Source organism: Ostrinia furnacalis, unplaced genomic scaffold (genome assembly GCF_004193835.3).
Source record: "Ostrinia furnacalis isolate ACB-3 unplaced genomic scaffold, ASM419383v2 OfSCF3264, whole genome shotgun sequence".
Classification (NCBI taxonomy): Eukaryota; Metazoa; Arthropoda; class Insecta; order Lepidoptera; family Crambidae; genus Ostrinia; species Ostrinia furnacalis.
This window is the reverse complement of record NW_021133503.1, coordinates 257,235-401,413: the sequence shown is the minus strand read 5'-3', so window position 1 is coordinate 401,413 and position 144,179 is coordinate 257,235. Positions and strand designations below refer to the sequence as shown.

The window sequence follows — 144,179 nt, the reverse complement described above, 5'->3', positions numbered from 1 at the left end:
ATGCAAGAATATGCGGCACCCGAACCTGCGTGATTCCGATCCATAGAAACGGAATTTGATGACAACTCACTGACTTTAGTCAAAACCTCCTTTGAAATATTTCTTTCTTTTTGTTTGTCAGAAAGATTGACAGACGTTGATGTCAACGGAGTTTGACTGACGGGTGACATGACATTATTTACATTATTTACATTTTGAATGTGTGATTGCGAAAATTTACATAAATGCAGAAGTCTATGATGGAATTCTTCACATCCGTCGACTCCGCATGGCTTGGCCCTGCAGTACTTGTAATTGTGCTTGCCCCTGCGTAGACATTTTGTACAAGTTTTATTTTCGCGAACCCATGCTACCCGATCAGGCACGTTTAGGGCTACGAACTTCGAGCACGTCTTGATTCCATGGTCTCCGGCTCGAAACAGAATGTTAGCTACGTAAATGGAAAATGCTCAGCTTAAAATACGAAACTGTATTCAGATCACATAAAAAGCACAAAAAGGCAAAGCAACAGAATTATTATCCAAAAACAAGATGGCTAACACCGTTGCTAGGCTGCAGTCCATAGACCACGGCCTAGCACCGGTGTTACCAGATTGGCTCCTAAGGTGCTTATAGGGACCTCAAATCAGCAAGGGCCAATCTGAGGTCCCTATAAGCACCTTAGGAGTCGCCATGCTAAAGATCAAGTCTTCAGATAAGTCCCGAAGATGATTGAAATTCGTGTCAGAAATCGTTACCTCCTGAGGTCGCAGCTTTAAATTAGGAATGGCACGACCTTTATGGACCCGGTATGTCTCATCGCCGTGCTTGCCGCGAATATCAAAGTCGATGAATTTGACCGGAATGTTACTCGTTGTGCCAGTGATTGTATCAATAGTCATACTTTCCTCGATCCCGGTAACACCTAGCTGCTCTGCCAACTCCGAATCAAGGAGGGTTACCGTAGATCCATCATCTAAAAGAGCGAACGAATTTATTACGCCTTTTGGGCCAGAAAGTACCACTGGTACAACTTTTAGAAGAATATTGGTTGCACACTCGCTTTTCGGCATGCAAGAATATGCGGCACCCGAACCTGCGTGATTCCGATCCATAGAAACGGAATTTGATGACAACTCACTGACTTTAGTCAAAACCTCCTTTGAAATATTTCTTTCTTTTTGTTTGTCAGAAGGATTGACAGACGTTGATGTCAACGGAGTTTGACTGACGGGTGACATGACATTATTTACATTATTTACATTATGAATTTGTGATTGTGAAAATTTACTTAAATGCAGAAGTCTATGATGGAACTCTTCACATCCGTCGACTCCGCATGGCTTGGCCCTGCAGTACTTGTAATTGTGCTTGCCCCTGCGTAGACATTTTGTACAAGTTTTATTTTCGCGAACCCATGCTACCCGATCAGACACGTTTAGGGCTACGAACTTCGAGCACGTCTTGATGCCATGGTCTCCGGCAGCACAATACAAGCACTGCAAGGGTCCACCATTGCCAGGTGATGGCAAATTTGATGGTACTGCAGATGGAAACGAAACTGTGTGATGATGAGCCTGGNCTAGTTGACATGTCTTCTCTAGTACGTAGTACATTATAACTCAATGTGTGATGATGAGCCTGTGTAATGCGGAACGGATACGAGTTACTGCGCTGCGGATATCCAGTATGCTGTGGTGTCGCCGCCCTAGGCCTGTCGCCTTGATGTGGAGCGTTGAAGATGTCACACGGGCCGAAATTCGCTTGTTTATCGGCTTCCACCTCCAGGAAGCGCGCGAAGACTTCAATTTGCGGATGACCGGGCAGGCAGCGCTCCGCAGCGTAGTCGCACCACTTGCTTTGCAGTAGCGGGGTCAATTTTGACACTAGAATGTGAATAAGCTCTGGTGAATGTATGTAGGGTGAATTATTTAATAAATTGACTACACTAACGCAGTTTCTTACTTTGCTAGCAAAAATAGCCAATGCATTAGGATGAGTCCCAACTTTTGGTAGGCTTCTTATTGAATTAAGTTCACTAAGAACAATTTGTTGAGGCCGAGCAAAACGCGACTCTAAAGAAAGCATTACAGGCTCGGGGTCAGAAGCACATAGCAAGAGGGCAAGCACCGCCTCTTTGGCATCCCCGCACAAAGCATTGCGTAATCTTGCTATGTTCTCGCCTGCACTGAAATAGGCTTTGGTGTCATGGAATGACCGCTTAAATAAAAGCCAGTCCGAGACGTGGCCGCTGAACTTGGGAAGCTCAGTATTACAAGCCTTTACGTTCGGTTTAGCCAATGACACCAAAGCTTCTGCCAGTTTCGTGATATCACTTACCGGGGCCTTGCTGACGTTACCGTTATTGCCTTCCTGGGGACACGAATCAAAGCGCAGGGCCTCTTTATGCAGCTGGCGAGTGATCTCCGGTGAACGTCGTGAGGCGTCGTGCATCTGCTCCGCAACCGGTGCAGGATGCACGGAAACATCAACCTCACCGTGTCCACACGGCAAACCCTCTTCGGGCGGCTCACTAGCTGCGACTGAAGCTGCTCCTGTAAAAGTTCTCTCAACCCAGTCGGCTGTGGCTCTGCTCCTGGCACTGACTACTTCCTCTGCCTCAATAGCCGCGACAGTCGCTTCAAAAGTGGCGTCTGCGGCCTCTCGCTCAGCCGCCGCGACAGCTGCAGCAGTAGCGGCCGCGGCTGCAGCGGTAGCGGCTGCGGCTTCAGCCTCCCGCTTCGCAATTTCAGCAAGATGTTGTTTGCGAGCCGCTTCCGCGGCCTTGAGGCGGGCGACTGTTGTGGCCGATGACGCAGAGGATGAGGAGCGAGCCTGGCTTTTGGCCTCACGGGCCTGTGATCTTGTAAGCATTTTGTAGCAAAAGAATTTAGAATTTTGAAAAACTGGTTTTTAAATCAGATCCGGCTCGAAACAGAATGTTAGCTACGTAAATGGAAAATGCTCAGCTTTAAACAGGAAACTGTATTCAGATCACATAAAAAGCACAAAAGGCAAAGCAACAGAATTTTTATCCAAAAACAAGATGGCTAACACCGTTGCTAGGCTGCAGTCCATAGACCACGGCCTAGCATCGGTGTTACCAGATCTGTCGCCAACAATCATAAAGTAGAATTATGGTTTAAAACCTTTTAAGCTTGGCTAATGCATACTTAAGGCAGGCTTTCATGTGGAAAAATATTAAGATCGAGCTTTCAGCTCTCCGTACAAAATAACAGACGAAACTTAAAGGTCCTTTGACAAAGTAAAGTGTAAGCATAGATTAAAATTTGCCCCTCAGACTAAGAGAAAACTGTTTAATTTGTCATAGTTTAAGCCTGGGCAAACATAGTTTTAGACGTAAAGCAAAACGCTGGGTTTGGGGGAATGTCAGTGACTCCGGCTGGCTCGAATGTGTCCATAATTTGGATGAATTTGGGAAGCAAAGATATTGAGTAGTGAGTCAATTAATATGATAGCCAACGTGCATAGGTAGGGAGCAAATTACTGAAGGAAACTTTAATTGTTGCTACGAAATTTCACCGCAATTGATATCAAGACTTCGGTTCTTGTCGTCATTGGCTCATAATATTGCCACAACACTCATATTTATTACTAATTAAAATAACAACATTAATAGTCACTAATTGATGATTAAATAATAATCGCATTTATCTTGTGGTACTATGCCTAAAGAAGTTTAAACCTGAATAGAGCCTCGGTCCGCATTCTACTGTCTCCTAAAACTAAAAGACCCGCGCGTAGGCATATACTTAGTAGTTGAACGACTTCTTTATGAATACAATTAATTATTATTTATTATAAGTCTTAGGGCAAGGCACACAAATAAAACTGAATAAGTAAGCGAACCGCACTACACTAAGGCTGAGTTGCACCAACTTACTTTCACTGTAACTTTAACATTATCCGGTGCTTTTAGTTTGTAGTTTGACAGATTTTTGACTATTGTTAAAGTCAAGATGTTGCAAGTGTTGCAACTCAGCCTTACTACTCCAAACTGACTACAACTTAGTTTCGCATGTTCTTATGAAATTAGCTAAATAGTGAGCAAGTTTTATCTTTTTTTTTATTACTATCTAGGTATTGTATAAAGCTGAAGAGTTTGTTTATTTTCTTGAACGCGCTAATAATTATCAAACTACTGGTGTCCGATTTTTTTTGTGCTAATAGGGGCGGAGCATTAAAAAAAAGTTTGCAAAACGGGAAATGTTATTCAAACTATTTTCACGCTTACGAAGTCATGGGCATAGCTAGTTACAAAATATTTAGAATTTACCTCGTCTACAAAATTAAAAATAATAGAGCTTTGGTAAAATAAATCGTGGTTAAGTATAGCTGACAGGATCATCTCGTCAGAAAACATGATTCACGTAATGGCACATGACTTCAAAGAAACTTCATAAGCAGGAAACCATGAACTATGTAAGCATTACAGGAGAAAGGGAAATTACAATGGAGTTTTATTCTTCCCTTAGCGAGACAAGATAATGATGAAAGGTGGGGTTTAGAACGAAAGAAAGAAAAAATTTAGATATACAAGTAAAATTACTTTTCAGTACCATTTTTAGTTATATTAGGTAAAATAATTATATCGATTCAATATTTTTGTTTCTTGACTCAACCCTTTAACTGGTATAGAGAAAAATATTTTTGAAAGAAAGAATGAAACATTTATTGCCATGGACATCACAAAAGACAAAAGAGGTAAAATAAAAAAAAAAGCAAATAAGACAGAGGTGACATAAAACATACAATGAATGAGCAAGTAAACTAAGCAGCCCCCCTAGACAAAACGCACTTTTTGATCGAATCGAAAATAGAATCCGTCAAAACTCCATACAAAAAAGGGGCTTTTAGGGCCCACAGTGCCACCCTGTCGCACAGCGATGCCCATCGCAATGGGACCCCACTCAGCATATGCCGTGGCCCCCGGTGAGGGAGGCCACGACGCTGGTTTTCAGTGTGCCCCATGCCGAGTTTTTCATTAGTTTTGTACCTTAAGTTTTCTCAATAAGGTTCAAAATATGGTGGCAACAATTCTGCCACTACCAGGTAAAGGTTTAATATTATATTTATTAAAGTTGTTAATGCAAATTAAGTATGGCCCATTTTAGAAATTATTTTATTTTTAATCTTCTCTTCTGTGTGGCGGTGGAGCGAGTCGGGTCGGCGTTTTGAACCGCACGATTGATTTTATTATTGTTTGCTCTCTATGTAATTATGTATACTCTAACAGCATTTATTCAGACCTGAAAATACCCTTGGCCGACCCCACACTTTACTAATTTAACTGCAAACTTTTAGAAATAACTTCAAAGTAAACCCACGCACTTTGTTCAAAGAATAGATAGTATTTTTGTACTGGTAAGTTTTCTGTATCAATAACATAAGAGGTACATATTGATTGAAGAATAATATAGTAGGTACATGTTTTACAAGCAGCTTTCAATTATCTCTTGATAAAAAAGCTTCAAATTATATTTTGATAGAGCTTTGTCGAAATTAGGTACGTGCTAAAGTAATAATGTCATTTTAAATTACCTATCTTCGGAAGGTATTCTAGCACTTTTATAATAAGGCCATGGAAAAAGGATGTACGTGCTAAGGAAGGAACTGAATACAAAATTATGAGATTATTCTACACCGGGTAACTGCTGTATCACTGAATGGAAAAAGGTTTTATGAAAACCAATAAAGGCCAAGTTTGTCATAGAGAAATGTTAAATTAGACATCTATTGTAGCTCAAACTTAATTGATAAAGTCGAGCCTATATTGCAATCAGTGATAGAAGATGAATGAAACAAAAATAAATAACATAACTACTTGCGTCTTTTCGTAGCAAAACTTAAATAGACTGAAATAGTCTCGCAAGTACCAACGAATGTAGAAGTTATATTGGCCGGTGCTCGCGTGCGTTGGTTCGCTCCTTATTAGGTCATTTGCATACTACAACGCTACTCGGATTCTCTTTTCATATATTCTTTATACAGTTTCTCTAGTCTGATACGAGAATGGCCCATAGTTTCTAGATGCGTTGCAGGAAAGTTTTAAAACGGGCGGTTCATATGTTATTAAATTCTGTAGACATAAAAACAATACAATATTCTTATTCATTCTTGCCTCATAAAAATAGTGTTCTAAGGTGAAAAAGAAAGAAAGAAAGAATGTAAAATATTACTTATTTTATTTTGGGAAATTATTGTAATAGGTACTAGTAGATGTTAAACGTCATCAACTTATGTTTCGTAAACAATAAAGTTTTTACTCGTAGTCGTACTTTCATTCGTATTGAGATTCGTATACATTTACCAGTCTGTAAAATGTGGTCAGACAGTTAAAAACCAGTTGTAACACAAACTAAAAAATCACCCAAGCGGTAACACAGACAAAAGTTGGTGTAGCTAAACTCCCTGCACCCAGCTCACAACTTTAATGCTGAACAAACGAAACAGAGAAAATCGATTCCTTTCTCTGAATACCGATTTGAGATCAAGGTCCGGACCGCTGTTTACTCGGGTCAGGATTCAATTAATTACTCGAGCAACCGATTACTCACAACGATTGCGCCGTCCATTAATATCAATAAAGAAGAATCTGTGGGTCTACTTATTTCACTTATTACGAGTTATTCTCGATCAAGATACTTAGAGCTAGGGCACTTTCCGTCAATAAGCAACGGCAGTGTTAATTACGCGTGTCTCGCATTATTCAGAGATGTCTTTTTCACAATATACTGTCTTAATTGTCATACTAGATAAGTATTAATTTCTATGTTGAAATATCGGCGATCTCCAACAATTACGAATAAAGCTACCAAAAATTACGTTTTTTCCCAATAGACTTGGAGAATGTTGAAGTTCAAACCTAGCTTATATTTACTTTGGTTGTTAGATTATACACCCGTATTCACAAACGATGCTTGCATAAGTGAAGGAGCAAATCGATCGTACAGCGTTGAATAGAGCTCTGTGATTGGTTCACGTGTCACCCTGTGCATCCACGCGCACTGTGAGACCTCATAGTAATGTTTGTATATACGGGCATTAGTATCTAATGAAATATATTGTGTAAGACTATGAAAATCTTTGAACAGTGTCGCATTGCATTTTTGTATTTGTAACGTGCACGCGTTGGTTGTCCTTAAATAAATAAATAAATCACCCGAAATGAACGTGAAATATTTTTCTTTCGGCTTGGAACGAAGCAGCTACGCCCATTCCATTAATTGAACCCGAAATAAATAACAAATATGAATTGGATGAACATACGGTAAATGAGCCAGGAAATGAAACAATCGCATTTTTCCGAATCGATGCTATCGAATCGAATCGACTGATGTTTCTTTCATTTGCGAAGTTAATTAAATAGTTTATAAGTTAACTATTACTTTTGTTTCTTCATTTTCATAAGTGAAGATTAAAGATAAAGAGTTGGTTGAGGTGTGAGAAAACTTTTAGGTGAAAACTGACTGACTGTACTGTTTTACTTTAAAAACTGAGAAATGTGTCGTTTAAGGTTATTTCTAAATATTATTTCTTCCTTTAAATGCTTCTATTAAGTACATTACATACATATAAATAAAATCAAAATATTTCTACGGGACACCATGCTGTGGTCCCCTCGCATGGCAAAACACTGCTTTTACCACTAAGCTACAAAAACTTTAGTGTAGTCTATTTTTCGGGTAATGCTCACAACTTACTAATTGGCTATTCAAATGAAGAGGAAGCGCTACACAGCACAGCACACTAGCCACAACCTTATTAAAACAATCTTACGTAGAGACGGAACATAAACTTTAAGTTTAATTTACTTAGCCACTGCTCTTATTTACGCCAAGAGCGTGTAACAGTCTCGTTAATATGCATGAAAATCTGCAAGTGCAAATCAGCGGTGAGGGCGGGCGGAAGTGGATATCCTGGCTCCGAAAGATCCGCAAAGAATCCAACAGGAAACTCTATTAAGGACAGCAGAGACGCTTTGTCCGGAATTAAATTTAGATTGAATCTATCTGCTAAAGTGCTCCGCCGTTTAAAACTTAGCCAACTTTTTTTATTTCGTCAGCGGTAATTGATTTAGGAATGTGTAATCTAGCGGTCCAACGATCCAAGAGTTCGTACTCCAATTCTGGATTGTACAAAGTTTATTTTATGGAACGGACCGTAATTATGCTATTCCCAACCTCAAATGGTTTGTATTACGGATGTGTACTTTGTGCAATGCAATTGACTTATCTCTCGGAGTTAATTGTGTGGAATATATTCGAATAGTTGTTATTACCTTTTGCACTGGATATGTCGGATGCATCTCTTAAACGCAAAAATACTAATAACTACTACTCGTACTATAGTATGTAAAGTATCGTTTTAATGTACCTAGAGTAATGGGAAAATGAAATGGTTATATTTTTGCTCTACCTTAAAGAAAGGGAAGAAAATAATCGTGTTTGTCACACACTTTCGTTCAAACATAATTATTTAATTTTCTTCAACAAAACTTAATTATAACATAGAAATACTCGTACCCAAAAACAGAGTAAGCAGTTCACGTGAAACACCGCCGTTTTACGACGAGCTGTAGATGAGATCCCTCAGATATCTCAAGTGTGAAATAGTTTTAGTCGGTTATAAATACAAATTAACGTAGTTCATCGTCTCAGGTGCATAGCGCAGGCCTGAGGGAGCCTGATTAATTAGGGCCCGAACCCTTTGAATTATTCGGGCTCACACCAAAGCTCCTTAAGATTGTGTGCCTCGGATGTTACGATTTTCCTCGTAAAGATGCCCTAGTATTGTGTAATTAATTAGCGAAGCTTCACGGGCTCGCTACAAAAGAAGGAGCGCCTCCTTCCAAGACTTACGCTTTTTGAATCCATTTATTTTTATTAAACATGTAACACTATAGCATAGTCGGCATTCTGTAAAAGTTTTTTAGTGCGCTCGCTGCAAAAACACGGATGTTTTACACCGAATTAAGCTGAATTACAGCGGTTGCTGAATTTTTACGCGAGTTGAGTGGAGCGCCGGAATGGATACCTATTTGTTTGGGCATTATGTAGCGGCGGAAAATCATGTATTGGCTTACTGGTGCTTTTAAAGAGATTAACACTACGACCCCTACGAGACACAGGATTTTATGTTTGACGCCATAATTTGAATAAACAGACGCATTATCATAGGCTTCAGTTTGGTTTTTTAATATTTCAAGCTAAGCATAATTATTATTTTCATTTATTTTCATTCTGAAGTGTCTTAACCGATCTGTGACTTTTATTTTAGTAGTCTCTCCTAGAATCGAATTCGGTACCTTCAGATTACGAGAGTATATTTTTATAGCACTGGCCCATTTATTGTCCTGAAGCAGTAGTAGGGTTAATACTGGGACGTGTAAAAGTGCTTTTTACCCGACTGCGCCAGAAGGAGGGTTATGTTTTTTAAAGCCTATTTGCAGAAACAAATGAGTTTTATGAGTTGTAACACGAGTCATTAGCACCGGTTGAAACCACGATGTTAATAAATCTAGACCAGATTTCAATAAAATCAGAAGCACGGTACCGCTCTTTACCGCGGTCGTGTCACTATTGTGTATATTATGCGAGCTCAAAACTAGGGTAAGTATTCTTTTGAATATCAATGGGTATTGATATCTCGGGTCGTGAATAACAATAGGCAAATCCAACAGGAATACGAAATCCTTACTTTGCCTTGTCAATGGAATATTGTTCCGCTCCCTTTTTTGTTATGAAATACCTATATAAAATTAGGTCGGTAGCCATTATACTGTATCGCACTAAGGTCATGCTTTTAAAGTAAACAATACCGTGATATGTTTCTACAAACGAACAGGGTATTCGTACCGTGATATTGCATTGTACAACGAATTGATCGAGTTTACATCGTTTATTGTTTTATTGTAGGTACATTTTCAGTTTAAAAGTTCGTAGGTTGAGCAAAGTAAACTGATTTAACCTGTTGTAACAAGCAATTAATATTAAACTAAGTGGCTGGCGGGCTTGCACGCTAGCCGTAGTCGATATTCTTTGAACTAGCGGGAGTGTGAGGTTTCTTTGAAGTCATGTGCAATGGGACTAGGTGTTTGTAGCCAGGTAGGTGGCTTTTAGCACCTATTATGTTTCAAAGCCAAGTAGTGGGGCTATTATACGACCTAGCACAGAATGAAGACCGATTAGACCGAGTATTTGTTAACTAAGAGCAGATTTTTCACATATTTCCCATACTAAAACTGTCAATATGCCAAACTTAATCTTCAGTTAAAGTTAGCCGTCGATTGAAAAATCAGCCCTAATCACTGAAAGTAAAAATTGATCGTTATTGCACATGAAGGTAAACACTGTGATACCATATATTTTTTAAACAAATATACCTACCTATATGTGATGTGCTGTAGACTGCACGTAGAGCTTGTTAGAGCATTGATGAAGTAGTAAAATCCTGAAAGCATTAATTCTATTTGAACAAATTCGTATTGCATATCAGCAATAAAGTAGAAAATGGCGTTCCAAGAATATTACATTCGCAGGTAAGCCGGTATAAAGCAAATAAAGTATGAATGACGCAATACTGGGAATTTATTGTTGTCGCTTCTTCTGGGAATAACACAGAGAACAACGAAAATAATAGACATTTTAATTAACTCCGCGAATGAAAGAACCATCACTCGATTCAATGGTATCGATACGGAAAAAATCGATTGTAACGTTTACTGGCTCATTTACCTTACGGTCTGGACAAAACATAATTCCTGGTTTATCGCATGCCCTATTAATAGAAACAACTAGGCGCGTAGTTCACAAACACAAAGAAAATACTTTGTGTTGTGAACGTGTCGTAAAGTGAACTTAGTATGAGAAATAGTTCCACGAAACTTACTTATTTTGAGAATCAAAATTATCACGTTATCGTTTAATTCGAAGATTGAGTATCGAATTTTGTCGAATACGCAAACGATACGAACTCGAAAGTTTTTCATACTAGCCGTACTGATCCGAAGGAACAACAAATGTACCTACTCGTAATTCACAGCTGCTTACGACATCAAAAACATCAAAGAAATCCTGATGTAAATTAGTCTTTCATGTGTTGTTTTACATTACCGGAATAGTTTTAAAAAATTTAAATTCAGAATAATATCTAAAAATGAAAAGTGAAATAAAGTAAAAAATACAATTATTCTAAATATTGAAACAACTCGCCGGCTCCTCGCCAAAGTTTTTGTTCAAGACTTTCTCGAGTTATTCGAAACAATGACAGCTGTAGGCCTTGCTTGGACAGTCTTCGCGATTGTGACTCTCCGCTGAACACAAAGGAACATAATGACTAAGTACGTTGTTCAACAATCAACTGTCTTGACAATTGGTAGGGACAAACTTGGAACACAAATATTTATTAGTATTATAATTTGGTTATATTTGTATATCAAGACGGCTTCATAGCTTGTGATCTTCATTAACCGATCTGGCAAAACCTAGTATTGAAACAAATATTTAATCTACTACAGACCATGTGAGTAAATGCAATAAAAGCAATAATCTTCAAGCCATTTACTTAGTGTCAATTTCTAATATTACACATTTTACACTGCACCATTTATTAGTTCCAAATTAAGTTATAATAGAGATACCAAATGACGGATAAACACACTTACTTGTACACACTGCCACACTGTTAACTATCCATTTCCGTTTTTGCTCTCACTCTAATCAAATGGTGATTCTTTGCGATAGAACGAGATGACATGACTGGCAATGGGCAGTTAACACTGTTGCCGATAGTACTTGTATAATATTTAGAAAACACTTGATGAAATTATATGTATAAATACGCTTCCTCATTCTCGTCTCAATCACTGTTTAATCACGAGAATAATGAATTAAGCCGTAGTATCAATTTCCACACCATCCTTTGAATTATTAATTAATACCGGCGCTGAATACAACCTTCAGGAACTGTCATACATGTATTCTAACCGAGCTTTGTATAAAGCTAAAGATGAGCTTACGGAAACAAACGGAGCCAAGCGCACAATGAAATATAACTACGAACATAGCTTTTGAAGCTTAAAAGCTCAACTCACTTTTGTCAGCTTAGTTCAAACTTCAAAGGACAATTTTAGTGAAACTAATTAAGAAGTTGAAATTTTTCTGATATTGAGTTTTGCGTGATTCATGTTTTATTATAGCTTATGAACTTTTTTTCAATCGCCAAATAACTTTTGTCTGCAGTACCTATTAAGTTTACGTTAATGATGGGTTGCTTGCATCATCTTACTTTAACTTTACCAACGTCAAAAGTCTGTCAAACTCCATACAAAAAACACTGGTCATCGTTATAGTTACGGTTAAAATTAGGTGGTGCAACTTGCCTTGGAGTTTTTTTTATGTCAAAACGTAAATTTTATTCTTGAGTTAAAAGTTATCTCGATTGCAAAGTCAGCCCCTAAAGGTACGAGCATATTATAAAACAACAATCTTAAATGTCGCCGCTTAAACGCCGCTACGACCGATCTTAAAGAACATTTTTCTAAAATAAACGCACATCAAAGGGACCTTGTTAATTACCAGTTAAATAGACTTCAATAAAAAAGCGTTTTTTATCATCTAAATTACCCAGTAGCAAAGTTTATTCAACAATGTTGGAGCAGTTCTAACAGCGTTCTTGTAATTACGTAACAAAGGTAAACCAATTAGGTCGCAGTTTAAAAAATACACGTTTAAAACAGTTTATTAACTGGGGGCGATTCGGTTAAGAGTTTTAAAAGCGAATTAGACTCACTAGATAGATGACAAAGAAAGTCTAGCCCAGGGATGGCGAGCCAATGGTACGCGTGCCATTGATGGCACACGCCTAAATATTTAGGACACGCCACCAATCACCCCAAAATTCAGTATGAAATAATATAGTAAAATTATGTGTTTTGAATGAGGGCTATCGTATATGCCCTCATCAGTTGGCATCACTGCAGACTAAGGTGCTGTCACTCGCCAGTGGCGCCACTCTTGTACGATGCTCCCTCATTGCTAGCATTCAAGTGGCACGTCTATCACCTATATTCACAAACGATGCTTGCTTAAGTGAAGCAGCAAATCGAATGCACAGCGTTGAATAGAGCTCTGTGATTGGTTCGTGTGTGACCCTGTGCGTCCACGCGCATTGTGAGTCCTCATAGAATACCGACGTATGAATACATCAAACATTTCTTTTAGAATAATGGCACATTGCTACATAAAGGTTCGCCATCCCTGGTCTAGCCGTTTAAGAACTATCCCAGGTCGCTGAGGCCGACAAGATTAAATTGTCTCACCCGGCTCCGCTCCACTTAAACTTACAATAGGAAACTTCGGACGCGATTATCTTGTTATCTTTAGAATTTATTCTCTTCGGTACTTTCTTATTGGATACAGTGCACATGGTAAAGTGTTGTTTCTTTGTTGTTCAAACGTGTTAATTTCGTGTGTGTATATGTTTAAAAGTTTGTCATTAATCATGATTGAAATCATCCGTGAAAAAAATTGCCTGTACTTAATATGTCTACTACTATGTCTTCATTAGTATTATCTTAGATAATTATTTATGTGTATAGAGTAGAGTCATAGAGTCCCGTTATTAACCATTTCAGACACAAGTCAATCACTATTGTTTTACTTAACTATCATAATAATTATAATGTAAATATAAGTAATCAAATACATTATTTGTATTATACTTTAAAATACATTCTTCGACCAGCGACATCTTTCTCATTCAAATAAAACTTCGGACTTCATTCCGCTTTTATTACTCGCCCGTAAGTGTATTTCATTCGGGGCACACATAGTCTACCGCTCTAAACTGAATTTACAGCCCAACAATTCAATGTTAGTACAGTTTAGAGGCAAAAAACTGGCAATGTCGCTTTACACGAAACGCTAGTTATTTATTAGGGATCCGAACAGTCGACGCGATCACTCTGCGTCCAGAAGCTCGCTAGTGTTGCCAGTTATGGGACTTTAGTAACAATAAAAAAGAATTGCTTGGTTAGATAACAGAAGAATGAAGCTTTGTAAATAAATAAATGTCCCTTCCTTGAGGGAGGCATATGTTCAGCAGTGGACAGCCACAAATGACCAAATCTGAGTTACACCACCTTTTTTAAACCGTAACAATAATATCCGTTGCTTTTTGTATGGAGTTTGACAGATTTTTGACTTTTGTCAAAGTTAAAGTAGCATAGTGCAACTCAGCCGCGAAACGAGAAAAAAAATGTAAATTCGGCGTCAAATGTTTTCTTGAACCAAATAAAAAAAGTTGTGCAACTAGGAAAGGTAACTTTTCCTAGTTCAATTTAGGGCTCATTCATCTACTTATTGCAATGGAAAATGAATTGTTGGAAAATAAAATGTATTGTTGCTATAATAGTGCTTTTCCTATGCACGCAGTTGGCAACACTACGCCGCGCGGGCCATAAATCGCGGGCAGGCTCTGACGGCGCAGTCGGCTTCCGGGCTGCACCCTGGACGGCTTAATGAATACCACGCCAGCCTGAAGACCTATTGGCGTGAACAAATACCTGGGAAAGCGACGCAAATCGCTGACGCAATTAATCTGGAGAACCTAAAACCTGACTCTTGAAAACCTAACTCTCAAAAAACTAATTTTAAAAAAGGTCTTAGCCTTATAGACTAAGAGCTAGTGAACGCCAGAACTACGTTATTTTATAAAGGCTGAAAGTTTGTCAGCGCATGCTCCCAACATAGCTAAGAACCATGGCCAAATATGAAGTTTGGGTCATGGTGGCTTTGGCAGACAGACAGTACTAAAGGTGTGTAAAATACCAACTTAATTACGTCAAAGTATAAAGGCTGATTTTTTTATATTTCCTTCAAAATGTTATTAGAAATGACATCATTCATTGACAGACACCTACCATGGTGGAAGCCCTTAGCCAGACACCTTAAAGTTCATGAAAATGCAGTCCTACTTACGTCATACTATAAAAGCTGAAATTTGCACAAAATGTTTGAACCATCATTTGATGAAGTTTCCTCATCAGCCAGACACTTCTGATGGTTCCTTTGCCTTGCCAGACAGCTTTTAGGGTGGCTGAAAGTGCGAACGCGAGGCACCATAAATATTGTATTTTGTACTTTTTCTTAAGTTACTCAAGTATTTGAGTCTGTAAATCATCTATGTTGATGAGGTAAGTACAACTCCATAAGGCTTAGGTAGGTAATCCCTAATTTTAAAGTGATTACCTCTGAAAGTTGCCTAGAGTAAAGTTCTTAGCAACATTAGCATTACCTATGTTAATGCTAATGTTGCTAAGAACTTTACGCTAGGCGTTTAGCAACTATTTCGAAGAGAAAATTTTTGGCACCATATTTTCCGTGTATATAAATTCTAGTGAGGATTTGGGGGTCCTAATTCAATATAGAATTGTTATAGAATTATTTGATACTATAAATTTGATGATACTATGCATAGTAATAGATATATCGTGATGGTTTCGCTGGAAGGATACTCTGCAGCACAACCACTTTCAATAACAAAATACGGCGAAACCTGAGACATAGTTTTTTTTTTTTAAATAGGACCCGAATTTTATAGACATTTCATAGATTTATTTTAGAAACTTACACTAGTTAAATCAAAAGTAGTTCCGCCGGGGAGCATGACGTGAATTATCCTGCAACTTCTAAGCGTTAAGGAGTTGTACCTTCCATCAACATGGGATGACGACTAGCTGATGCAAACACCCAAATAACTTTAGAAACTACACTTTTATATACTGGTTAAAGAATTGTCCTCCAACTCTTAAGCCTTAAGGAGTTGTACTTACCTTCCATCATCAGCTCATCAACATGAGATGATGATTTACAGACTCAAAATACTTGAGTAACTTAAGAAAAAGTACAAAAATCAATATTTATAGGGCCTCGCGTTCGCACNGCCTTCCTGGGGACACGAATCAAAGCGCAGGGCCTCTTTATGCAGCTGGCGAGTGATCTCCGGTGAACGTCGTGAGGCGTCGTGCATCTGCTCCGCAACCGGTGCAGGATGCACGGAAACATCAACCTCACCGTGTCCACACGGCAAACCCTCTTCGGGCGGCTCGCTAGCTGCGACTGAAGCTGCTCCTGTAAAAGTTCTCTCAACCCAGTCGGCTGTGGCTCTGCTCCTGGCACTGACTACTTCCTCTGCCTCAATAGCCGCGACAGTCGCTTCAAAAGTGGCGTCTGCGGCCTCTCGCTCAGCCGCCGCGACAGCTGCAGCAGTAGCGGCCGCGGCTGCAGCGGTAGCGGCTGCGGCTTCAGCCTCCCGCTTCGCAATTTCAGCAAGATGTTGTTTGCGAGCCGCTTCCGCGGCCTTGAGGCGGGCGACTGTTGTGGCCGATGACGCAGAGGACGAGGAGCGAGCCTGGCTTTTGGCCTCACGGGCCTGTGATCTTGTAAGCATTTTGTAGCAAAAGAATTTAGAATTTTGAAAAACTGGTTTTTAAATCAGATCCGGCTCGAAACAGAATGTCAGCTACGTAAATAGAAAATGCTCAGCTTAAAATACGAAACTGTATTCAGATCACATAAAAAGCACAAAAAGGCAAAGCAACAGAATAGTATCCAAAAACAAGAAGGCTAACACCGTTGCTAGGCTGCAGTCCATAGACCACGGCCTAGCATCGGTGTTACCAGATCTGTCGCCAACAATTAGTATTTATTGAAAATAGCTTTTGCCCGCGGCTTCACGCGCGTGAAATTTAGTTTGTCACAGACGTCATAAATTATAGCCTATATGTTATTCTGGGTTATAAACAACAATACTGTAAAGTTTCATGAAAATCCGTCCAGTAGTTTTTGCGTGAAAGAGTAACAAACATCCACACAAACTTTCGTATTTATAATATTAGTAGGATACCTACTAAATTGTAAACAACTTTTCGTCAATCAATCTGATAAATAATAGATATAGGTTAGTACGATAAAAATAAAAATAAAAAAGGCGAACTTTTAATTCTTTACTTGAAGGCTCGTAAAATACATTTGTGGACGGGCTATCCGACCAAGTATCATTAGCTGCCAAAGGAACAGGCGTTGCTTAAAGTTTCCTTCCAATCATTAACGCGTATCAGTAACTTATGCGGCGTATTTGCATTCCGCATCGCTGGCATGTACCGGATTAGGGTTGTTGTTAGTCAGAAAATAATATGCATCGGTTTTAATAGTTAATAAATTATTTATAAATGAATAATAAATAATTTAGTTAAATCCTAAAATTTTTGTAAAATAATTATTAAAATCGGACTGGCAACAAAATACAATTGTCTTAAGNAATCAATATTTATAGGGCCTCGCGTTCGCACTTTCAGCCACCCTAAAAGCTGTCTGGCAAGGCGAAGGAACCATCAGAAGTGTCTGGCTGATGAGGAAACTTCATCAAATGATAGTTCAAATGTTTTATGTAAATATCAGCTTTTATAGTATGACGTAAGTAGGACTACATTTTCATGAACTTTAAGGTGTCTGGCTAAGGGCTGCCACCATGGTAGGTGTCTGTCAAAATGAATGACGTCATTTCTAATAACATTTTGAAGGAAATATCAAAAAATCAGCCTTTATACTTTGACGTAATTAAGTTGGTATTTTACACACTTTTAGTACCGTCTGTCTGCCAAAGCCACCATTACCCAAACTTCATGTTTGGCCATGGTTCTTAGCTATGTTGGGAGCATGCGCTGACAAACTTTCAGCCTTTATAAAATAACGTAGGTCTGGCGTTCACTAGCCCTTAGTCTATTACTTTCGGAAACTTAATTTTGGAAACCTATCTTTTGAAAACTTACATCAGGAAACCTCTCGTAATTTAAGACACCCAATTTTCAAAAACCTAACTTACGTAAACTAAGTTATATAAACCTTAGTTTGATTTTGAAAATGGGACATCACAAAGTTTTGAATCACTCTTGTCACACAATATTTCATCGATCCTTGAGTACCTACTGTTAATACAATTATGTATTAGAGTTTGTATTTGTAGTTATTTTTATGTAGACGGTAGTTACCTAATTCTTAAAGAAGCCCAGAAGATAACAAATACTGCTTGTTTATATTTCCAATAAACCGAAGAGTAAATCTCGACTATACAAGAACAAATTCAGGTCCGGCTTCATCACGATAGGCCCTCAGACCCACCATTAAAGATAATGGCTAGGTCGGAAGCTAAAGGACACACACATTATTTACCCCGTCGATGACCATCTTTAACCTAAAAAATACCCGGTGGAATCCTCTTAAGCCTTTATTTGGCCGATGGGAGTCTATTAGAAAGATATTGGTGATAAGTCGATGGTATCTGAGCCACTTTTTCAATTTGATTGCATAGTTTAGCGACGCTTTGTTTGTATTTGTGTCGACTTTTTGATTATAGAATCTAATTCTTCTATGACTTTTGGCCAAAAAAAATAACATCATAATAAAACTTTTTTCTGTGTGATTTTTAAAGATTTGAAATTTAGATGGAAAGAAAGAAAATTAATTTATTGGTTCAAACAATCATTTTTAAGTGGATATTTGACGGAATAAAATTTGCTGAACCAAAATGTCATCTACTCAGCGTGTATTATGCTCTAAACATGACGCTGGTATTCTGTAGGTGCCACCTTGATTAGTTAATGGAAATATCAGATGAACAAACGGGTCTGGCACCTATTCCCCTAAATTAGAAGTCAGCAATCAATCTGATCTTAAACTCATCGTTTTATTTAGAGCGTCACTGCGCCTCATTCTCAGCAGATACTCACTATCTATCTTAAACCCAGAGAATCTCAACATTGTGAACCTCCACCGCAACTTGGCAGAAAGGAAAAGTCTTCAAAACTCTGAGAAGTATAAATTAAATCGATGTTTCATTGTAGTTCCCTCGACAAGTTTCGAGAAAATAGACAAAGTTACTCTCAATCAAGTTTTTGATGTTATAAATCTGTTAGTACAGAGTCGGAACAGGTGTAAACCGACGCTATGGAGATTATAGTGTCCGTGATTTCCACTCGGTATGGGGCACACTGAAAACCAGCGTCGTGGCCTTCCCTACCGTGGGTCACGGCATATGCTGAGTGAAGTCCCATTGCGATGGGCATCGCTGTTGCGACAGGGTAGCACTGCTCAGTTTACTTTTAATTTCCTTGTAATATAGGTATGTGCTATTTCTGTCTTTTTTCCGTATACCTTCTTTGTCCTTAAATAAGTGATGTTCATCGTAATATTTCTTTCTTTCTTTCTTATTTGCTGCTTAATTTTTAAGGTGGGGCCTTAATTCTAAATGTTTGGGAACCTTTCGCTACGATAGCTTCTAGTTCGATGCAATTTTAATCCTGTCTGATAAAGCTGGTGAGCCCGTGCTTCGTGGAGCACTCCACTATGATAAGTATTATTGGAGACAGGAAATACGGACTTATTTAGTGGGGTTATGTCAGTAAGTCAAACAGGAAAGTTGGATAAACATCGCTGTACCGAGTTGATTACTTTCTTGGAACCAAAAAATAGCATTTTTAAGGGAAACTAAATAATGCTTTTCAATACTCAATACTCAATATTTTATTGCATCCATTATGTACTTAAAATTAGAACATTATGGGCCCTGTAGGGCACGGCAATTAGGAGAGAGGAGGACCACCCTAGATCAACCGAAAGATGTCAGAAGTTAGAGCCTAGTAATTTATCGTTGAGATACTCACTTAGAGCATAATAGTATAATGCTATGATTATGGATAGCAAAGAAAACTAAAACAATATTTTGTTGCAAAATCAAAGAGCGAAGAATTATGAAGCTAATAATTACCTTTATAATATTATGCTAGACAAATTGTTTCGCGTTTTATCTTAAATGGTCCTTTCTCTATTTCCCGTGAAAAACACAAAGCAATGAGAAAAGAGTAAGTACGTAAGCCTAGAATCTATAAAATAAGCGCAAGGATCAAGAGTTAGTAAATCTAAGCTAAGCTGAACTAATGAAATATTAATCCAGCTCGCAGTGGAGTCAGCCGATCCTCTACCTATCTGCTTCATTCTATCGGCGAATAATTTACTTCACTTTGCTTACAAACTGGGTCAAAGCATAGCAGGCAATGTAGACATTCCACACAACAATAGCCAAGTCGACTTGAATTTCGTGAGGTCAAAAATGGCAAGTTCAAAATCCCTTGATCTAACAAAGGTTCTTCTATTCTAACTAATAAGCTGATTTGAAATGATTTCCAGTTATGAATGTGCAGTTCAAACGTCTGATTTATTTTATCATCGCTCGGAATATGATTTAGATCGCATCAAATTAAGATTCTTTATTACTATGTAGAAAACAACAAAAATGAAATGAGGAGGAAAAAGACACAATTACCAGATGTTTAAGTACCTACGAGCTAAACAGCTAAAGTTGACGCCCTCTTGTAATTTAAATTCTCTTTATGGTCCTTTTCTAGACATGTTTACAGATTCCACTACGAATGAATCTCCTACTTTGCAAAACCTGAAGTTTGAAAAATGGTAAGTTTATTCTTAACTTAAACTTGACTGACACGCGACCGCGTGTGTAGATTTCTTTTTTATAATGATGAAAATCTCTACGGCTGTCCCTTCGTCAAATACGATCGCCAGTCCCGGTCGTTATGAGCCAAATATTTATATTTACTGCCTTTAATGACCAGCCTTTATTCGTCTCCAAAACTGTGCCTTCTACTCCATTTCTCTAATCTTACGGCTTCGGATGGATAGCCTCATCATCCTGCCCATTGGAAGTACACCAAGCGTAACGAGCCACGGTTATTCACGTACTCTTTCGGTACTTTACTTTTTCACTTACATAAACAGTCTACCTTCAAAAAGGATTTCTTTAGAAACGTTAAATAGAGTAAAACGTTTAGCGGAAAACTTTTCCTTATACAAAAGAGACGGCTTACACAAATACCTACTTGACTTAGAATAGGTTGAATAGTTTTGTGTCGTCCCCTTTCGCAGGATTTCGGCAGCTTTTGCCTATTAAAACTATTTTGTTTAGTCATCTCCCTAAATCTTAGCTTTGTGTAGACTTGCTTAATGCTGATTTTGCATGATATGAAACGTATACCTACAAGTTTGGAATAATAGAGACGCTTTCATAACAGTCAATCGCTTCTCTGTTTACTTTTTCAGTTTTTTCTAAGAACACATTTAAGATTTTTACATTTGTAGTAACATTCCATAGATAAACTACACAACAACAAAAAATACTTAGAAGAATCTTATTTTTCAGCGACGAAACGTAAATCATTTGCTAGGATAGACGTCTGTTTTTTATTTTATTTCTGTCTGGCGTTATTTTCCTAAGATTTTAACCGTAAATAATGTCTTTGTTTAACGTCAGCTCTGTTTTCTAGTTGACAGTTTAATTCAATTCGAATGCATCTCATTGCCAGGATCGTTTACCAGGAGTCGGAGCGAACGCTGCGTTTGTGCAGCCGACACATTTTACTCTCTTTACTGCTCCGTCCTTTGTTACACTCCTTGAAAATTTAAAATCAGTCCCACCTGTAAATTCAGGGGCGAAGCGGCCGAGATGCCAGTGAATAAATTATTTTCCTACGTATCGAGGTGAGATACCAATATACCGCTGAGATTGGTCGGACAGCTACAAGTATCTCAGGGGCTCATCCCTGGAATAAGGCTGAAAAGAAAACCTGTAGCGTGTACACGCTAGGGATGAAAAAGAACAGTGGTTAGGTCGTGTTACGTGGTAAATTTTTCAAGCACAGATTTTTTATTCAGGCTTTAGGGTTGGTACCTGGGTTGTGATTACGATGTTCTTGCGATATAAGAGACGTCTTTGAATGCAATCTGTATAAATACCACCTAAAGTAAGTGTAACTTTTATTCAAATTCCAATAACTTATCGATATTCTCGTAAGTTCATGACTACTTAATTTCTGTATTTTTCATTCAATTGCCTACTATTTTTATTTCTTTTTATCTTAGATATTATTCATTAAATATCGTAGGTAAATTAATTTTATTTGATCGGAATATTTATTAAATGCAAAATATTAATTTCCAGATCGAAGAACAAATAAAAGCCCGAGATAGAGTGTTCATAACAACTGTTTTGTAAAAAAAATATTCAGAAAAATCTGCGAGCGACTTACATTTTCCTAGAAATGTTGGTGCTTGTTTAGTAAACATTTTTATTAAATAAGTATAAGCTTTTCGTTCCACGCCATAAAACTAAGGCTATTTTCAAAATACTACGATACCTGAGCTGTAAACACATCGACATAGGAAGATTTACAAGGGAACTCCTGTTTTTTTACAGTCGTTCTTTATAACTTACTGTTATTTCATTCCACTTAAGTATTTCGCTTCCCTAGCAAATCTATGCTATAATAAGTACCTAGCATTAACTGTACGTATAATACGAGTATTTAAGTAAATACCATAGATAAATATGGGATAGCAATAACAGCTATTAAACCAGTCCTATCGAAATACAGTCCACTCTTTTATTTAAGTTCCCAGTAGGAAGGACCCTTTTCAACATCATAATTACTTTTCATTCTAATGGCGCCCTTGAGTTCAAAAATACGAGTATAACACCACAGATAACACTACGCGCTGTCACGTAGATAACGTTTGTTTCAAGTCAGTTTACAAGACCATATCGCAAAGTGAGTACGAAATTTTTATTTCAAATATTATCTTAGTTTTATTACTGTTTATACAATTAAGTTACTTTCAATAGTTTTGTTTATTTACCTCTTCTATTTAATTTTCAGCGCCAAAATACTGGTGGAATTTAATAAGTAAATTTTATTCGTAAGAAGTGCTCATCAGTTTAGATTTGTCTAGAAAAGATAGCTACCATGAATTTGCTGAGTTCACCATGATTATGGTATATGTGATAAAATAGTAAATAGATATTGTATTCGGGAATAGTGTAATCCCATCAAAAACAATACTTGTCAAAAAAACCAAGTCTCGCAACTCAGTTGTTCTACGGTAAAAAGTTGTGAGATCCATGTAATACCAAGTCCAGGCCAGGAAATCTTTAACGTTTTACATAAATTATTGACTTGGCCATCGCACTAAATAATTTAATTTACACGTGTTTTCATCAACCTTGACCCGTTATAATTCTTAAACTACTGGTTCAAATTGAATGAAATTTTAAATATACCGTGTCTTTACAATGCCTGCATAGCTAATGAAAATTCAGCCTTCTAGTTTTATCCACAACGAAGTTACAGGCGGTCGAAAATGGCCTGAATTGCTTCGAGAAAAGGATGGTACGGCCGTGCCGCTTTTTTGCTCGACTTGGTGGGGGCACTGCCGTGCCCCCAGATACTGCATTCTTTTGAATTTCTTCTGCCGTTCTTCTCAGCACCAGTCGATATATTGTCCCGAAATGGTGGTAAAGCAAGCTACGAATATATTAGAGTATTATATTAGAATATATTAGAGTATTATTAGAGTAGGTCAATGTAAAAATAATGCTTAGTAAGTAAGTAGTTAAGTACAGCAGTAAATGTAACCTACTTATTCTGTGTTTGATAATCTATTCCAATATTGTATAGTCAGCACTTTTTAAACAGATACCTAAGATACAGGCAATAAATTTTGCTTAGTTTAGGTATCATTAATTACTTATGCACACTAACCTTAATTTTATCGAAACCAAACTTGTACGTGTTTAGGCTAAGTTTTTATACAGTAATAAATTTATTCTTATTCTTATTCTTATTGGGGCGTGTATTGTTTCAGCCACTGCTGGACAAAGGCCTCCGCCAAGGATTTCTATAACGACCGGTCCTGCGCTGCCCGCATCCAGTGGGACACGTGTATAAGCGCCCTGAAAATGGCCTATAATAAATAACAAACATTTTCTTAATATTTTTTTCGACAGATGACTCTACGTTGGGGCATCGTATCCGCTGGAAAAATCACCAATGACTTCGCGAATGCTTTCAACACGTTTCCAGATGTGGGGGACCAGGTCTTAGCCGCGATTGCCGCTCGAGACTGGAGTAGAGCTAAAGAGTTTGCCACACTGCACAAGATTCCTAAAGTATTTGACAGCTACGAGGATATGGCTAAGAGCAATATAATAAATAATCCTTGGACATTTTACACTGCGCCTCTAGTCCCAAACTAAGCAAAGCTTGTACTATGGGTACTAGACGACGGGATAAACATACTTATATACTTTTTTTTTTGTAAATACATACATATTATACATAGAAAACACCCAGACCCGTCACAGAAATTAAAATTCATCATTTCAATTTCTGCCCGGCCGGGAATCGAACCCGGGACCTCTCGGCATAGTAGTCCGTTCTGAACCACTACACCAAACGGCCGACATTGGTATGTTACAGAATCCGAATGATAACGATTTGTTAAAATCAATATGAGATAACTGGTGGTTTTACTGAAAATTTGGCTGAGATTACATTCAATAATATTACATATTTAGTTCAAGAATTGTTGACTCCCGAAGATAATTGCCGAAGATAATATTGATGTGACGGACGAGTCTATCTAGGGCACAGAATGTATCACTATTGAGAGGTTTATTACCAACTCATTTACAATTTATCACCTGATAAACATTGGTTGAATGTTATTTATTTATTTACTTGTATTATTCTCTAGATATCGCATACATCGGTGCATTGAACCCCGACCATTATAATCTTTCAAAGCTTTTCCTTGAGAATGGCAAGCACGTGCTATGTGAGAAGCCACTTTGCTTAACCCTCAATTTGCATGGTAGGTCCCAGGGACTCCATGTGAAACTGTTTTGGTTCATAATTTTTTTCAATACGCGAATAAAGTGCTGTGCGCTTGAGTAGCTTCCTTTGGTGTCGTGGCCAACTCGGGGGCGAGAGGTCGTCTGCGTGCGCATCACAGAAAGTTAAGTAATTGACACTTGCGGAGTCCCGTGGACTCCACCATACACTTTGCGTAACATACATTTTTATTGTGATATTATTAATATTTTTTTAATTATGGTTTATTTACGGTTTGAGTGGACCAAAAAAGCATCAAACAGTCACAATACATGATTTATCAATACGTTAGATGGAAATGAGGCCTCAGATATGAGGGACTGGCAAGAAAGTCTAGAAGAAAATGCAGACGATGAACAAAAAGAAGAGGATTTTACATCTTACGTCCCGAAAGATTTGTTTTGATGATTTTGTATTTTGATGATGTGTTTTGATGAATTACAAGAAAGACTGCTTATTTTGAAATTCATTTCACAAAAATATGCTTGTATTGTTCGAAAAGTTTGGCAGGCAATGTGCTGCTCGTAGTAGTTACTAAGCCATTGCACATTTTTTCGTGTTAATTTTTTTCTAACATTTTACATATTATTTATCAAGAAGACTGTTATGTCCACATAATTTAGAGAGAAAAAAAATTTTGGTTATTTTTTTTTCTAAGTTTAAGAGGTACAAAATGCCTATGTCGATTTTTATGTGATTTTTACGACTTCATGAAAATTTTATTTTTTAAATGAATTTTAATTAATGTTTCCATTTCTGTTGTTTTTAATTAATAGTATATTAACCATATTATGTTACCAAATAAAAAATATATTACTTTTATAAGTATTAGTATATTTTTTCTTCATTTGAAATATGGAGTCTCTGGGTCTCCACCTTACACTTAACGTAAGTTTTAGTCACCATGCAAACTGAGGGTTAAACTTGAAGCAAACGCAGAGTTTGGTCAACATCGCCAAACAAAAGAAGCGCTTTTTAATGGAAGCAGTTTGGTCCCGATTCTCGCCGATTTACTTGGCGTTGGAGAAAGCGGTGCAAGCTGGGGAATTCGGAGAGGTGAAACACGTGGACGTTACTTTTGGAACCCCAATTGCGATGATAGAAAAAAATAGGTAGGTAATGGCTTCATTTAAATAAAATGTATAAATACACAGCCAAAATCTCATTACTCGTATTTACCATTTCACTTAAAATTATTACTACCCATAATAGAGAGTTTATTATTGTTTTCTTTGGTTTATGTGGATATATTATTTTTAATGTCTGCCGCAACAAGAACTTTTGGTTTCGTTATTAAGATGTCGAGGTTAGTCCCAGAAAAGTTGCTATATTAGAGCAGTAGACCTAAGATGCGCGCCGTGATAAGTTTTATCGACGTCAAAATGTATGGCTAAAATCGATAAAATAGCGTACATATTATATAACCGCTTATCGCGGCGCGCATCTTAGGCCTACAGTACAGTTTATGCCCCTAAGTATTAGCTTGTAATTTATGTATCTTAAATTTTAAAAAGCTATTTAGGTATGTCTTCATGTTTTGACTCCACAGAAAGAAGGAACTTGGAGGGAGCTCGATACTAACTATTGGAATATACGCGCTCCAATTCGCACAATTCATATTCAAAGATGAGCCCGTCAAAGTAACGGCTGTTGGGAACCTGAACGAGTTGGGTGTAGATGTTACTGAGACAGTAGTTCTGGAGTACCAAGGTGGTAGACGCGCTGCCCTCAACGTGGATTCGACAGTTAAGTTGTGGAATAAAGCAACTGTCGTAGGGACTAAAGGCAGGATAACGGTGAGAACCCATTTTGTAGACAATGTTTCTGTTCTTGAAAACTAACCTTTACCATCTACGATCAATGACCGTTTGCCAGGCTTTGATATCAATAAACTGTCAAAAAGTGACCCTTAAAATTCATCAGAAATATTATTTCCAATACCTATAATAGGTACTTAGGCTGGGTTGCACCATCTTACTTCAACTTTGACAAACGTCAAAAATATGTCAAACTCCATACAAAAAACCGGTTATCGTTAGAGTTAAACGAAAACACCTAGGCAATTATTATTTTTTTCATGTGGTGTTTCTTTTGTTATTTTCAACAGCTTGAAGACCCTTTCCATTTTCCGGAAGTTATGATCCGCGTGGATGGAACAGTTGAAAAAATACCCTTGCATACTTCCAACATCCCATTTAAATTTATGAACAGCGCAGGACTTGTGTACCAGACTCTTGAAGTGGCTAAATGCATTAGAAAAGGTAAGGATTAGGTTCAGCTAATATCTTAAGCGTGGGGGTCATAATACCCGAATGTGGGACAAATATGCGAACATCAGGCCTCCCCAACCCGTCTGGCTAGCGTGGGGAGTAGATATATGCCAAATCTTCAATTTGCCTTTGTTAAATTAGAAAGAATGGTGTTTCTACAGTGGAGAAGTGGAAACCAAATAATGACCTGATAATGACGTAATTTTTAGACGGGGTGTCTGAAAATTACGTCATCACAAGAAAAGACGAGTTACCTTATGATGCTGATTAGGTACCAACGAACAAAATTTTTCTTATATTACCTCATAATCCTAGACATTCTGATAATCATCCTTATAATTAAACTATTTTTGCAGGTCTCTTTGAGTCCCCAAGGATGCCGCACAAAGAGAGTCTTGTGTTGGCTAAACTTGAAGACACTGTTAGAAGACAAATCGGCGTTCATTTTGATGCAGACGATGAAAAATACCCGTAACCAGGTTTAAACTACGAGGAGCTTAAACTCAGATAAGAGCATTAGGTGCTAAGTGTTAATGCCACATAAGTGCCACTTGTGGTCTAAACTGAATAAATATTTTTTGATTTTGATTTTGAATGTTGTCCCAAATAAAAAATAAATTATACACATAACATACACTTTACTTTGCGCCATCCAGGATATTTTACTTTTTGGCATAGAAAACAGCTAGACCAAAAAAAGCAAGAGACATGTTCATGCCCACAAATATTTGTTACTGTGCAGTGATCAAACTCGCGACCTCTGAGAGTACTTCGGGCCAGTAGCGGCGTAAGGGGGGGGCGGTGGGGGCGGTCCGCCCCGGGTGCCAAGCATCAGGGGGTGACACAAGTCATGCAGATTGGTACTCTGTGGCACATCTGCATGGCAAATCTGCGGTCAATGTCATGATACGGGGGGGTACGATTGTCTTTCAATCTTCGAATCGGTAGGTCCCCCACTATACATCGGTAACCCCAAAATCCTGGGGGGTNCGGTCAATGTCATGATACGGGGGGGTACGATTGTCTTTCAATCTTCGAATCGGTAGGTCCCCCACTATACATCGGTAACCCCAAAATCCTGGGGGGTACTAGGGGGTGCCTTAGGACTTATGACGGGGGGGGGGAGTGATCGCCCCGGGTACCAACCCATGCTACGCCGCCACTGCTTCGGGCAAACCAGTAGCCACGTGATGATACAAACTACATACCTCGTTATAAGAAAACAAACTATCCCAGTCGCCGTGATTGATCATTGTTGGCACAAACATTAATCCCAACTTTTATCGCTCGATACATACTCGCCTGAACTTTACTCCCCAGTAACAAGCGGCATCGACTTCCAGGAGCAATCAAAGCGGTACAGCACATTGTTACACGCCGCGAACTCGTAGCTCCATCTAACTTTGCAAGCGCGGTCATAGAATCCGCCGGCTTAACGGCTCGGCTTGTTAGGCCAGTAAATATGGCTCACTTGTGTGATATTGTACGACAATAGCTATAGGTTGATGATTGTAAATTGATTTTACGTGGATGGGGATGAATTTAATTGTCTTGTAATATTTAAACTCGCTTGAACTGTTAGACTTTCAAGACGCTACCTGAGAGATGTCATGTGGCAATGAATTTCACGCACGTATTAGATACCTAACTACATTCCGGAGACGAATGTGGTATCCACCTGTAAACAACCGAATAAGAACAATACACTTAAGTCGACATAGCCTCTTAAAAGAGCCTGCCACAAACATTTTACCAAACAATTACGTAAATTACTATAAAAGATGAACTTAATCATTTCCGCCCTATCCAGTTCCAAAGATTAACACCAAAATCACGGACTGAACTAAAAATATGAGCGTCATTTAGCATTAAGGGGTAATCACGTGACTATTATCTAATCTACGTCATTAGACGCCCTGAATCACAATTTAACTTGAACGATTTGTAACGGAGACGCGCGGCAATCTATTTAAGAGGCCACTGAATAATTTATTTTAATTAACCAAGGGAGACACTTCCATTTTTCGCTTCCATCTTATTTTGTGACTTCTCGATGGTGGCTTTCTTAAACCGCGACATTCATTCAAAAAGTTTGGAATCGAATTAAATTCGCCCCTTTAACTAAACTCAATTTTCTTTCACGAGTTCATTAAGCGAAGCCATTCCGGTGAGCCTCGGTAATGACCTCAAAAGACGTTAAATCAAGATCGAAAGGAGAGATAAAAAGTAACTGAAATTTAATACTTTTATCAAATCGGTCTTTACGTCACTCTTTGTGCCCTTTGAGTGACGCACGCGACGAATTACATCTAATAATATGCCTGTTAATGACTCTGATCGCTGAACGATCGGCATTGAATAAAGCTGAAAGCGCAGAGATCTATTCAGCTTAATGTCTTTGATCTCTTCTGCCGAAAATCTCTTGAATGTTATTTAAATTTAGTATTTTTTCACAGGGTATGTATTTCATTTTCATCTTTTTACAGTTGCCTTGTTTTAAAGCTGTGGCTACTTTTATAAATAGTTTACATGTAAGTTTAAAAGTTGTTATAGTCCAGTAGAATTAGCTTTTAAATCGGAAATAATTCCTACAAAAGATTTTATTGTTTTAATGGCTTCATTGGTTGCCCATTAAGACTCTCCTAAGTTTTCGACTTCGACGGAGTTGTGCTTAAGTGGTGGGGTGGGGGCCCCCGAAAGGGGCATTTTTTCGGTTTTCCGGTTATACCGCGTAAAAGTGGTCTTCATGACGGTTGAAGGGCACTTAATCCTGCATTGAATAAGACCAAATTCATATGTTTTGGACAAACCGTTCTCGCGCTAAAGTTCGGCAAAGTAGAAAATATACGTATAATTAATGATCCTCTCCACGTCCAATGGTTTGTTACCCACAGGCTTCCAAGTCTTGAAAAGGGCCACCTCAACCAGTGTAACCCTATCAAGGCTTACGAGCTTGATGCGCCTATCCTTGTTCGTCCCAGCCGTTCCTTAACTGCGGTTGCTGCACCTCTTCCTGGCACTCACCTGAACGACTCTGTGTTTATTCCATCTTTAGCCGGCTAATGTGCACATTAGCCAAAACGAAACGGCTAAAACTGTATTCGATGGGCGCGCCAGGCCGGCGGAGGGCTTGAGGGGACGGTGGGGAGACAACGCGTGCGCAGTTTTATTTTGTTTATTTTGTAATTTTAAATACCTACAGAAGATTATGTAATGACCAAATGGTTTACCTTATTATTTTATTTAAATGATTAGGTAGATATTGTTTTAAGTAATTAATATTTTGTTATTGTAATAATTGTAATTTTGAATACCTACATAGGTAGGTACATAAAAGTATGTGTAATGAAAGTGATTATTTTTTAATAAAGTTTTCGTGTCAAAATAGTAAACATTATTACATTGTTTCCTTTTCCATTTCCTTCTACATTTTTAGCCAAGGGCCTGCGGTTACACTTAAGTTTAGCCGGCTAAAGATAGAAGAAACTAACATTAACACCTCGTCGAAGATAAACTTAAGTTTAGCCGGCTAATCTTAAGTTTATGTCCACATCTTTAGCCGTAACATATGCATACTAAATACAGTTACGGCTGAAAAAATATAATTTTACAATGCTAAAGGTGTTTGTTGCATTTATGAACACACCCTCACCGTTTGTTACATTTATAAAACTGACACAGGCAACAAACAAACTGACTAGGTAAATTATTAAAATTATTGGTGTTTTTCTTAAGTTTGCTAAAACGAATTGTAACTTCAAAGCCAACTAGAAATTATATTTGAACATTTCTGTGTAGACAGATACCTTTTCAATTACATTTTTTGTTCACTACCTTGTTAATGTAATTCTATTTTCATCTCCAACATAACGACGAGTTTCAGAAGGTCTTAACGAGATGTTAAAGCGGCGGAGAGAAAAAGATAAAAAGTTTTTGAAGAAAATATCAATATTGGAGGCGGCAGTCGCCCGCGGCACAAAATATAACAGAAGGTAAACTCATGTATGTACCTCGCTTTGCATACCTCTCTCGCTCGCACGCTCGGCCGTCGCGCTAGGGTTGTCTTGTCATGACTGTGTTGCGTTTATTTCGATAAGATAGAAAAATGTTACTCTTAATACTATGCAAGAAAGACAGTAACAAATATCCACGTATACTTATTTATATTTAGTACGTTATTATAGTAATAGTTTGCAAACAAATACACGAGAAGGAAGTAGTATTTAGTTGAGTGACACTATTATCCAACTAATATTATAAATGCGAAAGTTTGGATGTCTGGATGTTTGTTGCTCTTTCACGCAAAAACTACTGAACGGATTTTGATGTAACTTTACAGTATTATTGTTTATAACCCTTAATAACATATAGGCTATAATTTATGACGATCTGTGACAAACTAAATTTCACGCGGGTGAAGCCGCGGGCAAAAGCTAGTTATCCAATAATTCCTAAAACCTCTCTAAAACAATTTGATATTCCTAATAATTGAGTTGGCTTTCAATTTCAATTGAAATTCAAATAAATAACTTACTCACCTCCCCGAATCAACTGGTAATTTAAAAAATGAAAATTCGGTATTTAATGATGAGTTTAAGCAACCAAATACCGAACAATTATAATACGACTTTTTCTGTTCACTCATTTTCGTCAATTTCGCAAAACAAAATAATATCACAGGCGGTTGACCGGCGCGTGACTCAAGCGAACCACAGCGAACGTGTGGCGAACGTCTGTCGCGCCACGTCGCGCTCGCATTCGTCCAAGACAGTCTTGCTAGGAGCGGTGTCTATGTGTGCGTGGCTCGAGCGCGTTTAGTATGGAGTTTGTCTTCTGTTATATTTTGTGCTTCGCCCGCGTGGAATTTTGTCTGTCACAGAAAAACTTTATCGCGCGCGTCCCTGTTTCAAAAACCGGGATAAAAACTATCCTATGTTCTTTCCCGGGACTCAAACTATCTCTATGCCAAATTTCATCAAAATCGGTTGCGAGGTTTAAGCGGGAAAGCGTAACAGACAGACAGACAGACAGACAGACAGACAGACAGACAGACAGACAGACAGACAGACAGACAGACAGACAGAGTTACTTTCGCATTTATAATATTAGTTGGGATAAAGTTGGGATTTATCGTAGGTACACTACATAAAGCTCTAAAAAACAACTTTAACAATTAACTTATTTAAGTTTCTTTGAAAAAGATACCAAGAAGTAAATTAGGTAGGTACATTAATGTGTTATTACCCTAGTTTAAGTTTGCAAAGGTTCTATCTCTGTAACGGTTTGACTGATTTATTTTTCTGTAAACGAATTGTGATTAATTGGCGATTTATTGCGTGAGCTATCAACATTTTTCGTACATAAAGTTGAGTGTAAATGCGGAAGCAGAAGTATTAGTATTAGTGTTGATAGGTAAGAAATATATTTTTTTAATTTAAAGAAACATTAAAGTACGAGTGGAAACCTGCCATGTTACATCAGTCGTATCTAATTCGGTCATAATAGAAAATGACTAGAAGAATGCGACGACAACGGCGCGCGGATTGCGAGACACGGTTTGGGCGGGCGGGCGGATTGGGAGGGCGTTCCTTGCTTGGCTATAATGGGGTTTCGATTTTTCTTTGCAGGCTTATTGTGGATTTTGAACTAATAGGATATCATTGTTGTAATGAATTGACAGATTTTTAATGATTTGTTTATCGCGATTTTACGAATAAAAAATACTTTGTTGATAGATACTTATAAACGCCCATTAGGAACCTCGCCCACGGCGACTTTTGCGACAGCATCGCTACTAACGCGCGTTAGTCGCATTTGCAACGCACTGTAGAAGTGATGCCAACGCGCTACCTACATACGCGCTTCAGCAGCGCGACTGCATTGCTATACAAAAAGTCTCCGTGGGTCTCCCTTAGATTGACAAACCAACTAATTTAAAAGTAGGTATCTAATTACGTTATTTACGTTACGTTAAAAGTTAGAAAGCATTTTGCTTTTCTAGTTCTTTATACGGAGCCCTAAAAACAAAAAAGATGCAAATACAAAACACAAGCAAATCTAGTGACTGCGTAACAGATATAAACGGGTCTGTCCGTATGTTGTAATAAGGTACCCTCTTGTCTGTCATCACATCCCCACACAGCTGTTGCGGCGCCGTAAAAACGCCTAAACTGTCTCCTCGGACTCCAGGCGCAGTCCCGAATGCCAAACACCCGGTTCTTTTGCAAAACCAAAGTGCCTGCCACCGCAAATAAAGCGGGAATTCTGACGCCACAGTACCGACTACCCTCTGTTGAAATAGCAGCTATTATTTTTTGGATGCAGTGTGCATTCATGTTTCGCCCGGCTGAAATGCACGGCGCGATTTTTCAAGCTTTTTCTTACAGGCACCAGAGATATGCATATTAGTTGTAATGAAAACCCTGTGTAGTTTAAAAACTTGCTCTAACCAACGTTCCTTTGTAGAATTTTTGTCGTGTTTAATTTGCGCAGATAAGAGTTGAAATAAGATGGTTAGTGAGGCAAAGAAAATTACTAAGGATAATAAGGACATGATACTTTATAATATTGTGTCTTTTAAGACTCATCTAGATTCAAGAAAGCCTCAACATCATAATATAATTCATGGGCTTTTCAATTACTATTATAAAGTTTTCCAAAAGTTCTTTGAATCGTTCCAATATATCTACCCTATCATATCTTCGGGACAATAATGCGTTGCTTACCCAGACCTAGACAGAAGTCGTCACTCAGGTGTGTAAAAGTGATAGGTACATTTACAAAAGAAAATGTAATATCTGATACTCAGGTAGTTAGTAGAGGAGGGTCGCGAGGCGTGCCGGTGACATTTATCCCAATAGTTCGCCGACAAAGGAGTCGGATTTGCAGCATAATGTCGCCGACACTACAAAGAGCGGCCTTTGTTTTCAGCCTGTTACAAACTGACACATATGGGGGGTTTATGTGAAACGGTTTTTCGAGGGAAACTTTAACAAAGTGACACGATTTAATAACACAAAACCGTTTAAATTCGTGATGTTTTTGTCGTTTCATTTTTGGCTTTGTGTTTTCTACACTAATATTATAAAGAGGAAAACTTTGTTTGTTTGTTTGGTTGTAATGAATAGGCTCAAAAACTACTGGACCGTTTTTAAAAATTCTGTCACCATTCGAAAGCTACATTATTCACGAGTAACATAGGCAAAATTTTATTTTGGAAAAACATAGGGTTCAGGGGTCCACGCGCGCGAAGCCGCGGGCGGAAAGCTATACCTATTTTATAAAGTCACTAGCCGTCCGCTAATTCGTTCCTGTGAAGTATCCCTTGTAGTTCAAAATATTAACTTTAAAATGTCAAATTCAGGCGTACATTATTTTAAAAATAGCAGTATTCGAAAAAATCGTTTTATCCGAAGTATTCGAATACCATAAATTTTAGTATTCGAAATATTCGAATACCAATATCCAACGAATAATGCATGCCCTAGGCGTTATGACGCCTGAGGTTTTAGAGGTTTCCTTGAGTGAAAGAATTTCCTTATATGGGCCTTTTTCTTTTACATGGAAGAGTCAATTGAGATTTGGGCCTAGCTTGCATCACCTGTCAATATAATTTTATCGTGACGTTATATCGTTATCCTTGCTAGTAAGGCTGGAGAGTGGTAAGGTACCTTTCTTTAAGCATTAGAATTCTTCTAAGTCTCAAGAAGTTTTTGAATTCTACTTACCTTTACTTAGTTCGAATGGTATACTGTATCGTATTTATCTTTTAATGTCTTATTTGTACCGATATAATCTAAGTAGGATGTAACTTTTAAATATCTTTCGAAAACCAAAAAGCTTTTGATATTATTTTTATACACAAATAAATATTTATATAGAGCCCCTATTTCGCTCAAGCGATGGTTATAAATACGGCGGAATGAGGCCAGCTAGAGCAGGCAAATCTAATATCCCTATATCCAGGATATTCTTAAAGTACCTACATAACCTTTCTGAAAGCGAAGGCAAGCAAAGTGCTGCAGTGCACATTGCATTATACATGACGTGACGGCCGCATTATAGTCCCGCCATAAAAGCGATTAATACCGTAGCTATACCTCGATTAGAGGTGGGCGCCGCGCCGGCGCGCCGCCGCCGCCGCGAAAATTTTCACGCCGCCGCCGCCGACGATCGGCTGTCGGCGCGCCGACTCCTATACTGCACTGACTATTAGTTTTTTTTCAAATGTTTGTACAGTGCGGGAATCGAATCTGCGACCTCCGGCATAGATTACGAACGTTACGAAACACTACACCAAACGGCCGACACACTGAGTGAAAACCTCGCAAGTTCCTTAACTTTATAAAATTATCCATAAGGCTGGAAAGCCGCCTAACAAAGTCTCATCCTATGGCTCTATTATACGTCAGTATAATAGGATAGGATTTTGACAATACAAGTGTCAACTTGTATTGTCAAAATTATGGGAAATGACCATCCTTGGACGTTTATCCCTTTATTTAGTAATGACCCATGTAATATAATATTCTCGACTATCAATTTTGGCAGAAACCATACCAACCATAACAAATAAGTACACAGAGTGCATTGTTGTACTATAAGATAATGTTTGGAAAAGAAAGAATACTGTATGACTGCTTTCGTTGGGGCTTTGACCTCGCCTAGTTTATAGGACTACTCTATTAATTTAAAAAAACATCTTCCACACTACTACTACCTGCTGATGGATAGACAGACAGTTTCAAGTCAATCTGTGACAAGATCTCTTTTTAGCTGAAGAGCTTGAGTATTCCAGTACTCCGTAATTGGTCCGGTCCTCTACAACATATTTACTAGTAAAGTAGCCCAGTCACCAGAAACAACAGTGGCCTTCCTAAGATGTAACAGTGATCTTAAAGCCACTAGACTAGACTGTTGCAAACTCAGCTAGATGCGACTCATGCTTGGCTGACCAAGTGGCTCATAAAAGCAAACTCCGAAGTCTCACCATATCACATTTAGGACATAAAGCTTATCCTCCGGCCAATCTAAGCCTCAGCACATTGCCGTAATAAAGACCTGGACCGTATGATGATATGGAAAAACCATAATTGTAAAAACGATAAAACCGATCCGGACATGATATTATGGTATCTAACTGTGGTCGAAAACCAGCTAATCCAACGTTAACTATGTGCCTCCAAAGAGCTCCAAAATATCTACTAAGGGTAGGTACTTTCATTGGCGCATTGGTAGTATTGGTACACCTACATTTGAGAAATCCACGAGAACCTAAAAATAGGCGAAAAATAGGTGAAAATAGGAGAAAGTAAAAAGTTTACTCAAACCAACTAAACTTTTTACTACGCCTATTTTCAGGTATGATCAAGAGACACAGTCATAATAATACTTTATGACAGCATTGTGTGGCGGCCTAGAATTAGGTAACATACAGACATGCAGAACGGTACTCGGAAAATTGCAAAGAACTGCATGTCTAGCAATAACGAGTGCGTTTAGGACTACGCCAACTAAGCATTGGAAATTATTTTGGGACTGCCTCCACTGTACTTGGTGCTAGACGTAGACGCAAGGAAGGCGCTGCACTGATTGAAGGGGGTGGGACTCTGGAGTACATCCAAACCTTGCACCAAACACACAAGGATGGAGAGCGAGTATACCAGGTATACTAAGGGCTCCAAGATGGACTCAGGATCGGAAGCGGGCGTCTACTCCAAACGATCCGAGCACAGTAAAAGGTTAGGGGGGGTTAGCAACAGTATTTCAAGCTTAAACCTATGCCTATAATCATGTGTACATTAAGGAATATACATGTAAATGGGTATATGAGCCGACACTAGCCCATGTTAACATAGGCATATAAATGGTATGGTGAAGTCAAAAATTTGATATCATGATTTTATTTTTTTTAATTTTCATACAAAATAAATTTTATAAAATCCTATTTGTATGAAAATTAAAATAATTAAAATGAAGATATCAATTTTCTGACTTCACCATACCATTTATATGACCATGTTAACATGGCCTAGTGTCGGCTCATATACCCATTTACCTAACACCCTGTAGAACAGGTGCATAAAAAGCACGACATTTACATCCTACGTGACAGTCAGGCAGCACTCAAAGCCATTGCCTCAGTGAGGGTTGCGTTAACAGGACACTACACTACGTACGAACCATATTACTCGTATGCTCCACAAGATGGGCTTAACGATAGCTGTCGAGCATGTGGAGAACATGCAAAGTCCATAAAATACCTACTGTGCGAATGCGACGCGCTAGCGAGAACTAGGATGGGTCTCCTGGGGTCGGCATATCCGGCATCAGAAGACTATAGGTCCCTCTCACCCAAGCACTTGATTCGCTTTCGAATAGGATTTTTTCGTATGAGAGGGGAATAAAGGTATGGGGGAGCACAAAAGATTCCAATGGGTCGACGTGCACTGCGCTCATGCGCGGCCCTGAACAAGATAAGATAAGATGATCAACAGAGTTGATATGCTAATTTACTAGGAGACGGAGCAGTGGCTCTACCTAGTTAAACCCAAACCAATTTCAAATCACCTGATTATGGTCTTGACGACAGACTCTAATTAAACAAACAGATTTTTTTAAAGAAATAATGTCAAGGTCAAAGGTCAAGGTCACGCCGCCGACGCCGCCGCCGCCGAAGTCAAAAAGTCGGCGCGCCGCCGCCGGCTAATTCTATATCGGCGCCCACCTCTAACCTCGATGCGCCTACAAAGACGGTTTGTAGCATGAAAGAACTCATGCAACACGTTATTATACTGTGACTTGAAGCGTAACTTTGCTCTTTTAATAAAAAAAATCTCGCCGCAGGATAATGTGTCACCATGCGCATCAAACGCATAGGCTCGTTTGTGCTTAGGGGAACTAAGCTACATCACAGAGGACTCATTCTCTACATGACTGGAAATTATTAGTAGAGCTTTTTATTTTATTATATTTTATATTCTCCTGAAAAGAAACAAATATGTCTCGTTAAATATAAAAATCGATATCGTGATAATCTTTTACCACAAGAGATCTGTCTCTAATTGTCCTCTGAGACACTTTGCAAATGCAGTTTAAATTACTAATTAATACCTATTTTGTATTAACTAACTTACGTAATCTATATATATAAAAGAAAGTCGTGTTAGTTACTCCACTTATAACTCAAGAACGGCTGAACCGATTTAGCTGAAAATTGTCAGGGAGGTAGTTTAGAGCCAGGAGAAGGACATAGGATACTTTTTATCCCGTTTGAAATAAAAAAAGTCTGCTTATTTATTGCCATTAAGGCGGAACAAAGTTCGCCGGGTCAGCTAGTAGCTTAATAAAATTGTTCTAAATTCAGCCTACGAGCGTGCATACCAAGAATAAAAACTTCTGTTTGTCCTTATCGCCGAACTATTGTTTCCGAATAACTTTTTATAGCACAAACAGTGTGAATACTGAAGATTAAAAAGATGCTATCTAGCTAAGTAGGTACGCCCGCAGCACGCACGCACGCGACCTCTCTCCAGACACCATTGTACTACCCTAATAAAGCTTGATAAAGCACTTGAAACTTTTCTTTAGCCAAAACAAATCTGGTGGGCTGACAAATAACTGCTTTAAAAATTGCCCCTTTTTGGTTCATTTGCACAACTTTGTTTTATCTGGGATTTGTCTCAGCTTTGTAAACTTTGATTAAGTCACCTTCCGTGTCACCAGTATAAAACTGGAAGAATTAAGTTACCTACATACTACGATACAATTAACTATAATCTTTGAGGTGTAATATTGGTCACTTAAAATTAAGGTTACTATAATAAATTATGATGCGTCTTTTTATAATAATGGTAATTAAATCTCCTTATTTAGTAGGAATTATTTATTTACGAGTAATACTTCGTACCTACTTAGTTGGTCCTTGTGTTGCTGCTGTTGAGATCAAATTCTTTACTCAAACAGCTTTTAGGTATATGCAAAATTTCTAGTAAATATACAGCAAACCGAATATTTTTACGCTATTTTTATAGGTAGGTACTTGTTACGTCTGTAAACAAACGGGTCTAGTTAAACAAGGTTCAACTTTACACAAGTTTCGTAGGCAATATTGGCAGAAAAGAAATACTAATGTAATGAACTAACTTTACCATTTTAATAAAACTTAGCTTGGAGTCTGAGGCAAACAGGTACCTACCTACACTCGGTTTGTACATACAAAGAAAGAACGTCTATACAGAATTTTTAAACAGTATTTTTGTTGAAGCTGACGTACGTAACGTACTTTCCAGTATTATTATATTAATTTTGGATTCTGTAACTAAAGTAAACTTAGTGTCTCTAATGTGTACATAAACTTTACGTCCTCTAAGTTAAGTAATTAGTCCTACTTTACGCTAAAATTATAAAACTTAATAATTAAGTAGGTACCTAACATAATTTAACATAGAGACTGATTGTTAAAGTTAATATAATTAAGACAAAATTTACTTTAACTTAGTAGGTTTCATTTTATTTTAATCAAGCTATTATAACAAAATTCTCATTAGGTAACTCGGAAAACTTGTCACTAAGATACTCGTACCTACTTACCTAGCTTTTCACGACAAAATAATAAGTAAGTATTTAATTTATTTATGGAGCAAAGTTCTTTAAACTAACTACTTGCTTAATGTACCTACATACCATTATTATAATACCTATATAATGTACAATAATCATTAGGTAGGTACCTAATACCCTAGGAACTAGGTACGTAGGTATGATACTACTTTATAATCTCAGCTTTGGGTGCATTCTTACTTTATATTTCACAGAAAGCGAATCTATGCGAAAGATTATATTTTAATTACCTAAAACGAAAAATTTCAAAAATACTTCAATCATTGTTTGCTGAAAAAGACAGACATAAGTAGAGCCAGCGCGACGTGCGATGATGCGACGAAACATAACACATATAAAAGTACCTAGTAGTGTGACTAGTGTGAGCTCATCTCGACTCGCAGCAGACATCAAGACACAGAATTTGTACCGCCATTACAAAGTATTAAAGAAGCTCGGGGAGGTTTTAGAAACAAAGGACTAAGCCTCGGGAACAACAACAAAGTGCTCTGATACTTCCGTGGATTGCAGTCTTCACGGATGACATTTTAGTTTAAAGCGAAATCTCTTTGCTAAGAAACGCTCAGTGTGTCCATTTAGTACCCGCGGGCGCGACGGGGATTTGTAAATCATCCGCTTGCCGCAGCCTCACAAAATAATAATCCTTACGGAAATATTGCTGAAGCAGCCCGGGTGTACTTTTACATTTTTAACGATTAAGTGCCTGCCTATTTTCAAATTTTCTTATTTTTGGTTTGTAATTGGACACTAACGAGCTGATTATGGTAGATTAAATCCGATGGCAACATTGGTAGATTAATTTCTTGTAACATTATGGAAGTTTGTTTTTTTTCTTCAGTTTTGTGTTCGTGTTTTCTGTGAATTAATTAAATATCCAGCACACGTGTTGATCGTTTAATTAGTGAAAAAATAGTATCAAAGGAAATACTCAATTAATGAATCCTGTCCTCGAACCAATATTCGATTTCTAGCAAATGCTTTTTTTTTTTTTTTTTTTTTCAAATCAAATCAAATAAATTTCAATTAAAAGAAATTAAAGATTCCTGAAAACTGCGAGTCCCATCCTAATTAAACTTGCTACAATGGCGATGCGGGCTTGTCATTAACGAGATCGCAGGAAGATTAATGAAGAATTCTATAACGTTGATATAACCCGCATGGGAGATTTCAAAGCCCTCTAAAACATACTCACAATACGCAACGCTTATTGAAACGCGCGTCTTTGAGCTGACGTGTGAAACGCACTTGTGACTGATACCATCTTTAATCTTCGCACCTTTTCGTGTGGTCCGCGCCTCGTCGCTAGCCAAGCGGTTTATAAATAGGGCGTCGGGAACTCTTTGTACGCTGAAATGAGCCTAGAGGGAGATAACAATCTTGAAAGTGCTCCAAGTGTGGTGGGCGGCAGCCGCGAGCCGTCAAGGGCGCTGATCTATTGCGCTTTTCATTAGGAGATACGTTTTATGCGTGCGTTCGTGACGCAAGATCGCCGATTACATCATTCAAGACGCACAATGGTTCATTACACACTCACCGCTAGAGATGGGTAGTGGGTAAAAACCCATTTCACCCGATTGGGTTAAAACTGGGTGATTTGGGTAAAAACCCGGTTTTTACCCGTTATCACCCATTCTGGTGGGTGAAAACAAAAATAGCGTTTTTTTTTAAGTGAGAAGTGGTATTTGTTGCTAAGGGGGCGTTCTAGTGTTACGCAATGCAATCTGGGGGGAGAGGAGGTCTTGAAAAACGTTACAATGCGTTACAGTGGCGGAAGGGCGGTTCGATTTCAAGTGTTTAAGCTGAAGTACTTTGTAGTTGGTGTTGTTATTTGTAACTTTATACCGTAATGTCATCAAAGAGAGAGTTTGGCATCTTTGGCATCCCCCCCTCCATGTCCTTGCCATGATCACAAATTATTGTGTTCCTACTAAATTTCTTCTAAATCGGTTCAACGATTCTTGAAATAACACCATTTTATAAAATAATTGGTCACATCATCATAACGTGATCAATTTTACGATTTGGCCACGATATAAATGCATATTAGTGTTAAATTTGACTTATTACTTATTAATCAATAAACTTAAATGAGAAAAATTCAATAAAAATAAATAAAAGATACCAATTGAAATAATTATAAAGTTATTTGTTTTCACCCGGTGTAAACACCCACGGGTGGAATGAAACGGGTTTTTATTGGGTTTTTACCCTCATGTGGGTTTTTACCCGGGTGGAAACCCATCTCTACTCACCGCTACTAATCTAAAGTGTGGGATATACGCATTTTATAGTTACATCGTTTTTTTTTTAATATTTTTTTTTTATGTGATAGGAGACAAACGAGCAGACGGATCACCTGATGGTAAGTGATTACCGTCGCCCATAGACACCCGCAGACCCAGGGGCGTTAATATTAAAATATAATGACGTTTGCTCGCTCTTGCTACAAAATTCGGCGCCGCAAACTGTTTTACTATTTTCTATTGTTTTTAATCATAATCCTAATGATTTTTTTAACTTCTTAAAAACATGGTGAGGAGCAGTCAGAATAAATGAAAAACTCTGGATTCGTGAATATTGTTTATTGGTTTGTAAATTAACTATTTCAAACTAACATAGTGATAAAATAGCCCAGGTTATCCCTGCCAAACAGACCTTGCATTCAGACCTTTTTCATACCTTTCACCTGCCGCCCTGAGCAAAGTTTCAAAAATACATGTTAAATTAAACAGTTACAGTGCATTTAATACATGCGTTAAGTGTTACGAAGCTAAATTAGATCCTGAAACGTTAGCCATTTCACCGATTAAACAACCAGATAATAATTTTACAACGTTCCGAACTAACTTCATACGTCAACAATCAATTTAATCAATACCTCGTTATCAATGAAGTTTTAATTCTACATACAGATTAGGTAACATTCATATTAGAGTTAGACAATTATACGCGTAGGTTTATACAAAGCATTTGCGTTGGTGTTTTTCCTTACAAGTGCCGTTCTGAACGGCGGTAACTATGAGCGAACTAAACCTATCTCTGGGGCCCGCCGGTTGCAACAAATAACGACCACAGGTGACACTAATATAAATTATACGTATGTATGTACTACGGTGCAATTTACTCCAAACTAGTGCTTGGCTATATTTATTACTATCTAATAATATCTCAGACAATATCGTTACACGAATTACGAATTACGGTACAAGGATTTAGGCTACGACCGAAAAAGCGGTGCGAAGCGATCGCTATCTTTACACAAATAGACGCGCTTGTAGGCGCAACATTACCGCCTTGTCGCACCACTGTGCAATAACCTAATGTATTACGAATTCCAAATGTCGGACTAGTAGAAGGAACGTAATAACTTAAACCCGTCAACGACAATAAAACATTGATTAACAATAAATCAAAATCAAATAAGAAAATAAAGTGTTCATAATATGTATGTACAAAATAAAAATAGCGTAATAACGCTACATTACAAATAACATGTACTATTTCTCCAAAATGAAATATGATTAAGAAAAAAATGTCTTAAGTTACTACGTGCGACTATTTTATATTGCTTTAACAAGTAAAATAAATAACATCGAGTCTAATCCACGTATTATGCTACGTTTAATAAATAAATAAGAATTTATCTAACTAGACTAACCTAACCGTGAAGAGGATTACAACAAAATACTGACAGTAATGAAATTGTGAATGTTTACATTTAATATTTTCGAAAAAAAATGGTAATAAATAGTCAAGGGTAAATTTCGTTTCGAGATATAGCGAGTGGATTAATGACTATTACGTGTATGGCGTGTTTATCGACTAAGGGCGGTGGCACACTGCGGCCCAGCAAATATAGCTTTACAGTTTATTCTACGAAATGGTTATCCTAACGCGGCTAGGCCGCAGAGCGCGGTTGCCTACACAGTAATAGTTTATTCGCGTGAGATTAGTTCGTTTATAATACGCAGAACTCGTCGAGTAGATTCTTCAGCTCCTTGTTGTGGGCGGCCTTCGAGCCAGTGGCCGGTGACGCGGCGGTCGGGCGGCCGTTGTAGCTGTGAACACCAAATCGGGTTAAAACTAATTCAATCTTGCACTTAATTACACTCGTGAAGAAAAATATGTAATCACTAATCATCCTCTTTGTTACGAGCGATTTTAAGAACTAAATTACTAGTAGAAGATACATAAATAAAAATGGGACCATTTAAAGGTAACATTAAATACATACATAGTCATTAAGTTCTTAAGATAATTCTGAACAAAACACAAGGGGGTGATTCCATACTATTGCTCGTAGATATAGTAATAAACGGTTTTGTGAATACAATGTTAGACATTGGCTGAATTCTTTTATCACGGTAGTGCCAGAATGTCAGTCTAGTCGGTTTTTTTAACAGGATACAATAATCTAAGCTATGTAATAATGACATTATTAACATATAGAAAAAAAGGCAAGCTACAAATAGATAAACTGATTGTTAAGAGTTACCTACTTTGTTGAATTGTATCAGATTTTAATTCACAAAATAATAATTATACTTATAAATGCTTATAGCTACATAATGTATATACATTCTTACTATTCTCGAGTGACACAGACCGGAATAAATATGTACACAATTTACACAAATATCGTTTGAGCTGTATCTTTCATAATATTTAAATGTATATTGTAGTAGCTTGCAGTCGGATTTATGAATAATAATCAGTTAAATAAATTAACATAAAAGCCACCATATAATTCAGTATACACCATATAATATAGATAGCGCAAAGAAACGGAAAAGCATACCATAGCCACATTACAACGTGCACTGCATAACGATTTGAAAAAGAAGATGTAGGATTAGACAAAGTGTTAATGATATTTTTATCTGTATCACATCTTAACATCGACAAATTATCAAGTTAAATGACGACTAAATTAATAACATAAATAATATTAACAAAGTCCTACTTCACGATAACCGTACTTATGGCTTTAATAACTGTCGCTCCGTTAGTATCTTAGTGTGAGTTAATAAGGGATCTGTTTGCAATCAACAGTGCACCAATATAAAAATTTTAGGACAAGATTTGGTGGCGTTATGTATAATGGGACTTAAAATCGACGACTCTACATACTAGGGATGTTATGGATACGGTTACGGATATAGGATTAATATTATACCGGTTTCGGTTACGGTTACGGATATTCTTTTATTTCGGATATCCGAAAGTTTCGGTTACGGTTACGGATATCTGCGCATTAGAATGCAATTTGCAATAGTTGTCCAACACGGTTCATTCATGGCCGCACACTTTACATATAATAATTAAATATTGATACTAGATAGCATTATAAAGGTAAATCAGGCTGTTATTCCTTTACAATAATGCTATACAGAAAACAATTTAAACTGCCTACATCCTAAACTATCAGAAACTTTTGAATCGGTTACGGTTTCGGATATTTTGTTACGGTTACAGATATCCATACGATAGACGTAGATATAGATATGATAGACGTAGCGTGGGCAGGCTTCCTACTAGGTGGACCGACGATCTGGTAAAGGTCGCGGGAAGAGCCTGGATGCGGGCAGCGCAGGACCGTTCATTGTGGAAAACCTTGGAGGAGGCCTTTGTCCAGCAGTGGACGTCATCTGGCTGAAACGAACGAACGAACGAACAGATATCCATAACAGGGATGTTACATACATACGTTTCGGGATACTTAAATATTTTTTTTATTGATGTTAACCATTCGTTATGCAGTACAGTGTGTTCTATTCTCACCTAATGGTGCGTGGCACAGTTTCAGAGTCCGAATCGTTTTGCGGGGCGGCCGGCTTCTCGCCGCCGAACAGTTGACTTAACCAACTACCCCCCTGCGATTGGGACTTTGCCCTGCAACCAATTGCCAGGATGTTACGGCAAGATTACCATTAGTTTTATTATTTCTAACACCCTGCACTTATGAATAACGTGCCTCGATTATAACTTTTTTAGTATCTAAATAGAACGCTTATTTCTATGAAAATTTTGGAATAAGCACAATGGTATGCCAAACTTTATTCGTAGCATGCATAAGATTTTTTAAATTATTAAAAACAACCAAAATTTATGAACGCCCCGACGATAATTCAATCTATGTATGAAACACTATTTTTGAATGAAAATATCATGCTAAACATGCAAGTACAAGTAGCGCACTCTTACTGCAAGCTACATTTGGTAAATAGTTGCTGTAAATAAATCCGTGCTATACATTTTTAAATATTAAGAAAAAATTGTGGATGAAAATAACAGTTCCGAGTGAATAAACTAAAAATACAAAAGATGTCGCCAAAAATATACTAAAGTACAAGCTAACTAAGGGTTCTGTTGTCTATTTAAAATGTTATTATAATAGAGTACAAAAATAAAGATAGAAAATAGGGTTGAAGAAAAAAAATCGGGAAACCTCACCAAATAAGCCTATACAAGGATACATTTTAATTAATAAAGTTAATAAGCTAACTTGGACCGTGGGTCAAGTCGACGGAAGACTCGTAAGTCCATTTCGCCTAACGTAATAGTCTCAAAAATGAGCAACCTTATTTTATGCAATAAAATTAATAAGCTGACTAGACCGTGGGTCAAGTTAAATGTGGGCCAAGTCTACGGAAGACTCATAAGTTAATACTCATTTCGCCTCACCTAATAGTCTTTATTAATTATAAATAAAAGATCGTTTCACGAACACGCGCCCCACCATTCTTCTGCTGAAGTTTGAGTGTTATCGATACACGCACACTACAATAATAACGCTCGGATTGCTCGGATCAAACTCCCCTCGCTTAACTCGACCAAAAAATTTGTGGGGCGCATCTTCGTGGATGAAACGATCTAATAAGCTGACTTGGACCGTGAGCCAAGTCGACGAAACACTCAAGTATACAGGGTGACTGGAACTGAACCCGCCATAGCTAATACGCGTATAGAGGAGGTCATTTGCTAATTATTGAACTCTACTTTCTATGACTAAAGTTTTATAGTTTAGGAGATATGTCAATTTTTATACTTTTTTTAGATTTTTCCGATGATCATTGGCAATCCATTATCACCATTAGTTTTTTTTTTAAATCGAATTCGTACTTTAATTTTTTATCGTGGTTTGTACTTTTGTTGAACTTTGGCTGCTCATGGCTAGTTATTCAATCATTATCTGGATCTGAAATTTATTTTATTTAACTAAAAGTTTATTCGATATTAGTATCAAATAAAAAAATCGGTTAAAATCATGCGAGAAAAAAATTTAAGCAGTTTTTAGGTAAAATTTCGGAAAAATCTGAAAAAAGTTTAAAAATTGACATATCTCCTAAACTATAGAAAGTAAGGTTTAATAGTTAGAAAATGACCTCGTCTATACGCGTATTAGCTATGGCGGGTTCAGTTCCAGTTATCCTGTATGCCTCACCTAATAGTCTTCTGGTTCTGCAGCAGCGTGCGGCAGCGGGGCTCGATATAGCTCCAGGAGCCCTGGTTCTTGTGCTCCTCCTGGCTCCACACGAGCTGCGCGTTGGGGTACTTGGCCACCTCCGCCTTGATCAGGTCGTACGGGAACGGCGAGATTTGCTCCACTCTGTAAGCAATCAGTTAGTATAAGTATACATGTTGTTGGAGACAGCGATCCTACTAATATTATAAATGCGAAAGTTTGGATGTCTGGATGTGTGGATGTGTGGATGTTTGTTACTCTTTCACGCAAAATTTGATGAAACTTTATAGTATTATTGTGTATAGCCAGGCCTGTTCACCTCCGCGAGTTTACATCGAAAACAAAACAAGCACGATGGCACCCTACAGGATTACTCGACAAGGCCTCACATACGAGCGAGCATTGACTCACGCACGAGTATTATTGTGTATGATGGAAAAAAATTAAGAAAATGGTGTACTAAATACTGTGCAGTATTTAACTGCCTAAATAATAATAAAAACACAGAATGTACTTTTTTAAGTTACCTGAAGACACTGAGAGGTAAATAAGTGGTTAATATTATTCATGATAATTCATGCTTAATCATGTATTTCTTCCGCCATTTTCTGCAGTTTGGCACCTCACGTCACACATAATTTTACCGAATGCGTCAGCCCTATGGTTTCGGCCGGCTTCGGCGCAGTACCGATCACTGTTTGTCAACAAAATGGTGCTTGACTCTTGAGACAAGCTAAATTACACCATATTGTTAATGACATTGAGCATACCTACATTTTTTTTAATACCTTCGAGAAGTAAACCTTCTGTACGTAGTACTTATTATTATTCTGTGGTATAGCCCAGAATAACACATAGGCTATCGATGGCTCCTACGTATAAGGGCGAAACTGCCGCTTACGCCTTTTTCCAATTATTTAAGCAATGATTACACTTTGCTCTAATCTATAACATGAGTAAGAAAAAAAAATTTTTTTTCCATTAGATACAAAATAAAATTTTAGGCAAATAGGCGTATGTGCAAAACTACGCCACGTATAAAGCCCAATCATACGATTCGTCAATCTATACGAGTAGTTGCTTACATAAACATATATTTTTTATAATCCAAATCTTAAATAAAGCCTTGAAAATATTTAGCAAATTGTTTTATTTATAAATTATGACACATTATATAGTTATTTAATTTTTAGCGTTAAGAGTCGCATCTCAAACTAATTTGAAAATTATAAATAACTTGAAAAAATCGAACTGCCTAAGGCATCGTGGGTTCAATTCCCGCCTTAGGCAATTCGATTTTTTCAAGTTATTTATATTTTTTAAAAATATGACACATTATGTTAAAAGACCTAACTAAATCTCGAGCACAGTATATGGGCGTATTTGCGTTAAAACGTAAAACGGTACATTAAACGACTTTTTCTAACTGATTTATTATTGATATAGCACATGATAACAATTAAAATAATTACATGCATAAATAAAGAGAGTAATCGCTTAAAATATTATATTTACGTTGTCATTTAAGTCTCTTTACGTTGAACAATATACATGAAATTATAGAAATATGCCGACGTAAAAGGGCAATGCGTAAAATCTCAAAATATATAAGAAAAATATAAAAATTGATAACAGCAGTAGCAAAAGCATTACATGTTAAGGCTAAATGTGAAATTTCATTAAATTCGTTTTAGTAGGTCAGAAGATATGACCCAAAAATATGGTTCTGGCCACTAAAATGGCTCTCCTGTAAAATTTACTTTTTTCACTTACGCCAGTATACGTAGGAGCCATCGCTATAATTTATATCTAAATTTCACTCGGGTGAAGCCGCGGGAAAAAGCTAGTAGGACAATAAATTAAGAATGGGTATCGCCCGACACTTCTCCGCTCGACACATTTCCACCGAAGCGGAGCAGAGTGGAGACGTGTAAATAATGGAATTTGATTGGTTATTCAAAAAACTTCTCTGCTCCGCTCCGCCTGGGTGGAAACTGAAGCCTTATTCACGTAACAAAACTTCGCACGACAACCAATCGCTGAATGCGATCCTATCGAGTAATAGTTCTATCGAAATGACCCTTATGAATACGGATTTAGAACTGTTTTTCAATGGGACGACGTCTATCGAGTAATAGTTCTATAAAAATGACCCTTGTGAATACGGATTTAGAACTGTTTTTCAATGGGACGACTTCTGAACGTCAGCGAGATCTTAACTGTCAAAATACGTGAATTAGGCCACTGGGCCTAACACTCCGAAAATCTACCTGTTCTAAAACCTAGTCTCATTCATCGTAACTTGTCATCATCATAAAAAAGCACGGCCGTCAAAATAAACTAATCAAATATCAGATTGTTCTAAAGGCCAATCTTTAAACAAAATAATACTTTATCTAATCAATGTGATAGGTATCGCAAAAAGATTAACCCAATGACTCTCTTCTAGAAATTTTGAATGAAATGACCATGAAAAATACTGCAAACAGAATATCGATAAATCCGCCACACCCAAATGATACAAAATTTAGATAAATAAACCCTCTAGAGAAAGTAACATTAGATATGCTTTAAACATGCCAGATATCATTATTCCGATATATAAAGATACAAGAGAGCAGATAATCTTCATGGTTACATAATGGGCCCAATTTCGATATTATTGTTGCTATAAATAAATTTACCTACTCTTCGAAGAGCGGAACATTTTGTATAGAAGGGTTAGGCTAATGCATTGTATGAATATGTATGTCCTATTTATTAAGTTTACACTTATCACTGTCTATATCTACACAAGTCATAAGTCAATTACTGGGGCACAAAAATTCTCGAGTTGGCAGGCCTCCCCAAGGTGGACCGACAATCTGGTGAAGGTCGCGAGAATTGGACCGGTCATTGTGGAAATCCTTGGGGGAGGCCTTTGTGCAGCAGTGGACGTTATTTGGTTGAAATTAATGAACGAACGAACGAGTAATTTACTAGTTACCTGGCGACAGCGATGTCAGCCTCGAGCCCTCTGTCGCGGCGCTGTTTGATGAGGTCGTAGTACACGCGGCCGGAGCAGAACACCAGCTTGCGGACCTTGCTCGGGTTCTGGGAAGCCACGCCCTCTTCGGGGATCACTCTGAGGAAGATTGAAGCAGGTTAATACGGGACTATTCCCACCTCTCGTTCCCACCACTGCAACTCCTGTGTAGCCAGGATCTACAGCTTGACCGCCACAAAAACCCAACCAATGAAGGTCAAGTTTGTCCCGGGGGAAAGTTAAACTGTCAATGGACCCGCATTGAAATTAATCAGAAGTACATAGGAGGAGTTCGAAATTAAGGTTCGACTTCCCTCCATTGCAAAGCGGATGACAGGTGACAAACAAAGGTTTAAAACCTTTAAGAAAAGATTATGCACCACGGACAATAAATTAAATTAAGGGGGCCTATCTTATGAGCAATTAGCAACTACCTGCCAATAATATTTTTCACAAAATCGCTTAAAAGCACGGAAATTTTTCCTTGTCGCGACAAGATCGGTGTAATAAATTGCGTTAACAGATGTATGTTGTATTGAATTAAGCATTATATCACGTTCATGTTTCCAAAGATCACACTCCCACAAGATATGATGGGCAGACTGCTCATGACTGACATCATCAGTGGAACACTCGCAAAAAGGAGACGGAACTAGTTTGAATGTGCAAAATGAAGCAGGTTAATAGAGTTCAATGTAGTAAAAAAGTCTTCAATGGTCACGATACACAAGAAATTGTGTTATTGCACGGCTGATGTTCACACTGGAAGATCCACTACGGTACAGTTGCGAGGCACTCAGGCGCACGATACAAATGTGAACGTGTCGCGATCGGAGCGCGGTATATCTTGCGGTGTGAAGTCGTCTAATTCAAACTTTGAAATAACAAGCAGAAGTATCCATGATAATGGTAGATGTAGCCAATGATGTATGAGTTATTATTAATTATACTGTTTTAATAATTGTATGTCAGAATGGCTATTACTAACGTCATCCAAAGTAAGGAATGTTTCTATCCCTCTCATGCAAAGCGAGATGCCAGGATGAGTGACAATGTAATGATCCGAAACTACATAAACGTTATACCTAGTTGTTGCAATTCACGAAAGCAAGTGAGCTTTACGTATTATGTGGTGGCTCGCTACTGTTGGTTTTTCAAGTTTTGATAGACATTACACGTACACACACAAGTAAAGCTCACTCACCTTCGTGAGTTGCAAGAACTATAGGCACTAACCCTTCAGAATTTGAACGCAAATGGCATTAGAGAGTAGCCTTACTGTATCTGTAAATAATTTGTTTCTTACCTTCTGAAAGTGGTGCCGTCCTTCATATCATCAAAGGAGGACTTGGCCTCGGGGTGACGCAGCAGCGACTTAGGCGTCATGAGGATGAGCGGCTTGCGGAAGGGCAGCGCGATCTGCCGCCGCAGGATGTGGAAGTACGACGCGGGCGACGAGCAGTTCGCCACGATCCAGTTGCAGTCGTGCAGTTGGCGGACTGTGGAGAGGGGAGATTAGTTCAACCGGCTCGAAGGACCATTTATTTATAAGTACATATCCGTCTCGAAGGACCATTTAGGTTATAAGTACATATCCGGCTCGAAGGACCATTTAGGTTATAAGTACATATCCGGCTCGAAGAACCATTTAGGTTACTAGTAAATATCCGACTCGAAGAACCATTTACGTGACTCGTTAGAACAAAACAATAATGTTGTATTGAGATAAGAGTTTATTGTTTTTGTAGAATCGATCCAATCTTCTAGCTACTTTGCTTTATTAAACACAAAAAAAATCGAGTAAAATCCATATATAGCCTGACCAGGAACATAAAAACCCTGGCATAGAGGCGCGTCAATTGCATTTGATAGTGCAACACTGAGTACAGTCGTACTTGTGTTAAATTAATAGGCTAACTTTATGTATCAAGATACAGGATTACGGGCTAATTTGATATTTTCATAAATTAACGAAAAAATATTATTAAAGGTAACCTGGTTTAAATAAATTAAATGAAACCATCAATCGAGCTAGTAGGATTTATTTTATTATTCATCAATAATCAAATTCAGAACTTAAATATTCAACTGCAATGCTTCAAACTCGGTACTTCTTTCCCAAGTCCATAAAACACTTAGAAAGTGACATTTTTTTTTAAAATAGGTAGGCTTGAAACAAACCACAGCTAATTATCATAGTGGACTGTACTATGCGATAAACATGTCAGTCAATTTGACAACCTTTGTCGGAAACATTATTCAATGAAAATATTGTCCGAACCCTTAGTATTTCTCTTCGTCAAATACACATTGTGAACCACTTTTCTTTCACGACTATAAAAAGATTTTAGCAATTTAATTCACAAAATCAATTGCGCACATTTAAAATAAAATTTGTTTACACTTTGACAGCAATAGACTGACATGCAAGGTGACATGTCAATGAAGTTTTCAGTTACTGTTGCCATTAAAAGAAATTATTACCATTAGTTTTCCGCAACATGGCGAGGGTTTTTATGTTCCTGGTCGGGCGATATTTACGATAGCTTTCTCAAAAATTTAAATGGGAAGCTTTGCCTTATTTACTTTACTTATGTATCACACGTATAAACTTCTCCGTTGTGGGTAAAATAGTAATTTTGTTCTTACCTTCATAGTCGGGGCTTTCTGGGGGCATGTAGTCGGGGTCGTCGGAGCTCATTTGCAGGAATCTTTCGAGACGGGCCGATGAGTGCTCAGGGCCCTAAAACAAACAATAGTATTTTACTATAGCATTCCATAATATCATCATAGGTCAGTAATATTGTCAATTTGTTTTATTGATGTCGTCTATCTTCATTTATTATGCTTCAACAACTCAAATGCGTGCAGATTGCCATCGCCGTCGCGATCATAGGCCAATGACAGGTCGCGCGACCCATTACAATTCGCGTGGTGTGATTGAGCTTTACATGTGTGTACTTACCATGCCTTCCATGCCATGGGGCTGCAGCAAGACGATTCCAGACTGGCGCACCCACTTAGCCTGGCCGCTGGAGATGAACTGATCGATGATGCACTGCGCTACATTGTTGAAGTCTCCGAACTGAGCCTCCCATAGCACCAGCGCGTTCGGGTTTGTGACCGAGTAGCCCACTTCGAAGCCGAGCACACCTGGTGAAGTTAACACGTGATAAATAATAAATAAATATCCTTGGACATTTTACACTGCGCTTCTAGTCCCAAACTAAGCAAAGCTTGTACTATGGGTACTAGACAACGAATATAAACATAGTTAAATACTTTTTTTTTTAAATACATACATATTATACATGAAAACACCCAGTCCAATACAAACATCAACACATCACATGATAGTAACATCCTTCATTTGTTTTTAAGAGCTTTTGTCAAAGATTTATCAAGACGATGTCAATTTTTGTTATAGTCCATCGATTTTGAAACGTCAAGTGGCGAAAATCAAAAACTAACAACCCAGTATTGATAGTAGCGCCCTCCTGTAAATGTCATAAATATGGTTGTCCAACGTGAAAATAATCGGAACTAATAATAGTGCCCTCCTGACAATGTAATAGCTGGGCTGGGACGATTCAGTGTAGGACAACTTTATCGTGGTGCTCTAAAGCTAAGCGTCCACATGTCGGTATCGTACACATCGGACGTATCGCACGCAACGGATCGTAGTATTATTTATATGGAAACTCATATAAGTGCGTCCACCTGTCCGCATCGTACGCATCGCACATCCGACACGATGTGTTTCGTACGATGCGTCCGTTGCGTACGATACCGACAAGTGGACGCTTAGCTTAAGTCTGCGACGCGGCAAGCGAGTGCGATCAAACAAATGGCATCCCTTGCCAGCGGCGTACGTGCCAGTCTAATTTAAGACACCGCCTCATAGTCTTTCTTTTTTTTTTAACTACAGATGTTCAGACGACAGCATTTAAGCCAGACACTGGCATCTTATGTAGTTATGATAGGTGTGATTTTTCAATAAAAATGTCACTGCTGTCATACCGTATTCCGAGAGCGAGCTGTTACAGACGGTGTAAGGAGCCTGGTCGGGGTAGAGGTGCGCCAGCGCGCAGTAGGTGGCCTTGTCCACCTTCTGGTGGTGCAGCACGTGATGCCTGCGGGAAACAATGCCATACAATTATCTTTTTAATTCAATATCAGTTAGATTATGTGGTTGGAAATGGCAAAAGTACAATTACAAATATTTAAACAGACACACCGTTTACGCATATACATTCAGATACAATCAAAATTAAAACTGCGTTCTTGCAGTAACGAGCAAAGTGTTTAGAATACAGCCCCATTCTTTATCTTTGAAGCATCTACTCATACACACATCAGTATTATTAATTTAAGAGTATAAAGAGAGTTAATCAAGTCCCCATTTTTGTACAAATGACCTCTCTCTTAATCAAGTCACAGTAATGTTAAATGAAATGGATTGTCAGAAACTGTAGACTGGAACAAGATTTATTAGAGCTACCCAAACCTGCGGAAACCCTCTACATACAAACAACAAAGATGTGAATGACAATAATAACAAAAGAGGATCATACCTGTGCGAGAACGTGCCTCTCTCAACATCCTCTCCGGACAGGCGGACGTGAATTCCTTCCTTCAGGAGTGAACCAAAGGCCATAGCTTCAGCCAAGGCCCAGTCTACAGTGCGGTTCTCAACCATCTCCATACGCGCCTTGAGGATACGGAGCAGACCCTTGTGGATCTCAAACTCGGCCGCGTTGGGAGGCGGCTGGGAGAAACGCTTGCCGATGTGCACTAAAGTCTCTTCGACCACTCCGGTCGTTGACATCTAGAAAGAAGACGGTTTCAATAAACAAGTTGTCAAATAACAACATAGTGCCTGTGAGCCACTTCTAGGAAACGGTAACTGTATTATTATTAAACACAACGGCAAGGCTGTTTGGTGAGCAATTCGTTTCAACCGAAAAATGATTCTGGATCGATAAAATGTTTATAAACGAGAGCACGTGACATATACACTTTATGTGTCAGACTGTAATTCACGCTGGAAAAGCCGCAGGCAAAAACTAGTACACAAATGCCTTCAGTTAAACTGAGTGATGACTTGCGATTGCAGAAGCTGGATGCGTCAAGCCGAAGACAGTGAAAAACTGACGCATATTGGAGAGACCTATGTCCTGACTGCTAATGGGTTTATGATAATTACTTTGGGTAAAGAGTAAACTGGAGCGTATTGTCTAGATCTATGTCCAGCAGTTGCCTGCTATAGATAAGTTAATGACGATGACGGCGATGAATGTAAATTACCTTGAGCGGGTCCTTGCCCTCGAAGAAGCCGGACCAGGGCGAGTCGAGCCAGTCCTTGTACTTGATGTGCGTCTCCTGCTTGGCCTGGTTGTAGGCATCCTCACAGATCTTCTCGTATTTGTCCTTCACGTCCTTAACCTCTTCGGCGGTTACTACACCTTCGGTTATCAGCTGGTCGGCGTATTTCTCCAATACTGTAGAATATGGCAAGTTTTAGAACAAGGCTCAAGGTTTTCGGTACATAATACAGAACGAAGCTAAAGAATCGATCCAATTTTAAGCATAGATTATTTTTCTATTTTTCCAGCACTGTGGAATATGCCAAATTCATTCTTTCAGAACATAATATCTCTGAAGTCATGTTTTGATCGGGCCTGCATTAGGAAATAATGTTTATAACTCGATCTAAGTTATTGGACAGGACATTAGGCAAGTATTGAAACGTCATCGATGCAAATCAGTGTCAGTGTCAATCAATCAGCTGTTTGATCAAATGGCTGTGTATCATTCAGGTCGTTAGTTAAACGACGCCGTTTAGTAAAGAGGCTAAGCTTTTAATTAAACGGCTAATTAAGCTAGTTGGATGCGATCACAGATCACAGAAACTAAAGGGAGATGTAAAAAGGCCAGTCTCGCAGCAATATGCCCAAAAACAGAACATATTGCTCGCGACAGCAATGATGACAGCGACATTATATGTGTAAAGTTTACATTGCTTGCGTAGTACTAAAGATTATTCGAACGTTGAGTACTGATACCGCAGTGGATAATGAGCATATTAAAACTAATCGTTTCGTCAGCTCGACACTGGGTTTCGAACTCGGCGCATTAGTTGGCATCTGTCTAGATCTCTATGGCTGCGACATATACACACCTGGCTTGGTGTTGCGGATCTTCTGGTACATGAGCGGCTGCGTGAACATGGGTTCATCGACCTCGTTGTGCCCGTTGCGGCGGTAGCTGACGATGTCGATGACCACGTCCTTGTGGAAGGTGGAACGCCACTCGGCCGCCACGTTGCACACGTGCATAACGGCTTCAGGGTTGTCGCCGTTCACGTGGAAGATTGGCGCGTTTACTACGCGAGCCACGTCTGTGAGAATAAAGACAGGTTAAGAGCGCTTTCACATTGAGGCGACTTTAGCAGCGCGACAAACGCGCAACAGACGCGCTGCTTTCTTCATACTAAATGACAGCGGATGCCTGCCTTCACATTATAAAAACATTGCTGCCGCGCTGCTGTCGCGCTTCTGACGCCCTAATGTGAAAGCGGCCTAGAAGTCACTTTGGTTAGTGTGAAGACTTTCAATGCAACCTTATTCAACTGAAATAAAGTGCAAAATAAGGTGGCAATGTTTCAGTCACCACAAGATAGATACCTACATTGTGATTGCTACAAATGTGTTGAAATGTTGCGAACGAGTGTGGGTATTTTGTTGCACTAATGCCACGGTCATTGGTCCTGGAAGAATCAAAACCAAATCATCCTTCCTTCTTTATCTGCCGAAATCGTTCTTATCATCATGCATGAGGATATTAGTATCTAATGCACGGACACGATCTTTTGACGACTCTTTTAAATATGCTAGAGGGTGGAGATGGATTTAGCCTCTTTCTTTCTTTCTTAGGATTATTCTTATTATCTCTTAGACACCTTTAAGCCTTCTATTCTTGTCTGCATATAATTTTTAATTTTAACGAAAAATTTACACACCAGTACAGTAAGCAGACGAGCGAGAGTGCCTGGGGTCAGTAGTGAATCCAATCTGGTTGTTGACGACGATGTGGATAGTTCCGTGGGTGGTATAAGCGGGCAGATCCGACAAGTGCATGGTTTCGAACACCACGCCTTGGCCGGCGAACGCCGCGTCACCGTGGAGGAGGATCGACATGACCTGGGAATATAATATTAACATAAGTATTATAAAGGTACAAGACTGCTCGCAGCAGGTAATGTATATGTCAACGCGAAATTGTAAACTCCGTCGGTTTACAATATAACGCGTTTGATTGTAAACTAACAGTGGGTTAGGTTAGATTGTAATCCAACTACGTCAGATTATAATCTGACGGAATTCACAATATTACGGTGACATATACACCTTAACTTAAAGGTATAGACAACAGCACATCAAGGTGGGGTCTTAAACACAAGTAATTGATGCGATTTTGTAAAAATGTATTCTGATGTCCTGTCGCCTGTATAAACCTTAATTCACCTAAATAATACAAGATCCTAATACTTTTATTATCACATGACATATAATTTTGCAGTCGAGCGATCTCCGAAACATGAAAATATTTTTTAAGTCATGATTACAAAGCAAATATAGAAGACAATAGATATTCGAAAAGAACCGACCACTATTTTGTCACAAAAATGTAGACATCCTACATGAAAATATGTTAGGAAGCTTGACAACATTTTACAATCATTGTTTATAGGTTGTTGTTAAGTGTTCTCGAACATTCCACAGATAAGAACATAGTAGGTACAGATATCAATATTTGTTGTTTCTAGCTAAAAATAACTCTCGCCAAAATCTTGGCGCAAGCGCCGGCCGTAATTTTTTATGTCATGACGTAACGTCTGCCTTTATTTTACATTTATTACGTTATCCGCAAAACACGCCCCCAATACATATTCAGCGATTTTTTGTTTATTTTCAGGCGGTTACTACGCCGCATATTTAACAGCCCACATGTTTCATTCATCGCGGTCCAAACTAGATAGCGCTAACTAGAAGAAAGTAAGTCTGTATGTAATGAGCTCAATTTGTAGTCTTTTTTTTCTGCCTAACCGCCATTTTTGTAATCATACTTTACAATGTCAGCTATAATACACATACCGAGTGGCGATTCGAATGGTTTAGGCAGAGTAGTAGAGAGATAGTTTTATCTACGTCGACCGCTGGAGCATTATGTTGAACCCAAGATTTTATCTGTTATTGGTCACAAATAACAACCAGTTAAAAAAGGATTCCCTTACCTTCTTGCCCTCATTGTCTCCCCTGTAGAACTGCTCAGCCCTGGTCTTGCCCTGCACGACGGGGTCAACGGCCTCCAAGTGAGATGGGTTCGCGCACACGGCCAGGCGAATGTTCTTGTTCGTCACGCGGTTCAGACGTTCGATGTACGTACCCAAGTGGTACTTGACGTCACCAGAACCCTACAAAACAATAGCCACACTTCAGCGATAACTCTTAGTAAAACAAAAGCACACATCCATTGTGATAATCGATTACGATACAATGACAATGGTTAAGTTAATGGCAAACAATTTAGATAAATGTCAGCGCTTGTCCACTTGCGATTTATAAATCTTGTTACGTTTTACCATATCTCAGGTGAGACACTTCAACATATTTACCGGCCATAAAATGTCATCAAGGATAGAGTTAAATGAAATACTTTAATTTCCCTTTCAATTTTGATTTATTTTATACTTTTCGATCGATTTTTTCGTTTCGATCGTCTCATAAACGTTTAAATAATGAAAATTCAATTGGAAACACTAATATTTCCGGAAAAATTATATAAAAACGGATGACTTGGTTTTGAAAAAAGTCAGTGCTGCGATTGCGTAGGTCAAGTATACTATGGTTTATGAATAACCTTTGGAGGTGGTTACCATGTCAATGACAAGCGAAAATTAGCATTTCCCATTATGTTTTTTAAATGATGAGTTACACGCAATTTGTACAGTGTACCCCAAAATGACGAAAGTCGCCAGTTTTTTCAGTTCTTCAAAATCGAACTTTAATATCAATGAAGGAAACGTCAGAAATATGCTGTCAACTGTAGGTAATTCTAACTTACGTCATCCTCGGCTTCGAGCCCAGCAAACTGCGTGAACAGCTGATGAAGGGGCTTGCGGCAAACATTGGCTAACACGTTCAGACGACCTGATAAGAAACGGGTTATTTATAACATCTATATATATAAAAGAAAGTCGTGTTAGTTACTTCGCTTATAACTCAAGAACGGCTGAACTGATTTAGATGAAAATTGTCAGGGAGGTAGTTTAGAGCCAGGAGAAGGACATAGGATACTTTTTTTCCCGTTCGAAACAAAAAAAAAAGTCTGCTTATTTATTGCCATTAAGGCGGAACAAAGTTCGCCGGGTCAGCTAGTGTTTAATAAGACCGACAACAAACCCCAAAAAACTATAAAATAGCATTGGCCTTGTTTCTCTTGAATCAGTGACGAGGCAAAGGTTAGCAAGGTTATAACAATTTTAGCGGTTGTTACATAATAATTATTGTATATTGCTATATTCAACAATATGACAGCTATTTGATACTATTCCGTAAAAGGTCTGTATTTGAAACGAGGTGAAAACGAGAGTAAAAAGATTCACGCCAGTAATTAGGCTTATATTGAATAGAATCAATAAATCTGTCATCGTATCGTGTTCCTCGCAACATAGTAAACGATTCATTTTTCCAAGAAACAATCACAGTTTGCAACATAACCGAGTTAGTACTCATCTTTCATGAAACTGTTTATAATTCACTAGTGACCCCCTTGCACTGAGGCTTTTTATGCAGGTTTTTTCCTTGAACCAAACGATCAGTTCAGCGTGACTGAACAGTGAATTGTTGCCTAACAAGTAACGTTCAGGCTGTCGCTACTTAATTATAATATAAGCCTATGAAATTAAGCGTACAACATTGTAATTAACTTGCCTACCTAATGACTGTTAAAAAAAATTAATCGATTTTGATAAAAGTAGGCGAAACATTTTAAAGTCACGAAACAAACACGTTGTGGTGTTTTAAAGTCACTACAATGTAAGTGACAATATGGCAATGAGTCCGCATTTTTAGAATAGATTTTCTTAAATAGTTGGCAGCACTCGAAGGATGCAGCTTGATTTTCAATAAAGAAAAGTGTGAATAATACTTTTTTCACACACCCCTTTCGCGAACAATAATAACATGAAGATAAAAAAATAGATATACAGGGTGTTAGGTAAATGGGTATATGAGCCGACACTAGCCCATGTTAACATGGGCATATAAATGGTATGGTGAAGTCAGAAAATTGATATCTTCTTTTGAAAGATTCTTATGAATGAAACCGAAACTGAAAGTTTCAAACTGGTCGCGTCATGTGTGGTCTCTCAACGGACGCTATGGCAGAAACTTAGATGCAACTAAATTTAATAGTAACTAGCAGTTGCAGTTTCATTGCAGTTGCGTTTCACCGTCTGTTCTGGGCCTAAGTCTAGAGCAGCGGTTCCCGAAAGGTGGTCCGCGGAACCCTGGGGTTCCGTGGAAAGGCCGCAAGGGTTCCGTAAAAAATATTATCCCATGTTTCGTGAACGACGTTGTTCGCTCGCACCGACTTGTTTACGCAAGGGAGGGGCAGGGCTTGCGGGCGGAGTAGTACGGAGGTTCCGCTAGGAAAACTATAATCAATTAGGGTTCCTTAGCAAAAAATAATTGGGAAACCCTGGTCTAGAGTATGCGTGAGTCTCATAGTATAAAATAAACCAACCTCTATGGGGCATTCCCATGATGATGGACTCAACACCCAGACGAGTGGACACGTCAATGACCTGCTTCATGGCCGGGATGAGGATCTCGCAGCCCTCCAGACCGAAACGCTTCTCTGATGACCATTTCTTGGCGAGGAAGTTCTCGAATCTAGAGGAAAATTAATTTATTAGATGTTGCAGTCACTGCTGTACTTAACTCTTTAACTGGTATAGAGAAAGTATTTATCATTGGTTTTATCGCACTAGAGTTCAAAATATGGTGGCATTTCTGACACCTCCAGGTAAAGCGTTAATTTATTATTTGGCCCATGATTCAAATATTAATCAAATAAATTCGTCTTTTACCTATCAATTGCAAATATCCATTTCTAGATTTCCCCAAAAAGATATATAAAATCTGTACCTACATCTTGCATTTGAAGTTAGCAAAAGTACAAGCTTTGAAAGAACAGCCATTTTCAAAGAGAGAACAATACGGAAACTCGTAAAGCAATCGTAAAAGGAGCTGTATAACTGTAGCCACTGTTTACACGTAAGGTCACCCAGTGAACAGATAATTGCTTCCAGCGCTGAAGTGAGACACATGGCTGCTTCCAATGTCAATGTCAACACGACTTGGCTGTCGAGGTCGAAGGGACAATAAACCTCATTGCTAAGCTATAGTGTTCAATTTTGAACGCTCCACATTTCTAACATCTTGAAACTCTATTATTATTCTATTGTCTTTTCTCTCTCAAAATAAGACTTAAAACAGTTTTCACTTCCCATAACAAACAAGGAATGTCTAGATTATCATGTTTACATAATCTAGATACTAAACATGCGTGATCCCAATTAATTACATTCTTTAATTAGACTATGCTGGCAATCAGACCGGTACAAATCTTGACCTGTGATACTAGAGACACTACCGACTCATCTAATACATCTAACTTCTTGCCAGATACTATTTAAATGTTATGTAATGAAATGGGATTGTTTTTTATTTAACAACTGCAATGGCAGTGTTTAAAAAAAGCTTTATATTTCAGCAGCAACTTTTTCAGAAACTTTCTCGAGATTTTCGATGAGTGTAAAAAGTTAGGAGACACAAAGTGTTCGTGAATCATCACGAACATAATTTTTGAGTATCATATCTCATAAAGATTTGGTAAAAGTGATACCAATCGATTGGCGATCAATGATCACGAAATCTAAAGTGTGATTGTGAGTAATCATTATTGACACATTGTGTGTTATCAATATCGAATGAAATTTTCAATACTTACCCTGCAGACCTGGTGAGACGGGCCAGGATCAGCCTCTTCTGGTCGGGGCTCATTTTGGTAACATTCGGGGGCTCCATACGTTGCCTGATCCAGTTGCATTGCTCCAACGAGTTAATGAACATGAACTCAATGCCGATATTGTCGCAGTACGCAGCTTCCAGACGGTTCAGAATTTCCCTTTAGCAAAAAATATAAAATTAATTACTCATAATTATATTCAGTCTAGGGACCTTCAAAGAACAATGACCCGTTATCAAGGTAACTAAGATCATGACCAGATATCGGTAAATTATATAGTATTGACTTAATTTTAAATTGTATTGCGGCTACCAATAAAGAAAATAATTAAGGCAATCAAGTTTCACACATCTGGTTAAATATGAGAACGTAAACAAATCGCTGAGAAAATTTACTGTTTTACTTACTTAATGCTTTAATTAAACACATAAATAATACCTAAGTTCATAATACACCAGATGTTATTTTACTTTCCCTTTACATTGTCATTATCTATTAGATTAGTAAAGTTTATTCAATTTATTTACCTCAGAGGCAAGGCTTTCTCCTTTTCACCAATGAACGTGGTGGAGGGTAGCTTAAATACCCTGTCCATGTCAGCTTCATCTAAAATACATAAGTGCCCATGAGAGTATGAACGTCCAGGGAATGAAAATATAACATTCTAGACTAAAATACATAATGACATTATGAAAATACACCCATTTCTTATCTGGTTTACAATCGAAACAGTATTATCGTTATGCATTACAACAATAAAACAAAACATGAAATGGATGTATTTGGGTAAAATTTTTCAATAACAGTTGAGAATCATTAACCCAGAACAAGCACATATAGAAGCGTACTTCGAGAGTAGTGACGTCATATCCCTTTACTAGTATTTTATCACATGACAATGAACGATGACGAGGTCCGGTAAACATATTACGAATATCCAAGCTCTCTATCTATCCCCAAACCGTGCATTAACCATGATATTACACAAGTCCAATTGTCCAATGGCTATTCACATGGAGCTATGTTTAATGAAGTCGAGCGCGAAGATTCATTGGAAACGGTCCAACGAGAGATGAGGTTTGTCCACGTGACCCTCAGACGCTTTTCAATGTCACTTAACTAGTACTATTTTTTACAAAGGAATCTAATTACGCATTATATCCATGTTATTTTTATAATGTTCAAGCAAACATGCATTTCTTACCATGCAATGATAAACATGCTCATATTTATAACGTGCAATAAATAGATACATAAATGGATAAAGGTGTTGTGCCTGTGTGGAAACATAAAACCTGTATAAATGGCGTGCTTGCCTAGTACCGTGCATTAGGACACATGGAGACAAATGTACGTAGTTATGGCGTTCAGACGCTAAAATAGTTTACGAACAGAAATCATACTACAAAAAGGCAAATCATAGAAACATTATAAAGTAAATATAATACTCCTAAACCGCTTGTTTTTACATAAAGTCAAAGTCCAAAGATTTTTTAAGAAACAGTTTGAAATAGAAAATGAAGGAGACAGTTTCTAAATGAAGGTGTTGAGCCCGTATTACGAAACGACGCTCCAACTCGATTCCAACTCAAGCATACATTTTTTCCTGGGATTAGTATAAATATTTTTCATCCAAAGGCTGTTTTTTAAGAACATTAGTAATGGTCCCGTTATTAATCCCATAAGGTAACTAGAAAGGTAAATATAATGTTTGATAGGAGTAGGCTCACCCCAATAGCAAATCACAGCAAATGTCAGGGTTCGTCGAACTACCATGCCTCAAAAAACGGTGGAATCTATGCTTGAGATTGAATCTTGTCTTGAGCGTATCGTAATATAGGCCTTCGAGATCTGTTCATAAAGTATCGCCTTGATCGCGCCGCCATAACTACCGGAGGACACCGACGGGCCAGGGTGCTTCAATGCGTCTCCTTACCGAATCTGTAGCTGTTGTGTATCACCTCCCGCGGGTTTTTAGTCGTCGAATCGATGTTTGCTATATCCAACGGGTCGAGTTTCGCTATATGGTGTCCTCGGATCTGTTTTTTAGTTCATAATATACTGGTTTAGTATGCAAGTGTGACTGCTGTTATTATATTGATGTTAGTTGTATATTTTTTATATAATAAGCGAAATTAAATATAATACATGTTCAAACAAACACTTCAAAGCCTGACAAAATTGGTTTAGTATGACATTATAAGCTTCATACACATTGTAATATTTGAACTTAAAGTTAATAAAATAACACTCGTAAGAGTGTGTTGAAAACTCCTTCTGGTGCATATATAAATATAGATACACATTTAAATACATTTCCCTCAACTCAACAGTAGTTTATTTGACAACAAAACAATGTGCGCCGAATTAAAGTACCTTGCCGACAAGAATTATTTCTTGTCAAAAGTGGATGATAACGTGAACATAAAGCGTTGGATATTATCACTATTACGATGACATCTGTGAGGGGCTTCACCTCAAAATTGTTGTATCATACACGGACGAAAAAAAAAGACAACACATAAACCGATCGGACATATTTTCTACGGGTCATCCTACCTACTCAGTGACTTATTCTAATTTTAATAGTACATTTACAATGTAACATTCAAGTTACGTCTATGTAGGATTGCAGGGATTAACTAAACAGTACTATACATTCAGATTATTCTAGTAAAGGAATATGATTTGCATTAGTGAATATAGTGTATAAAAACTATCAATACATTATTAATCGTATTAACACCTTGAACTCCTAATGTAAACAATATTGACTGTTAATTGTGTTACATATTAGTTTGTAGAAAGCCGACCGAACGTTTATTCAAAAAGCTAGTCTCAATTTTATTAATATTATTATATGTATTTACAAATAAGACGGAATATAATTATACTTACATAAAATACACATTTATACGGTACAAAAATATATTTAAACTCATTTACATAATATAAAAATAATTTGAATAGATCATAAAATTATGCTATAAAAATTATACAGCCCAAGCACCGCGTAAGGTGTTCAAATTCCAAAACTACAATTTATAAAAACCAAGCACCAAACTAAAAGCCAGAGGTACCAAATTCTAAGCCCTTCTACTAGTGTAATAAGGCGACAAGACAGAAGGACGGACTGCCCTTAAGTGGAGAGCTTGTGCTGTCACATTGCGTGTGGAAACGAAGCTTTGAGCCCTATACCGATTTAGAAACTCATATTGCTAATTGAAAATTAAGAAAATGTTAACTGGTTTGCGCTCAAAAACGGCGCCTAGGACGTTTGTGTAATCATATCTCTCCATAACAATGCTTCACCGCGATAAGAGCATCTTTATCTTAAATGAGCTAACATGATCGCGACAGCGTCTTGTAGATTAGATAACTTGTCGCATTTGAATAGATATGGTGAAAGGTTGAATGCAATGCCAGTTGACATCCCGCTGAACCTCAATAGCAATATGTTGGTATTGGAACACTTCATACCGAATCGCACGTGTTGTCTAATAACCGCCTCGTTGGCGAAGGCGCGCAAGCCGCCGTGCCAGTCGCCGCTCGAGGTGGGATCCCCGGTCGAGATGCCCAGGGGATCGAGGTGCGCCACGAGGTGACCCCGGGACTATGGCCACGTGAAAACAATCGACATTGTAATGACAGTGCGATGTGCACAGGCTCACGATACTCAAAAAGCCACACTCCGAGTTTAGTTGCAAACGGGTCACATTTTATTAGATCTAGAGATAAGGCTACCGCCCGAGCTACGAGGAAAATGTATTAGCATTTCGAAGGAAATATTTCATTTTGTTTATTCACGTAATAGGTACTTCGCTGTTCCCCAAAATATATAAGCTAAAATATATGAGCCACCTTGAAAATCAGCCAACCGTAATAAAAAAATAAAAGAAAATAAAGAAACCTAACCAAATATAACCAATAAATACAAATTGTACTCTAGTACGCATGCTAACGTGAAGCTAAAAAACTATTTAAAATACCTATGAATAGGTACTTTTGGGTAAATATCATTTTTGAGACTAGCAATTCTTTTGACATCGGTCCGCAGAGATTGTTAGTAGAAAAAAATTTAGAAGGAACACTTGGAACACAATGTAAGCTATGTTTTGTTACTTTTAGTTCAAACGGCGGAATAATTTTGTGAAACGAATAACTGTAGTGTTAGGTAATTACTCTACTAAAACGATTTTTAATATGATATACTACAGCAAACAAGTTAACTAGGAATATCTGTAACAGCGTAATGTCTCATACACATGCATATACATATAAATCTTTTGAGTTACATAAACAAACAAAAATTTTATACTATTTTGTGCATTACGAAATTTAATCATAAAATGAACCTACTTTAATTTCGTAATTGAAAACAATCACCATAACAAGTTTATCCGAGAAAAGAGGATCGCCGCAGTCGCTCGTCGCGGTCTTTTTGGTATGTAGGTACATATGTATGCAATATTATCGCTGAATGTAAAACAACAATCATGTGACACGCAAAACAACGCTTAGCTAGTTAGTTGTATGGCATGATCTTTTACGAAAGTGATTGCTTCCAAATATCTCGAGAGCGACACTTCTCGTTCGACTGAAGCGTACCAAATTTGAAATATTTCCTCATGATGAGCTCGGAGCTTGGAGCGCGCAAGCCCAGTTGGGGCAGGTTGGCCGTCGTGATGCCAAGCGGGTCCACGTCGGCCGCCAGGTGACCGCGAGCCTGCCACGCACCCGCCACCACATCGTCACTATAGCCCAAGCAGTCGCAACCACGACCCGACGACATCGCGTTCATTTGCACCAACAAAATAAGTTGGCGCCCAACGTGGGGTTCGAAACAAATGTTGGCGCCCAACGTGGGGTTTTAACAATTGATGGCGCCCAACGTGGTGCGTATATTTTAACAGTCGCCAGGTCGTGGTTTACAATTTGGACTCGATCACAATAATGTCACCAACGAAACCGCAATGCCAATTATTACACATGCAGTTGCATCGAATATAAATACATAATAAAATCTTAGAATTTCTGTCGCCTTATCGAAACAATTCATAAGTTTGTATTCTAATCTATGATTAATTTCTGATTTCATTAATATAGCCTATTTATTTAAAATAGCCGTACATTGTTTTGCAAGAGTTTTGATAATGGTGTTTTTATCGGCTTTCGTATATTCTAAAGATGGCTTAGTTGCGTATCAACTTAACACCGAGATTAACTTATCGGTTATGATTTATAAACGCAATTTATGTACGTATCATCAGAATTTAACGTTTTTATGACAATGCAACACTATCAGGTGCAACATAGCATACGAGTATGTGTCAAGTAGCACATTAGAGGAGCTAATACAAAGGGAACTAGCGCAAAGGGAATGGCAAATATGAGACTAAACATAATGTGCAAACCATAAGGAACGTGTCTTAGGTTTCTGTGTACAATATTTGATAAGTTGTAAGAAGGAGCAGTGTTCACCTGGTAACTCCTGATGATGGCCTGCACGGCGAGATGGTCGTCGATGATCTTCTCATTGATAGGGGATCCTGTGAAATGTATTCATTTTGCAATACTGACGGTCGAGTTCAAATACGTTATTACCTCTAAATCTTATTGAGTGTATTGTGAAGTTTAATCTGTCAAACCTGAGGCGATGGAAGGCATGCCACCAGAGGCTGGGACCAGCGCTGTGAGTGGCACTTCATTTTTGTTGTATGGCGCTAGGTTCGGCGGAGACGTGTAGGCGGCGCCCGGCTGCGCCCCGTTGGTCGCATTGCGGAAGAATGCATCCCACGACTGCAAGACATATACGAGGTCAGAAGAAATACAAAGTTGAGTTGCATTACCTTAACTTTAACCGTAACTATAACCTTAACCGGTGTTTTTTTACGTTTGTTATAGTTAAAGTAAGATATAGTGCAACCCAGGGTTAGTGGTTGAGTTACGTAACTTACGCTGTTATCCGACGCAAAAGGGAAGTTTACGTAAATGTTACGTAATTACGCTTATTTGATCTCATCAGTCTCACCGTTAAGGATCAGATTAGTCATATATTACTAAGAATCGGCCTTACGGCATAAAACACAGCATGTGTCTACAAGATGTGGAAATTGACTTTATCTAACTTTAGATCTTTATCCACAACAAATGTTTAAATAACACGCAATTTAGCTACAAATGTTCCCTTAAACAAAAATATTGCAGTTAAAAGAACATGTTTCTTCGATCGAAATCGACCGCAAAGACTGGTTCTTGCATTTTTTATCACTCCGAGGGCATTCTGCCGGTAAACAAGTGACACAGAAATAACAAAGTCGAGTGTACGCACCCAATTTGATAAGTAGATATGTCATGATGACAATTAGCTAATCACAGCCCAACCAAAAGGACATCAATAATGATGACGCATGCAATTGTATCTCGATGACGTCTATGCACCGTCAAACATGGCTATACAGTTCGCCGAAATTGGCTTCGCAGGCTTAAATTGTAACTGTTACACATTACTATTCTGTGTTTACTTACTTCTTTGTGAGATAATGTTTATTTGTAATCGTAACCAGTTAATAACGTTAGGAAACGTAACTTTTTAATTTTGACCTTTGGGATCATATCAATTATTTCGTCTGTGTACATTACTAACGAAAAAAATTAAATGTAACGCACTAAGCTGTAGAATTGTAACATTCTGTGACATCTAAAATATTTGCTCGTCATATTTTCGACCTAACTGCTCAAACGTTAATGTCGTTAACTTATACTTGCACAAATACATCCGCATGATGAGTCGTCAACGTAGACCAGCGATTTCAAGTGCTAACCAGATGGAATTAGGATACTCGCGCAAATTGACCTTGCACGCAAAGACAGTTTGACGAGTAACCTTGCATAACTTATTTCGTGCATAAATTGGGTCTTATACTGGTAGAAAGTAGTAGAACTAGTGGTTAGGAATGTTTACGTTGGATTTTAAGATTGTTCATCACACTACAAGATTATACGCAAAATCAATTATTATAGTAAGTCATCAATTACATATTTTAATCTCGATCTTGGTTACTAAGGTTCAGAGTACAAACTATTCTAGACACAACACACGTTATCTCAGTGTTTGTAGGCAATTAAAATTTGTTCAACCCTAGATGAAAACAAGTGAAAAACATCTGTTCGGTTCCGGGAGCGCCTATCAACATTTCAAGATACCTACAAAATCGGACTATGACATCATTTAAGAAGAAACAGATAAAATCCGAATCATAAGGATAAATTGTTATATTGTTTTACTCGAAAACACCAGAACATAACAGGTGAAATCCGCACAACAGCGATCAGTTATTTACTCTTTAAAATTAAGATACTATGACGTCATAATCACGAGAACAGCAAGTATAGTGAGTCACAATTTCCGCAGCGGACTTGCGGCAAAGAGGAATACAATAAGTTAACAAACCGCTTTAAAAATGTTTACTAAAGTTCATACTCATTATAAAAAAGGTGCACAGCAACTTGAGATAATTTTTATTAATTAACTAGCTATGCCCGCGACTTCGTACGCGTGAAAATAGTTTGAATAATATTTCCCGTTTTGCAACGTTTTTCTTTACTGCTCCGCCCCTATTGGCTGCACATTATGCAGAACACCTAGTTTATTTTTATAAATACTCAAACTGACGTGTGTGTGCGCTATTTTGATAGTAACAAAAATGAATGAACATTTGACCTTCATCTCATACATAACGGTAACAGAGAACAAACCTCGAATTTCAAAAGACCTCAATTTCTATGTCATGGTCGTAACGGGTCATTGTAATTGTTTTGATTGATAAAACTATTTAATTAAGTTTAGACAAACGAGCTGTCTTTAAACGCGACTTAAATGCATGTTCTCACACGGATTATATGTTTTAAAGCTATCTACACTTAATTAAATTAGACGTTAATTTTATTTACAAGAGAAAACGACTATTTAATACATATCCCTGGCAACAAACATTTACTCCACTTAAGGATGTCATTAAATATGTAAGCAAATAGTTTTCATCCTTCATACCATTTCTACTATACAGGGTGGAAACGTTAAGTGATCTTACTCGATTATTTCTAAACTATACAAGATATCGAAAAACTGATTACTGATTCTGAAAGTGCTTCACAAGCTCTTTCAAACAGTACTAATAATAGGTTACAGAATAAACTGTTTCTATCCGAAAATTCAATGTTTAGAGCTTCCATACATTTAGTAAAATCACATAATATTAAAAACTATACAAGATATTAAAAAACTGGTTACTGATCTTCAAAATGCTTCTCGAGCTCTATCCAACGGTACCAATAATAGGTTACAAAATAAACTGAATCCATCCGAAAATTCAATGTTTCCAGCTTCCATACATTTAGTACAACCACAGTCATGGCACTCATGTCTTGTTAATATTATAGCAAGTAAACCCTAAAACCAATGTTTTCTAAGAAAAAAATTAAATAAGAATGCAATTTACGAGTTCATTTTAAGTGTTTATTATTTAATGAAAAAATGTAATAGGTACTTCTAATATTGTTTGGCTGACATACATTTAGTATGGAAGCTGAAAACATTTAATTTTCGGATAGATCCAGTTAATTCTGTAACCTAATATTGGTACCGTTAGATAGAGCTTGTAAAGCACTTTCAGGATCAGTAACCAGTTTTTCGATATCTTGTATAGTTTAGAAATAATCGAATGAGATCACTTATCGTTTCCACCCTGTATATTCAGCTTATCACATTTTAAGTAGCTTACAAACATATAAAGATGTTTAAAAAAATGTGTTATGGATTAAAATCTCATATTTTAGAACTAATAATTAAACTAAAAAACTCACCGCATGCACGGAGTTGGGGTCAGCGAGCCATGAGTTGTACATGGTCTCCACGTACGCCGAACTCGAGCCATTGAGGAAAGGCTCAGCCGCTGTGGAACTTTTCCACCTGCTGGCGTTTACTGTCACAGCGGCATTCTACAGCAATATGGAAAAAAGTTATTCTTGTGGTTCATTAGATTGGTCAAATAATGACATAGTGCAACAGGCTTATCAAGGAATATGTCAAGGTCAAGATAATACAAATATTGTAACAGCTAAACTGCTATGTCCTTGGAAAATATACCGTAAAATAAACCATATAAAAAATTGGACTAAAAACTTACTTAAAAATCAATGCAGTAATGTAAGAATATTGGCACAAAATATAGTATGAACCAATACTTTTACAGTAAAAGTGTTTATTACTTAGGTGTCTTGCAATTTAGATATGTCACTGCCACAAAACCGTAAATAATAAGACTTATTACTATAAATTGTAGCTTATTATGTCACAAACCTGTGGTTTGTTGAGGAGCCATGACGCAAATCTTTCTGTGTTGCCTACTTTGTTTGTTGCTTGAAATACTAATCTTGCACGATGCATGTTGTTTGTTTATGGGGGCCCCTAGTCAAGTGTCAGATCTGTGGACAAGGTAATAATGTAAAAATATATTTTTAAAACAATTACACTTAGGTACTTGATTTTTTTTACAGTTTTATGTAAATTCCCATTTTCTCAATAGGAATAATCAAATGACATAATTCCATACAAATTACAAATATGATTTAAAAAAACTCGATTGCATTCTGACATAACACACCTCCCCAGTTTGGCACCCATTCAAATTCATGTTGGAAAGATCTATTTTGGTATTAGAACTATGGTATTTTTATAAACAATATAGTTCAAGGCCTAAAGTGAAATTATTGGATAGCTAAGTAATATTATGTTAATAATTTCAATAAACATAACTTCGAAATAATAATGCAATTTTTTTTTTAATTATTTTTTGTACTGTTTGGACGTGACGAGGTTAAAAAATAATTATTTAATTAAAATTAAATTAGTATGTACGTTGTGGCCTTTCATAATGTCTACTGCCCTACAAACATAGTCTCTTTTCTTTCTTTCGTAAACTAACAACTTTGTATCAGTTTCTCGAAGTAAATATTGTTATCATTAATTGTTATCAGTTCCATGGACAACACAAAAATATGATATTGTTATTCATACCTACAATCATAAAAGTAATTAAGTATTTTAAGTCAACAACTCTAATTAAAGAGGAGTTGTGTATTCCATTTGTTATGAATGAAAAGAGTATTTTGTTTTTCATATTTAGTTTACCAGGATAAGACAGAGTAATTTAGCATAATAATATTGTTAATTAGTTCTAGGCAGTTTCAGCTAGTAATAGTTACTCATAAGGTAGCATTTGAGATGATGGCCAAGGCAAAGAAAATTATAACATATTGACTGATATTGGAAAAACATGTGAAACATATGGGACACTGTTTCAAAAAATATTGTCATATTTATTTTATATGCACTTAATATGCATAAAATTTTATATTTCTAAATTAAATTAAGAAATGCCTAATAATTTTAGAAAGGAAATCAAATTTTTGAAGAAACTGTGTCATGGTGGCTATAAAGGTTACTTTCTAATTATTTATGTTAAGTTCATTCATTTAAGTGATGGTGTACTAATTGTTACAATCGAAATTATTGTATTACATGTTACATGCTTTTAAACATAACGTAGCCTGGCATTGCACAATTTTGATGAATGTGGCTAATTTTAAGTCTGGGTCTTTAAGACCACTTAAGAGTACCTACAATGAGGAGCAATGCAGATATTGATAATGGGCTTCTGGATACTTACCTGAGCTTTAACACGTTTCACAAAAATAACTGAATTGCGATAAAATTAAAATGATCAATACTGTGGTCCCGTGATTCAAGGTTATATAACTCGGTTTTCAAGAACATACAAAATTTATTAAAATGCTCACTAGAACCCGAACTAATACATTTTTCTTGCACTTATAACACACTGCGGATGTATTTCTGATTTAATTTCTCTTGAACTAATTTTTACCTTTGACACTACTCGTATGTAATCTCGCAAGCGCCGTCAAATTTGATAGATAGAGATAAAAATTCAAAGAAAAAGCATCATGCTTCACGTTCACTCCCTTCAAAAAACCTCCTTGTTACTTTCAGTGAATCTATCGTGTCTATGGCTTAATCTTATTGGACAAAGAGTTATGATTGGGAGGATAGAGCATTAATTCCACTTTGTAAGTGGAATTATTCCATTTAAAGGTGGAGTGAAAAAAGTGAATAATTATGTACTTAAAATACATACTTTTCACATCTAAGTTCAAATATTGAGAACACTAGCAATCTCCCTCGCTCTTGTGAATATTATACTTGTGTGTGTTGATGGCCTCAACTCTTGTTGCGTGAACTTACTTAATCATAACGTCACAATACGTAAACCTTTGTTCTGCACTATATTGGGAAGCCGCTCTGCTTGCTAAACTTTTGTTAAAAAAATGACTTTCTCAGTGATGATACACTGCCTTCATGATTCATTATCATATCAATGGCTGCTGACAGCTGACTGACTGACATACCTTTTTTGACATTGACATTTCGAAATAATATTGTCAAAGACATGAAGTGGCAAGAAAATTAAAATTTTTAGCCATTTTATTAATATCCAATTTAAATTTGTGTTATATCTAAACGAAAACATGTATTGTATTTCTCCACAACTAATGAAAATCCCCAGGGGTATAACAGCAGTTCGAAAAATACCAAAATTGACCTATCCTGTCAACGTAGTGACTCCAACAGCTAATAAATCTTTAATTTTGTCTCGAGAATATAGTCATGATAAAAAGAAATACAACACTGATAACCTCCGAAAGTATTCATACAAATACATGTGTTATTCAGTTCTATTTGCTACTACTGCGTACGCATCTTACAAAATCTGGTTGGTATTTTTTTACATGGTGAAGTGTTTACGTATACTTTTGACCCTCTGTTTCTCAATTTATATTTATTTCAGGTTAAGATATCAAGTATTTCCATCAATTACAGCGGCTGAAGAAATAGCCGACTCAGATTCTGATAGTGAAATCGACACCAAAAAGAAAAGATATAGGAAAGAAAAAATTGGATTCAGAGATAGAAAGGTGAATAAATATAGAGTTGTTTTATATTTATAGATTCACTGTCAGTTGTAGAGTTGATAAAATTAAATAACTACTTATTTTATTAGGCCCTCATGCAATGTCTTAAATTCACTACCTACCTATTGTATTTTAACTTAATTTGCCAGTACATAACAATTTACCTATTATTTTTACCACAGATAATTGAATATGAAAATCGTATGAGGTCATATTCAACCCCAGACAAAATATTTAGGTACTTTGCCACTGTGAAACTCACTTATGGCGATAGTACGGAGGTTTACATGACTCCTGATGACTTTTTACGAGCTATAACACCTGGCATGAAACAGCCTGATGGTATTTATTTTTTTATAATTGTTCTAGTTTGGGTGCTACTAACACTATTCTTGAAGGCACTAACGTTTTAACTGACACTAACAAACAAGCTTACTTACTCATCTCTGATCTTTAACACTTCTTCAATCCCTTGTAAAACTCACTTCTCGGTGAAGGCTTCTAAATACTTATGTGCAATTTTTGCCTTGGACGCTGCTGCGTAGATCATCGAGTATGAAAATCGCATGAGGCAGTACTCTACTCCAGATAAGGTTTTCCGATACTTTGCCACCCTTCAAGCTCAGCACCATGATCAGCATGAGGTGTTTATGACACCGGATGACTTTCTCCGCTCCATGACACCTGGAGTCAAGCAGCCAGATGGTAACTAATGTGTAATCCTATTAACTTTACTAATCAATTCCACTAATTATATTTTATTAATTAAAATTAATATACATATATTAATAATTTATAATTATAATTTAGTTTGGCAGATGTGTGCCAAACTTTACTTAACAAAAAAATAGACATAAGACCATTAGAATGTAGGTACAACTTTGAAATAGATAATTCCTGACCTGTTATTTGTAGTTTAGTATGTGAATTACATGCTTTTATTTATGTAATTATTGATTTACAGGTCTTGGCCTCGATCAGTACAGAAGATATGACCCAAAGGTAATGTCTTATTACATAGTATTTAATAATTAATTGTGGCACATAATTTATTTATTTTATCTTCCCTATTTATAAATTTATTGTCAAAATCAAAATTATTTATTGCTATTAAAAGTGAATACCTCCAAACTTTGAAATAAGCACTTACATTGAAATTAATACTGGTAATGTGTCTATTCTTCTCATATCATACCTAATTAGTTTTTTTTTTTAATCTATGAAGTATAATTTGATTTTATAAATGATTTGAACTGGTATACTCTATTGATATCATGTTGCACATTTACAATTTGCAAATAAATTTTTATTTTCAATATTCTAACATTATATTTACCAACCTGCTTACAAAAAAATTACCAACATTTTAAAGCAATTCCTGTTCTTCATTTAAAGCATCATAAATAAATGTTGGTTTATTCTATTTACTACCCTAAATTTTGCGTATTTTAGTCGAATATTTTACTAACTTGTCATTGTCAACACTGCACCGGCACCTTCTTCCGGCCACTCACGTCACTTTCTTGTCTTTTCAGAACATCGATGAGGTACTGTCTATCTCCTCTTCCTTTTCTATGCTGCTCTCGATTTTTGTAATACTTTTCTTTTTATGTGCACAGATTTTGAATTGATTATTTTCCCTTATTCAGTGCCATTGGCCACGTTTTAAAATGCCTAGATTAGTGAACACCAAACACTATAGTTTTAGGAAAACCTACTCACATTTCATTTAATGTGTAGCCCGCCACCTTCCTACCTTAAACGCTTTTTGGATTTCGTTAGGTCAATGCTATTTCCAAAGTCACAGTATGTCTCCTAGCATGGTTAGCATATTTTAATTTTATTATTTCCTACTACTTTGAATATCCATGCAACATTCAGACTGCAATTTTAATATGTTTCTGGGTTTTATTATTTTTGTAGGTACTAGAGTTTTAATTATTTAGTGAAAAATAGATACCCTGCATTTTAAGATATAGGATTTTATTTCGTTAGAACTTCATAAATTCCACCCTGAAGATTTCATACATATTTTCATACCTAGTTTGAAAATGCGTACTAAGTACTCTATGATCATTAGATTCATTTGGGTGCATAGAATAATTCCGCTTTTCAATTATTTTCTATTTACGTTGTGCTAATTACCTCTTTCTTTGGTCCGTACAGAGTATCAGCCAACGCCTGAATCTTGATCTTGACGAAGATTCAATATTTTTCAAACTTGGTTCATCAGGACTCATCACGTTTAGTGACTACATATTCTTGCTCACCGTTTTATCAAGTAAGTACAATTTTTATTTTTCATATATTTAATCAAATATCCTTATAACAGAAAGCCATCGCGCTGTATTCCCAAAAACATACATGACTTGGACTTAAGATTTGTAAAATTTTGACACCAAACTGCACTTTTCTTGAACCCAATTCGGCGGAGTTTATTTCAGAGAAACAAATTGCCTTCACAATCAGGGCTGGAATCTACTATAATTATTATGGCTTTTTGGGCTTAGCCCAGGGCCCCGATGATTCAAGGGGCTAAGCTAAGTCAAGTCAAAGTCAAAAATAGACGATAATGTGAAAGAGTATAGTAGGTAGGCCCCTAAGTAGTATTAGCCTAGAGCCCCCTAAATTCACGGTCCGGCCCTATTCTCAATTGATTTGCCTCAGGATATTTTTTGTTGCTATATTTTTTAGTTTTACGTTATATTTAAGTATTTGTACATATTTCACGTTAGATTCTGGTTATGTCTATTTTTCTGATTGTTGCTAAAGACTAGGTGCAGAATGCACTTTATTACTACTTACTATGTTTCTTCAACTTAGAAATGGGTAAATAATTTTAGCCACAAGTTAATAATGAATAAACTCTTTATTTTCTAACATATGTCCTATAAACTTTTGCATCATATCCAAACATTTCAAAATCTAATCCATATATTTTTAACAAATCATCAAGCATCTTGTTGTCAATCTGACTGTAGTAATGCTTCAATAAGGCCGTTGTGTTCCGCCCATCCTTCGACTTGTTTAAATAGATACGAAGCCGGGTTTTCTCGTCACTCACTTTTTTCCCCAGCACGGGCCCTAACCCCAACTGCTGTATCACATACGCAGAGTCCCTCGACAGAGTTTCCACTTTTGCCACAACACTAAAATTTACACCGCACGGCGTACAAAACTGGTAGTACGGTTTCCAATGTTCATCAAAATTCATCCTATTTTTTTTACTGGTCAAATATGCGATAAATTCGTAAAAAGTGGGTCCGATACTTTTTATTGGTCCGAAAATCTTTGTGGCTTTGTCTCTGTGTTCTGCAACTATTGTCCCTGCTAGTTTTCTGTAGAAGGGCGGTGTGTAGTGTTCCAGTTTGTCCCTATACGCCGATAGAAGTCTTACGAAAGGGTCTCTAACGACTATGAGCGATATAACACCTGGCGTGTTGATTGCGTCCCTCAATTCTTCTTCGCTCGGCCGAGGAAACTTCTTTCTTGCTAATATGAGCGGCATTTTTCTTGTCTTTGCTAAGAATTTTCTGTCGTATCCTCCTGAAATGTAAACGAAAAGCTTTATCCATGAAATTGACATTAGCTATCGACCTTAACAACTATAAAAAAATATATTTACCCAAAATATTGAATTTGTACAGCCAATATGTGCTGGCAGCTTTGAAAATATTGCACCAGACTAGACTATGCACGTGATCCACGAGGAATTCTTTACTGTTGATTACTTTGGTGTTGATGGCATGCAATCGACAAACATTCTTGACTCTGTCCTTACGCTTCTCTAGTTCAACTATCGTAGCGTTATCTGGCTCTGCCCATTCTTCTTCGGACACTTCTGTATCTGTTTCGTCATCACCTAAAACTGGGCCCTGCAACTTAACACAAAAATAATAAATAACTTAACACACAAAGGTCATACTTGGAAGGAAAACCTTAGTTTTCATAAGGTGTGTTATTAACTATTTTATTTCATACACAAAAATGTGATTTATTGCCTTCTCTATCCTTCTCTGCCTTAACCCTTGCCTCATTCCTATTTCCAAACAAATCGCAAATCAAAACTAAGTACGCAAACAATGTCCTTCACTTGCTCTGATAACGCAAAATACACATTTTGGTTAACTTTCGGTTGATATTTTTTTTTTTAATTAATTTCTTCAGCAAATCAGTTTAGTGTTTCCTATTTATGTCCGCCTTATAATTAAGATGTTATAAAAGTGAACTCTTACCAGCCACTTTGTGTAATTGTCAGGTTCTCGTACTATTGGCGTATTTACACTGGTTTTGAATATTGTCATTTTCATCACCGCCATGTAGAGTGCCGCCCAAAACACGAAAGTTGCAGTTTTCGCGCCGCATCTCAGATAGTAGAAGCCTTTTGTTTTCAATCTCGTTCTGAACCGTTTCACTGAGAATACCATATTGGCGCGTCATGTGGTTTGAAGTGTTATAGAGCTTAGGGGAAACGATTTGTCGTAGGTAGATAACGTGCTATTGTTTTTTGTTAATGGAGCGTTAAATGCACAACATGGTTTAATTAGATACTTTGGTTGTTATCGGAGACGTCAGAGCTAACAGGTCCAGTACGCAGCATCCGCGAGGGGCGCACAGAGCATGAGCGAATGTAATGATTTTGTCCCGCGCGCGAAATTCATCCCGCCCGCCATCCACCGCCATTTTCAATACTAGAGTTGTTTACCGAAGTTTTTCTTTTACTCACCGGGAAAGAAAGATGAAAACTTTATGAGATATGAAAGTATGACGATTCGTATGATTTATTAATGTATTATCTTTTTCAATTTTCGTAAGTTTTCAACATTATTTTATGAACTAATCGAATGAAATATGATTAATATCACGAAAAATGATCACACAAATACAATATGACAATATTATTAGTTAGCACTCTTACAGATTGCTTCACTCATGATGATTCGCGTTTGTCGTCTGAGGTCAAACTTCAGTTTTAGTTAAACCTATCGTGGGTCCACCAGTAAAACGTAGCGCTTTTACTCTTTTTTACCGGTAAAAACCTGTTAAAATAATAAATTAACATCAGTTCCGTATAATAAAAACTTATAAAAAAATTATACCAGCAACATAAAACTTTTGGCGATCTGTTTTCAATATCTTTTGTATTTTCATTATATTATCGAACAAGTAGCAATCGTTAATCTCTTCTAACACAGCTGTTACAATTTACATACTTATGCAACTTTTCGCTAATAACAGTAGTTACATTTAAGCGTACCACAAAGTGTTTTTTAAATATAGCCTGACCAGGAACATAAAAACCCTGGCATAGAGGCGCGTCAATCGCATTTGATAGTGCAACACTGAGTACAGTCGTACATGTGTTAAATTAATAGGCTAAATTTATGTATCAGGATTCAGGATTACGGGCTAATTTGATATTTTCATAAATTAACGAAAAAATATTATTAAAGGTAACCTGGTTTAAATAAATTAAATGAAACCATCAATCGAGCTAGTAGGATTTATTTTATTATTCATCAATAATCAAATTCAGAACTTGAATATTCAACTGCAATGTCTGCTCATGAACGCTTCAAACTCGGTACATCTTTCCCAATTCCATAAAATTCAAAACTTAGAAAGTGACAAAAAACTTTAAAATAGGTAGTTGAAACAGACTACAGCTAATTTTCATAGTGGACTGTACTATACGATAAACATGTCAGTCAATTTGACAACCTTTGTCGGAAACATTATTCAATGAAAATATTGTCCGAACCCTTAGTATTTCTCTTCGACAAATACATTAACACATTGTGAACCACTTTTCTTTCACAACTATAAAAATATTTTAGCAATTTAATTCACAAAATCATCATTCATCGCACACATTTAAAATAAAGTTTGTTTACACTTTGACAACAATAGACTGACATGCAAGGTGACATGTCAATGAAGTTTTCAGTTACTGTTGCCATTAAAAGAAATTAGTACCATTAGTTTTCCGCAACATGGCGAGGGTTTTTATGTTCCTGGTCAGGCTATAATATCATTATCACCAATGAATTTTGCTAGATTATTGAAGGAATTTTACTGTAATTTAAAGTTACCTACCTAAGTCGGGACGTAGACACGTGGAAATTATCACCTAGGCGTGCCCATTCTCTTGTAGCGAAAGAAGAATTTATTATTCGTCCTCTGTACTAATTGGCATGGCATGAATGGCAATGGAACGATTATTCCTGGTACAATTGATCGTTCGTCACACTAATTATTATAGTAATTAACTAAACAAATCAAACGTCTCAATATTTGCTTGAAACTGAATCGAGTTTTGAGCTTCGTTCTGTATAACCTTAAAACCCTTATCTACATGTAGTACGGGACAATACCCACCTCTCGTTCCCACCGCTGCAACTCCTGTGTAGCCAGGATCTACAGCTTGACCGCCAATAAAAACCCAACCAGTGAAGGTCTAGTTTGTTCCGGATGAAAATAAAACTGTCACTATAGTTCTTGCAACTCACAAAGACGAGTGAGCTTTACTTGTGTGTGTACGTGTACATGCACATAAAGATAATGTAATGTCTGTAAAAACTTTTGTAAAACAATCAGTAGCGATGGTTGCCAGCCATTACATATGTAAAGCTCACTTGCCTTGGTGAATTGCAACAATTCCAGTAGTAGACATACCATACCACGTTATTTTAAACCCTTCCGAACACCATCAACTCAACGTACATTCTTCACACAGCGTCTCGTCGCCACTTTGAGATAGCGTTCCGCATGTTCGACTTGAACGGCGATGGCGACGTTGACTGCGAAGAGTTCGAGAAAGTAGCCGCGCTCATCCGCCAGCAGAGCTCCATCGGATCCCGGCACCGGGACCACGCCAACACTGGCAACACTTTTAAGGTTAGAAAAAAAGGTTCAAAAATAACGCCCGTATTCACAAACATTACTATGTCTCACAGTGCGTGTGGACGCACAGGGTGACACACGAACCAATCACAACTCTATTCAACGCTGTGCGTTCGATTTTCTGATTCACTTAGCAAGCATCGTCTGTGAATACGGGCGTAAGTCTTGCAACTTCTTCGATCTTAGTTTTCGAGTTACCGAATACCGACATAGATAGTTCAGATTTTTCATTGTTTTTGGACCTCAAGACAGTGGAATAAGATTTAAAGTATGGTGGGAACAATATTCCCTCCGCCTTTGTAAAGGGTTAAGACGTTAGTAGCGAGCTCCATCATCATCACCAATACTGGCAACACATTCAAGGTTAAAAAAAAAGCATCGTTTTTTTCAACCAAAAGAAGACCTGTGTCTTGGTTATGTGGCTTATTCTACTATTCCCTATCGACTTGTTCCATCAATGGGGGACTGTAAACTTTCCTTCCACAAATCTACATTCAGTGCTAATGGAGAATTTGTAACCAGGTTGAAGTGGAGAAATCCATCAGTTAACGTCTTTTGGCTGAAAAAAAAGCATACAGGTTCTAAACATTTTCTTGCGTCTTCTGCTATCTTAGTTTCCTATTTCCATGTTCTTTTTCTCTGTCGTAATTATACTGCTGCTTATTCACAGGGCATCAACTCTGCGCTCACGACATACTTCTTCGGGCCGAAACTCAACCAAAAGTTGACCATCGAGAAGTTTTTGGACTTCCAACAACAGCTTCAAAAAGAAATACTGTCCCTTGAATTTCAGAGGAAGCAGCCAGGTTCGTAAAAACTTATAATACTCATTTTATTTTCGCAAGTAGGTTTTTAATAAGCACTTTTACGCGTCCCATTAATAAATACGTAACATCCATATGAATACTTCCTTCACAAATCAGGCCAAAGGACTAGAGCGCAACGTTGAGACATTTATTTTATAATTCCAGATGAAAACGGTCGTATCACTGAAGCTGATTTCGCCGAGTTATTGCTTGCATACGCAGGCTACCCGGCCAAGAAGAAGGCGAGAATGCTAAAACGTGTCAAGAAAGCGTAAGTACACCTTTCAAGAATAATTGTAATGTTTGTTGTCTATTAGAGGCCGATAGATCTATCCTCATAAATAAAACACTGGATACTTTACATTTTACATTAAATTGCCTCATTTTAAATACAATTCATCAAACACAAAAGCGCGCGGAGTGTTGTCTCCGCGCGTCCCTCTATTCTGACGTTTCTAGTGTGACATTGACGTTATATCAATGTCACTATGACAGCAGCTCATTGGCTATAACGATACCGTTATTTTAACGTTTTAGATTTTTCACAATTAACAGTACCTATCAGTACACTGTTTACAATAGCTGGTTCATCGTATAGGTAAATTGAAGGACGTTACAGTTACGCATAAGTTTGAAGGTGTCCTTTGTCTGTGTCTCCCATTTTATCATAGCTAATGCTGCTGGCGGTGCCTCGCGGGAGCGCCGTTGACCCGCGCCATTTCCACTCTCAATCTCATATATCAAATAGATATTTTTTCACTGCCGTGACAGACCATTTCACTGGCGTGACAGGACCCATTGCGACCTCCTGTCACGCCAGTGAAATATTCTTAAAATAAATAAAAATAACACGCCCTAATCTAAATTCCAGGTTCCGCGACCACGGCGTCGGAATAACAAAGGACGACTACCTCAAGTTCTTCCACTTGCTCAACAACATAAACGACGTGGACACGGCGCTGACGTTCTACCACATCGCGGGCGCGTCCATCGACCAGCCCACGCTGCGGCACGTGGCGCGCACGGTCGCGCACGTCGACCTCGACCCGCACGTCATCAACGTGGTGTTCACGATCTTCGACGAGAACAGTGAGTGTTGTCCCGCGGCTGACGAGGCGGACACGTGACGTGCTACCACATCGCGGGCGCGTCCTGTAAAATATACAAATACATTACATTTTGTGGGCACTACCTACCTAAAGTTTCAGGTGTACACAGGTGTTCTCAGTCGAAGGAATACTAGGTTGATACTTATGGTTTAATAAAAGCCATAAAGTCGCCTTTTATAAAATGGTGAAATTACAAAAACATAAATGGTTCATTTCATTTTTGTTAAAAAAAGAAGATAATTTTTATATGCTAGTTTTCGAGAAAAACGCCAAAAACTATTTTTATGTCAGCGTAATAACGGTTCCAAAGATAGTCTAATACATTCAATACAATTATTTGCTCTTATAAGGGGCACTGTGAATTCTTCACTTGCGCGAGTTAACACCGCACAACGCCATCTATTGGTAGGTTTAGGAACCTAATTTCTAAACACACTAGGAATGCTTTTAACGGTCAATCTACAACGTTCATCCCTTTGCCAGTCATAAAATAAAAGTTTAAAATTTGTTACAAATACAAAGGCCTCAACTTAAAACTATTTTATTTACAGTGGACGGGCAGCTAAGCAACCGGGAATTCGTGGCCGTGATGAAGAACCGCCTCCTCCGAGGTCTCGAGAAGCCCAAAGACACCGGCTTCGTCAAACTGATGCACTCTCTCATCAAATGCGCGCGAGACACCAAGCCTGCCATACTAGACTTTTAAGGACACCCTCGAATGCACGGCTCCGATAACGCAAGTATTGCATAACTTTTACAGTTTTTATTAGAGATGAAACGGATATCCGGTAACTATCCGGTAAGCCGGATATCCGGATAGTAACTCACTATCCAGCCGGATACCGGATATTAAAAAACTACAACAATTTCCTATTAATAAAATGAAATACATAAATCTTTGACGTAAACATCAATAAAATGGCTTATAATAATGATGACGGCTTTTATTAAAGTCCAAAAAGTTACAAAAAGTCATAATAAGGCCTTTAATAAATATTCTTTTTCTGGACTATTCACTTTAATGACGAATACATAAATAGTAAATACCTGATAAGTCGAAATATTGCCAAATAAAATAGGCGATCTTTTTTTCACTGATGGTCTGATGTTATGATGCAGTTCAGTCAGATTACGCAGCAAGTAAACTAATTTAATTTTTGCTATTCAATCACACACTCACGATGGCAACCGAAATCGCCCGAATTGATCTGCCCCCTAGACAAGTGGCAAAATCTGACATTCTATTCGGACTGATTCGATTTTCGAAAAGTGTGACTAGTCTAGTCTACTAATGGACCCGACTGACTGTACGCGTTCGAAGCACCTGTGCGGCGCTAAACTCTTCACGACATGCAACGAGACAATGGGCCAAATATCCGGCTATCCGGCCTAGCAGCTGGCCGGATATCCGGTATCCGGCCAAACAACTATCCGTTTCATCTCTAGTTTTTATTCAGATTATGTAGGGAACGTTGTGTAGGGAACGTTGGGTACTCGCTTTGGGCTACATTCTGATAAATTGCCACTTTTGTTATAAACTAGAGACCCGTCCGGCTTCGCACGGGTTCTATGTATTATGCATTAAAGCTTTCTCATTAATCACTCTATCTATTGCTGAAAACTGCATTAAAAAACAGCGGGAGCAACTTGTTTTATCCTATGTAAAGAAGCAGCACTATTTTTAATGATTAAAGCACTTTGATTAGGCTTCAAAAGCCAAGATAAATAATAGCAATTCGTTCGAATCCATTTAAAAATATTTATTTTCAAATTGTGAGGTTTTCTAAGTAAACAAAGATGAATGCTCGTTTTTGCTAATAACCATAATAATAACCACAGAAACAAGGATAAAAAATATTTGTTGTTGTCTTTCTCATATTCGCTGTCCCAATATCAATTATTAAAATATGTGTGTAAACACCATGGTTATATAAAAAATTTCGCTTTTATGAAGCAAGTATCTTTCGTCATGCCTGTTCCACGATTTATAATACACAATATTTAAAAAAAAACGTATAAGATGGCTTCAAAAACAAAAAAATACTGGGTCGTGGTATTCGAGTGTATTTTCAATAATATATTAAGCTCTCTTTACTGGTCATTAGGTTTTACTCTTTTCTCATAATAAAAACAAAAAAAGTGTATCGATGCTTACTATTTGTAAGACATTCATTTACCGGTTTTTATTCTCTCGAAGGATCTGGTTATATAAAAAATCTCTACATCACATAATAATCTAGCACCGTTCGATCGTCTTTAATATTTGTGATATTGTATATAAATAACATAGTTGTGTATAAGAAGAGGTGTTTAAAGATATCGTTACCTGCAGTTAATTGCTTTTCGTAGAAAACAGGGTGTCAAAAAATCCAGAGATAGAGCATTGTGATTTATTTCAATCGTTTTTGTGTGTCTACAATGTTTTATAAGCATTTCATTCGAAAAACAAAAAATACAAAAAAAAGTAATAAAAATCTAGAGTTGCTCATAAATTCCTCTTGATATTGTTTTTAGGACTTACTAATCAATCATCCGATAAAATATTTCAGAATGCAATAGAACTTTAATAAATATCCTTCCTAATTATACGAATTTATATTTTGTTTTATTATTAGTTCTTTCAAATGACACAATAAATAATGTATTATTGTTAGTTATTTGTTATATTATTAGTTACATCTTTTTGAACACGTTCTAAAAGTTTTGTAATTAATAATTTATTATGAAATAGGTAAATCTTGTTAAATATTTTGTGTACGTAATATGTATATAAAAAGGTAGCTACGTTTTTTATATTGTTTTACTGTCGCAATCAATTTGTTTTTAAGTTAAAACTATGACGTTGATTCAAAATCAATTAGATTATGTATAAAATGTAATTTATAAGTTTATCTGTCTTTAATTCGCTACTTTTGCTGTGTACATAAAATTAAATAAGATGTTATTGTAATTTTTTACTCTCAATTAAAGTATTTCATTTCATTTTGTCTTTTACATTAATAAAATAACGTCTACATGACCTCAAATAACCATAAATTATTAACAAAAATTTATAGTTTTAATGATTTACGATAACTGCTTGTGTATTTGAAAGTGTTTATTAAACAGCGTCGTTACAGAGCCAAAGAGGTTACCCTAATAAACATCATGTCAATCTCACTCAAATATGTAAAACGGAGCGGCGTTTGAGCCAACAGTCTCGTTATGCAGCTAAAACAATATCCCGGCTGAATTGGAATAAAAGTCCCGCTCGTAAAGCTCTCGGCGGTCTCTAAAAACGTCATAATAAGACCGAGCGTTGAACCGAGTCCGCGGGATTGTTGCGAATTTCGGGTTGCCCCAGAAACAGAGCGCTCGCGCCTCGTACATCACTCGGACCACGGACCACGGGCCGGCGGCTGCCACTCGCTACAGCGAAAAATAGACATAGTTTAATCTTGCCCGGAATAATTCGCATAATACAAGCCTCAGACCGCATCGGGGAGCCATCGCCGCGACGCCCTCTGGTGAGTCCAGCCCTGTACTCTCGCTTCCATAATAAGTGGCGCCACTTTCCCATGTTTTTTGCGGCCATCGAAACTGTGATTTATAGCATAAATCCCGCTGCCAAACGCCTACGTGGCACGCCAGGAGCGGTTATGAATAACCTTCATGTTCAATTAATTTTAACTGCTCTAAAGGGCAGTTATGAGTGTTATAGAGTTGTATTTTCGTGTTTAAATTGAATTTATTTATAAATGATTGCATTTACATATTATCCACTGGAAGGATAAACATACTTCATAAAAAGTACAGTCAGGTACAAATAAATGTGATAAGTTGTCTTTATTTGTTTCAAGTGGTAGTGATATAAATTCCTTCGATTCAGCCAAATGACGTCCACTGCTGGACAAAGGCCTTCTCCAAGGCTTTCCATAACGACCGGTCCTACGCTGCCCGCATTATTTAGAAACAACAATTGTATTTTCTGTTTTATGACTGTTTCTGCATCTTTACTAATAATTATGTTTTCTCAGTAGATTAACCAAAGGAGCACAATGCCGATGTACCAGAGGCCACCGTTCTGGCGCGTGCCGCACCAGCGCCGCGACCCAGACGACGAGCCTAGATACTACGGGACATTAAGGACGAGGGTGAGTACTCATGACTTTATTATAGCTGCTGTCTCTTTTACACATTAATATTACAGTTGTCACTTGTCTCTTTTACACTTTGGCCTAATGCATGAAAGCTGATGACTCTTTGAGACATTTCTCTATACCGAATACATAAACAGTAAAATAGAGAAACCTGGGTCTCAACGCGACACTTTTTATATGAGTTACATTATTATGTACTCACGGCTTGACGTTTCGGCTGCTGAGCTGCAGCCGTGGTCACAAGTATTTTAGTTGAAATGGAACGCGAAAGTTTAAAATCTTATACATAAACAGAACAGTACGTGTAGTGGACGAAGAAACAATTGACGGCGTTGAAATATTCACTGCAGAAAAATCCTCGTGATCCTGATCGCATTTTGATAACATGTAATTGGTACCAATTAATACTCAACTTGGACTCAAACTTAGAACAATATAGAAGAGCATGGAAATGCATCATCCCCGTTTATCGTACCCATTCCAAACTGTTCTTAGATTCTTCTCTAAGTAAGTTTTAAACATCTGAGACATTTCGTGGTCTAAATATAAGAAAAAATCAACTGACATTTCTTTATTCTTGAGATTAAATGGACTCGATCATCGAATATAATTTAGAATAGGAGCTTCGTATTTATCTCTAGATCTAACCAAATTATTAAAATTAATCTAGGAATTGGTGTCATTGATCTGATAATTTATTTTCGAGAAGATAACTCATAAGTCAGTTTTAGATCCAAAGCGTTGTTTCTTTTATGTGGCACATTCTTTTATATCTTTTTTAAATCTTGCAATGTATTTCAAGCCATTTTATATGATGCTTTTCATCATTCATTCATCACACGAAAATTAATAATATCTTCAGAAGCTCTCGCTCAGAAGCGATCTCTTCCAAACAACCTGCAGAGAAAGCAGTTGCCTAAAATAAATTCATATTCGTATTGATCTTTTTTATTGTGTTTACTTAAGAGGTGTTATCTTTAATCGGAGTTTTTAGCGGTTTGAGTAATGTGCAATGGTGTGGATTCTCGACTGGTTCTTTTCATTTTGCTCCTAGAATTGAAATCGCGCGTTTAATAACAGTAACATAACATTGAAATCATAACAGCAAAGCCATGAAACATTTGGCATATGAGTTGCAATAAAATCATAATTTATTTAGGTCATGTCGAATCGCGTTACTTTTCATACGTTATATTGGTAAACAAACTGTCGTGCGCTGCTGGAACCGCTGGACGGTTCGAATCATCAATTACCCTCGGTTTCGGTAAATCGAATTGGGTCGATTGCGAAGGCAGGGTTACATGCAAACCTGAGGGGAGGGGTAGGACGAAGTTTACGTTGCGGCTAAATTTGCGCGCACAACGTCGCGTATAGCCGCCGTGACCGCACACCGCGCATCGAGTGCGCGCCGCGCAGTGCATCGGACCTCGGTTCCGCCATGGGGCGGCTGCATACCTTCGTGGTGACCCTCCGGCGCGAGAGCCGCGAGACCAACTGGGGGCTGCGCCTCGTGGGCGGCGCCGACCTCGCCACCCCGCTCATCGTCACGAGGGTACGACGCTAACCGGTGTAAACAAACCGCTGGAGTGTGACTCCATTCCACGTAAACAATCAACCCGTGTACATTTCGTGAGCGCTCTAGAAGCTTTCGACGGCTAATGTGTGTCTCAAAATATCATTGCGAGGCAATTAAAAAGAATTCTTATGAGATTATGTAGAACGAGTGTCTAGTTCGTCGGCGATGTCTCTTTATATCCGATGTATTCTGGGATATGTATCGGTCGCCGGCGTTCGACAGCCGCCGTCGGGACTCGACCTCATTATGTTCAACAAAAACTGATAAGAGTTATTTGTCTCCGGTCATTATACTCTCAGATTGATGTAACCTAGCCCTCACACTGTTTTGGCAGGCGAATTCGTTTAGATATTACGTTTAAATATATCACACGTCAAGAGCAAAAGGGAAACTCTATCTAGGCAATGGGCAAAGCGCAGTTAATTTAAATAAAAAAGATATTGAAGTATGAATGTTTTGGGATGATTTTATAGCTATTTAGATGTAAGTAAGCTTAAAAAATGCTTTATGTTTGTTTATATTTGACTTTCACTTTTGTGTTTGCGGATATGGACATAAGGACCACGTGTAGGCAATGCTTTATGAAGGTCCTCTGTCATTAAATCATTATTAATTAATTAACTCTGTTATCATACAAAAATAATTATTCCAAATAATGATGGCACAAAATAAACATTTGCTTGTTGGTTCACCAAAATAAATACTTTTGAAGGTGATAATTATTTAAATTTTTTTGGTTCCTACTAAAGCATTTATGATTTTGTCAAAGTTTATGAATCCACCTCAGCGTTTAGATTTACGCTACCATATTTTTATAAACATTTATGTTGTACGATGATTGAGTTCAAAATTTCATGAAAAAAACCTGCTTAACTTCTATGCTATGGCAATACTTCAGTGCGACGTCACGACTTTGTTTCTTTTTTTTTTTCAAATTCAAATTAACTGTTTTGGATCAATTTTTAGTTTGATTTTAAATCCAATTTAGTAAATTCGAGGATAACATTTATTTTCGCGACAAAATAAAATGATTTATTTTGATTATTTAGTATCAAAACTAATCGATCAGTGTACATATTTTATTTTATTTATGGCGATTAAAGCTTCTTGAAGATCCTTTCATCCATTAGTTCCAACGTCTCCTACCAGTTGAAGTATTTAAAATATTTCTAAAATGGTTCGAATTCGTAAGAGTGGTCTGTTTACGAACTATTTAAAACAAACGTATACTTACTATCGAATTGAGGTTGAGCCATTTTAAACATAAACAAGCGAAAACGAAACATTGCATCAGTGGAAATGTATCAAAAATTATGCAGCTACGAATTTTTACTATGAGTCAGCCTCTATTACAGCGGGCAGTGCGCTGTTTTCGGTTTATTTATATCGAAAGCATACTGACGCGTGGTGACAGCTAGAAAGCTTTCTTTGCTAATTAGCGAGACTAACTTTTTATTCATAGTTACATAAAAATGCTGTATGGGATTCAAATTCTTATTTTTTAACGATTACAATACAAATTAATTCAATGTATACTAATTATAATGATTGTAAAATTTACGTAGAGAAATTAGAAAGTAATTTTAATTCCCAAGCAAAGGTAACACCAATTACACCAATAAAATATGAGATAAATTAATTTGGAAATATTAATAATTATTAACATGAGAATTTGTGAGGATTAATGCTAATTATTATTAACGTCAGAATTTGTGAGGATTAATGGATGGATGTGTCATACTCCTTTACAATGCTGGACCGATTTTGATGAAACTTGCCATGTCCTATTATCATCGTAGGATTTGGCTTACCCTCAACAAGCTGATAAGACGGATTGGGAAGGACATTATTTGTCCTTTAGTCTCCTTTTACAATCTACCGGAAAATTGGGGCATTTCCTACCTATTTTCTATTTTGCCGGACCACATGGCTTCCTAAGCGACAGCCGGGTAACATGAAAAGCATTGGGGGAGGCCTATGTTCAGCAGTGGACGTCCTATGGCTGAGATAAGAATAAGAATAAATTTATTACTGTATAAAAACTTAGCCTAAACACANGAGTACTCAGCCGAGAGCACTGTCTCGCCCGTTTGCTCGGTACGTGTGATCAAGGCATAAGTGTTGTTTCAGTTAACACGTTCACTGCAGGAGAAAAGCATCCCCAGGATTTCTACAACGACCAGTCTTGTTTTGCCCGGATTTAGGTTAAACGACATTTTAGACGTCAATGAAGGGCTGAACCAAAATGTAACATTCATTGTAATGTGTATTCATAGTCCATGAAGGCTACCGTATTTAATTTTGTGCTCACTATTACACCACTCTGGTAATTTGCAAATGAAGTAGTCCTCCAACTTACGGCTTTAGCAGCACTCACTCATTGACGTCAATGTTTTTTTTTTCTAAACAAAACCATTTCATTTTATTCTATAAGTCTGCTTTTTAACCTGTGAGAGACGTTAAGCACCAATACAATCACTTCAATACTCAATGTTTTATTGCATCCATTATGTCCTTAAAATTAGAACAGGGGCCCTGCCAGAGGCGGCGTAAGGCGTAGGCGACGTGGGCCACCGCCTACGGCCTCGCGGAACAAGGGGCCTCGCGCATCAAAAATTTTGAAACATTAAGAATAAATTGCGTGGAGATTATGGCAAAACCCTCCACTATAGTGGAGGAGGCTCATAGTCCAGCAGTGGACTGTAAAGGGCTGTTGATGATGATGATGATGAAGAATAAATTTATTACTGTATAAAAACTTAGCCTAAACACGTACAAGTTTGGTTTCGATAAAATTAAGGTTAGTGTGCGTAAGTAACTAATGATACCTAAACTAAGCAAAATTTATTGCCTGTATCTTAGGTATCTGTTTAAAAAGTGCTGACTATACAATATTGGAATAGATTATCAAACTCAGAATAAGTAGGTTACATTTACTGCTATACTTAACTACTTACTTACTAAGCATTATTTTTACATTGACCTACTCTTAAAATAAATAATTATTACAATTGAAATAGTTTCTGTGTGTAAACAAATAATACGATCGCGAGTCACATAACTAAATATTCCTAAGAGTGTAATTGCACATCTTTGGACTGCGTTAAGTAAACGGCCTTCGCGGCGCCCTATGCGCCCTCATAATCAATTGAGCTCATGTATCTTGCTTCAGCAATTTTTCTTGCAGGGCAGCTCTCTGCTCCCGTATTGTGCTGGCTTGGTTTATTGAAGCGCCGGCACGTGGCACAGGTCGAAGGTGCTGGTAATTTTGAGCATTCCTTGATTGTGTGTCCAGCGCAGCCACAGTGTCCACAAGTGGATTCAGTTTCTCTGCAGAATTTTGCTGAGTGACCATATTGATGACACTTGTAACACCTTGTAACAAGTGTATAGTCTCTAACTGGACAGGAGGTCCAATTAATGTATGCTCTCTCCTGGTCTATAAAAATTTTTCGCAGTTCTGAAGTAAGTTCTAGCACATAGTTGCAGTAGGGCCCGTCTTTTTTGCCAGTTTTGTGGCTTAGTTTAATAGAACTTAAGAACTTATTGCGGTCANTTAAGAACCTATTGCGGTCAATGTGTTGATATTTACCCGAGATGTTTTGCTCGTAGAGACATTCAAAAACATCCTTCTCAGATGTGTTGGTGGGCACTCCTAACAAAATCACTTTGGGCCTTCGTTTTGTGGTCTCTTCTACGTTGAGACCTGATGTTTTCAGCAGTTCTGATTTTTTTCAATTTTTCAAGGTCATCTTTGCCTTCAGCGCTGATTATAATACCCCCACCTCTGGTTTTTCTCATCCCTCGGATATGCAGTTTTAATTCTTCCGGCTTGATGATGATGATGGCTTCCTAACAAACCGTCATCTGAATTAATAATTATTTCATTAGATTCATTGTGTCTTTAAAAGAATAGAGACCTTAGAGCATATTTAATGATCATAAGTATTTGTAATTAGTTTTTCAGAGGAAAATCATGCCTAGGTAAAGATTTAATTAAATAAAATGTAATAAAGGAGAGCGGAAAGTGCGTATCTCACGCAAGCGAAAATGCCGAAGGTTTTTGTTAATGTTTTTTGTATATCGCACACACACCGTTGCACTTAGAGTTATCTCCTGAAAGTCGGTTATAAATCAGCCGATCGACAGATGGTAGCCTTGAGCCATTTTCTTTTACGTTCCGCAATATAAATAGTTGATAGCTTCCTCTACATTTGGCTCGCAGATGATTCAATATTTTATTATAATTTGCAAACGTAAGGTAAAAACTGTTGAAGTGCTAGATTTTTGCTGGCATTTAGAATAGATTTTATTGTAATAATAAAATTAAAAACAATATGATGTTCTGTATAAAACAAATAAATAAACCACAACAAATAAAGCTGCGATATTGTTCGGGTTTTCACATTCGCAATCAAAATATAGCATCCTTATTCAGTGATTATAATACAAATTAATTACCTAAATAATACCAAATTAGTTACTTAAATAGCCACGATAGCCGAACGGTGAAGGGGTCGGAGTGGCCGCCTCGAGATCCGAGGAACGCGGGTTCGAATCCCACCGCCGCTCGACTATTGTGGTGAGCCCACTCGTAACACAAGCTTATTTAGCTTACCACGAAACTTAACGGGACTATTAGTAATTTGGGCAATACAAATTGCTAATAATCTTTTTTAACAAAAAAAAATATATAGTCTAGATAATATTCACTCTCTATCATTTAGGTATATCATCATCATCATTTCAGCCACATGACGTCCACTGCTGAACGTATGCCTCCCCCAATGGCAATTAGGTATACACAATACAAATTAACAAGTAGGTATTCTCTATTAGAAAAAAGTCACCTTATTTTCCCGCATTATACATATTACATGAATCATGTATTTCCATTCTAACCATATANCTTGCCCCGCCACTGTGAAGGATACAGTAATAGCCGTTTGCGTGTAGAAGATTTAAATAAAAGTTTTAACATTGTATATGGCACGATTATTCCGGTCAACAAATTTTAAATGATGAATGGGAATAACGATTCAATATCCATAGTGCTTTTGGTAAATCAGGCAGTTTCAAAGATAAAATTCTGAAAAAAAATCAAAAGGTGTATAGGGACTCGCAGTTTACTAAAATCACTTAATCGGAAAACTGCTGCTATGGCTGTTGCGGCTTTATTCCAGGCACCCATCGATTTATTTGGTTCAAACTTAAAAAATATAACACACAGAATGAGATAACAAAAAACAAGTTTAAGTTAGAACCAAAATTGGCCACCGCTCAGCATGTGTCATGCTCTGGAGTGGTAAATAAAACCAGAACACGACGCTGTTATTCTGCGGTGACCATTTTTGGAGAGAGCTGGAAACAAATATGAGATGAGACAATACACAAAAAACAAATAAAAGAGAAAAAACAAAAAAAAAATACAATATTAAAAGAAAAAAAAAAGTAAATAGAGGGCGCCACCATCACATACGGGTTTTAGCAAAATTGGCGAAAATGCACAAGTTCACCGCCATCAACAAAGAAGAAGTTGTTTTGACATTTGCAAGAGGGCGCCACCATCAATTCAAATAGTAAAACCACAGAATATCGAACGGGATAAAAAGTATCCTATGTCCTTCTCCTGGCTCTAAACTACCTCCCTGACAATTTTCAGCTAAATCGGTTCAGCCGTTCTTGAGTTATAAGTGGAGTAACTAACACGACTTTCTTTTATACAGGGTGTTAGGTAAATGGGTATATGAGCGGACACTAGCCCATGTTAACATGGTCATATAAATGGTATAGTGAAGTCAGAAATTTGATATCATAATTTAATTTTTTTAAATTTTCATACAAAATAAATTTTATAAAATCCGGCTTGTACGAAAATTAAAATAATTAAAATGAAGATATCAATTTTCTGACTTCACCATACCATTTATATGACCATGTTAACATGGGCTAGTGTCGGCTCATATACCCATTTACCTAACACCCTGTATATATAGATAGACAGCCTATAAGTTATTTTGATCTTTCAGCCAAATGACGTCCACTGCTGGACAAAGGCCTCCCCCAAGGATTTCCACAACGACCGGTCCTGCGCTGCCCGCATCCAGGCACCTCCCGCGACCTTCACCAGATCGTCTGTTAAAAAAAAAAGCCAAAAGATAAAGGAAAAACAAATTAACAAATAAAAGGAAAATAACTACTTCGTTCAGGGACACAGGATCGCGATGCAGCGATGTAAGTATTCCGGAATTATTTATTAAAATATTTAGTGACCGACCGAATATTCCTTTTCGCCCATTTTTGTACATAAATGGACATTCGGCCATATTTTCGTTTTCAGCCATAAACCAGCCGAAGCTTCGGCCAAGCCGAATATCAGAAATACGTAAATACGAAGATATCCGAAAGTTATAGGTGACGTTTAACGTTCGGATATCTTCGGAGTGAATTCGGGTGCACTCATGGACCTCATGGTACCAAAAACATAGTGAAATTTATTCACAGTTGATGGACAGATTTGGCTTAGGACTGATTGTAGCAACCCGGTCTAAATCATTTTACTTTTCGTTAAATTCAGCCTCGCCTCGCGGTTGACAGCGTGGCGAAAGGTTATACCATAGGTGATACGGTGTTGATCCCTTTCCAGGTTGATAAGTGTGTTATGACCTTTAGTTACTTTTCATTTCAAAAAAAATCACAGCCGTTTTCAATCAATTTTTAATTCGAAAAAAAGGTTTTACAAAAATAATTAAACACCAATAAGCGGTTATCACACTGCGCCGCGCTCCGCCACGGAGCGCGGGACGACAGATTTAATTATTGTATGCAAGTACCTCAGTTTGTATAGAAAACACGCGCGGCATTTCACACTGACAACGCATCCGCCCGCGGGTTTTTTTTATATGAAATCACGCGCTCCGCGGCGGAGCGCGGCGCAGTGTGATAACCGCCTTAAACAGTTTTAAATCATTTATCACTTTTTAAAGCGCATTGTAAACACAGGGTGTCATAAAATAAGTTTTGTGAATATGTATTTAATAACTAAATAATATTTTATGTTTAGAAAAGTTTAACAGCGGAATCTGGTGCCAAACTAAGCTTAGCTTGTACTACGGGCATTAGGCCCGGTTCCCTCCCACCAAGGCGGAGCGGAGCGCAGAATTTTTTAAATAACCAATCAAAGATGATTCAGGAAACCAGGAAATTACATTCTTTCGGTTTCTACCCTCCGCTCCGCATCAGCAGAAATATATCGAGCGGAGAAGAGATGAGTCATGTCGTTCGGAGCATTTTTCTATACAGGGTGTTAGGTAAATGGGTATATGAGCCGACACTAGCCCATGTCAACGTGGGCATATAAATGGTATGGTGAAGTCAGAAAATTGATATCTTCATTTTAATTATTTAAATTTTCATACAAATCGGATTTTATAAAATTTATTTTGTATGACAATTAAAAAAAAATTAATGATGATATCAAATTTCTGACTTCACCATACCATTTATATGCCCATGTAACATGGGCTAGTGTCGGCTCATATACCCATTTACCTAACACCCTATATACACCACAAAATTTTTATCACCGAAAAAATTTAAACAGGTTATGTAGAAACGTGTGGAATATTGAAAGCAAAAGAAAAAGAAATGGTTTTCATGAAGTTAATTTTTTTATTAAATTTTCGTTAATCCGTATTTCACGCGTCACAGCTGGGTCACTCCGCTGCTCGCTAGAGTAGTCGTGGGCGCTCGCATATTGCCTCGATCTGTCTGTCTCGCTCACGCCTCGACCACGCTTCCAGTGTTATTATTACATACTTAGCTAACTTAGACCATTTTGAATTCTAATAAGTGTTACATTAGCGTACGTAAATAGTGCTCGCGACGCGTGTGTCAATAAATTATCAATTTTAGGAGGATATTTTGAGTCGCTTTATTTTACTCTTTTTTTTGCACAAATGGGATCAGTATCAATAACTCATTACCCAGAATTTTTTTTTCGGTGATTAAAATTTAGTGGTGTATATAATTTGACAGCATGGCGGAGGTGCGATGCAGAGCTGTGCGGAGTATGTTGTCCCTTCATAGACAGCAATAAATTGACAGGTGATAGATGCATAGCTCACAATAAGCGGTCAGTATTTTTTGTTTGAAACGCCATACTGCAACGCACACTTATCCGTACCGTAACGTAAACGCCTCGCTTCGCTTGATAGCGCGAAAGGCGATGACAGCTTGTATTTATTTATTATTTATTTACCTTTAATGTACAACCCGGTCGGGTTATGACTGCGCACATGGCTGCCGTGACGTCACATCGACGCTCCGGTACGGACGGGGTGTACGCGGGGAAACGTACAAAAGCGAAAGAATATTACTATTATTTAAAAGTAATTAAAACAAAAACTAGCCAGATTTAACAATTTATATTAATTTAATTTTTTAAAATTTGTGAAACTTAATATTATTTACAATACTGCGGAAACATAACTTACTAAAATATTAAATCGCAACTTATTGATAGAAAATAGTTGTGATGATTTGTATTCAAAACGATATGCGATCTCAGAGGGCTAGACTAAGTAGCAATGATAATAACGACATACAAGACAACGCCGGATCGAAACGAATCCGAAATTACATCTGTCGCGTTTGTAACTTTGTCTAAGGAGCTCAGCTTTGTAACCAAGGCGAGCTAACCTACGTTAAAACATTAAGCTGAGTATACACTAAAGCTCGGTCTGTGAGCACGTAGAATTTTGTCCAATGACCCCAAGCTACCCATCCTTATCGCTCGCGCTTAATTATATTGCTGTCGCGACTGTGCGACGGGCGGCCGCAATGAGTGTGCGAGCGCGACAGCAACATAATTACGCGCGAGCGATAAGGATGGGTAGCTTGGGGTCATTGGACAAAATTCCACGTGCTTGCAGACCAGACTATAGAGCATTTACTTGTAACAGAACATCAAGCCGCTCTATGAAATATCATAAGTCAAACTGTGTCACGAACCAAACGTCATTTATGTTACCTGTTTTGTACCATTCGCAAGAACGAACATTACATAGAAATGTTCTAGTCTATACTCACCTTTAGACGATAGATATAAATATCATTGTACATGTACAAATAATAAATAATATCACATTAAAATTGGATGACATTAAAATGTATATTTCATTTAATAACAAGAATTTTATAATACACCCTGTATACTAAACTCAAGGTTTCAAAAATAATTACATCATTTTTACGAATAAAATTTTAAAAAATAATTTCACAGCTAGATTATTTTATTTACATAACATTTAGTATTAATAATTACCTTTGTAAATTTATTATAATAAACAGATAAACAATATTTTTGTTATATTGTTTCATTGCTTTATTCTTCTATCTGAATATTCATGTATTTTTCTAATTAAGTAAATATTTATATCCATTTTTTGTAACACTTAAGGACCATAGACATTCTACTTTTAGCAACGGCCATTTTGCCAATAAAAACCTAACCAGTGAAGGTCAAGTTTGTCCCGGGGAAAGTTAAACTGTCATTGGACCCGCAACGAAATTATTCAGAAGAAAAGAGGAGTTCGAAGTTACGGTTCGACTTCCCTCCATTGCAAAGCGGATGACAGGTGACAAACAAAGGTTTAGTTATTTTTAAGAAAATTTATATGCGCCACGGACAATAAATATCAATTAACCCATGAATGAGCTCCCTGCCAATAATATTTTTCACGAAATCAACTAAAAGCACGATGCCAAATGTACATAATCAGAAAAATATTTCGAAATTTGTATCGTACTACATAATAAGTGCTTAAGTACCTAAATTTATTGTAAAATACAGGTATAGTCTGGTCTGTGAGCACGAAGAATTTTGTCTAATGAGCCCTAGCTACCCATCCTTATCACTCGCGCGTAATTATGTTGCTATCGCGCTCGCACACTCACTGCGGGTACCAGTCGCACAGTCGCGACAGCTATAAGGATGGGTAGCTAGGGGTCATTGGACAAAATTCTATGTGTTCACGGACCGGGCTTTAGTAGAATCCTTGTTTATTTTATATTTTCTAGTATTCTACAATTTATTAAAATATATCAAAATATTTTACAAAACATCTCTAAAGGTTGATTTACACATATGGAGTCATACTGACACAGTATCGTCACAGCGGTATACGAGTGTTAATATTAACGTTCACGCAAACATCCCGTTTGCAGTGTCCCGCAAAACTGTGTTCACACGACAGTCCAGTTTTGCGTGACCCGGCAATACTGGATTGTCGCGGGAAAGGGCCTTTATAGTTTTACACCCGTATTCACAAACGATCCTTGATTAAGTGACGCAGCAACGCTATGCAAAGTCAAACGCACGCGTCGAATAGAGCTCTGCGATTGGTTCGTGTGTCCGCCACTCAAGTATTGTTTTTCAATAGTTTTTGGGACCCTGTGCGTCCATGCGCACTGTGAGACCTCATAATGTTTGTGGAGGTGTGATATTTCTGGATAGGGGGCCCTTGAATTTGGGGCCCACGTGCACGCCTCGGCCATTGAATATCTAATATCAGTGCCGAGGCGAAGAAAATCGGCAAGACCTGGAGCGAGATCAAGCGCGAAGCTCAAGACCGAACGCGATGGAGGACTGTTGTGGACGCCCTCTGCCCCATCTAGGGGACATTAGGACCTTATGTCAAGTAAGTCAATATCAGTGCCACGTGAAAGCACAATGACATATCAGCAAGTACACTGACGCGACTAAAAGGTTTCCAATCATGATGGGGAACCCTACTTTAAGGTATTGGACGAACGTGAACCGGTAGCCATGTTGCTCGGCCACGCCTGCGCAAACAACGTTCGCACTAGCGCCTATGAGGGTGCCGTTACCTGAAATAGAAAAATAAATAATCATTATAATGACAGGAAAATACATAAAAACTAATAAAACTCATTTATTTCGGTAAATAGGCTTTAAAAAGCACTTTTACACGTCCCAGTATTAACCCTACCACTGCTTCAGGACAATAAACGGGCCAGTGCTGAGAAGAAGCAGCGCAAGAAACTCAGTCACTATTGTCAGCCTCTTTTTCAAAAGTTTACAGGCTTTAAAAATACAAGTTATAAATATTAATTTATGCGAGCTAGGCAGTTACGCATCCCAAACATTTTTATCTTTTAAATAATTAATCATCGACTTTATAGTAGCCCTTTTTCATTAAGGTGCTTTTAATATGTGCTTCTACAACAGTTTGTGGTAATTTATTAAAGAACAAATAAACAAATCAAAAAATCTATACATACGCATTTTTGCACCAAAAAGGCGACTCAGCATAAAGGACGTAGCACACTTATCAACCTTGAAACGGATCGTAACCATATCAACTCGAGGCGGTAATTATTTGTATGAAACTCCGTACTGCAACGCACACCGTACGTAAACGCCTCGCCTCGTCTAATGCCTCCAAGCGACAAGGTGGGCCGACGACCGCATAAAGGTAGAAGGAAGGCGCTGGATGCAGGCCGTTACCCGTTAGTATTAATCATTGGAGGCCTATGTTCAGCAGTGGACGTCCTGTGGCTGAGATGATGACGATGAATACCTCCAAGACAGGCCCCGAAGCTCAGCGACCAGGCCAAAGGCGCCAGAGGGAGCCCCAGCCCGTTGGGATCAGCTAGAGTAGCCATGACTCGCACCATCATGGTCGTCAGGGGAATGTTGTCCACGAACGCTGATGCTATCCCTGACACCTGCAATAATTATTGTAGGTAATGATTTATAATGTGTACTATCACATTTCCCACCTCTCATTCCCACCGCTGCAACTCCTGTGTAGCCAGGATCTGCAGCTTTACCGCCAGTAAAAACCCAACCAGTGAAGGTCAAGTTTGGTTAAACTGTCATTGAACCAGCAACGAAATTAAACAGAAGAACATAAGAGGAGTTCGAAGTTAAGGTTCTTTCTTCCAATGCACTTTTGATCACAATGTTGATTTTTTGTGCTTAAAACGGTCTCTACGGGTTGGATCTGTATCCAGATTAGCAGGTGAACCAAAATGACTGACATAGCCCGCAGAATAGATAAAATCAAGAGGCAGTGGGCGGGGCAAATATCTCACAGAGGGTATGTCGGTCACTTTGGTTCTCCTGCGGATCTCCTCATTTTTGATTCGATCACGCAGGGGAACTCCGAGCATAGCACACTATCGTCCTTTGGGTGACCTTGAGCCTTCTTATGTGACCTATAATAAAGGCAGGCCCCCACTAGGTGGACCGTCGACCTCATAAAGGTAGCAGGAAGGCGCTGGATGCAGGCCGCTACCAACCGGGCGATGTGGAAAACCTTGGAGGAGGCCTATGTTCAGCAGTGGACGTCCAGTGGCTGAAATGATGATGATGATGGAGGACTCACCCAAAGCACCAGCATGACGGCGACAGCCAGGCGGGACTCCTGCCCGACGCTCAGGATGACGGCTTCAGTCATCTTGCCGATCCATGCGATCAGACCCAGCTTGGAGAGAGCCTGTAATCAATGATAGACACATGGTTCTCAACGCGACATTTTTATAATATGAGTGGCTTAGGTAACTAGTATTATATTTTCTGTGATGTGATATGTATGAGAAAGTTTAAAATTATAATATGCTTAAGCCTTGTTCGTACTAGTCGAGTAATTTAGTTATGCGTGCCCAAACAACTGCACTCAGGAAGATTTAATGAATGCTACTGACAACGCCACTCTTGTAGCGGAGTTTTGGGCTGACACTGTAAGTTTGTTGTCAACACGACGAGAAGAAGAAGATTTAGGCAGAGTTGCACCACCTAACTTTGACCGTAACTATAACGATAACCGGTGTTTTTTGTACATATGTAGTTTGACGGATTTTTGATGTTTGTCAAAGTTAAAGTAAGTTTACATGTAACTCACTTCCATCAACACAAAGAGAGCCGCAAAGAACAGGAGTGTGGACCACTCCACCCGCGCCAGAATAGGCTCCAGATCCTCCCTCTCCGCCAGGAGAAGCAGTAAGAGAGCCCCGAGGAGAGCTGTCCAGCCGAGCGAGAGACGCTCTGGAAAGAAACAAGGGTTTATCTATACTTATAATAAATCTGTAGAGAGGTCAATTCTGTACATGAAATATATTTTCAAAATAACTATCAGGGGGTGATTAGTGATCGATACTGATGCCAAAAATGCAACCAGTAAAATTTTTGTCTGTCTGTCTGTATGTTCCTTATAGAAACAAAAACTACTCGACGGATTTTAACGAAATTTGGTACAATTATTCTTCATACTCCTGGGCAGGTTATAGTATACTTAGGAATTCCCACGGAAACGGGAATTAGCGGGAAAATCCTTTTGTATGAAAAATCTAAACCGCTTAAGTTAGACGCTTGAAATTTGGCATGCAGGTACCTTAGTAAACTTAAAGCTTAGTTACAACAGGATATTGCAAAATTCCCACGGGAACGGGAGTTAGCGAGAAAAAACATTTGTATGAAAAAATCTTAACCGCGTAAGATAAATGAAAGGGGTAAAACGGGATCTACGCGTACGAAGTCGCGGGCGGCCGCTAGTTTATTAATAAGAAACAAAAAAATATATGAAAACACATTATAAAAACTGCTTTTAGGGTTCCTTGTTTCGTTATGTCCGTCTGTCTGTCTGTCCGAGATTTTGCTTGGAAACTATTGGCACTAGAGAGCTGTAATTTTGTGAAGGTATGTATATTAAACACGCCGACAAAACGGTACAATAAAATTTTGAAATAACATTTTTTTCATGTAAAGTGATGATTTTTTTTCATCTTCTACCGCATTGTGTGGAGTATCGTTGACAACGATTCGTTGTAGTTATTTTAAAATGACTTAGGGGTTTCTAAGACTATTTTTCGATTAAGGGATCCGTTTGCAAAATGTTAAAGTTTAAAGTGCCCCCCTCTAAAAACTAAACTGTATAGTTATGTATGATTATAATACTTACGCAATTCGGGGATAGCGTGTAAGAAGAAAACAACAACTACGAACATCACGCAAATGGCGGACTTCACCAGCAGTTGCTTGTCCCTGATTTTGTACTGAAAATAAAGAAAAATAAATCAAGAATGAGTGAAAATAGCACTGAAGGTTCCATACTCTAAGGCAGTCTTTCCCAAAGTGGGTGATAACGCCCCCTTGTGGGCGCTACAGGCTTAAAGGGGGGCGGTAAGAGACCCAGTGGCAAAGTGGGCAGTAGACAAAACAAGTTTGGGAACTACTGCTCTAAGGGGACGGCACAGCTGCAGGGGATGCTTAAGGACGAAGCACACTTATCAACCCGGAAACGGATCGAACTGGACTGCCAATAAAAACCCAACCAGTGAAGGTCAAGTTTGTTCTGGGGGAAAGTTAAACTGTCATTGGACCCGCAACGAAATTAATCAGAAAAACATAGGAGTTCGAAATTAAAATTAAGGTTCGACTTCCTTCTATCTATCTAGTGCAAAGCGGATGACAGGAGACATCATTAAGTAACCTTTAAGAAAACGGACAATAAGCAGGCCTGGCTCACTCCGCGCGGTACATCCGATAATTACCTACAGCGAAGCGCCCCGCCGGCGGGTATTATATCAGTCGAGTGTCACGCGCGCGCCCGTCAGGACGCTGGCGTGCGTTGTAGTACCTAATTCTATGATCGAAGTATTATTTAAAAAAGAACATAAAGAGAAAGAAATATTATTGTGCGGCGTTCGGGTGTTTAAATTCGAAAAGAAATCTACCGGATTTATATTTTTTTTCTCTTCCTAAAGATGCTGAAAGGTATGTTGGCCATGTAGGTAATCAATAATTCTTAGGATAGTATAGGAACCTAACCTCAGTAGCGGCGTAAGGGGGGGGCGGTGGGGGCGGTCCGCCCCGGGTGCCAAGCATCAGGGGGTGACACAAGTCGCGCAGATTAGTACTCACTGGCACATCTGCATGGCAAATCTGCGGTCTATGTCATGATACGGGGGGGGCATGCAATTGTCTTTCAATCTTCGAATCGGTAGGTAACCCCAAAATCCTGGGGGGTACCGGGGGGTGCCATAGGACTTGTGACGGGGCGGGGGGGGGGGTTGTGTCCAAAATTTTTGACTTTATCGATCGATATCTCGATAACGATGCATGATACGCTAAAAATGGTTCGGGCGTTATTGTAGAGCACAAAGAAAGCTACAAAAAGTGTCCTACAAAAATTTTCGAATCTCATCGGATAGCCGAGTTATTGCCGAAAAACAAATTTTAAGCGTTTTCCAAGATGGCGGCGAAAGCTCCTAGGAAAGCTTGGTCGACAATCTCAAGTTAAGCTTTTCTAGGTATCCCCTACAACATATTAAAAAATTAGAAGCGCAAATTCATTTTCTTTTATTTGCCTTTTTTTCGGACGAAATGACTGGACTAATACTTTTTAAAGGAAAATAGATTGTATAAATAAATACAGCTTAATTCATATTGTTTCCTCCAACAACTGTGTAATTAGTAAACACTGCGCACAATGACAGCTTTTGGCAGCAATATGTCGCTCTTGATTTATGCGAGGGAGTTACATAATATTTATTATGTAGTTTTAAATGTTATAAGAATTTTCATTAGGTATGTTTTCCAACATTAGCACTAATGACATAACTGATGCAACGAATTACCTTGTGTTATGACGTAGACTCGATGAGCTTATTTCTGTAACTTTGACTGTAAAAATGATTTCAGAAAATACCTAAAGGAAGTGACATAATGACTTATAGACCAAGAGCTAGTGAACGCCCGACCTACGTCATTTTATAAAAGCTGAAAATTTATCAGCGCAGCGCATGCACCGTGAAGTTTGGGTCATAATGAGTGTCTGGGGTTAGAAGAACGGTCAAAACTATCTGGCTGATAAGGAAACAACTTCTAATTAGGGCCCAAATATTATTATAAAAATCAGCTTTTATATTACCACGTAATGAATATTATATCGAAAAGCTACCGTAAAAATTAGACTTAGGTCACCTGAGGTATACATTATTCTGTTTATAAATGTATTTGTGATATAAATAGGTACTAAAGTGCGAAAATAGATTGCAAGATTACATCTACAAAGATGATTATCGTAGAAGCTAGACCTAACACCGTAGATCACCTGCGCACGCACGTTTTCATTTCATTCATCAGACGCAGGTGGTTTGGCATTGCTTTTGACCTAGAATAATACTAANTTTTTTACTAGACACTACTAGACAGCAACCCTAACAGCGTAAGAAGAGTTCAGAGGCACGCGATAGAAAGAGACAAAACTTGTAGGTGAATAAAATTGTAGGTACGTAGTGCTGTGCGAGCTGAATTCCACTGTATCGCGTCGTAGCAAGACTCGTATTTATTTAAATCGTCTTGCGGAGTAATCCTTCTGTACCTGTACTATTACTTATTCTGTGCAATAAGCATCAATTTTATTAAGGGGACATATCTTTTGAGCTATTGGCTAAATACCAATACATATTATTTTTTACAAAATCGCTTATAAGCACGGAAATTTTTCTTTGTCGTGACAAGATCGGTGTAATTTTGCAGAAGTAGATGTCGACGGGTCCCAAGAACAAAGTCGTATCTTCAAAGTTGTCTAGTTGCAGTAGGAAGCATTAAAGTTACGCATGTGAATTACGTCTCAGAACATCATAATTTGAAGTAAATTATAGTAAAAAGTATTTGTTTCTTTTGTTTACTTGTTTTTGCTGTGTAGTGTTTTGTTTTAAATATGTATTTTATTTAAAATTGATTCTTATGTAACAGTAAGACTTTGTTTTCTGGAATATTATATTATAAACTCAGACTTAACTACATATGCGACTTTGTTTTATGGAATCTTTATAGTCACAAAAAGTAGTATGTGTACAAGAGACTATGTACATCGATATTGGCTCAATACCAAAGTCGTATGTGTTAAATCTAGGTACCGTTATCGTATCTAAATGTAGATGGTAAAAGGAAAACTATTTTAGACAATCATTTTTAGGGTTCCGAAGTTCAACATAATCACATTATAACGTCATCACTAAACCTTATAACAACGAAATTATTATCTAGTAGTAGTTTTTTTTAAATTGTATTTTAATCATTGCTTATAATCACTAATTTACTAACCTCTGCTTATTTATTTTATTCTACTAATTTGTTAGGTAACCAACAATTACGTATTTATTTACCTGTTTCTTTTATAAAAAAAAAGTTAATTAGTGTATTATATACTCATCAATTTCACTACTCAAGTCGTCATCATTTGCATTGCTAGATTTGTAGGGTAAAGATCTAAAAAATACTGCATTAGTAGCATTTATAACACCCGTTTTGCACATGCTATCTAGATCATTATATTTATCTTTTGTTAATTTGAGTGGTGAAGAGTAAGCACGTTTCAAGACAGGTATTAAAGATGAGTTTCTTGTACTATCGTTCTGTATAACTAAGCATTCGTAAGATTCTTCATTTAAAGCATACTTAAAGTAAAATTTATTTGGTTCAGATTTATCAACTAAAACTTCTTTAATTTTAGTCCACAATATGATCTTTTGTTTTATTAATTTTTTGTTACATACTTTGTCATTCACAATGACATGAGTTTTAAAGTTAAAAAAGTTTTCCTGCACCATAGCTTTGACTAAATATGGTTCACCATCTGTTTTTGCCCATCGTACAAGCAGGCGCCATTCATCGGGAGTATAAATTTTGTTTTGGAGTGAGACGAGCGCTCTATGAGGGCGTGGGTTTCTGACGGTAACGGGGAGCTAGTATGGATGTCTCGTGTGTATGTAGATTCTGTATTATAGTCAAATATTATCCAATGTAGTTCTAAATTGTATTACCTTACTTTAAGCGCTATCCTATTACCAGTAAAAAAAAACCTTTTAATTGTGCTTAATGCTGTTTTTTGTTTAGAACAAAGTCTCATGTAAACGTTTGTACAAAGAACAAAATCGTATTATCACATACGACTACATTTTTTTGTTAAATTTACGTTGAACAACATCGTATGTGCACATGCGTTTAAAAGTTTTAGGATAATTTTGGCTGAACAACAACCTAAGTGAAAATAAGAAGGTTAATTTATTTTTTATCGAAACGAGTTGTTCTTTTGTGGATTTTCTTAAAAATTAAATTACTACTTCAAATAATACAGAAACACATTTTTTTCAGTTATCGTAGAACAAAATATTTTAGTCACATACGTCGGCAATTTTAATGTGTGTCGTATTTTTCTTGCAATATTAATCAAAATGTAAAAAACACCTAGCCTATCTTTAAAAAGCGTCTGACTTGAAAATATTATACAAGTACTTACCCAGATTATTATTTGCTTTATTGTTATTTTCGTTTGAAGTAGTATCACAACAATCATTTTTATCCATTTGTAGCGGTAAATCTAAAATTATTTTCTTTCTTGATGATGCAGACATCGTAAAACATATACTGTGACACTGAATTTACACTTTTTATCATTAATATGACTCAGAATAAAGAAATAGTTTTAACCTCCAAAATCGACCGTCACTGCGGAGTACAAACTCGTGTCTGATGTTACGAGATTGTTTGTCGGAATATATTTCAGATAAGGTGATGTTCAATTAGTTATTTCATAAAGTAAAAATGATATTTAAAAAATAATTACACATATATATAGCTACTGTTATACTTATTACATTTGATCAAAAAACTATAATTCGTCTTATAGTAACATACGTGTTCGTTTTACGGACCCGTCGATGTATGTTGTATTAAATCAAGCATTAATGCTTACAAAGATCACATTCCCATAAGATAATAACACTGTTCATGACTGACTTCAACAGTGGAACAGTCACGAAAAGGAGACAGAACTACTTTAACTTCGTTTATTTATTCTACTCTAATTCAAATTTCAAATATACTAATGCAAACCTTTTGCTTCATCTGCGCAAGAGTGGAACAGAACATAGGGTCTGTCTTAGAGGTGCCCCCTCCAGCCTCCCTCCTCAGTAGTGCACTGTTTAGCTTATTGACCTGAAATAATAAGTATAATTAGTTTCTAGCAGTTCATATTTCTACTCAATATCCCAAAATTCAATAATAAGCCGGCACCGTAGGGTAACCATGGTCATGACTATTTTAGGAAAAAATTAGAAAAAACTATCTTATTTTTTTAAAACACAATAAATTATGAAATTCTTCGATTTACACCCTTTATGATACTTATTACCCAGACCACATTTTTTTTTCACCACAGGACACACTGTTATCATGAAAGTTAAGGTCATAGCACACTTATCAACCCGCAGAGGAATCAACACCGTATCGCATTTCGCTTCGCTGTCAACCGTGAGGCAAGTCGTTTTTGTTACAGTGCGGATATGTGTTCGTTGCAGTGCGGAGTTTCATACACGCCTCGAGTTGATACGGTTACGTACGATCCGTTTCTGGGTTGATAAGTGTGTTTTGTCCTTAAAAAACCTGCTGCGCTAGGCTGTTCTCGCTTTGATATTTGTCAAATTAATAAAGTAATAAAATATGTATAATAACAAAATTTATAAAATTCGACCAAGAGCCGGAAGACGTGGTGTGGGCAGGCCTACCGTGGACCGACGACCTCATAAAGGTAGCAGGAAGGCGCTGGATGCAGGCCGCCACCAATCAGCCATTGTGGAAATAATTGGGGGAGGCCTATGTTAGTGGACGTCCTATGGCTGAAATGATGATGATGACGAACCTTTTTCTCTAGCGCTCTCCGGACCAGGTCTTCGTCTCTGGAGTACGAGGAGAGGGAGGCTGCGGCCCTCCGCCATACTGCTATCTCTTGCCGCAACTCTGGAAGGAACGAGAGAGAAAATTCACACAAAGGGCGATGGAGCGGGCTATACTCGGAGTTTCCCTGCGTGATCGAATCAGAAATGAGGAGATCCGTAAGAGAGCCAGACTGACAAAGCCCGCAGAATCGCTAAAATCAAGTGGCAGTGGGCGGGTCACATAGCTCGAAGAGCTGATGGCCGCTGGGGCAGGAAAGTTCTTGAGTGGCGACCACGAGCCGGAAGACGTAGCGTGGGCAGGCCTCCCACTAGGTGGACCGACGATCTGGTGAAGATCGCGGGAGGTGCCTGGATGCGAGCGGCGCAGGACCGGTCTTTGTGGAAATCCTTGGGGGAGGCCTTTGTCCAGCAGTGGACGTCTTTCGGCTGAAACGAACGAACGAACTTTTAGAGACACCTTTGTATTTTACCTAATATATCCCTAGGGACGCTGTGCCTCAGCTTGTTCATATCCCGGAACATGAACCGCAGCTGGAAGTAAGTCTGCACGCACACCAGGAGGATTCCCACGCCCATGTGTAGCGTGAACGTCGTGAAGTTTATGTTCTGTAAGAAAACCAGACAGTAAATATTTTGTCTCAACTAAAGTCCGGTCGCCGAGCAGATGGAATTTCGTACAATGACCCCAACGCGCACGCACACTCACTGCGGCCGCCCGTCTTACAGTGAATGTGCGAAAATCACATTCTACGAAATTATTATCTGCTCGACGACCGGACTTTCCATTATTTCCATTTCCATTTCCATTATTTTCTAATATTATAAAGGACTAAGCACACTTATCAAACAGGAAAGGGATCGTAACCGTAGGATGGGGTCAGCATTGTTTGCGATTGTATTTCTTTGTACTGCAAACGCACACGACTTATCTGTACCGGACGGAACGTAAACGTCTCGCGGTTGATAGGCGATAGCGCGACGAAAGGCGATACGGTGTAGCCTTTTCCGGGTGCATTAAAAAGAATTAAAGCGGACACCGCGTAACTTGTTGATAAGGGGAGGCAGGAGGAGATTCGTAGGAGAACCAGAGTGACTGACATAGCCCGCAAATTCGCTAAAATAAAGTGGCAGTGGGCGGGGCACATAGCTCGTAGAGCTGATGGCCGCTGGGGCAGGAGAGTTCTTGAGTGGCTACCACGAGCCGGAAGACGTAGCGTGGGCAGGCCTCCCCCTAGGTGGACCGACGATCTGTTGAAGGTCACGGGAGGTGCCTGGATGCGAGCGGTACAGCATCAGTCTTCGTGGAAATCCTTGGGGGAGGCCTTTGTCCAGCAGTGGACGTCTTTCGGCTGAAACGAACGAACGAACGAAGGGGAGGCAGAAGAAGAAGACTTGCTTGCTCCAGCATGGAGGGGTGGCTGGCTATGATGACGTTGGGCGGGTCGCCCACCGGCGTGGCTGCGCCGCCCACGTTGCTGAAGATCACCATCGACATCAGAACCGGCACAGGGTTCAGCTGCATCACCTCGCACAACCTGCAACGTTTGATTCTTAGAATCTTGAGAATTAATTCTTAGAATAGGCTAGTTTCCTAAAAAAATTTTTTTAGTCCGTCATGTTTAATATCAAAAAATATTGGACACCTATATTTTTATTTGTCAATCTAACAAATAATTACATAGTTATGGTGCGTTGAAGTTCCGCGTGACGTCACAAAGTGCGGCACTTTAATGCACTCATTGACGTCACAGGCCTCTTCTTATGAACTTTGGCGCGCTTTATCTCTTTTTTTCATTAGTTTGAAAAAGTGAAAAATAGGTGTAGTCTTTTTTGATAAGTTAACTGACGGACTAATTAAAAATCTTGCTTTTTAACCCAGGAAACATCCCTATTGATCTTACGATTACTTTCTGGGAGACCCCGGTAACTTTATTGAAATAAACAATTTTTAATTTAATTTAATTTCGAACTCCTGTGTTCTTCTGATTAATTTCGTTGCGGGTCCAATGACAGTTTAACTTTCCCCCGGGACTAACTTGACCTTCACTGGTTGGGTTTTTACTGGCGGTCAAGCTGTAGATCCTGGCTACACAGGAGTTGCAGCGGTGGGAACGAGAGGTGGGAATAGTCCCGTTGCTGTTGCTTTTTACCTTATAGTGACTGGTGTCATGAGAAGAACCGTGGTGACGTTGTCGAGAAACGTGGAGAAGAAGGCAGTGAAGAAGCATAGGCAATTTATCAATGGCCACGTCCTTCCTCCTGTCACCTGAAATAAAATATAGTCACATCATCATCATCATTAAGGACGAAGCACACTTATCAGCCCGGAAAGGGATCGTAACCTTATCAACCCGAGACGCTCAGTACCATCTTACTTTAACTTTGAAAAATTTCAAAAATCTGTCAAACTCCATACAAAAAGCACCGGTTATTGTTTTTGTTACGGTTAAAAAAGGTGGTTAGTCTTTGTATGAAACTCCATACTGCAACGCACACTTATCCGCACCGTAACATAAACGCCTCGCCTCGCGGTTGACAGCACGCGAAAGGCGATACGGTGTTAATCCCTTTCAGAGTTTACAAATCTGCTATGACCTTTATTCTACTCCATCAGAACCCACGATAGCAGAATCAGTCATCATCATTTTAGCCATAGGACGTCCACTGCTGAACATAGAGTCCAATGGTTTCCATAATAACCGGTTCTAAAGCCTGGTCTGCGAGCACGTAGAATTTTGTCCAATGACCCCAAGCTACCCATCCTTATCGCTCGCGCGTAATTATATTGCTGTCGCGACTGTGCGCCGGGCGCCCGCAGTGAGTGTGCGTGCTCACAGACCAGACTATACCTAAAGATTCGGCCAATCCAACGCGTGCAAGCTGCGTGCGAACAGATGTCGTGTATGCGTCGTGTTACTCGACAAAGGCCAAGCCCGGAACATTCAAGATTGTTCATCAAAATATTCAAGGCTTGGCCAGCAAAGTCTTAGAAATAGAGCTATTCTTAAAAAGTTTTGATATTAATGTAATGTGTATTACTGAACACTGGCTAAAGAAATATGAAAGCTCTTTTCATATAGATAATTATCAGTTAAGTAGCGCGTTTTTCAGGAAGTCTGCCATTCACGGAGGCTCCTTAATATTTGTGAATAATAATATTAGATATAAAGAACGCAAAGATGTAGTAGGGCTATCAGTTGAGCGTGTTGTCGAAATTTCCTGTGTCGAGCTTGAGAGTTACATCATTGTATGTGTGTATAGACCCCCTTCTGGGGACTTTGGTATTTTTGAAGCGGCTATTGAGGATGCTCTTAATAAAACTTGTAACAGCAACAAAAAGGTCTTAGTTTGTGGAGATTTTAACGTCAATTTACTAGATAGCTCATCATCATATTCTGTAAGACTACTTTCCCTTTTTAAGTCATTTAATTTGTTTAGTCAATTTAAGGAACCAACTAGAATTACGGAAACCACAGCTACTTGTCTAGATAATATTTTCTCTAGCTGTGTCCCTGACAATAAAGCTGTCATACACAATCTTACGTCAGATCACTGTGGTATTAAAGTAGAATTTATTTGTAATAATTTGAATAATAAAAGTAATAAAAATGCCGTATGTAGACCTGTAACCATTAGTCGTCTAGAACGTTTTAAAAATAATCTTGAAAATAAATTGCATTTAGTCCCGTATGTGCAGGGAGACCCAGATGCTCTTTACAATAACCTTTTCGAATGTATTAAAACCGAACATGACAAAGTTTTTACGGTAAAGCCATTAAAACCAAATACCAAATGTAAGTTTAGTGACTGGGCTACTAAGGGAATATACAAAAGTCGAAATACGTTATATGAACTTTATGGCATGAAAAAGTATAATAATAGTATATCTTTTCTTGAGCATGTAAAAAAGTATTCAAAATGCATGGTAAATTCAGTGAACTGCTCCTGAATCGAATGTACCTACTACTACTATTTCTATTTATTTATATTAACCGGCAGACAGTGGTGACTGAGTTTGTTGCGGCGCTTCTTCTCAGCACTTGCCAAATGTTGGTCTCGAAGCGCTGGTAGGGTAAAAAGATTATGAGACATGTAGAGGCTCCTTAAGAGCATATTTTATGACGATTTGTAAGAACTATTTATTAGTCTAAACAAATAAAGAATTTTTGACTTTGACTTTGACTTTATGAATTTGTAGCAATGAGATCACATCAACGCGTCCTGTCATTGGTAGCGGCGATTTATGCACACGCAGTGATCGCCATCGCCGTCGCCGCCTGCACGCGTTGTTTTGGCCGATGCTTAAGCAGTAAGCTCACCTCAAAGGCTACCACAGCCAGGTAATCGAACAGCCCAGTTTCTGCCAGTATAGCGACCAGGAGCATCATGCTAAAGAGCAATAGCAGGGTCTCCACATCCAGCCAAGAGACCAGCTCAGACAAGGAAGGTCGGGCACCGCTGAGAGCCAGAACTGCTACTCCGAGAGACGAGGAGAGAAGTGCTGCGATGGTCCGGTTCACTATCTGGAAGAGGTTTTAGTATTCAAATCAAATCAAATCGTTTATTTATGCAAGTAGACTCCCAAAAAACACTTTTAAGGACAAAGCACACTTATCAACCCGAAAACGTATCAACTCGAGACGGTCAGTATTCTTTGAATGGAACTGCAATGCACACTTATCTGCACAGTAATGTAAACACCTCGCCTCGCAGCGAAATGAGATACGGCGTCGATTCCTTTCCGAGTTGGTAAGTATGCTATGACCTTTAGTCGCAGTATCCACTGCTTCGGGACAGTAATATGGGCCAGTGCTGAGAAGGAGCAGTGCAAGAAACTCAGTCACTATTATTTGGCAAAGTGAAGCTGTAGATCTGTTCTGAACTGAGCGATAATTAATCTTTGCTTTCGAATAGTGTCGTTGCAGGTCCAATGATAGTTTAACTTTCCCCCGGGACAAACTTGAACTTCCCTGGTTGGGTTATTGTCGGTCAAGCTGTAGATCCTGGCTACACAGGAGTTGCATCGGTGGGAACGAGAGGTGGGAATAGTCCTGTTAGCAAACTTACCTCAAAAATAATAAGAAGATATAAAGAAGCCAGCAGAATTGTGGAGTATATGATCCCATCTCTCTCATCCAGAGGGTTCATTTGGTAGCTCACTGTGAGAGGAACCGTGCAGTTGCTGGTTGTCGCCATACGCAGAGTCACTGTTGTACCTGCGAGAAAGAGAGAACCACATTTAATGGAAGCAAGAAAGAGACAACCATCTGGGAGAAATATTATGCGAACATCAGGCCTTCCCAGCCCGTCTGGCCAGCGTGGGGAGTGTAGGCCAAATCCTCCATTTGCCTCTGGTCAATTAGAGGGTCGTGCCCCTGCAGTGGAGACTAAATGACCTGATGATGATGAATCCTTACCATTATTTTCAATTTGGTCCCACGATAACAGGTCGAGGTCGCTGCTGTTATCCAGACTAAAAACCGGTGGTTTCAGTTGACTTTGCTCTAGTGCGAGGGTTTTGGACTCCGTGATGCTTGGTGAAAAGTCCAGAACATCTTCGGACTGAAGATGGACGGCCCAAATCGTGGAGTTCTGAAAAAACGCAAGACCTTTTATAAAAATGGATGAACTGAAAGGTCTTTTAATTTGGCTGGCCCGATTTCTCGAATTCCTTTTTTGTTGCGTTTGATATTGTCACAAGAAGGTTCTTGTGTAACAAAAATCAAGAATAATGCTCGGAAAATTCAAGAAATTGATTAAGATTAAAAAGATTTACAGATCATTTATTCATCGAGACAAGGTAATACAATAAGGTAGATGTTACAACATAATGAGTAAACATAACGGCCATATAACTTTTTTTAAGACAGGAAAACTTCTGTCCGGACAGCAGTAAATGATAAACCATTCTCTTAGTTCGATCCCCATCGTGTTGGACCATTGTGTGGTGGTGTGTGGTGTATGTGTGGATGTAGCCACTCGCTTTTTAGGTGGTAAAAATTCATGGAATGGCATACCCACCGCTGTGGTCAAGCGACGGGTTCTGTGGGGCTCTCCCTTCCAGATGGTAGGGTCCTAACTACTGAAAATCCACCAGTGTCCTTCTTTTTGAGCAATAGGGTAGTTGAAGGAAGGAACCCAAGTTCCACCTATGCCCAGATTTTCCGCAGTGCAGACCAACCTTGGCTAACACAAGCATATTAAGCTTGCCAGGAGTTAACAGGGACATCAGTAACCTTTAAAAATCCCGTTTACACTCTGTAAATATGTACCTACAGATCATAGACAATCGTAGTCAGCATCTTGACAATCATAAAAGTCTATGTGCAGGCTGTAAAGTATTGTTTGTTGATTATTATCCGAGTCAATTGTTAGTCTTCCTTGGATAAACTGTTTATTTTATACAATAACACCACTTTTACGATTTCATGTTTTACAGTGATCGTTAATACTCGTAGTATGGATTTTATGACTCTTAGCTTATACAGGTAGTATTTTACAATGCTCGTTGTTTCCTTGTGAGATCGAATCAAACGAGGCGATCCGTAAACGAACTAAAGTCGCTGACATAGCCCGACAGATTAGCAAGCTGAAGTGACTATAGCCAGGGCACATAGGACGCAGAACTGACGGCCGATGGGGCAGCAAGGTCCTGGAGTGGAAGCCGCGTACCACAAGGTGGACCAACGACATCATAAAGTAGCAGGAAGGCGCTGGACGTAGGCCGCTACCAACCGGTCAACATGGAAATCGTTGGAGGCTTGTGTTCAGCAGTCGTCCAGACCAGGACGTCCTATGGTTGAAATGATGATGATGATGATTTTACAAGCTTTTATTTATCTTTCTATATACACATACTCGTATAGGTAGTGTAGGTACAGTAAGGTGTTTCTGTTCCACTGCTGGACAAAATAAATATTATTTAAACTACATAACATATGACTTCATTAATATTTATAAGTTAACACAGTGTAAGGAATTAAATTGTGAATGGTTTTACCTATTCAATTTTCCTTTAGGCATAAAATTGCAAAAACGTATTTTCCAGTGGGGAGATTTTTCTTTTATCCGCAACGAGGAAGCTCTTGGCCTGTATCTCACCTGATGGTAAGTGACGATCAGGCCGAAGGTGGAAGCGAGCTTCACCCGGAATCCTCAACCACGGAGGAACTGGCTATCTTACCTCTAACTGCCGGAACACAATAATGCTGTTAACATTGTTGTTATGGCGACAGACTTAGGTAAGATGGTGGTAGCTAGCCAGGCGGACTTAGAACAAGCTCTACCACCAACCAAACCGAACAGAAAAATATGCCCCCACTGGGAATCGAACCCGGGACCTATGATATTTATTTTATTACTTTTACCTTTGATATTATTCCTAGTATTATCTTGTTGCGTTTTTAACTTTAGAAAAGTTCAAAAACTAACTTAAAATAAGAAAGAACAGAATAACGATTTTTTTAGATATTACATGCGTTTGTAAAATTTCAACTCAATCTGTTTTCAGTTAAAAAGGTCGCAAAAAGAACCTGGATGCGGGCAGCGCAAGAACAGTCGTTGTGGAAATCCAGGGAGGTCTATGTCCAGCAGTGGACGTCATTTCATCATCATCAATTTTCATAGGAACTGCTTCACTGCTGAACATAAGCCTCCCCCAATGATTTCCACAATGGCTGGTTGATGGCGGCCTGCATCCAGCGCCTTCCCGCTACCTTTATGAGGACGTCGGTCCACTCTGTGGGTGGATGTCCTACACTGCGCTATCTGGTACGTAGCCTCCACTCCAGGACCTTGCTGCCCCATCCGTCAGTTCTGCGTACTAATGCCCTGCCCATTGCCACTTCAGCTTGCTAATTCATCATTTGGCTGAAACCAATGGTCAACGTTCGTTCGTTCGTTCGTTTCAGCCGAAAGACGTCCAATGCTGGACAAAGGCCTCCCCCCAAGGATTTCCACAAAGACCGGTCTTGCGCCGTTCGTATCCAGGCACCTCCTGCGACCTTCACCAGATCGTCGGTCCACCTAGTGGGAGGCCTGCCCACGCTACGTCTTCCAGCTCGTGGTCGCCACTCAAGAACTTTCCTGCCCCAGCGGCCATCAGCTCTCCGAGCTATGTGCCCCGCCCACTGCCACTTGATTTTAGCGATTCTGCGAGCTATGTCAGTCACTCTGGTTCTCCTACGGATCTCCTCATTTCTGATTCCATCACGCAGGGAAACTCCGAGCATAGCACGCTCCATCGCTCCTTGGGTGACCTTGAGCCTTCTTATGAGGCCCATAGTAAGCGACCACGTCTCAGATCCGTATACCATCACTGGCAACACACACTGGTCAAATACTTTTGACTTGAGACACTGCGGTATTTCGGACGTGAGAATATCGCGAAGCTTCCCGAACGCTGTCCAATGAATGATCAACGAACCTGCTCCAATCCTAAGACTTCAGACTCCCTATGCAGCCAGATATAGAGTAGGTGTTCGCTCTCGTTCCGTCTGCTCTGGCTGAAGGGTCCAGTGAGGGTGATGGCTACCAGCGCCTTCTGGAGTGTAGGCTGCAGGGCGTATTCTGAAAACAATGCAGTTTGTTTCATTTACTAAACTAAAGCCCGGTCTCCGAGCACGTAGAATTTTGTCCAATGACCCCAAGCTACCCATCCTTATTTCTCGCGCGTAATTATGTTGCTGTCGTGCTCGCACACTCACTGCGGGCGCCCGTCGCACAGTCGCGACAGCAATATAATTACGCGCGAGCGATAAGGATGGGTAGCTTGAGGTCATTGGACAAAATTCTACGTGCTCGGTGACCAGACTATACATAGTTGTTACCGGCGGCTTGCTACGTGTGGTGCGAGCGAAGTGAATAGAAGAGTGCGTGTCGTGTAGGGGCCTTTTCCCATAGCAATCGTAGCGGGAGAGCGCTGGGCGCAGGCCGCTACCAACAGGGTAACATGGAAAGCATTGGGGGAGGCCTATGTTCAGCAGTGGACGTCCTATGGCTGAGATGATGATGATCCAATTTTGCGGGATCCTCCATTACTGGACTGTGGTGTAAAATGTTGTTTACTGGATCCCGCAAAAAGTGATTACCGTGGGAAAGGGCCCTTAAGGTCATAGCACAGCAATTATATTATCAACCCAGAGAGGGATCAACACCGTATCATCTATCGCCGCGAGGCGAGGCGTTTACGTTACGGTGAGGATAAGTGTGCGTTGCAGTACGGAGTTTCATACAAAGAATACTGACCGCCTCGAGTTGATACGGTTACGATCCGTTTCCGGGTTGATAAGTGTGCTTCGCAAGGGCGGGATCTTGCAAAAAACTGGATTTCTCCGTAGGAACAAGCTCTAATTTACCTTTTATTTCTCCCTCTTTAACAGCGGTATGGAGGACCACATCCAGCTTCTCCCTATTCATGATGAGAGAAACAGTCAGCAGCAGCCAGCAGCCGACCAGCGCCGATAGCTTGAAGATACGAGCTATGAATTGCACCTGTAAGAAAATGAATGTGGGATCAAGAAAGAGAAGGCTTAATTCACGTATTTTGACACTCAAGATCTCGCTGACGTTTAGAAGTCGTCTCATTGAAAAACAGCTGTTATAAATCCGTATTCACAAGGGTCATTTTCGATAGAACGATTACTCGATAGGATCGCAACTCAGCGATTTGTTGTCATTGAAGTTTTGGTACGTCGTCCCATTGAAAAACAGTTCTAAATCCGTATTCACAAGGGTCATTTTGATAGAACGATTATTCGATAGGATCGCAACTCAATGTTTTGTTGTCGTTAAAGTTTTGTTAAGTGAATAAGGCTACATGACTATTCCCACTTCTCGTTCCTACTGCTGCAACTCCTGTGTTGCCAGGATCCACAGCTTGACCGCCAATAACCCAACCAGTGAAGGAAGGTAAAGTTTCACCCTGGGGAAGTTTAACTGTCATTGGATCAGCAACGAAATTAATCAGAAGAACATAGGAGGAGTTCGAGTTTCAACATCCCTCCAGTGCAAAGCGGATAACAGGAGACAAAACAAAGGTTTAAGTAACCTTTAATATAAGGCTTTGTTAGTGGAACGGAAGACGTAGTTTGGGCAGGTATTCTACTAGGTGAACAGACGATCTGGTGAAGGTCACAGGAAGTACCTGGATGCGGGTAGCGCAGGTCGTTATGGAAATTCTTAGCCTTTGTCTAGTAGTGGACGTCATTCTGCCATGCGTTCCCATTTCCCATCGTTCATTCGTCAGACTTATGGTTTCAGTTGTCAATGTTGTCATACCTGTTTCTTCCTTTCTGATTTAATTTTCTTTTCTGCCTTCGTATTTAGAGGATCCATCAACCTGTAACAGACATACAAAATTATTCATCATCATCATCATTTCAGCTACAGGATGTCCACTGCTCAACATAAGCCTCCCCCTATGATATGCAATTCGTCCGGTTGGTAGCGGCCTGCATTTAGCCCCTTCCTGCTACCTTTATCAGGTCGTCGGTCTACCTTGTGCGTTTTCCGGTATGTGGCCTCCACTCCAGAACCTTGCTGCCACATCGGCCGTCAGTTTTGCGTACTATGTGTCCTGCCACTATAGATTGCTAATCCGTCGGGCTATGTCAGCGACTTTAGTTCGTTTACGGATCTCCTCATTTCTGATTCGATCACATAAAGAAACACCGAGCATAGCCCTTTTCATAGCACGCTGTGCAACTTTCAGCTTTTATATGAGGCCTATTTATAGTGAATCTCATTATAGGAATTCTTAACCATAGAATCTCACAATATAAATCCTCAACCATAGGGCAACTTACCTACTCCCACTGTCCTTGAGCATATTCTGGAGGTTCTGCGCTTCGTTCTCTTCAGTTCTGAGATCCGCAATCTTCTTGTCGAATAGGTTGTGTCCCTCATCACCCTCGATTGGTGTTTCCAATTTGCCTGCGTTTAGAAAATAGTCGAGTTAGTTATGAACTGAAGAGAAGCAGTTAGTGAATGGAATCAACTAATAATTAGACTTGTTAAAAACATTCATCATCATCAGCATCATCATTTCAGCCATAGGACGTCCACTGCTGAACATAGGCCTCCCCCAATGCTTTCCACGTTGATCGATTGGTAGCGGCCTGCGTCCAGCGCTTCCCTGCTACCTTTACGATGTCGTCGGTCCACCTTGTAGGTGGACGTCTCACGCTGCGTTTTCCGGTACGCGGCCTCCACTCCAGAACCTTGCTGACCCATCGGCCGTCAGTTCTGCGTACTATGTGCCCAGCCCATTGCCACTTCAAAAACATTATTAGAAGAAAATGTTCATAATTATAAATAATTTAACTTCAGAATATGATATGTTTATAATGTAATATAGGGTGTAAAATAAGGGTGGACTAAAGGACGTAGCACAGTTATCAACCCGGAAACGGATCGTAGCCGTATCAACTCGAGGCGGTATTCTTTGTATGAAACTCCGTACTGCAACGCACACTTATTATCCGCACCGTAACGTAAACGCGGCGAAAGGCGATTCGGTGTTGATCCCTTTCCGGGTTGATAAGTGTGCTATGCCACGTACCGGAAAGCGCAACGTAGGACGTTCACCCACAAGGTGGACCGACGACCTCAAAAGGTAGCAGGATGCGGGCCGCTGCCAACTGGTTATTGTGAAAGCCGTTGGGGGTGGCCTATGTTCAGCAGTGGACGTCCTTTGGCTGAAATGATGATGATGATGAAGTCTGATAATGACCTAAATTAAAAAGGTTTTCTTACCATGCTGCTGCTCGTACAGCCTCTTGAAGGGTGCCAGCGATGCATCGTACTTGATCTCATCCGGAAGATCCACCCAGATCTCCAGACTGCCCGGCGTCAGATCACTGGAGGAAACCATAGAGTATACACTATTCCTGTGGCTCTTGTCGGCCTTCTTCTTCTTTAGTTTGTTCAAAAAGTCCGCCATTTTTGCTTTTGACAGCTGTCAGTGTCACATTGTCTTACAGAAGCGGTGGTTTGTAACTAATCTGACTTTAGATGATGTTGGTTATTGAGTGGTGTTGACTTTGTAAAACTAAGATATCTATATACATATATAAAAGAAAGTCGTGTTAGTTACTTCACTTATAACTCAAGAACGGCTGAACCGATTTAGCTGAAAATTGTCAGGGAGGTAGTTTAGAGCCAGGAGAAGGACATAGGATACTTTTTATCCCGTTCGAAATAAAAAAAAGTCTGCTTATTTATTGCTATTAAGGCGGAACAAAGTTCGCCGGGTCAGCTAGTATTATCATATAACTAAATGTTACTATATTATGCAGTCTTTCATGATTATTGTTATTTTGCTAAATAGATTTTTTTGCTAACAGTTAATATTACCAGCCAATGGATAACTCTTTTCTATTTGTAACCTTTATCCAAACCAGTAAACCAATTTTGAACATTCTGGTACGGAAATAAAGTCATCCAATTTTCGTTCCTACCGCTGCAACGCCTGTGTAGCCAGGATCTACAGCTTGACCGCCAATAACCCAACCAGTGAAGGCCAAGTTTGTTAGTTAAACTGTCATTGGACCCGCAACGAAATTGATCGTAGACTCCTATGTTAGAAGGAGTTCGATGTTAAGGACTTAGCACACTTATCAACACGGAAATGGAACGTAACCGTATCAACTCGAGGCGGTCAGTATTCAAATATTATAACTTTAACATCAAGATAGAAGAGCTTTCATTATAAAAAACATTATAAATATCTATACTAATATTACAAAAGCGATAGTAACTCTGTCTGTCTGTCTGTCTCTCTTTCACGCCTAAACCACTGAACCGATTTTGATGAAATTTGGCAGGGACATAGTTTGAGTCCCGGGAAAGGACATAGGATAGTTTTTATCCCGGTTTTTGAAACAGGGACGCGCGTTAAAGTTTTTCTGTGACAGACAAAATTCCACGCGGGCGAAGCCGCGGGCGGAAAGCTAGTAATGAAATATTGTAAAGCTTACAGTAAAAAAATACAGGTTAACGAGTAGGGGTGTTGACTGGATGGGATTTTTTTCCCAACGAGTAACAGGGTTACTAGTTTTGGTTTAGAAATAAGCGCAAAAATAAAGTGAGTTTTGTAAGTTTTTCTAGTTCTTCTCGACGCCATCTTGTCTACTGGGTCGTATTTATAAACAGCACAATCGCGTATGTTCCGACTATGTTTATAAACTATGGGGAAGTTTATACTCGGATACCAAGAATTGGTTCCCACGATGTCTCACTCGTGTCTACTGATTTTTATCCTTCATCATCAGGTCATTTAGTCTCCACTGCAGGAGCACGACCCTCTAATTGACCAGAGGCAAATGGAGGATTTGTCCTACACTCCCCACGCTGGCCAGACGGGTTGGGAAGGCCTGATGTTCGCATATTTGTCCCTTAGTCGATTTTTTTATGCATAACAAGGCAGGTATTTGACCTAGGATGGTGCTCTGTAAGTGCCTATTCACTCTCGCCTTGAAAAGGCCCGATTTCGAAGAAAAATTAATTTTATCTATGTATTTTAATTGATTAATTACTTTCCAATGTTAGCACGCAATCCTTCAAGTTTGTAATGTTCAGATTGTATTATATTTATTTTATTTAGAAAATTATGAGCCTGTCACTGTCATAAAGTATAATACATTCCAATTTCACCAACTGCGCATTAAAATGTATAGGTTATGGCCAAAACTTTCTACTTTGTTGTTTTAAACAAAACACTATTGCAGTTAGCGGGTCATCGACCCCAGTAACTGGTGTGATCCGGCTCAAACCAGTTCGAAGTCGGCCATTTTGTGTTTCGCCGTCTAGATTTTTTGCGATTTTATAGGCGATGCGGACGGAGATAGGTTTTAGCAATGATATTATAGAACTATTTTATTATGTATAATATCATTGGGTTTTAGTGTTTGATCGAATAAGATATTTGAAGACTATTTTTTAAAATACTTAGCTTTAATCTCCTTGCACAACTATACAGAAACGATTAAAGATTAAATTAGGTAGGTACCTACATTAGAAAAACACAAATTATTTCCATTAAATACCTACCTATACTAGTACGAACAGGTGCTATTCAACATGCAAAAGAAAAAAAATTACAGATAATATCACAAGAAATATTAAAATCAAAATCCAGACACACCAAATACCTACCTAGCAATATAAAATCCAATAAAGACAGAAAATAATATAAATTTTAAAACTTAATGATTAAAAAGAAATAAGGCATATAGCTACTTTTCAAAGAAATCTACGCAGTCGAAAACGCGTGCAAAAGTTAGGTACTTGAGAATTACGTCCGTAGGTATTCGCAAACGATGCTTGCTTAAGTGAAGCAGCAAATCGAACGCACAGCGTTGGATAGAGCTCTGTAATTGGTTCGTGTGTCACCCTGTGCGTCCACGCGCACTGTGAGACCTCATAGTAATGTTTGTGAATATGGGCGTTAGAGACACGTACAAAAACACGAATGAATGGATTTCGATTTAAACGTACGTTACGTTTCAGCCAAATGACGTCCACTGCTGGACAAAGGCCTCCCCCAAGGTTTTCCACAACGGTCCTGCGCTGCCCGCATCCAGGCTCTTCTCGCGACCTTCACCAGATCGTCGGTCCACCTAGCAGGAGGCCTGCCCACGCTACGTCTTCCAGCCCGTGGTCGCCACTCGAGAACTTTTCTGCCCCAACGGCCATCGTCTCTACGAGCTATGTGCCCCGCCCACTGCCACTTGATTTTAGCGATTCTGCGAGCTATGTCGGTCACTTTGGTTCTCCTGCGGATCTCCTCATTTCTGATTCGATCACGCAGGGAAACTCCAAGCATGGCCCGCTTCATCGCGCCCTTTGGGTGACCTTGAGCCTTCTTATGAGGCCCATAGTAAGCGACCAAGTTTCAGATCCGAGTCAGATTTCGATTTAAAAATAGCACATAATTAACATTTTATTTTTATTTTACCGTGACCGGCATATTTTCCTTGTTTCTGTTATTGTTACAATTGCTAATATCAGGAGTCCGTTATGTTGTCCGTAAAGAGTTTGTTCCCATTGGAATCCAGTTTTGTGCAGGATCTCGCAAAGTGGACTGTCGTATGAACACACTATTATTACACTCTTTTGAGACAAATAAATCTATTTGTGTGTTCGAAATCGAATTACAAATTCTAACGGATCGGTTTTGCGGGACTAATGCCCGTTTTCACCATCAATATTTAATTTTTAAGTGACCCCTATGGTAACACATAACAAGATGGTAACACATAATAAGAATTTTGTTTTATGGGTCACTTAAAAATTTGGAATTGATGGTGAAAACGGGCATAAAACACGTTTAACGGAATCCTGCAAAAAACTCGATGTCTCCGTAGGATAAGCCCTAAGTAAAACTTGTTAATAAGTAATCAAACTGATAATCAAAAATTACGTATTCCACTTAGAGCACCCGCCCAAATAGCACCCGCACGAATAGCACCTGGCCTGTTTCACTTAGAGCACCTATCGATATAAAATTACATTTGATTCCACGAATAGCACCCGCCCAAAATATCGAAAGGTGCTCTAAATGGTATTCCATTTAGAGCACCTTAATAGGCCAGGTGCTACTCGTGTAGGTGCTATTTTGGTGCACTAAGTGGAATAATAAAACAATAAAAACATACGGAACAGTTATTCCCTTGTCAGTTTCAACCCTGGCAGTTGTTAATGAATAATTTCCGTGGAACAATAGAAGTGTTGGTCGTTGTATTTAGTACTCATTCGGACGAATATAAAACGTGCTCATCTGTGTTATTTTGTTGTTATTATGACAGCTATAAGTTTTTATGTAACAGTAGTTCATTTGGTACTAACGGCCGCCCGCGACTTCACCCGCGTGGTATTTTGTCTGTCACAGAAAAACTATATCGCGCGCGTCCCTGTTTCAAAAACCGGGATAAAAACTATCCTATGTCCTTTCCCGGGACTCAAACTATCTGTATGCGAAATTTCATCAAAATTGGATCAGTGGTTTAGGTGTGAAAGTAAGACAGACAGAGTTACTTTCGCATTTATTATATTAGTATAGATTGTCTTGTAGGCATATCTGAACGATTTACAGGATTATTTACAGGTAGATTTTGTTTTCAAAAGAACATTCATCATCATCATTTCAGCCATAGGACGTCCACTGCTGAACATAGGCCTCCCCCAATGATTTCCACAAAGGCCGGGTGGGAGCGGCCTGCATCCAGCGCCTTCTAGCTACCTTCATCAGGTCGTCGGTCCACCTTCTACGCTGCGCTTTCCAGTACGCGGCCTCCATTCCAGAACCTTGCTGCCCCATCGGCCGTCAGTTCTGCGTATTATTGCAATTTCAGCTTGCTAATCCGTCGGTGCAAAAGAACATTAGTTAGGTATTGCACAAATTACTATCTAATAGTCCCGTTAGCCCCTCGTACTAAGCTAAATATGCTTGTGTCACGAGTGAGCTCACCACAATAGTCGAGCGACGGCGGAGTACAAACCCGCGTTCCTCGGACGACGAGTCGGCCAGTCCGACCCTTCACTTGTCTTCGAGATTGAATTAAAGTGCATTATGCAATCTCCTTCGTCATCATTCTGTCATCATCATCAGGCCATTTAGTCTCCATTGCAGGAGCACGACCCTCTAATTTACCAGAGGCAAATGGAGGATTCGGCCTACACTCCCCACGCTGGCCAGACGGGTTGGGAAGGCCTGATGTTCACATATTTGTCCTTTAGTCGCTTACGACATTCACGGGGAAAGTGGGGTCCTATTACAGATAAAGCCATCGTAAAAGTTAGACTTACGTTAAACCATAAAATCTGATTTTTTATGTATAATATTTGGGCAATAATTAGAAGTATTTTCCCCAACAGCCAGACAGTTTTGACAGTACCAACTCCTTGCCAGACAGTTTTTTAGGGTAGCCCCCACCAGCCACGATGACCCAAACTTCATAATTCACCAATATTATATCCTAGATTGGGAGCATACGCTGACAAACTTTCAGCTTTAATAAAATGACGTAGGTCTGGCGTTCACTAGCTCTTAGTCTATTATACCTACCTACTGAAATTGCCTACCAACGAGTGTTATCTAAAATAATAATACCAAAGTAGAGTGGATGATATCTCTTATAAATAGATTCGATAACAGATAAGATAACCTAAAACCGGTTCGTAATCTAGAATTATCTGGAAAAAACACATTCCGACTGGCTCAAGTAACATTATGAAAGTAGGTACTTAAAGTACATAAGTGGGATAATATCGAGGATTTTTTGACTTACGTCATTTCTTTCAAAGTTTGCTTGTTGCCTTGACATCAACGGTCTTCTTTCATTCATTTTCAGAGATTACACCCTGTATTTGGTTAGTTCTTGTTCTTTAATTATAATGCAAAAAAGGTTTTATTAAAGCAATTATTAGCATAGCATAGCACGGTTAAAGTTTCAGTTTTCTATCTCGTCGTATTTTTAGTTTAAGTAGGTAATGCACAGAATTATTTTTGATATTAATACGAATCCTTCAACACTTCTAGAAAAATAAATATTACTTCTGTCTTTATTTTACGCTTTGCAATGGAGGGAAGTCGAACCATAACTTCGAACTCCTCCTATGTTCTTCTGAATAATTTCGTTGCGGGTCCAATGACAGTTTAACTTTCCCCCGGGACAAACTTGACCTTCACTGGTTGAGTTATTGGCGGTCAAGCTGTAGATCCTGGCTACACAGGAGTTGCAGCGGTGGGAATGAGAGGTGGGAATAGTCCCGTTATGTGTTTGAAAAATAAAAGCTTGTATTGAAAAAAGATGTATTGCATTTAAACAAATAAAATAAGTATCTACTAAAAGTACCTACTCTAGCATTGAATTGTCTGGCACGCTGCAATAATGCCATCATATAAACCTGGCATTTAGAAATTAATTATAATTAATAATACATATACAATGCTTTGCCAAGCAGGTGACAATTATAGAAGTCTTCCTGGCTGGTTTAAATATAGGTACGTTGAAATGCATCGTGAGCTTTCTCTGAAAATTAGTTGTTGTGGTATTGAATCAAATATTTTTTTAGTAAGTTCGTTAGGGACTTTACGGGGCACTTACATATCTCCAATAATGTAGGTACCTTATACAGGGTGTCCCAAAAGAGCGTGCGAAACATTTTTTTTTGTATTTAAATTTGTTTATACCGTTGTTAGGTACTTAGGTATCAATAGTACAAGCAGGTACAAGCTTTGCTTAGTTTGGGCACAGATAATAATAATAATGTTTGGGACTAGGCATGTCTTGGGCATTATGGCTGGTATATTGATCCATAGATAGCGGGGGACTTCCAAATATTATTATACGTGTTGTCAGTCTGTACGTTCCGTTGAAATATACCAAATGACTGATAAAAATGGTGACTGCCCACAATCCTCGTTACTGATAAGCATACCCATTGCATTTTATTTGACTAACTTATATTTAGCCCCAAACAATATCAGAGCAAAAGCCCGTAAACATCAGACTTTCGTTGTTTATTTAGTTTTGTTGTTGTTCCCAGTCGACGAAGCACATGATGTCGTGACTCGTGCCCTGCGTGCCCAAACAACTGCACGCAGGAAGATTTCATGAAGGCTACTGACAACGCCACTCTTGTGGCCGAGTTTTGGGCTGACACTGTATAGGCACAGTAGATATATGGGTCATTCCACCGGCCAAGAAAATCACGTGTCCGGGGCCAAAAAGTACCCGAATATCATAATATTTTAGTAACAAATATTTTTATCTAATAGTATAACTTTGGTTCTTGTTGTTAAACCACAGAGATAGTTAATAATAGTTAATTAAGTAATTTAAAAAAAATCGTAAGTCGTCAAAAATTGATTACCACGACGTGTCCGCGCTCCCGATTTCAGAACAAATTTGCTCGTATAAATTAATCCGATATTATTACCGCTTTCAATGCTTATGTAATCGATTACTGATTAAATAAACATTGATAAATTAAATACGATATAACTATATCACTAAAAGGTTTTGTAAAATAACTATTTGAAGTTGTGTCCGGGCGTTAACCGTGATTACCCCGACACGTCGCTAATGTGCGCCTACGTCCCTAGCTACGCAATTTAGAAACGAGCTCTATCCTCCCCCGTGAACCTTTAGTGGTGGCCTGCGTGCCGAGGTGATCGGTAATGCAACTCGTCGCAGGATTTTGGAGTTATCGAGATAAGAATATGATTACCCCGACCTTGGTTCAGTGCACGATTGATTTACTCTATCCTGTTTTTTTAGGTTTCTTTACATGGAAAGTTCTTGAGAATGTACAGGAATAATGGTCCATGTAACCGCATTTTTGTGTATTAAAACATATCAGTACGGAAGCTTCATACAAACGCTCGAAATCAGACTCACGCACACAGACGCACGCTTTACACGAGCTCTAAGCGAACCTCGCAGTCCATCCGTCGCGAGTGTCGCGCGTTGTGTTTTTAATAATAATTTTATTGCATGCACGTTCCGCTGTATTTTTAAAAAACATGCCACGAGTGTATTGCGTAGTATACGGTATATTCAAAACCAGAACTTTCATTTTTTAAACTTCATAATAATTCTGAATTGTAAAAATGATTAAATATTACTTTTTAAATAAACTGCTTACATCTGATTTTGTAATAGTTCTTTTTAAATTACGTAATTACGCTTTTTAACAATTTATGTGTTCTATTTGATAAAGTAATTTGCTCCGCGCGCTTTTGTACTAAGTGATGAACTGTATTTAAAAAATGAGGCAATAGCTATGTGAAAGTAAGTATCCGGTATTTTATTTATGAGAATAGAATATCTTCTACCGGCCTCTAATAGTACTTAATCAATTTATTCGATTATGTATTCGATCATTATAGAACCTAATTAACGTTTTATTTTTTTGTTTACTACTTAGTCAATTAATTTATTCCATTAGGTATTTGATAATTAAAAAACCTAAATAAACGTTTTAATAAATAAGTAAGTCAGACAGAACCTTGAAGTGTCAGGCGCGGATCCACCGTTCTGGGCACTGTGGGCATGCCCACAGCCCTAATTTGCTTGTTTTAATTATGATCTATTGATAAGATCGATAGGCATGTATCATGTATGTATGTCCGGGCATGTAGTGATCCAACTCTCACTTTGCTAATTTTTGGTGGCTGTGCCCACAACCTTTTTTGAGGGCTGGATCCGCGCCTGTGAAGTGTAGGTATTTAACTCGCCGAAAGGGCTAAGTTTCCGTACTGTTTGATTTATCTACTGTGGTATAGGTTTGTTAACACGACAAGAAGAAGTTATTTATTAAAAGCTGAAAGTTTGCGCATGCTTCCAAGTCCCAACACAGGTAAGAAAGTGGGACCATTATGAAGTCGGATAGTGTCGAAAAAAGAGCTTTTTCTACTTTCTTTTTCACCAACAATTTCCAGTAAACATTTGTGAAAGAAATGGCCTCCAAGGCTGGCTATTAATATAAAAACTTATGAAAATACGTTTGTGGTTAAATTATATTATTATCTGTGGTTAAACGTAAAAAAGTAAGACATAAATTCAGACAGACTGTCAATTTAAATCTGTCGGTCCAGTTACTTCCGTGTTTTTTCTTTAAAACAAAAAAAAACTAATGTAAGAAATATATTATTAACGTGTCACTTTACCTACATTGTTTCAAATTCTTGGTTCATGTCATGTTGTTACAAATTAATATAATTTATTTTCCAACGACCAATCTACTTATGCCTGCTTACTAATATTATAAAGCTGAAAAGTTCGTTTGTTTATTTGAATTCGCTGATCTTAGGAACTACTGGTCCGATTTAAAAAATTATTTATCGAGAAAGGCTCCTATAAATAATTTATCCGTAATCGTAACCGAAACCGGTATAACATTATTCCTATACCCGTAACCGTATCCATATCCGAAACTACATATCCATAACATCCCTAGTACCTACTAACTTACACTGCCCATTAAAGATTGCGTCAGTTAAAGATGACCACAAGTAAGTGTTACTTACAACGGATTATTAAAAATTTAATTCACACTTATTATTCGCGATCCCTCGATGACTAGTGTTTTATTTTATTACGGTTATTTAGGTATCATTACATATCTTTTAAGATTGCTAGTGTGATAGCAAATTTTATGTAGATACTTAGCAACATGTAAGAATCCTACTAATATTATAAATGCAAAAGTTTGGATGTCTGGATGTTTGTTACTCTTTCACGCAAAAACCACTGAACGGATTTTGATGAAACTTTACAGTAGGTATTATTGTTTATAACCCAGAATAAAATATAGACTATAATTTATGACGATCTGTGACAAACTAAATTTCGCGCGGGTGAAGCCGCGGGCAAATGCTAGTAGATTAATAAAGCCTAGATGGATAATCTTCATACAAACGCTTCGTCAAAAGTGAGGCAAAAATCTTATGTCATTACTGTCAAATCTTATGTCATTTGAAAACGTTGTTAGAAAAGTTTAAATTAGAACGATTTTTATCGTTATAAAATGTTATTATTTGTTATTAAATAAGACAATTTCATTAAAACAAAAAGTTTCAAGTGGACAAAAGTTCCCTCGCTTTTCGTGCGCTACTATCCATCTAGGCTTTACTAATCTGTAAGCTTGAAGCTTAATAAAATGTCGCTATGCCTAGCTCTACGTTGGTAACTTATGACTCATTTCACTAGTACCTACCTACATAGCTAAACTTTCGTGCTTTTAAGCACTACTGAAAGTTAGCTAACAAAATACAGGGTGGAATTTTGTAACGCCACCGGGTGGGATGTTTCTCTTAACACTGTAGATCAGTCTTTCCTAAAGTGGGCGATAACGCCCCCTTGTGGGCGCTGCAGGCTTAAAGGGGGGCGGTAAGAGACCCAGAAAAAAAAATCGGGACGTTGTGTAGAGGCTTGGGAGGCGTCATCTACTAGGAGGACTCTTAGACACCGACTGAGCTCGACTCTTGACTACAAAAATGGGGAGCGCTAAAAATAATTTATTCTCAAAGTGGGCAGTAGACTAAATAAGTTTGGGAACCGCTGCTGTAGATAAAAAGTGTAACTCAAAGAAAGCATTCCTTTACTTTTTTAAAGAAATAGAACCGCAGCTAAGAGGTGATAAAAAAATGTCTAAAGAACAAACGATTAAAGAGAATCATTAATGAGATGATTTCTCAATAAAATGATTTTGTAGATTCGTGTTGTAGTGGTAAAAACATTGATTCGATTTTAATGACTTATAGTCATTAGTTAACTTTATTAAAAAGTAATTTAACGCAGCTATTTAATGATTTAATGGAATTGGCGGAATCACTAGATGTGAAGGTCCTGGATTCAATACTAAGGTAAAGGCTTGCTCATAAACATCCCGTTTTTGCAGGATCCTGTTTAGTATTTAAAAATAAATGTGCCTTTGACTGCACATCAAATGGTAAAAATGGTTTCTTGCGCTGCTTCTTATCAGCACTGGCCCTTTTATTGTCCCGAAGCAGTGGTAGGGTTAATACTGGGACGTGTAAAAGTGCTTTTTAATTGCCTACTTACAAAAATAAATGAGTTTTCTGGGTTTACTAGCATTTGCCCGCGGCTTCACCCGCGTGAAATTTAGTTTGTCACAGATCGTCATAAATTATAGCATATATTATTCTGGGTTATAAACAATAATACTGTAAAATTTCATCAAAATGCGTTCAGTAGTTTTTGCGTGAAAGAGTAACAAACATCCAAACTTTCGCATTTATAATATTAGTAGGATTAGTAGGAAGTAGGATTTTTTAAGATACATTTTTGTTCCAAATTAACAGGTGTTATGTACTAACACTTATCTAGGTAAGTATTGCAAATACATAAGATGCATCAGTAATTAGCTTCAAATTATCAAATCAATTACATAGTTTTTTCAGTACATAGGCCCTTCCCAGGGCACTTATACACGTCCCAAATATAGCTTGCCCTAACACCACTTCGGGACAACATATGGGCTGGACAGCTGGTGCTGAGAAGAAGTGGCGGATGAAACTTATGCCCGTTTTCACCATCAATCGCCAAATTTTAAGTGACACCTAGGAAAACAAAATTCCTGTTATGTGTTACCTTAGGGGTCACTAAAAATTAGGTATTGATGGTGAAAACGGGCATCAGTAGCCTTTGTCCTCAGAGTTCCTTACTTTTTCAAATAAAAATTGAAGTATTTATAATTATAAATATCAATTTACTGGTTGCTTATTTACTAGCATACTACATAGCTTATTTCAATTATATTGTACGTACTTACAGCTGCTGCCCAACAAAACAATAATAACCATAAAAAATTTACAACTGCATTGAATTGGTAACAAAACGGTAATTATTTTACGCAATTTTTACAAATCCAACACGCAAATTATGTATTTTATTTATTTGTTAACACTGTTACACTATTTGATCGGAATTTTTTAATGAAACTAATTTTTTTAAACTTTTTTTTCGATCGGAATTTTTTAATCAAACTTATTTTTTGAATCTTTTTATTTATTTATTTTTGTATTGTAATTTTTTTCAGATACAGCATTTGAAAACTTTTTGTTTAAAATAAAAATTAGACAACTATCCCTATTTTGCAAAAAAGAAGATTTTTTAAAGAAAACTCTTTACTTTCTCAAATTCAATGATCAGCGGATTGACTAGTGATGTTAAACCATTAAAAAGAATTTTAATGTAACTTGTTGCATTATTAATATAATTATTTAATTAAAATCTAACTTATTTATAATTTGCCTCTCACTTTTCACTTTTTAACAAAAAAAATTTTTTTTCGAACGTAAAAATTGAACGCACAAAAACAAGATGGCGGCGAAACGAGCGCGCCCGCAAAGGTATACCGGTATACTGTCTGTTTGTAAATAGCCCACTGCATACGATAACAGAGGGAAGGGCGTTTACACGGTACGATACGACTGCTGCGCGCTGATGTCGTGTAGTTTACAGTATGTAAAAAGACCGTAAGTGATAAAAGCCCGTAAGTCATTTTTTTGGCAACAAGACGTTTAAAATAGTTTTCGCACGTAGTCGATTTATAATACAGCGCGTAAAAATTCCGTAAGTAACAATAAGTCATGATTTTTTTGTAATTAGACTTTTGAAAAATAATTGAACTGCCTAAGAATCGAACCCACGGCCTTTCGCTTGCCGGGTGATTTCTCTTCTATATTAAAAAAAAAATACTCAAAAAAATACTTTTGCACATGCTATTTAAACGCTAGCTCAACTTCAACACAATTATGTGGGCCAGTGCTGAGAAGAAGCAGTGATAGAACCTCCATCTGTGCTTTATCAGATGTTAGCTGGATCTTTAAATACTTAATAAAAAAAAATATTTCGGAAGGGCTCAGCATTGAAATCAAAAAACCGCTTCATGACCGATCAGCTGTTAAGATTTTTAATGTAAAGAGGCAGAGGCAAACGGAGGATATTCGATGGCTCCTACGTATAAAGGCGAAACTGCCGCTTACGCCTTTTTCCAATTATTTAAGAAATGATTTCATTTTGCTCTAATCTATAACGTCAGTAAGAAAAAAAAAATTTTTTTCTATTATTTACAAAATAAAATTTTAGGCAAATAGGCGTATGTGCAAAACTACGCCACGTATAAAGCCCAATCATACGATTCGTCAATCTATACGAGTAGTTGCTTACATAAATATATATTTTTTATAATCCAAATCTTAAATAAAGCCATGAAAATAATATTTAGCAAATTGNGGGAGCATCGTTTCAGAGCCTGGAGGTACCGAAGAGGACATCACTTCGCGCATTGCCAAGGCCAGAGCTACCTTCGCACAACTTCGAGCCGTATGGCAGTCACGGAAATTGACCCAAGCAAGGTCGGGTCCAACGTCAAACCAGTTCTGCTCTATGGGCGGGCGTGAAACGTGGAAGGTCACTAAGGTTATCTCGCACCAGCTGCAGATCTTCTTCAGCCGCTGTCTTCGCCGAATTCTTCAAAATCTTCAAACGATGAACTTTTGGAACGCTGCCACGAAATACCGATCGTTCAGCAGAATAAACGCCGCAAGTGGAACTGGATCGGCCACACACTCTGAAGGGACCCCGATCACATCCCCAAGCAGGCTCTAGATTGGAACCCCCAGGGAAAATGCAAACGTGGTCGCGCCAAAAAAACATAGCGGCGCACTGTTAAGACTTGGAGCGAGATCAAACGCGAAGCTCAAGACCGAATGCGATGGAGGACTGTTGTGGACGCCTTCTGTCCCATATAGGAGACATAGGACATTGAGTCACTAATATTATATGCATAATGTATATGTATGTTTTTTACTCTTTTGCGCAACAACTACTTAACAGATTTTGTTGAAACTTTACAATATTGTCGTTTATACATCAAAATAACAAATGGCTAGTTATAATAACATTTATTTTACCATAACTTAAAAAAAATCTTAGAAAATAAAATATTTTGTTTTATTTTTGATTACTCTGACTCCCAACTTTGATTACCCCGACCATGAAAATTTTGATGTCACATAACTTTTTATTCCTGCTTGCTACAGATGGGCCAATATAAAAAATATGCTCGTAATAATGTCTATTTTGAAATGTTTTACCTAAACTTACTCTAAATTAAAAAATAAAAAAGGTCGGGGTAATCAACAAAATAATCCAGATCCGGAGAATGACCGATATGAGCTAAAGCAGTACGGAAGCTTCATACAAACGCTCGAAATCAGACTCACGCACACAGACGCACGCTTTACACGAGCTCTAAGCGAACCTCGCAGTCCATCCGTCGCGAGTGTCGCGCGTTGTGTTTTTAATAATAATTTTATTGCATGCACGTTCCGCTGTATTTTTAAAAAACATGCCACGAGTGTATTGCGTAGTATACGGTATATTCAAAACCAGAACTTTCATTTTTTAAACTTCATAATAATTCTGAATTGTAAAAATGATTAAATATTACTTTTTAAATAAACTGCTTACATCTGATTTTGTAATAGTTCTTTTTAAATTACGTAATTACGCTTTTTAACAATTTATGTGTTCTATTTGATAAAGTAATTTGCTCCGCGCGCTTTTNGAATATGGCCTAAACGTTTTCACTGTGCAAATAAAAACAAACATCATCATTACAGCCATAGGACGTCCACTGCTGAACAAAGGCCTCCCCCAATGATTTCGAAGCAAGAAGGCGCTGGATACAGTACCTCTAGCATGAAGAACTTTCGTCTTCGAATCGTTTGCGTATTCGACAAAATTCGATACTCAACCTTCGAATTTAGTCAGAAATGATAATGTGACAATTTTGATTCCCAAAATAAGTTTCATGCTACCATTTCTCATACTAAGTTCACTTTACGACACGTTCACTAGGGCGTTGTTGTAGTTTTCGTAATAAATCTTTTGATGGCGATTCGAATACGCAGACGATTCGGACTCGAAAGTTTTTCGTGCTAGCCGTACAGGCCGCTACCAACCGGTCAAGAAAATAAAAATCGTTACGTGTAAAAATCCACCTCAGACCTCTCTCGTGTACAGTTAGAAACATGTTAATGAGATAATTCTAACAATTATTTGGCTCATTGCTATTTTTACTAACTGTATTAATTACTGCTACTTTGCTTGACATTATTTATACAGGGTGTACATGAAAGTCATAAAAACTCATAAAAATTCATAAAACTCATTTATTTTTGCAAGTGGGCCTTTAAAAAGCACTGTTACTCGTCCCAGTATTAACCCTACCACTGCTTCGCGACAATAAATGGGCCAGTGCTGAGAAGAAGCAGCGCAAGAAACTCAGTCACTATTTGTCAGTCCTTGAGAGAAGTAATTAATTCTGACATACTTACAGAATTACGATGCTTGTAAATAATTTCCGTTTTTCATAAGACAAATAAGTAGCACGTAGCCTGTTCTGTTACTTGGTGGACTGATGGCCTAGAGAGTCAATAAGTCGCAAACTCAAAGCTTGTGATATGGGTAACGGGACTATTCCCACCTCTCGTTCCCACCACTGTAACTCCAGTGTAGCCAGGATCTACAGCTTGACCGCCGATAAAACCCAACCAGTGAAGGTCAAGTTTGTCCCGGGGGAAAGTAAACTGTCATTGGACCCGCAACGAAATTAATCAGAAGAACATAGGAGTTTGAAGTTGTGCTATGTGGAGTGGACGTCCTATGGTTGAAATGATGATAAGGATGATGGTGATAAAAACATCCAGATCAGTTGCAGTTTCAAAATCAAATAAATCTTTAAAATTAAATTGCACCGTTCTCCGTGGGAACAAGCCCTAATAATTAAATAACCCTTCTGGTGCAGTCGGGTAAAAATCGATTGATTTCATGTGTCTTTTATCTGTACTAATATTATAAAGAGGTAAAGAAGTTTGTTTGTTAAATTGTAAGGGTAATCTCGGGATCTACTGAACTGATTTTAAAACTTCTTTCACCAATAGAAAGCCACATTATTGCTGAGTCTCATAGGTAAGGTAAGTGCCCCCTACTTCGGTATATTAAGGCTCTTACGACTTTAACAATTTATTTAAAAATAACCAAGCATGATATCAGTATGAAAGCTTTTGTATGCTAAACTTTGGTCTTTTGACAGTAACTTAATACATAAATTGTAGTTATATTGTTTGAACTTTTTTTAATATTAATTGTTCTGCGGACCTCTTGTTTGGATCCTGTTTCGTGATAAAATTTTGCTCTGTTTCTAAGTTCGTGAACTCATGTCCCCTATTTCGGGATAAAGTTTTACGCATCGAGTTAGGATATTTTAATAATGATTAAGGGTTGAATAAATTTAAAAACGATAGTATAAATTTAGAATAAAAGAATTTTGTGAAATTGACGACATTACTTACCTACCTGAAATATTCATAAGAAATAATGTGAGTCTGTCTAGCTAGGTAGGTACGTACCTTCGTATAAAGTTTTGATTTATTATTCTAACAACATATAATCATCAGAAATGTAGGGGGGCCTTACCCCATACATGGAATACCAATAAGGTTGCGGAGGGAAAGCTACCTATTATAAACTAGCGACCGCCCTCGACTCGTTCGCGTGGACCTCGTTTTACCCCCGTTAGATATGATGTTTTACCTCATTTTACCCATGTTGATAGATGGCGTTTCACGGTTTCCCCCGAATGAATATTTACGGATGTCATACCGTAGTTTTTCCAGTGCTGTAGATTTTAACCAATGACGATAGATGGCGCTTTTAGACACGTCTTATTTATTTATTGAAATTTATTTGCCACATATCGTCATAATGTTAATCTGGGTTATAAACAATAATACTGTAAAGTTTAAAATCCGTTCAGTAGTTTTTGCGTTTAAGAGTAACAAACATCCAGACATCATGATATCCAGACATCCAAACTTTTGCCTTTATAATATTAGTAGGATATTTCACAATCCAAACTAATATTTACTATTTAGCATTTACTTACAGTAAATATTAGTTTGGATCGTGAAATATTTAAAATAAAAAAAAGAATAAAACAAAATAGGGTTTCAAATTACCTATTTATAATCTAATATTATAAAGAGGTAAAGTTTGTGTGTTTGTATATTTGTTAAATTGTAAGGGGTAATCTCGGGATCTACTGAACTGATTTTAAAAAATCTTTCACCAATAGAAAGCCACATTATATCATTCTGAGTGTAAGGTAAGTGCCCCCTACTTCGGTATATTAAGGCTCTTACGACTTTAACATTTTATTTAAAAATAACCAAGCATGATATCAGTATGAAAGCTTTTGTATGCTAAACTTTGGTCTTTGGACAGTAAGTTAATATATAATTTATAGTTGTATAGTTTGAACTTTTTTTTATATTGATTGTTCTGCGGACCTCTTGTTTGGATCCTGTTTCGTGACAAAATTTTGCTCTGTTTCTAAGTTCGTGAACTCATGTCCCCTATTTCGGGATAAGGTTTTATGCATACAGTTAGGATATTTTAATAATGATTAAGGGTTTAATAAATTTAAAAACGATAGCAAAAATTTAGAATAAAAAAATATGTGAAATTGACGATTTTACTTACCTGAAATATTCATAAGAAATAAGGTGAGTCTAGTATAATATTTTGATTTGTTAATTCTAACAATATGTGAAAATATTTATATAACCATTAGAAATTATCATAAATAATTATTTAAAAACCAAGCATCAAAATATTATCCATAATATCCTTGATTCGGTAGTATCACGAAACAGGGGACACCCGAAAAATAATATGTACGCTATTTCGTGAGTCAAATAATCGCAATTTTAAAGGAATTCTACGTTTTCATATAACTTTTTTCTAAGCCAAATCAATTGTCAAGGAACACATGAAACCACTATTACAAGTTTTATGCAAATGGACGTTTCTTCGCCTTTCTATAAGCTTAAGAAGTTGGAGCACTAACCTTACTGTGAGAGCAACATTTGCACGCCGCACGGCTGTTTTTGGCTCTCTGAGAGTTTGAAGCTTCGTATTGCTCTCATTTTTGGCGCCACAATGTTGGTACTTGGTTTTTTAGATAGCTTAAATAATAGAGTTTTTGTAGTAATAAAGAATTTTTATAAATAATATTCCATTTGCTTATTATTTGAGCTAGAAAAAAAACTTACGAACTTACGTACTATCACGAACTAGTAGCCGTTTACCTTAATATAAAAAACCGAAAAATTCCACGCGGGCGAAGCCGCGGAAAGCTAGTTTACAATAGTTTTATTAGAATTTTCCTACTTATGCTTTAGTTATACCTACATGAGTCAGAATGATCTAAATAAATCCAGTTGTACTTGTTATTCTAAATTAGGTATCACAGAACAATGAACAGTGGAAATACTTGCAAATGAGGAAAATCACGTAATTATCTGTTCAATGTTAATAGCTATCAATCAAGGAACACTTGTTCTAAGTCCCATTTAGTATTGTTACAGTCAAAGTTAATAGGTACTTGTAGTAGGTAAGTCGTGGTTTTATAAAAATCTGTCTCTGGTTTCCGCGAAAATTACATAAGAATAAGAAAATTTATAATATTCATTACATGTCAAATTGTGAAACCTACTTACCTATCTAAAATATCTATAGGTGCTCTAAGTGGAATAGGCCAGGTGCTATTCGTGCAGTGCTGTTTGGGCGGGTGCTTAAAGTGAAATACGACGGGCACGCGAGGCAGATTCGCATTTGGACGATTATTAGTAGAACTTTGTCAAAAACTATTTTAAGGATAAGTTGCACCACCTAACTTTAACGTTAACCTGTGCTTTTTGTATGGAGTTAGACGGATTTTGACGTTTGTTTGGTGCGCCCCAGCCTAAATGAAGAATTGATTTTGGTTAAAATGTAAATTTTTGCAAATCATGTTGTTCAGATTCGCACAAAAACAACGTAAGAAATGAAATCCTTGGCATCTGTCAATAGTGATAGGATAGTGTCAGATGACAAGTAACTCGTTGTTTCCAAGATTAACGTTATCGAACGAGATATTACAGAATGATAATCACCAGCTGCTTTAAGGTCATAGCAGACTTATCAACTCGGAAAGGGATCAACACCGTATCGCCTTTCGCGAGCTGTCAACCGCGAGGTATGAGGTCTCACATTGCGCGTGAACGCACAGGGTGACACACGAACCAATCACAGAGCTCTATTCAACGCTGTGCGGTCGATTTGCTGCTTCACTTAAGCAAGCATCGTTTGTGAATAGGTAGGGGTGTAAACGGTGCAGATAAGTGCACGTTTGAGTATAAAGTTTCATACAAAGAATACTGACCGCCTTGAGTTGATACAGTCACGGTCCTTTTTCGGTTTGATAAGTGTGCTACGTCTCTTAAACGTATTTTCACAATAAATTCATATTTCATACTAACTAGCTATAGCTAGTTATCGGGATATATCCCGATCGTTACGTTTTTTTCGCACTGTCAAAAAAAGTTTCTATCACTCGCATGTCCTCTTCAAAACCGCGATATAAACTATCCTATGCTTAAAACTAAATAATAAAAATAATAAATATCCTTGGACATTTTACACAGCGTTTCTAGCCCCAAACTAAGCAAAGCTTGTAGGTACTATGGGTACTAGACAACGGATATAATAAACATACTTAAATACTTACTTTTTTTTGTTAATAGGTAGGTACATACATAGAAAACACCCAGTCCAATACAAACAAATATGATCATGCACACAAATGTTTGTACTGTGCGGGAATCGAACCCGCAACCCCCGGAATAGTAGTCCGTTTCGAACCACTACACCAAACGGCCGACAACTACTGAACGGATTTTGAGGAAAAATTATAAAACTGAATTTCACGTGCTCACGAGTTTCTAAACTGTGCTAGTTATTAAAATAAATCTGATATTAAAAAGTTGTTAAACATTGGACCCATAAAAGTCGCTAATTCTATTTTTAACCGAAACTAAAAAACATTTTGGCACACTCAAATGAGTTAATTTTTGTGTTGATAAACTTTTAACTGGAAAAAACCGGAATTGTCTATGACCTCGCTGCGACCTTGAACTGTGCTAAATAGACGTACAGACAGGTCGAAAAGTGTTATGTATAATGAGACGTTTTAGCGCTCATCAGTTGGCACCGTGCCGTGCCGCATGGTGACAGCAGAGTAGAATACATTTGTCACCAACCCCTACTCTTCCCGCGGGTGTCGTAAGAGGCGACTTAGGGACTACACATCAAACAGAAAACGGGCCGCAGCGCTCTCTGAAAAACATCAATATTTTAAACTGCGATCTCCAACCCGCCTGCAAAGCATGCGCGTGGGGATCATGGCAAAACCCTCCACTATATGTAGAGGCTCATAGTTCAGCAGTGGACTGTAAAGGGCTGTTAATGATGATGATGAGTTGGCGCCACTGTAGATTAAAATTACTGCTATAGATATTTCCATCCACGACGACGCGCCACACCAATTTTTTTTTATCTACAACGTGAAGCTCTTGGCCTGTATCTCACCTGATGGTAAGTGACGATCAGGCCGAAGGTGGAAGCGAGCTTCACCCGGAATCCTCAACCACAGAGGAACTGGCTATCTTACCTCTAACTGCCGGAACACAATAATGCTGTTAACATTGTTGTTATGGCGACAGACTTAGGTAAGATGGTGGTAGCTAGCCAGGCGGACTTAGAACAAGCCCTACCACCAACCAAACCGAACAGAAAAATCTGCTCCCACTGGGAATCGAACCCGGGACCTCTGCGTCTGAAGCAGGTGGTCTTACCACTAGACCACAGAGGCGGCTTGGGACGAGGGAAGCGTGGGCGTCATAATGTAAACAGCTTACATTGCTTGCGTAGTACTTAAGATTATTCGAACTCATCGTTTGCGTATTCGACAAAATTTGATACTTAACCTTCGAATTAAACGAAAACCTGACAATTTTGATTCTCAAAATAAGTTTCGTGCAACTATTTCTCATACTAAGTTCACTTTACGACACGTTCACAAGGGCGCTGTTGTAGTTATCTTTTGATGGCTTTTCGAATACGCAAACGATTCGAATNCAGTACCTCTAGTACGAAAAACTTTCGAGTTCGTTTCGTTGCGTATTCAAAGTGTCATCGAAAAATTTTGTATGAAAAATTAAACAGCGCCCCCTAGGGCGGCTATAATATAGGGGGCGCTGTTTAATTTTTCATACAAAATTTTTCGATGACACTTTGAATACGCAACGAAACGAACTCGAAAGTTTTTCCTACTAGAGGTACTGGTCGTGCGACCTATGACAGTTGGCGCGACCTGTCATTGGTCTACGATCGCGCCGGTGATGGCGATCTGCACGCGTTGGCGTGGTTGAAGCTTAACACTTTTGTACACCATTGTACACGTCAGCACAAACTAATTGAACACTGTGGCACCTCTAAACACTTATTAATAGGTGAGAATTTAGAACAAAATGAACAATATAATGTGTCACCGACTGTACCTACTTTAATCATGCGTGTATATTAATGTAATTAATGCGAAATACTCCAAAAAATACACGCGAAATTGTTATAATACTTATCACAGGAAACATTATATTTCAAGGATATTTTTTTTACAGATTTTCTTCATGGTCCAGTGGTTAGAATTGGGTTTTTTTTGATTAGGAGGTCCTTGGTTCGATTTCAAAATGGAACAAAAAATAACTTAGTATTATTTCACCAAATTACATTTCAATTCAAAATACACATGAAAATCCTTATGAAAAAAGGATATAGGTATTTCAAGTCTCTCTACAGAGAAAATCCTTATGAAAAAAGGATATAGTAAATTATTATTTAGACTTTACTAATCTGGATCATCTTAAACTTCACTGGTTGGGTTATTGGCGGTCAAGCTGTAGATCCTGGCTACACAGGAGTTGCAGCGGTGGGAACGAGAGGTGAGAATAGTCCCGTTATACTATAGCTGGTGGCTGGTGTGGTGAGCCACCACTGAAAACCAGTTTCGGGACACGCGTGCACGCCATGTCTCTAAATGGCGCCCCTTTTTGGCACAAAAATACCATAACTAAATACGTATCACCTAGGTTTTGTTCCCCAGTCGATGAAGCACATGATGTGCCTTGAGTGCCCGAGCAACTGCACGCAGAAGGATTTAATGAATGCTGCTGACAACGCCACTCTTGTAGCGGAGTTTTGGGCTGACACTGTGTAGGTTTGTTGTCGATTCGATAAGAAGAAGAAGACCTAGTTTTTTTATCTTGGTTCATTTGTATTCGTGTCAAATAAAGATTTTCTATCCTTTAAAAGAAACACGTCTGGTCTGCGAGCACGTAGAATTTTGTCCAATGACCCCAAGCTACCCATCCTTATCGCTCGCGCGTAATTATGTTGCTGTCGCGCTCGCACACTCACTGCGGGCGCCCGTCGCACAGTCGCGACAGCAATATAATTACGCGCGAGCGATAGGGATGGGTAGCTTTGGGGTCATTGGACAAAATTCTACGTGCTCACAGACCGGGCTTTAGTACTCACCACTGGCATTCGATGGCTGATACATCGGCTTCACAGCTGGTGCTTAGGCCGTTCCTCTTGAAGAAATGGCTGCATCGGTCGCAGTCCTCCTGGCTGGATTCAATGAAGGATATCGTTGAGGAGTTCAGGTCCCTCCCGTCTTCCATCGCTGGGCTGGAAAGTGAAGAAGAAAATTTATCGTCAGCTAGGAATATTAGCTGCCTGCTGCTCTTTCTCGAAGACTATAATCCGGGCCTTTCAAGGCGAGAGTGAATAGGCACTTACTAGGCAGATATGTACCATCCTAGACTGCATCCTACTTAACACCAGGTGCGGTTATGGTCAAATACCTTGTTATGCATAAAAAAATCATTCAGTCATAGGACGTCCACGACGACGTACTAATTTATCGCCAACAGTATGCTACTGCCCATAAAAAGTCATGTCATCTCGTTCTATCGCAAAGAATCGCCATTTGATTAGAGCGAGAGCAAAAACGGAAATGGATAGTTAACAGTGTGGGCGTGTGTACATAGGCTTCCCCCAATGAATTCCACAAAGGCCGTACCGAAAAGCTCAGAGTAGGACGTCCCCACAAGGTGGACCGACGACCTCATAAATGTAGCAGAAAAGCGCTGGATGCAGGCCACTACGAATTTCTAGACTCGAAATTAAAGTTTCAAGACCAGTACCTCTAGTACGAAAAACTTTCGAGTTCGTTTCGTTGCGTATTCAAAGTGTCATCGAAAAATTTTGTATGAAAAATTAAACAGCGCCCCCTAGGGCGGCTATAATATAGAGGGCGCTGTTTAATTTTTCATACAAAATTTTTCGATGACACTTTGAATACGCAACGAAACGAACTCGAAAGTTTTTCCTACTAGAGGTACAGGAATAAAAATATTCGAAGTTCAAAATTTAAAACCGTTCCGGTTCCATGTCGGTTCCGTGTTCCATTCCAAAGAGGTGAACTCGAACTTTAAAACAATACATACAGCCGAATATAGAACCTACTCCTTTTTTTGAAGTCGGTTAAAAAAATTAACTTTAAAATCACTATACGACATTATTATTTTTCACAGTGCATGTTATTCGAAAATTAATTGGGTTTTAAAGTTGGGCTTTCAAAAAGCTTTGCTTTCGAAAAGTAAGGTTTCCAAAGCTACTTTCTATGTTTACAGATTGATGAATAATCTATCTAAGTAGGTATACTAATATTATAAATGCGAAAGTAACTCTGTCTGTCTGTCTTGCTTTCACGCCTAAACCACAGAACCGATTTTGATGAAATTTGGCATAGAGATAAGTACCTAGTTTGAGTCCCGGGAAAAGACACAGGATAGTTTATATCCCGGTTTTTGAAACAGGGACGCGCGCTATAAAGTTTTTCTGTGATAGGCAAAATTCCACGCGGGCGAAGCCGCGGGCGGAAAGCTAGTGTAGGATATTTCTAAATCAATTTATCTAGTAAGTACTTTCGTGTACTTTATTTAGACATGTCCTAAATATAGCACCACCTACAAGGTATACCACATCATCATTTCAGCCATAGGA

General features: G+C 38.2%; 6 protein-coding genes and 1 long non-coding RNA gene across 18 annotated transcripts in view; 3 read left to right on the top strand and 4 right to left on the bottom strand.

Annotated features, from left to right (window-relative positions):
• The window catches only part of LOC114357585 (uncharacterized), a 4,843-nt gene extending 1,758 nt beyond the window's left edge, over positions 1–3,085 (bottom strand). The window contains exons 1-2 of the mRNA XM_028311289.1: positions 1,607–3,085; positions 773–1,542 (exon numbers count right to left, since the gene is read on the bottom strand). Of these exons, the coding sequence (XP_028167090.1) occupies positions 773–1,542; positions 1,607–2,853 (2,017 nt within the window). The 5' untranslated portion in view covers positions 2,854–3,085. The remainder of the gene's footprint in view (positions 1–772; positions 1,543–1,606) is intronic.
• A 19,551-nt stretch (positions 3,086–22,636) lies between these two features.
• LOC114357580 (trans-1,2-dihydrobenzene-1,2-diol dehydrogenase-like) lies at positions 22,637–27,913 on the top strand. Of its 3 annotated transcripts, XM_028311275.1 has the most exons (7): positions 22,637–22,678; positions 23,914–24,109; positions 24,654–24,758; positions 25,716–25,911; positions 26,349–26,595; positions 26,907–27,060; positions 27,426–27,913. In XM_028311275.1, exons 2-7 carry the CDS (start codon positions 23,914–23,916, stop codon positions 27,542–27,544), a joined length of 1,017 nt encoding a protein of 338 aa, XP_028167076.1. In that variant the 5' UTR covers positions 22,637–22,678; the 3' UTR covers positions 27,545–27,913. The 3 variants fall into 3 exon arrangements, with proteins under 3 accessions (XP_028167076.1, XP_028167074.1, XP_028167075.1); XM_028311273.1 differs by lacking the exons at positions 22,637–22,678; positions 23,914–24,109 and having other exon boundaries at positions 24,647–24,743; positions 25,730–25,911; XM_028311274.1 differs by lacking the exons at positions 22,637–22,678; positions 23,914–24,109 and having other exon boundaries at positions 24,653–24,743; positions 25,739–25,911.
• A 14,344-nt stretch (positions 27,914–42,257) lies between these two features.
• Nc73EF (oxoglutarate dehydrogenase Nc73EF) lies at positions 42,258–73,341 on the bottom strand. Of its 7 annotated transcripts, none has more exons than XM_028311277.1 (23): positions 73,007–73,341; positions 71,638–71,762; positions 71,142–71,276; positions 67,925–68,075; positions 67,758–67,825; positions 65,757–65,889; positions 62,804–62,882; positions 62,259–62,435; positions 60,990–61,138; positions 59,307–59,392; positions 58,477–58,656; positions 57,202–57,382; positions 56,362–56,580; positions 55,488–55,681; positions 54,755–55,008; positions 54,201–54,313; positions 53,146–53,333; positions 52,830–52,923; positions 51,487–51,679; positions 50,142–50,279; positions 47,135–47,299; positions 45,472–45,582; positions 42,258–43,748 (listed from the first exon to the last, which is right to left on the bottom strand). In XM_028311277.1, the coding sequence occupies exons 2-23, from the start codon at positions 71,722–71,724 to the stop codon at positions 43,649–43,651; spliced, it is 3,195 nt and encodes a 1,064-aa protein (XP_028167078.1). In that variant the 5' UTR covers positions 71,725–71,762; positions 73,007–73,341; the 3' UTR covers positions 42,258–43,648. The 7 variants fall into 7 exon arrangements, with proteins under 7 accessions (XP_028167078.1, XP_028167081.1, XP_028167079.1 ...); XM_028311280.1 differs by lacking the exon at positions 65,757–65,889 and adding an exon at positions 64,213–64,315; XM_028311278.1 differs by lacking the exon at positions 65,757–65,889 and adding an exon at positions 66,885–67,002 and having other exon boundaries at positions 73,223–73,341.
• Positions 73,342–73,770: 429 nt separating this feature from the next.
• On the top strand, positions 73,771–85,673 carry MICU1 (Mitochondrial calcium uptake 1). Of its 3 annotated transcripts, XR_003656314.1 has the most exons (11): positions 73,771–74,128; positions 74,204–74,330; positions 74,510–74,669; positions 75,292–75,329; positions 76,494–76,608; positions 81,064–81,224; positions 81,901–82,036; positions 82,202–82,307; positions 82,908–83,125; positions 83,697–83,905; positions 84,592–85,673. XR_003656314.1 is itself a non-coding variant. In XM_028311270.1 (10 exons), exons 1-10 carry the CDS (start codon positions 73,884–73,886, stop codon positions 83,849–83,851), a joined length of 1,461 nt encoding a protein of 486 aa, XP_028167071.1. In that variant the 5' UTR covers positions 73,771–73,883; the 3' UTR covers positions 83,852–83,991. The 3 variants fall into 3 exon arrangements, 2 of the variants coding, with proteins under 2 accessions (XP_028167071.1, XP_028167070.1); XM_028311270.1 differs by lacking the exons at positions 74,510–74,669; positions 84,592–85,673 and adding an exon at positions 74,873–75,032 and having other exon boundaries at positions 83,697–83,991; XM_028311269.1 differs by lacking the exon at positions 84,592–85,673 and having other exon boundaries at positions 83,697–83,990.
• Positions 77,197–79,001, bottom strand: LOC114357579 (carbohydrate sulfotransferase 11). Of its 2 annotated transcripts, none has more exons than XM_028311271.1 (3): positions 78,563–79,001; positions 77,953–78,208; positions 77,197–77,873 (listed from the first exon to the last, which is right to left on the bottom strand). In XM_028311271.1, the coding sequence occupies exons 1-3, from the start codon at positions 78,752–78,754 to the stop codon at positions 77,197–77,199; spliced, it is 1,125 nt and encodes a 374-aa protein (XP_028167072.1). In that variant the 5' UTR covers positions 78,755–79,001. The 2 variants fall into 2 exon arrangements, with proteins under 2 accessions (XP_028167072.1, XP_028167073.1); XM_028311272.1 differs by having other exon boundaries at positions 77,953–78,202.
• Positions 85,674–98,160: 12,487 nt separating the features above from the next.
• Positions 98,161–121,187, top strand: LOC114357575 (uncharacterized). The gene is made up of 3 exons (XR_003656313.1): positions 98,161–98,410; positions 113,271–113,273; positions 121,164–121,187. It is a non-coding gene; the product is annotated as an uncharacterized LOC114357575 (long non-coding RNA).
• On the bottom strand, positions 98,941–142,793 carry LOC114357574 (P protein-like). The gene is made up of 19 exons (XM_028311266.1): positions 142,647–142,793; positions 120,385–120,488; positions 119,436–119,562; positions 118,909–118,969; positions 117,987–118,122; positions 117,056–117,198; positions 114,048–114,222; positions 113,698–113,846; positions 112,950–113,153; positions 110,781–110,896; positions 110,027–110,165; positions 109,101–109,236; positions 108,594–108,691; positions 107,789–107,890; positions 102,846–102,939; positions 101,790–101,932; positions 101,274–101,384; positions 100,464–100,611; positions 98,941–99,750 (listed from the first exon to the last, which is right to left on the bottom strand). Exons 1-19 carry the CDS (start codon positions 142,790–142,792, stop codon positions 99,572–99,574), a joined length of 2,511 nt encoding a protein of 836 aa, XP_028167067.1. The 5' UTR covers position 142,793; the 3' UTR covers positions 98,941–99,571.
• Between the last annotated feature and the right edge of the window lie 1,386 nt (positions 142,794–144,179).

Excerpts from the sequence above, each read along its gene's own strand:
- Nc73EF (XM_028311277.1), bottom strand. The coding sequence starts at position 71,724 with ATGCATCGTGCAAGATTAGTATTTCAAGCAACAAACAAAGTAGGCAAC. Across the intron at positions 68,076-71,141 it reads ACCCCAACTCCGTGCATGCG|TCGTGGGATGCATTCTTCCG; the intron begins GTGAGTTTTTTA and ends TATGTCTTGCAG. Across the intron at positions 53,334-54,200 it reads CAGCTCGCTCTCGGAATACG|GTGTGCTCGGCTTCGAAGTG; the intron begins GTATGACAGCAG and ends TAACTTCACCAG.
- LOC114357580 (XM_028311275.1), top strand. The coding sequence starts at position 23,914 with ATGACTCTACGTTGGGGCATCGTATCCGCTGGAAAAATCACCAATGAC. Across the intron at positions 24,110-24,653 it reads CGAGGATATGGCTAAGAGCA|ATTCTCTAGATATCGCATAC; the intron begins ATATAATAAATA and ends TTTACTTGTATT. Across the intron at positions 24,759-25,715 it reads GCTATGTGAGAAGCCACTTT|GGTTAAACTTGAAGCAAACG; the intron begins GCTTAACCCTCA and ends ATGCAAACTGAG.
- MICU1 (XM_028311270.1), top strand. The coding sequence starts at position 73,884 with ATGTATTGTATTTCTCCACAACTAATGAAAATCCCCAGGGGTATAACA. Across the intron at positions 75,330-76,493 it reads ACAGAAGATATGACCCAAAG|AGTATCAGCCAACGCCTGAA; the intron begins GTAATGTCTTAT and ends TGGTCCGTACAG. Across the intron at positions 82,037-82,201 it reads ATTTCAGAGGAAGCAGCCAG|ATGAAAACGGTCGTATCACT; the intron begins GTTCGTAAAAAC and ends TTATAATTCCAG.
- LOC114357579 (XM_028311271.1), bottom strand. The coding sequence starts at position 78,754 with ATGGTATTCTCAGTGAAACGGTTCAGAACGAGATTGAAAACAAAAGGC. Across the intron at positions 78,209-78,562 it reads ACAATTACACAAAGTGGCTG|TTGCAGGGCCCAGTTTTAGG; the intron begins GTAAGAGTTCAC and ends TTTTGTGTTAAG. Across the intron at positions 77,874-77,952 it reads GTACAAATTCAATATTTTGG|GAGGATACGACAGAAAATTC; the intron begins GTAAATATATTT and ends TTTACATTTCAG.
- LOC114357574 (XM_028311266.1), bottom strand. The coding sequence starts at position 142,792 with ATGGAAGACGGGAGGGACCTGAACTCCTCAACGATATCCTTCATTGAA. Across the intron at positions 119,563-120,384 it reads GCTGTACGAGCAGCAGCATG|GCAAATTGGAAACACCAATC; the intron begins GTAAGAAAACCT and ends TTCTAAACGCAG. Across the intron at positions 108,692-109,100 it reads CGTCCCTAGGGATATATTAG|AGTTGCGGCAAGAGATAGCA; the intron begins GTAAAATACAAA and ends CGTTCCTTCCAG.